Here is a 144,179-nt window from a genome sequence, read left to right on the forward strand (position 1 = left end):
GATAAATTACTTTTCGAGGTAATTTCCAGAATTAAATGTTGTTTTCATTCGTTGATTTTGAGATTCCTTGAAGATTTTCAAAAAAGGGATTTTTGATGGACTATAATTATCTGTCATATATTGGACCTTTGGTTTTGGCATTGGGAATGCCTTAGTAATGATTTCGAATTGGGACATATGATTTTGTTTAATTCCGGCTGTTTGGTTATCGAGTTGAGAATACTTTTGACTTGTGAGACGCGTCGCTGATTTACTTTATTTTCTCTTGAGATTTACCGAGTACGGTTGGGAATCGTACTCGTATTTTCTATTGTGAGATTTTGGAAAGCTTTATGGATTTATTGGTTTTTGAATGATTTTCTTCACCATACTTGGGTTGATATAAGTTGTTCGTTTAGTTCTCTTCCTCACGTGAGTGGTAGTCGAGGCTTCTCCTCACTTACTTTTACTTTGTGGGTCGAAGTCGAGGATAGAGCTGGGGAGGCTCAGACCCGAATCTGGGAGACTCCTTCATTGTATGGTGATTCGGTGCATATACTAGCGCCTCATGCGTAATACAACATGGTCATCAAGTTTAGGGCAAATAAATTAAGCTCTAAGTATCGTACCCAAGGGAATAGGGAACCCCACTTAGTTACCGGCAACTAAGCACAAATACACATTATCCTAGCAACAAGTATCCGAAATTGTGATTTTTGATTGTGAAAACTTAAACTAAATATGAGAACCGAAAATAAAAAATTGCTAAAAATGAAAATGCAATGCTAAAGTAATTTGCAAAAGATTTCAAGACAAGAGAGTGTTGGGTGCTAGGGAAGCTTCTTCACCCAAATTCTATTTGCCGGAAGCTAATCTAATGTGGATGAAAAATTCTTGATTAGGCGGTAATCGTATCCTAGGCGGTTCAAGGCTCAAGGACCATATATTCTCATTTATGGTATTAATGTGCCATTTCAAGGGTCACACAAACTCAATTAGAGAGAGTTAGAGCCGGTTCAAGGGTCTCTATACTCGCTCTAATTGGCATAAAGCTCAAGGATTAGGTCACTAAGCGATTCACCCGCTCAATCACGCGGCGAGTGCAAATCACCATGCTTATAACCCCTACAATACCAAATTGAGGGTTCTAGCTTAGGAATTAGAGGGGGTCAAGCCTCTAACTCCATCCTAGCCATGTTCAAAATACATACCCTAGAGTTTACTAGGCTCCTAGACATGCATTTCAACCCAACAAAAATTGATATAAGCATCCATCAAATTAAATTGCATCATGACATTAAAATAGGCATCCTTTACATAAAATTTGGGCTAGGGTACACAACCCTAGCCCCCAACAAAATTTCTACTCACTACCCATAAATATATACATCATCAATTTCATACAAACAAAAGAGGAAAATGTATAGAAGAGGGAGAACAACCAAGACAAGTTACAAATGCTAAAAAGCAAACATAACAAGCCTTGAAATTATAATTTCTCCTTTTTACTCAAGTGGTAATTAAACCCCTTATGCTTGAAGTTCTTCCCCTTCGAATCTTGTGAAATTGATGAGAAGATGAAATTTTGGTGAGGTGGATTTTGGGTGAGGTGGTGTGGTTCTTGGTGAGGAGAAGAAAAGATGAGAAGATTGAATTTTGGTGAAGTGGATTTTGGTAAGGTGGTGTGGTTCTTAGTGAGGAGAGAAAAAATGGAAGTAATGGGATTTTGGTGAGGTGGGGTGGTTCTTGGAAAGGAGGGGAAAAAAATGAAGAAGGAATTGTGGTGTGGTGGTTCCGTGTTAAGAGGAAGAAGGAAAAATGGGTATTTGAATTATGGGTGGTCTGGTGTTGTGCGGCTATTGAGGTCTATTTGGAATAGGATTGATATCCCTTGCGTGTGGCTGGTTGTGGTAGAAAAGAAGAAGAGAGATAAGGGACATGTCCAAAATTGAGAGGAAGAGAGGCAAAAGAAAAAGAAAAAGAAAATAAAAAGAAAAGAAAGGAAAATAGGAAATGGCTGCACAGGTGAGGAAGAAAGGAAAAGGAAATGGCATGTGCTGACGTCATGATGACGTTAGTATGGTTCAGAATTTTATTTTATTATTTATTATTATTATTATTATTATTATTTTCCATTTCTCTTTTACTTTGTTTTGCTTTCTCTCTTCTTCTTCTTCTTCTTCTTTCTTCTGTCTTCTCAATGCACTTCCACAAATACTACCAAAGATAATTGGATTCCGCTTCCTTGATGGCGTTGACCACGGTTGACCCGTATTGATAATTTCGTCCTTTTATCATAACTCCAATTTGCTCCAATTCACACCATTTTCTCTCATTTCCGCAACTCCGCTTATGTTCTGTTTGGCTCCAATTTCACAGGGCTGGTCAACAGTCTCTTTTCTGTGGAATGGTGACCTGAATGCGCGGGCGTGCCAGCATCATTGGGTGCAATCGTCGGGGATGTCCCTTGACCTAACTTCTTTTCAAGCTCTTGTAGACGAGTAGAGCACCAACCTCATCGCGGGGTTCTTTTCTGCCTCGTGGTCGAGGACTTTTGCTTCGTTTCTTCTTGTCACACAATCGATACTCAACGTTTTGTAGATTGAGCATAGCGAATAACTGGGAAGTAGAGGAGAAGCAGGGGTTTTGCTAAAGCTTGACTTTAGCTTTGCTGGTTTGCGAGGGCGTTACCCTTGCTTCGTTGGTTGAACTAGTGTCAGTGGCAGTGGTACTGGCAGTCGGCTCCTGGGGAGACTAGGACTTGAGTACGGTCACCGGGTTTGGTTCGATGGCACTGACAGTTGGCTCTTAAGGAGACTGGGACTGGAGTGTGGTCACCGGTAAGAGATAGGTTGCTCCGGACAGACTTGGATAATCGTAGAGATTAGTTGATTGATTGGCTGTCCTTTGTTTTTTCTTTCTAGCCTCAAATATAGGCTATTCTGTGAATTCCCAGTCCTCAGAAAAGTGTAGAATATTTTATTCTGGACCATAGGTATATGACCTGTAGAAGCATTACTGTGGGAATCTTGGCAGATATCATAGATAATTGTTAATTGATCCGGATATACTTAAAATAGGAATAAAGCTGATTCCTCATTGGATGCGGGCCATTGGGACATGGTATTTAAACCTATCTCCGCGAGCGCTCCACATTAGTGGCACACTAATATAGTCATGATGCTATAATCCTATTTTTCTACAAAAGTGACCATACCCCACAGCACGCTTAGCACTTTTCTTCCACCGCGAGGGAAAACCCTACTGTATTCTCTGAGCCCCACGTAGGCAGGGAATCTTCATGATTACTCGGAGTGGTACTCTGGGGCATGGGTTTCCAATTAGTGTGACAAAAAAATAAAACATGTATGTGTGATAATCATTTTCAACATAGTAACCATATATGTCTGTCTATATATATACTTGATTAGGTGATAACCAAAAACAGAACAAGCATGTCCTAAATAGATTTAAGGGTCCTTGACCAAAAGCACCAAAATAACAAAAATTATCTCACTTACCCCAGCAATAGTTTTTTCTTCCCACCTACACAATTTAACAACAAATGACTATTTTGCCCTAAACACAATTAATAAATTACAGCTTCGCCACTCAATATCAATCTCTCTGACTCTCTCTCTCCTCTCTCCCCCATCTCTCCCAACTGACCTCCAGCTCTCTCTCCTCTAGCTCCGGCGATCGACCCAGCCCTCTCTCTCTCCTCTGGCTCCGGCCCTCGACACGGCCCTCTCTCTCTCTCCCCTCCAGCTCCAACGTTCGACCCATGCCATCTCCCTCTCTCCTCCAGCTTCGGCGATGACGCAGCAACTCGGAGATCAGAGGAATATACTGGCTTCGTTTCCGGTTTCATGTGGTGTCGTCTTCGTCCTCTCTCTCTCCCGTCCTTGTCAACGCCGGTGTCGATGCCCCAGTAGAGACCGGTCGAGGGCCTTTGAGCTTCAGAATGGAACCCAGTTGTCGACGATGGGGATGTGAACAACGACGCCGTCGGAGAAGCCGTGGCCCTGTTGTTCGATGGCGCAGACAGCAAAGATGGCTGCTGGCCTCACTCGCCGCACTCTCTGGCCGCAATCGGAACTGGAGTTGATTTTTTTTTTTGGCAAACTATGTTTTGAATTTGATTTCTAATGGCTTGCTTCGTTTTTTTTTTTTGTGTCTCCTTTGCTTTTTTTTTCTTTAATTATCTATTGTATGATTGAGCTGCAATCCGGCCTCCTTTTTTTTTTTTTTCTTTTTACTTTTTGGTAAAATAGGGGGGCAGAAGGTGAAGAAGCAAAGAAAAAAAAGTTTCATCGGGGATAATAGACGTCTATTGGGAGGCAATAGACATCTACTGGAGGGCAATAGACGTCTTGAATTGGTGTAATCTTCTCTTTTTTTTCCTTATTCAAAGTTCTATTATGGGGCAATATATGTTGAAATGTCTATTGGGGGAAAATAGACATCTATTGGGGGGCAATATATGTTTTGAATTGTTGTAATCACCTCGTTTTTTTTTTCTTTAATCAAAGTTTATTGTCTAAATTTAGAGAGATTAGTTCCCATTCCGACTATCGAAAATTCTATTGGGGGGCAATAGACGTCTATTGCCTTTTTATTAGGGGGCAATACATGGCTGATAGTAGGGGGTAATACATGGATGATAGTCATCTATTATGGGGCAATACATGGCTGATAGTCGTCTATTGGGGGCAAAAAAACTTTCCGGTGAGATTTTCAGCAAATTCTGGTGGGCGGTACCCGGTGACCGGAATCCAACGAAAGTTGACCGGAATCCGTCGGAAGGTGATCGGACTCCGGCGGCCGGTGACCGGGCTCTGGCGAAGTCTCTTATGGTTTCTCTCTCTTCCATTTTCTCTCTCTCTCTCTGTAAGTAACAAATGGGTGAGGGTAAAATGGTATTAAAAAAATTAAAAAACAAAAAAAAAATCTTAATGGGGTATTAAGGAAGACCTCCTTAGAGTGTTTTAGGTAAGAGGGAATTAAAAAAACTTAATGGGATAAGTGGGAAAAAAATCTCTAAAAATGGTGTAAATGGATAAAAACCGTAGATTTAAAGCCTAGAATTTAATCACAGATAGATCAACTTGACCTAGCATGTCAAATTTACCTTGTTAAGATTTGTCCAACAAATGCTGAAACACACACTATGGATAAATTAACCTACGAATACAAAAGTTGATAGAAATAAATGTTAATTGCTTCATTTACTCAAATTTTCTAGCCATCGCAATCTATCACTTTCATTCCATTTGAACCAGATGTTGTTGTCAATTACACAGTTAGGACCATTTCCTTTTCCCAACTATCTCCTTTCTTTGTTTTGGGTTTGTGATAATGAAATGCTAGCTCATTTCCAATAACTCGAAAAAGGGGTTCGGTTGTCCAAAAGTTTAGTCATTTTACATTACCATCAGAGCAAAAATGAAAACTCAAAACCAGTATTGTTTTTTTTTCTTGTTACTTTTTGCTTATGCTATGTGCGGCGAAAATTAATAATAGTCATCTTTTTTCTTTTGAAAATGGAACAAAGTTTAGATTCCTTTTTTTTTTTTTTTTTTTTTAAAGAAACCACTGAAAGCAGCTACTTTTAATTTGTCTTATGATTGAAGATAACTTTATTGTAATTTATATGTAAATAGAATGTTGTAACTTTGTGGTCAATGTACATAGTAACTTTGATTCAATTACATCTAAATAGTATAGAAAGATGTGGTAATTTTGCTTTGATTCAATTAATAAAATATAATTTTGGTCTAATCAATGTATGTGATGTATGACAAAAATCACAGTAACATAGTCACATCGTCATTAACGCGTAAACATAACTTAAGATGCAATATTAAAAAATCCTGCTGAATTTCTTATGACCCAAGGCATTGGATACTTCGTGTGGGAATGGGGTAGAGGAATATATACATTATACATTATTATATATAACAAATTACATATAAGTTATTGACAAAAGATGACTTGACATATACATCCTTTAAAGATTGAACTAAACATATAAGGACTAAATCTTACAAATACGGACAATTTGCTCTTCACTTGCCACATGTCATGAGTTAATTTACTTTTTTACCTTTAAATACTTCTTTTGACTTCCAATCCCTTTATAAGGACTAAATCTTACAAATAAGGACAATCTGCTCTCCACTTGCCACATGTCATGAGTTAATTTATTTTTTATCATTAACTACTTATTTTGACTTCTTCTTTTTTTCTGAGAATAATCTTTTTACATTACTTTTTTTTTCTTGAGAATAATACCTTTATTTTACTTCTAAAAAAAAAAAATCTCTTCTTTTTACACGTTGCTATGAGAGAAAATCTCAGAGCTCTTTAGCAAATTTCTTTTTCTTCTTTATTGCTAAAAGTGTCCTTGGTTCAGTAGCAGCTTTATTTGCAGTAGCAGGAGTAGTAACAGTAGCAATATAAGGAGCCGTAGTAGTAGTAGGAGCAGGAGCAGTAGCAGTAGCAATAGCAGGGAGCCGTAGTAGTAGCAGTAGCAGGAGCCGTAGTAGTAGCAGTAGCAGTAGCAGGAGCAATTAGATCTGTCAATCCATGAATTTCAGATCAATTCAATTTGAACACTAGCAGATCATATCATTGACAGTAGTCGATCATATCATTGAACCAAATTGCAGATCATATCACTGAACAGTAGCAGAGCATATCATTGACATAAACTATAAACTATATAGTAGCATATCAATTCAATTTAGCAGATCATATCACTGAATAGTAGCACAACAGCAGTAGCATATCATTGAGACATTCACATAAACAATAATTGGCCTTTCAAAAATCCTTCCTAACTGAGGAACCTTTCATAGAGTGGATTTGCTTTTAACAAATCTAAATGCATTTTTCACTTGGGGAATTGTAGACACGATAGTATTAAGCAAACTTCATACTTAAGCTAATCATAATACAATACTGATGCAAACCTAATGATATAAACCTTGTCAAAAGTGGAAGAAACTACATTATGGACAAGATTCGAATGGAATTTGGACATTATAACTATAGTGAAACTCTGAACTATATGTCAACGCACACTTCATATATAGAAAATCTGAATCATTTTGCAACTGCTTCAAGTCCCAGAGTTCAATGAGTACCGTGATGCACTCCAATTCTACTCGACCTACATATCATTCTCAGTTTATATTGGGTCATCAGTCATCATCAACTAAAATTGTCTAGATTTTAGTTTTAGAATGATGAACAAAGAAACGATACAGATTCAAAAGGTTCCAAAATCCCAAAAACCAACAAACTCTTCCTCTACAAATTAGACTTGACTTTTGTCGCGGAGCAAATCAGTAATAGATTAATAGTACTAACATCTCTCTAATGTGCATTCATTACTCCAAAACACCAATCCTAGATCTATCAATGCAAAACTACCAATATTTTCACCGACATGCAATCCCATTTCTTCATCCAAACACACATTTTCACACATCCATCATGATCATCATTGATTCATCATCACCATCTAACATGAAGCTAGCAAATAGAAATTGCACGACGCTGAACACACCGCCACAATCAAAATCAACTCGATCAAAAACCACAAGCATTCAATCTACGCAGCTCACTAAAATCTCAAAAAAGGGCACTCAAATTTGTCAACTTTTACCTTCAATGAGAGTCAAAAACTGATTCAAGAAGGCATTAACCTGATCCTTTTACAAATACCCACCAACAATCCCAACCAAGAACAGCCCCACCAAGAAAATACCTTTAAGCGCCAACCCACTCTCGCCCTCATCATCATCATCACCTCCGCCTCCGATTTTTTCAATCTCGCCGCCGCCGTCACTCTTGGGATTATTGAAGAGCCACTTGAGGCTCTGTGGCAGAGCAGTGGTGGTCTTCTAGAGGTGGCTGGTCTTGTTCTTGGTTTGTTTGAGAGACAAACATGGTGAGAGGAAGTGGAAGCGGTGGTGGTTGGGTTTGAAGAGGAAAGAAGGGTGGGAGGAGGAGAAGGGAAGCGGAGGTGGTTAGATTTGGCGTTGGTTCCTTGGGTTTTCCGTTTCTGGGTATTGGATATGTGAGCCCCCGAAAATTTTGTTTAATTTTTTAAGGTAAATTTTTCGCCAATAAGATTTTTTTTCACAAGGTCACTCAAGTGAAGGAGTTGAATTTGAAGATTTCTTTGGTGACGAGATTCTTAAATTTGGGCCAATGTTCTTTTATTTGGGCCTAAATTGTTACTAGAATTTAGCGAGACAAATTGTCGAAGTAAATTGGAATAGGATACGAATTGGGTTGTAGCGAATTTGAATATTGAGTCTGTTAGAGAAATCGTTGGTGAAAAACGAATCAAAGTTACGAGCCCGAAAACCCGAAAGCGATCAGCAAGGAGTATTACGTAATTTGACGTGAGGGCAAATTCGACATTTCTCACGTGCTAGTATAAATAGGAATAGAAAACCCTAAAATCTCATTCTCGCCCTTTCTCCTCTCCCAGCCGCGTCCTCTTCTCTCTCTCTCTCTCTCTCTCTCTCTCTCTCTCTCTCTCTCTCTCTCTCCGACACTCTCTCTTCTTCTCTTTGCAACCACCGGAGACTCCAGCTCCAGCCACCATCTCACCACGCCGCTACCCCCAATCGATCCAGCATCCAAATCCAACCCAAGCCCAAGCCTCACCATCGACATGCATAGACTCCGGCCTCCACCTGCGATCCTCCGAACCACAACGCCATTGTCGCTACCTCCTTTCGAATCCCGGCTACCACCTCACCACACCGCCATCACCGCTCAACTCAGTGGACTACGGAGATCAAAACCCAAAAGCAACTTCCCTAACCGACGCCGGAAGACCACCGTAAGGGCCATCGTCGAAGACGAGGATCTGCGGTTCTTTGTTCTTCAATTTTCGGTCTAAATCGAGCTATAACACTCACATGGATACAATCCTCGCTTCACGAACTCCCAAGCCCCCAAATTCTGGACCTCCGACTCCGACCAGAGCTACCGCTGGTGCGTGGACCACCGTAGCTCCGTCGCTCACAGTTGCCGGAAACGTTAGGTCTTCTCGATTAGGTAACTTCCTGATTTCTCTTAGCTGGAGCTTCTGGTTTGAGTAGAGTGAGCCCTACTAACTTGTTGTTTAATTTGGAGTATGAGGTTTGTGAAGTTCTGCATTTTTGGAGTTTTGGAGAAGAGGAACTATTGGGTCAGTTCATTGAGAATGGATGGAGGTAAGGACCACGAACTCTGTCTTGCATATGAATTTGGTTAAGGTTGGATTATTAAACCCGTCCTGCTTGCTAGGAATTCGAGTGATTGTTGGTCAAGGAGCAGTCGAGCCAGAGCAGCAAAGATTGGATTCGCCTTTGTTTGAAAAGGGAAGAAATGGTACGGATTAGGCTCAGTTTCTGTTTTGGATACAAAAGTTGGTGTTGGGTTGATTGTTGAGTTTATACTATCTGCTAGGGATTCGAAAGATTGGTGAGGATGGAGCACGACTATGTTGGATCGAGTTACAGTTTGGGAAAGAAGAATGGTAAGGGCCTGATTATTCTGAATTGTGAAATTGATGGTGATGGTGTTCTGTTTCTGATTGTTGTAAATGGGTTTGTTGGAGTTGTTTTAGAAAGTGAAGTTGTTAAAATCAACAGAAAGTAGTTGTTGCCTCATGAATGGAAAAGAGTAAAAATGGTGATATGGTGGTTTAAACGTTTGGTATGGCATCTGTGCTGATGCTTGTGATCTGTTTGTGTTTAATTAAGGAGATGAAATTGTTTTAATTGTGGATTTGTCGTAAATACAAGGTAGACAAAGAATGGTTAAATTGGTGACCTTTATGCGGTTAAGTGAAATTAGGACATTCAATTTCGATAAATGAAGTAAATTACAAGTGAAGTACTTTAAAAGCTACCATATCCCAAAAATCGTAATCCATCGGGAATGGTAGTTGTGTTTTGTTTTCTTAAAGTAGAAATGCTAAACAAATGAAGGTGAATGTGTCAAGTATGGTCACCATATCCCAAATGATTTAAATGCTATATCATTTGGATTATTTGGGAATGGTGGTTGCTATTTAATTGCTTAAGGTTTAAAAGATAAAATAAAATGAGGTCAAACAGGTTGACCGAAACTTTAACATGGAAACAAGTGTGATCACCATATCCCGAATGAGCTTACTACGTTAAGTGAATTGTTTGGGAATGGTTACCATTAAATATCAATTCAGAATAAATTGTTGACTCATAAAGAAATTGAGCAAATGAGTTATGAATTGGTTACTTATTGGTTTAATTTTATTATAAAGGACTCGAGCGTGTGCCCATGAAATTGGAAAAAGTATCGAAAGGCAGAAACGAAGCTAAGTTTGGGTGAGCACTCCAATTCCAGGTAGGGTGAGCTGTCCCTTCCTTGTTAGAGGCTTTTCGATATATGTGGAATGCTATATTAAGATAGTATGTTGCCTGCAAGTGCGCTTTTGGTTGTTCATTAGTCAATGCCTCGTGATATCCGTGTTTCCATAACTGATAAATGTTTATTGTGAAAACCGAGGCCAGACTTGCATGTTGAGATACTGTACCCATCGTATGTTTGTACTTGTGACCTGAAAGTGAATGGGACCTAGACGCGTAGATTCCTAGGGATCCCACGGTGTCGATAACCGTGAACCTCCGGAGGGGGCTGTGCTCCTATGTTTGTCGAGGAAAGGTAAGTACAGACAGTGAACCAGTCATAGGAGACTCAGAGCCAGGAAATTGACACTTTCGCTACTTGTAGTCACACAGACTACAGAGTAGTTGGCCGGTTCTCGAAGGATGACGAACCAGGTCGGTCACCGATTTGTTTGAGTTTAGCCGGCAGGTAAGTATCTCGGAGCTCCAAATTGTGTGAAGCATACTGCATATGCTTTATAAAAGAAATAAATGTTTGTGGTTGCCTATTTTTAAAGTATTTTCGATAAACGTGCACAATATTATGTAGTAAATATTTTCGATCATTATTATCTTTCAAACCTAACATGGTTGGGTTAGCCCCTACTGGGCATGCAAGGACGAAAGCTCACCCCTACAACAGTGTGCAGGTTTCGAGTATGTGATCGGGGAACATACAGAGGAGGCACATGGCTCGGCTTGGCGCAATTCTCGTTGACTTTGTTAAAAGAGGGTTTTGGTCCCTTATCGTATTTTGAAGTAGCTTGTTGATTTACTTTTTATTTATTTCCTATTCGTTTAAAAAATTAAATAAATATTCCGAGAGACCCGTAACCCTGGGGCGCGTCTCCCAAGCTTGTAGTTACTTAGTGATTTGTTTTATTTTCCAAATTGGGCTCCTTTTGCAAGCCCAAAACTTTTAGCCCATTTCAAATTCCGCTTTTGAAAATGTGTTGTTTGGTTGCTAGAACGACTTGTCCAAGAAAGTGTTTTGTAAACCAACAGTTTGTACCCAAAAGACCTTGCGATTTCGAGTTGATAAGTTATCAGGATATTATTTGTGACATGTCGGTTTCTCATTGGCTCGGGGTCGCGGCGCTGTGGGACCCCCCTCGCAGGTCACCACAGGATATTGGGTCAGTGGCATGCCCGTAAATTGTGATGAAACTCGAGCATTTTGGTCATTTTTCATTAAAATTGGGAGTCAGGCATGCATCATTTGGTTTTTGGGCCTGGGCTCATGTCCTTCTTTGTGTAAATCTTTTTAAAAGTGAGTTTTATGTGTTTACATATTTGGTCATGTGCTACTATGTAATTTTCTAATATTATATATGGTGGAGAAGATGAGATCCAATAATTAAGCTTTGAAGGAATATAATCTTTCCATGCGAATACATGAGAACAACAAGAAACAACAAATTTAGCAACATGATGTTTCAATGATACCGTGTTTGTTGAATAATTAAAACAATAATTATGGACTAATCTGAGCGTCTTGTTCTCGACAATCGGCTGCTTTCAATTTTCTAATTTATTATTTCAGTCGGCTGTTGATATATAGGATGTCTGGCTTGTTGCAAACCAAAGTCCACAGGGACAATTCATTTTCACACCAAAGCCAAATGATCGAGACATCGAGATCGATAAACTGCGTTTTAAATTCGATCAAGGAAGGAGCCTGCAGCAAGCAGAAGTACTACGTACATACTCCATCAACATTTCGAGAATATGAAGCACTAGGTCAGAAAGCAGAAGTATTGCATCACAGTAAGTTTCTCCCAGAAATTATACACTAAATGTATTTAGTTACATTGTGAAGCAGTAGGTCAGAACTTAGAGATGCATAATTTCTCCTTTTATTTTGTTAAAATCAATCTCAAGGATCTAGTTTTTGGTCAAATTAGACTCAGATTAGATTTTACTGGGGCTAAACTTCTAGATATATATATATCATTTGAAACAGGGGTTGGAATCCAACCTTTTATATATGGTATATGAGTATCTAATATTTGTTTTTCTTTGCAGTTGATTGTAGCCTAATCCATTTTTCTTCTAAATATAATGAAAGAGGACGACTACCACTGTTTCAAAGCTAGAAAAGAATTAATTGCATTATGACAGAGAGTAATGTGAACGGCGAATGCTTGATCGAAATTAGAGACGAGGAAGAGAATGGGATTGCAACAAATAATGTGAATAGCCAAACTTTTGAGTGAATATATTAGAAATGAAGATCAAGTCATAGCATACTCCATTCTAGGAAAAATTCGTCCGCAAGCTCCATCACCACCTAGTGCTTAGTGCTTGCATATATAGAATCCCCGATCTACAACTACAAAAGAGGCTGCACGAAAAGGATTTTGTTCCGAGTTTAGTTTCAATTGGACCATTTCACCATGGAAAAAAGAACCTGCAAGCAATGGAAAGAATGAAACTATGGTACCTGCACAACCTCCTTATTCGAAAAGCCACTCCCGAGACCAACATGGAACACATTGTTGAAAAAATTAGGAGTATGGAGGAGTATTGTTGTGATTGCTATGACGAAAAAATTGATCTGAGTAGTGCAAAGTTTGTAGAGATGTTGGTAGTTGATGGTTTCTTTATTATTGAACTCTTCCGCAAAATGATAGGAGACATGCCCAGAGGCGTGGATGATCCTCTATTCAATAGGTCAGGGATGTTGTCTATAGTACAAAATGACTTGCTTCTACTAGAAAACCAACTGCCTTGGAGAGTTCTTGACTGCTTATTCCATCAAGTACCTGGTGGAAAATGCAAGTCCCTTTGGGAGCTTACTCAAAGGATCCTTCCGAGTTGGAGAGGTTTAGAGTATTTTGTTTCTCATGTTCCAAATACATTGCAAAGCAGACATTTACTCGACACTCTTAGAATCCTTTCAGTTGAATTTGAATCGGACAAGAACGAGAAGGTTTGTCCATTTCGGGTGCGGATCCCTTCTGCGACAGAGCTTCTTCAAGTCGGAGTCAAATTTAGACGTAAAAGAGGTTTCGACAGCATACTCAACATAACCTTGCTCGATGGAGTGATGGAGATTGCACCAATAACTTTGGACGCCGAAAAATCTGTCTTCAGAAACCTCATAGCCCTTGGAAGAGTATGAACCAAGGCACCATAAGTATCAAATTACCTCTTATGCCAGGGTCATGCATGACCTTATTAAATCTAGCAAAGATGTGGAGTTTCTCATGCAAAAAGGCATTATTAACACCATTAGTCTGCGAAAGGAGGACATAGTCTATTTCTTCAACACCATTCTTGATGATAGTAATACAGTCTCCTCTTGTTCCTCTATCGTGTTACTATCCGCCCGAGTGACCGAGTATTATGATCACCGTTGGCTACGAAGATGGATAGCGTCAATCAAGCGTGATTACTTGTACAATCCATCATCAATATGGTCAATCTCTAATGCAGTTGTGTTTATAACAATTTTGACCATCATACAAACCGTGTATTCAGTTCTCTCTTACTACAAGTCGTAACCTTTCGATAACCACTTCTGCTTTTCTCATCTTCTTCCTTGTAAAGTTCACTAGTCTACTACCAGACAACTACATGCAGTTTTTTCATCTCACTATAATCTCTATTTATATTTTCTTTCAATGTAGTATAAATAGCTTAATATTTTCCCGAGAAAGCTGAAACACTCGGGTAAGATTTACCCTGCCACCCATACAAAATGTGCTAGAGAAAAGATGTTGCTTCAATTATTACTTCAAATTTTCTAGCAATCAATCACTTTCATTCTATTTGAACCAGTTGTGGTTGTCAATTACACAGTTTGGACTACTTTCTTTTCTCAGCTATCGTTTCTCTTTGTTTTGTTTTTGAGATACTGAAATGCTTCATTCCCACTAACTTGAAAAACGGGTCCCTCTTTAGTCACTTTCCCATTACCATCAAAGCAAAATTTAGCACTCAGAAAAAGTGTCGTCCGTTCTCTTCTTGCTTAGGTATTACCTAGTGAAATGATTGCTTATATGATGCGACAAATAATAATTTTCATCTTTAACAACCAATATAAAAGTCGATTTTGAAACCTCTCATTTGTGAAAATGAGACTTGAGTTCGACTCTTGTATTTATTTCTTTTATTCAAAAGATGGAGCAAGACTAAAATGATACTCCATCCTGTTAAAGTAGTAGTCCTCCATCCAAATCAAGCAGAGGTTGATTTAAGAGCTAACTCTCTCCCCCATCCCCTCCCCGAAGACCTATCAAGAGCAGCATAATCCGTGAACATGAATGACTTGAGCTTGGCACCAAATCTTCATTATTATAATTGGTCTTTGGGTCTAGAATCCCAGCATCAACACTAAAAGCGCACTTAATACTGTCCTCATTATTAGCAAGGAAATCCTACTTAATATTGTCCTTGCTATTAAGTAAGGAATGCTAGGAACCACACCATACACTAAAAATTTATAAATAACCAGTCTCAGTCTATACAATCTTCTACTCTGCAACGCAAATTCAAATAAGTATCGTAATGTAGGAGAGGGAAAAAGCATTGCATAAAATGGTAGTCCCATTAGGAGAATCATATGTAATGTGTCAAAATGGACGCTAATACAACAGAGAAGGTCAGGAAGCAATTTGGAAACTAACAACTACTTATATGACAGCACCACGTGAGCATTTTTCTTTATATATGAAGTTCAAAGGAAAGGGTATTACCCATGGAGGCTTCCCAGCAGTTTCAAAAGCAGATTGCTTGTTGATGTTAAGCCTATGGGATTGGGAGTATGTAAGAGGTAGCAACTTCATGGGTGATGGATCATCTCCAAGCAACTGCTGGGATGGGATCAGCTCTACAGGGAATAAAATATGCCCTGCTCCCACAAAGAAACAAATAGTAAGACTTAAAACCAAATTCTAGCTCATCCTCCAGATCATGAAACCCTACATGCCCTCAGGGAATATATAACCTAATACTAATATCTTCAGATTTCAATCACTCAAATTCGGAATGAATATAGGCTTCCACTTACCATCGAAACCCAAATGCTCCATACAACAACTCAACACTGGATACTCACAGAGAGACAAATAGGCAGGACATCTAATTAAACCTTCTGTGTCCACCAGATCATGGCATCATCACCTCCCTCACAAATAAAACCTAATAATAGTATCTGATCTTTCAGACTCCTAAGAAAAGGATTCCACTTCATATGAATACTCAAACCCTCCATACAAGTACACACAATTGCATGCTTAACAGTAGCTGAACCTATAATGAATAACTAAAAAAGACTTCAAGAAAACAGTAACATGCCATATATTATTCCAGAAGCAAAAGGCATAAACCATCTTCCACTTTAGAAGAAATATGTCTCTTTGCCAAAAAGAAAGAAAGAAAGAAAACGAAAAAGAAATATGTCTAGAAATAAATCTAGAGAGAAAGAGGAGTAGTTATTTATTTAATATGCAGACAGTTATAGCCTACAACGGTGGTTTTCAAAGGCACACCAAGAAAATGTAAAACGAATTTTAATTGGCATCACCGATAGCTGCCAACAAGAGACTCTTTCCTGACCTGAACTATAATGCCATTTACCTCAGTTAATTTTTTTATTTTAAGTGAAATGACATATCGCTTTGGTGGGAATTTCCCTACATAGCATAAAACTGATTCGATGAACGATACTATACACCATCTTGTTTTCAATAGTGCTACCTCTATATACATAGTATTTATACTCCACAGACTCAGTTTTATTTTCAATTATGCTCCTTATATTGGCATGCCTTCATACCACACAAAATGTTGAACAAATCTGTCTAGTCTTGGTGATCCCACAAATGGCACACTAAAACATTTTTATTCATATAACTCTACCTAGGAATAAGCACTCTGAATTGTTCTTCCCTCTAAGGAATCAGTTAAAATCAACATTATTGATTCAACAATTTTAAAAACAAGAAGTTTCCTTCCAAAGGTGTTTCAGTCCCTCTCACAGATCTGATGCACACCTCTTCTGTTAAGATTTTTCAAATTACTTTGTAAATACACCTACAGATACCAGCATGAACATATCATCATAGAATCACCAAAATTCAACATAAGTGTTTAGAAGAGCAGAAAGTTCTTTCAATAACAACATGCTGAAAGCTTTATATATACCACTTCAAAACCTTAAAACAAGTATATCCAATCTTTATGCTACAATTAACTGTTAGCTTTCTATTTCATCTTTCCCCAATCAGATAATGTTTATTGTACAATAATGTTCTAATCAGTTCGCGGAAGCTAATAGCTTCATAATTCATGTAATGGCTCACTGAAAACCGCATTACTAACTTCCAAAGAGTAATTATGCTGTGATAATGATGCTACTTGACAGGGAAAGTACACATAAATGAAGAACCCAGAATCTCAAAGAACATTGCTTTTCTTCGGTCAAAAAATATCAAAATTCTACTTGGCTTGGGTAACTTGTCAGTATATTTAATCCCGTAGTGTCGTTACCACCAATTATTCTCAATCACTATTCTAAGATCTATGAATGGCCAAAATAGTGTCAAATTGGATGTATTTCAGTAATGGAAAGCAGATCTAACACCGTAAATGAAAAAGTATAATCTTGATTTCCCATTGTACATATACTATATCACAAAGTAACAAAGCCGATACAATATTACAGATTCAAAATATCAAAATCCCAATCAATCAATCAAGGGGCAAATATAACCACCAGCTAGGCCGCTCAACACCGCAATAATTCTAACATGTACAAACACAGAGAGCAAGAGAGAGAGATGAAAAACCCAAGTGCAAACCTGAATTGAATCAATCAATCAATCAATCCCTAATTCCAAGTTCGACCTCGAGCTCATCGTCGTCTTCAAACAACTTGAGAAGCCTGGCGTGCTGCTCCTCTCTCTTCTTCCTCTGCCATATCCTGAACAGAAACACACCGAACCCAGCCACCGCCGCCACGCCCAGCAACACAATAACTACCTTCAGCGCTACCGAAGAGCCACCGGCTTTGTTGCTTCCGTCGTCGTCCTTTGCCCGAACTGAATCAAACAGCAACGGGATTGTGAGAAGGAGGAGGAGGAGGAGGAATTGCACGCATCGGTTGCCGGTTCCGGATCCATTCATGGTCTTCAGACCTGGCGAAGTTTGAGAAGGAAATGGAGAGTTTTAGGGAAGAGGAAAGTGGGTTTTGTTTTGCTTTTTTCCTTGTGGATTCTCTGCTGTTGTTTAACGACTTAAACTTCAAAGTCTAAACACTCCAGACAGGTTTTTTGCTCTTTTTACCCGTTGAAGATTGGAAAGTCATTATATTTTTGCAGCCCTCGTGTTTCTATCAAATGGTACTTTTGGCACTGTGCTTCAGGAGAGCGACAATTTTAGACATGCAATTTTAATTAATTTTACCCTAAATTTAACGTTAAGAGGAAGAAATTTAGATGGTCCACCGCACCAAAACCTATCCCTTGTCTGATGAGGTAATGAGGATGTTGATATCGGCTTTTTTTTTTTTTTTTTTGCTGAAAATGGTAGATGTATTGAAGTTGTGTTGTGTTGGGGACCTGATATCAGCATTTTATCACTACCATAAGTTACTCTACACAATTGTTTGAATTATATTAGAGGGAAAGATTATCAGAAAATTAGACAAATAAGGCAACTGGTTTAAAAAATAAATTATATTTTTATTCAAAATTCCTTATTTCAAAGCAACTAAAAGAGGAGCCGAACCAGCCCTTTTCAAAAAAAAAAAAAGAGGAGCCGAAAGAGTCCCTCAACTTTACAACTTTAGTAAATAGCTGCTTTGATGGCTGAGGAACGAATTAGAGCCTTAGAGCAAGTTCACCCGTAGTCAATAAATGTCAAGGTCGAAAAGTCAAGAATTCGAGCAGTCAAGGAATTGTTCACTGCCACTGGACATGGGTTTCCACCCTTTTTTTTCTTAACCAGTCAAGACTGTTCATGTATCACTGTTCATCAATTTTTAACTGTTCATTTTCATTGTTTATTGATTGTTTTAACTGTTCATTTTTACTGTTTTTTTTTATATTTTAAAATTAAAAAATATTTGATGTAAATAGATAATAATAATGGATATTTATGGATAATTAATGTCATAATTATGCAATTTACTAAGATGTGTGTGCTTTAATAAGAGGAATTTTCAAATACAACTTTTATTTCATAAAATGTATGCTTAAATAAATGAAAAACTAGGAATAAGTACAATACAATTACACAACATGCATAATCAACTAATTATTCAAATCCTCATCCTCTCTAGGAATCCAATTTGTGTTTGAAGGTTCATCATTAGAGTTAGGGTTGGTGGAATCACCCGTAGAGAAAGGTGAAAATTGTGGTTGTATAGGATATCCCCCGAGGTAAGGTAGTTGCGGATAGTATCCACCGGGGTAAGCGGGTTGTGGGAATCCACCGGTGAAGGCAGGTTGTGGGAATCCATCTGGGCAAGGTGGTTGTGGGTATGCACCGGGGTAAGGTGGTTGTGGGTATGCACCGGGTTAAGGAGGTTGTGGGTATGCACCACCAAAATTGGGTTGCGGATAGTATCCACCCATAGAAGGTGGCGTCTGCTCGCCAAGATCTTCTTTCTCCGCTATCTTCTTTTGCTTTCTTGACCAATAACGTTTTTTATTTGGCATCATTTGACTTGTATCAATCTCCATAATACGCTCTTCCCTCTCTTTAATTTGCTATTCCCTCTCTTGTAATAGGAGTTGCTCTTTTCTCATTTCTATTTGCAAGAGGATACATGCTCGTTGATTTTCCTCTTGGAGACTTCGAGCGAATTTCTCATCGAGTTTTTTCTTGCCTGCGGTTACCTCTATTTGGTTGTTCGCTATACTCTCGAGTGTGCTTGACAAAGGACTTTGATCTTGCGCTGCCTTCTTTCCTTTCCGTATTGCTTCTTTGGCAGCCTTCCTTCCTTGAGGCCTCACATTAGGATTTATGGTTTCACCTGCAATTACCTCATCTACATCCATGTCCAAGTTGATGGGAGAATTTCCCGGAATTGGTTGTGTGCGCGTATGTTGATTTCCTTCATTTGATGTTCCTCCGAATGTATGGCTAGGGATGTCTTTAAATTGTTCAAACCCCTCCACAACAGTGTTACTATCAAAACTCTGAAAATTGTGTTTTTTGGTCTTCCCACTTTTTCTCTTCATCTCAACATGCCACAATTTATGTGCTTCATCTTGCTATGTAATTAAAAAAAATAATAAAAAAATGCAATTAGTACAAATATAAACGCTATTATGAATGGTCATAATTTTAATAAGAAAGTATTTCACCGTGTTACAATAAAAATCAATAAGTACAAATATAAACATCGTTGTAATTACATCATTATTTATCAACTAATTATTTTAATTATAACGAAAAGCAATTACTACAATTAAAACGATATAATAATTACTACATTATTTATCAAGTAATATTTTACTATAATGTATCAACAAATTAAATGATTTATCATAAAAAAAAAAAATAAAGGTCATAATTCTAATAAGAAAGTATCTCACCGTTTTACAATAAAAATCATTAAGTACAAATATAAACATCGTTGTAATTACATAATTATTTATAGTAAAATTATTTTAATTGTAATGAAAATTACTACAATTAAAACGATATTATAATTACTACATTATTTATCATGTAATATTTTACTATAATGTATCAACAAATTAAATGATTTATCAACAAATATAAAGGTCATAATTTTAATAAGAATGTATCTCACCGTTTTACAATAAAAATCAATAAGTATAAATATAAACATCGTTGTAATTACATCATTATTTATCAACTAATTATCTTAATTGTAACGAAAAGCAATTACTACAATTAAAACGATATTATAATTACTACATTATTTATCATGTAATGTTTTACTAGAATGTATTAACAAATTAAATGATTTATCAACAAATACATACCTCATCAACCGCATTCTAACCGCTCTTGTATCAATTTTTCGCTTGCCTTAATGCACAATGCCACTCAAAGAGTTCAATCTTCAAAATTTTCCACCTTCCCTGCAAAGATTGGGTTGATCGGCTCTTGGGCCAATTTGTGTCAAAGTGTTGTGTACATGCATGTACATTTGCAAGCATAATTAGCTATAATGGGCCACGCTCATTGTACCGCCAAAGGTACTAATTCCAACCAAAGGAATGACATGCAGACACACTGCCAGACGGGCTACAGCCTCAACGTCGGACCACCTCTAGATCGCCGCCGACGCGCCGCCACGCGCCGCGCCAAGATGGCATCAGAGGCTTCTGAAAAAGAGAACTGAAGCATATCAGTCCCACATCGAAAACAAAGAGAAGATCAACCTCTTCCTCACCCATAAAAGGTTCTCTCCTCTCTCCTCATTAATTACGCATTCAATACTTAGCTACTGTTACCATGTCAACATAAATACATTGACTAACTTAGGCATCGGAGAGTTGAAGACCGCCCGGCGCGGTCTCCCTCTGACGCCCATTATATTTCATTTGACAGGTAACGGGAGCCTCGAGAACAACACATACCGATCCGCCCACCGGATTAGCGTTAGCCAAAGATCCAGCTACCGCTGGACTTTTAGACATTAACATTGGCGCCGTCTGTGGGAACCCTTGAACAAAAGGCCATCCCACCACACTCACCATGACTAATGGTAGCGGGGGAAACGCTGAAGAGCAGGCAGACCATCCCTCCATCCCCCAACCCTCCGACCCAGCGGTGGGCGTTAACCGCGCACTATTCACAACCCCGGTCAACCCCGGCGGTGAGGTAGATCCAAGCAGCAGTCGCCCGCCGGGCCAAGACCTCGTCACTATGTACGAGCTAGCATTGGCGGATCTTCATAAGGCAAACAGAGAACGTGAGGAGGAGCGCAAGGAAAAGGCCGAAGCCCAAAGACAGGTGGCTACGCTTATGGAACGTTTTGAGGAACTAAAAAAGACGCTGGCGGCCACCGCCCGCCCAGCACAGAGCGAGCAGTCACATAGCACCAGGCATAGTCGACCCAGCACCGGCACATTGGCACCAGGGCCGGCCATACAGATGCAGGTACCGTTGAACCCACCTGGGTTGTTGGGAATGGGACCACCGCCCATACCTCAACTAATGCTGGAGCAAGTGGCGGAATCACCCCCGCACACCAACCGCTCGGGAGCCAGGGCAAGGACTGAAGGCAGTCTGCCTATGCCAAGGCGTAAGCTATCCCAGCAGGACATTCAGGCTGATTCCGCCTGCGATGCAACCGCCCAGATATTGGAAAGGATGCACCAACTGGAGCAGAGGTTGATCCGGGCGGAATCGGGCGTCCCAGCACCAACTCGGAATCCACTCTTCACTTCCAGACCTGGGCCCTTCTCCGCTGCAATTCTGCGGGCTGTCAGACCGGCACATGCAAAAACCCCAAAGATGTCGCATTACGGCGGAATGTCCGATCCCTTCGTCCACATGGACACCTTCAAGAAGGTCACCAACAACAAGGGGTTCGACGACGCCACCTTGTGCCACCTGTTCAGCGAAACGTTGGATGGCAAGGCAATGAACTGGTTCTTTGAGTGTCCGCCAGGGTCTGTCAGCTCATTCCATGCGCTATCACACGCTTTCCTCTCCCGTTTCATCTTATTATCCGCCGGGCATCACAACACGAGTCAATTATTCAGCGTTAAGCAGGGGGAGGACGAATCACTGAAGGCCTTCGTCACAAGGTGGCGGGCGGCAGCGTCTCAGTGCCGCGACCTAGACAAAACTATGGCATCAGCGGCCTTCAGGAAAGGACTTCTCAAGGGACCGTTCCTCTATCACCTCAACTACAGTCATCCCAATGCGACGTATGACCACGTCATGAGTGAGGCGGTCATTCACGCTCAGGCGGAATTCATCACATATGGAGAAACCCCACCACCACCACCAGCAACGCCAACAAAGTCAACACAGCCATCTTCCAGTCACCAGGAAACCGCTAACAAGAACCCCTCAGCTCCGCCAACTGACAAGAAAAGGGAGTGGCAGCAGGGCCACCACCAGAACAAGCGGCAGAAGGACCAGCATTACAACAGGGGAAACCGCCCAACCCATGGGGATAACCGCAACAAGCTGGCGGAGTCCTCGCAGCGGTATGCAGTTTTCACGGTCCTAACGGCCTCGTATGAAGACATCTACAATCAGTGCAAAGATCAGATCCCACCGCCACCCCCTCCAAAGTACCCAAAAACGGGCAAACCCAGGAACACCGGCAGGTGGTGCAAGTATCACGAGGACAGCGGCCACAATACCAACTGCTGCAATGCTCTCAAAACGGCCTTTGAAACCTTATACCGTGACGGCAAGTTGGAACAGTTTAGGGTGCGCCAACCACCACCGGTAATTGCTAACGTCGAGACCTTGGGCCGCATCAACACCATCGATGGCGGTGCTCCAATCACCGGCATGTCTCACAGGGCAAGAAAGCGCTATGCACGCGCTAATCATCCGAAGGAAATCTGCAACATCTGCTACGAAAGGTCCGCCAAACTCCCAAGATCTGGTTGGGAACCTATTACCTTCTCAGAGGAGGAGGAGCGCGGAGTCCATTTAGCCCATGACGACCCATTCTTGATCGATGCCATTCTTGGCAAATTCTCGGTGGGAAGAATCTTGGTGGATAGCGAATCCGCTGTTAACGTCATCTTCAGCGGCTGCTACGACCATCTCAAGCGGAACAAAAAACTACTCCAGGATCACGAGCCACTGCTCAGCTTTTCCGGTGACGTCACACAACTGCTGGGGTCGGATTACATGCGCTTGGTTATTGGCACTAGTCCGTGCATGGCGGAGGTGCATACGGAGTTCATTATTGTCGACTGTCTCAGTTCATACAACGCCATCATTGGTCGACCAGCGCTTAACAAGCTTAAGTGCATCATTGCCGGGTACATGCTTCTCATGAAGTTCCCCACGCCCAACGGCACGGGCTGTGTGAGGGGAAGCCAGCAGCTGGCACGAGAATGTTATTCAACGACTATAGCGCGGTCAACACGCCGCCATGAAATTCTGACGGTGGGTAATGAGGCACCACCACCAAACATCTTTGAGGATCCTAGAGATGAAGAGGAGAAATACGTAAAGAAGGAGCCGGTCAACCCGGACACGTCGTTGAAGGTTGTCTGCATCTCAGACGAGCACCCTGAGCGGACAGTCCGCATGGGCGCCCAACTAGATCCACAGGTGGAGACAGAACTCACTCAATTCCTACGTGATAACGCCACCGTCTTTGCATGGTCCTACGCGGACATGCCAGGTATCTCCCCTGAAGTCATCACTCATAAATTGACCATCAAGCCCTCCTTTTATCCTATCAAGCAGAAGCGAAGGGCCTTTGATGAGGAAAAATACCGGGCAATCGGAGAGGAGGTCGCCAAGCTACGGAACATTGGATTCATCCGCCAAGTCATCTATCCCCAGTGGATCTCAAATTTGGTAATGGTAAAAAAGCCCAGCGGCAAGTGGCGGATGTGCGTTGACTTCAAAAATCTCAACAAGGCATGCCCAAAGGATAGCTTCCCGCTACCTCGTATCGATCAGCTAGTTGATTCAACTGCCGGACACGAGCTCCTCAGCATGATGGACGCTTTCTCCGGATACAATCAGATCAAGATGCACCCCAGCGACCAGGAATGCACTACCTTCACCACCGATAAAGGCCTCTACTGCTACAATGTCATGCCTTTCGGTCTGAAGAACGCCGGCGCAACTTACCAGCGGTTGATGAATGCCATGTTCGCGGAGCACCTGGGAAAAATCATCGAGGTCTACGTGGACGACATGCTAGTTAAAAGCATAAAGGCCAGTGGACATGTGGAAAACCTCAGGATCATAGTAACCATCCTCCTGGCCTATAATATGCGCCTCAACCCAGAAAAATGTTTCTTTGCAGTCACCGCTAGCAAATTTCTCGGTGACATCGTCAGCGAGCGAGGTATCGAGGCTAACCCGGATAAGGTACAGGCCATCCTTGACCTGGCGGACCCCGAGTATAAGGTGGACGTCCAGTGCCTCCAGGGCAAGTTAACCGCCCTTTCTCGATTCATCTCTCGACTCACTGACAAGTGTGCCCCATTCTTCAAACTCCTCAAAACAACTCACAAGAAGGTCATTGATTGGAACCCAGAGTGTCAGGCGGCATTCCAGGGTATAAAGGAATACCTGGCGGCAGTCCCTCTCCTTTCTGTCCCTGTGCAAGGAGAAACACTATTCATATATCTAGCGGTCTCGTCAACGGCGATAAGTTGCGCCATTGTCCGGCGGGAAGGCCAGGATGAGCTCCCAGTATTCTACGCCGGCAGAGGCATGAACGGAGCAGAAACAAGATATTCACCGTTGGAACAACTGGCCCTCGCACTTATCGTTGCCGCCAGACGCCTCCGGCAATACTTCCAGGCTCACACGATCCATGTGTTAACCAATCAGCCGCTGAGGCAAGTGATGCAGAACCCTGAACACTCAGGGCGCCTCAGTAAGTGGGCCATTGAACTCAGCGAATTCGACATAGAGTACAAGCCAAGAACCGCCATGAAAGGCCATGCAGTGGCAGACTTCATCGCTGAACTTACTGAGCGTCAGCCAGAACACGGTACTCAAACAGAGCCCGGAACAGAAATTGTAAACGGTGAAGAGGCAACTCCCCCAGAATCAGATTGGAACCTGCATGTGGACGGCTCCGCCTGGGCCAAGGCCAGCGGTGCCGGAGTCATCTTAACAGGACCCGGGGGACTGAACGCGGAGTACGCGTTGAAGTTCAACTTCAAAGCTTCAAACAATATGGCGGAGTACGAGGCACTTATCGCCGGTCTACTCCTCGCCATTGACTCAGGAGCTGACAGCGTCAACATATTCAGCGACTCGCAACTAGTCGTTAACCAAGTCAACGACAGCTTCCAAGCCAAGGACCAGCAGTTAGCGGCGTATTTGGGGTACGTCAAAACGTTGCTAAAAAGGTTCAAATTTCACACCATCATGCAAATCCCCAGGGAAAAGAACGCTATGGCTGATTCACTGGCAAGACTGGCAACCGCCCAACCACATCAGAGTCCAGCAGACACAAGGGTGGAGTGCCTTGACAGGCCAAGTATCACAAAGACCCTGGCGGAGATTTTCAACATTCAGGTCAATCCCAGCTGGATGGACGAGATCATGGCATATAAGCGCAACGGCACATTGCCAGAAGATAAGGTCCACGCAAGACAGCTCAGGCGCAGAGCAACCCGCTACAACATCCAGGATGGCAAGCTTTACCGCCAGGGATTCACTCATCCCAACCTCCGCTGTTTAACCCCAGAAGAGGGAAAGGTCGTCCTAGCAGAAATCCATGGCGGAGAGTGCGGAAACCACTCGGGCGCCAGATCCTTGGCCAACCGGACAATGCGACAAGGCTACTTCTGGCCCACACTTGGTGATGACGCCCGGCGGATTTCGAGGTCTTGCCACAAATGCCAACAGTTTGCAGATCTCCCACACGCACCGGCGGAACCACTGTCAGTCATCATCGGCCCATGGATCCATTCCACGTGGGGCCTTGATTTGATGGGAAAGTTCCAAACCGCCAAGGGTCAGTTCAAATACATCATTGTGGCCATCGATTACAACAGTAAGTGGATTGAGGCGGAGCCACTGACGGCAATAACTACCGCAAAGGTAATTCGCTTCCTTTGGAAGAATATATACTGCCGCTATGGTGTCCCACATACAATCATTACAGACAACGACACACAGTTCAAAAATAAGGAACTCATCTCCTTTACCGCCAACTTGGGCACTAAGTTGCGTTTTGCATCTGTCGCCCATCCCCAAACCAACGGCCAAGTCGAAGCAGCAAACAAAATAATCAAGAAGCTGCTACAAAAGAAGCTCGACGACGCCAAGGGTTTGTGGGCGGAAAAGCTTCCAGAGGTCCTATGGGCCATCCGGACAACTCCAACTACCGCCACCGGCGAAACTCCTTTTTGTATGATGTTCGGCACAGAGGCTGTCCTTCCTATCGAGGTAACTCAGCCTACCGTTAGGGTCGAAGGCTAAGGCCCAGAGACCAACAGCGACGGCGTCAACTTGGACAGGGACCTCCTAGAAGAAAAAAGATACAAGGCCCATCTGCACAACTTACAAAACAAACAACGGGTATCGCGTTTCTACAACGCCAGAGTCAAGGCCCGGAACCTCCAACTGGGCGACTGGGTAATGAAGGAAGTCATCCCGCCACCAACAAAACTCCGCCCAACTTGGGAGGGCCCATACAAAATTGTGGAAGTCGTTAGCTCAGGCACCTTCTACTTAATGGACAAGGACGGCGTCACGTCGACCCACCCTTGGAATACCGAACACCTTCGGTATTACTACAAATAGTCAGAACGCTACCCAGGAGCATCTTGGCTTAGCTAAATTTTTGTTCAATATTTAGCTAAGGGAAGCTACCCAACGGGTACTACCCCGCTTTTGTACACTGATAAGTCAGCTATCAATGAAACGAGGAATTATTCAAACCATTGTTACCAAGTCTAGCACTGAGGGCAACTGGCAACGCCAGCAATCGTAGCTGGACCTCGTCCGCTACGTGGTGCACTTGGACCAATCTTAATTCCTTTAATGTTTCATTGGTCAACAGAAGCAAAATATAACTCAAAACGCTAGCACTACAAACACATCATGGCAAACCAATTCAGAAATTCATTTCATTTCCCAACATTGTTTACACTGTTATGCCTCAGCGGCTACAAAACAAAAACATAAAAATGGGAAATTCTCTGGCGATCTCAACCGGTTTCAGGAGTTGCCTTCGACATTGTCGGCTTCAGCAGGCGGCGGCACGATCGATCGACTCGCTTGGTCGGACCCTCGCGCTGTCGGACTGGGAGTCGCTATGGTACCATCCGCCAGGGTGTGCGCCTCCAGGAATCCAGCACGTGACACCTCCGACGGGGTGGGGTGGGGAGTCTGCTGGCACCCTTCCGTCGGATGTGCGCCACTTTCTCCGCTGCCCGAGCGGGCACCTCCAGCTAGGACAGGCATGACTTCTGTCTCCGGCGGAATACTCTCAGCAGGCGGCACGTCAGGCTGGGACGCTTTGGCGAAGTCAATGGCGCCCTTCCGTTTCAGCATGTCTATGTTTGCTCGGGCCCCAGCCTTCGCCGACTCGGTCATCACCTTCTTAAACTCCGCCGACTGCTTGAACGCTTCAACAGCGGCGGCGGCAGCGGTGCTCTCGTCAACCCTCAGGCGGTTAACCTCACCTTCCAGCCGCTTCACCTCAGTCATTCTGGAGGCGGACTCCCGCTGCACGATGATGAGCTTTTTGTCCTTGGCGGCTATCCGCTCCTGCAGCAAGGCGATCTCTTGCTCCAACTTGGAGACATGCTCATTCCGCTCCAAGTCCCGCTCAATGGCCACGTTGAGCTTACCGCGGACGTCAGCATAATCACATTCCGCCTTGGCCAGCTCCCGCTCTACCACTGCCATTTTCTCCTTCGCCTCCGCCAACTCCCTCTGGAGACCTTGGATTTCCTCCCTCAGCTCCCCCTCCACCTGGGGCTGCTTCGATGCCGCCACGAACATGTCGTGCAGTCCCGCCGATATTTGACCAAACGCCGAGCTGAAGGGCGATTGGTCAATTGCTGTGGGGCGAGAGATACCCGCTAGGCCGCCGAACCCTAGCCGTTCGCATAGATGGAAGAGGAACTCCCGCTCACCATCTGTCATAAATGCGGCGTACTCGGCAAACGAGTCCAGTTCACTAACAGCGGGCGCCTCTCCCTCCACCGTAACGGTTTTCGAAGAAGCTTGTCGAGCCTTCTTCTGTCGGCGGGCCCCGATCACCTCCACCTCCTCTCCCTCTTCCTCGTCAGGAGAATCAACCTGCTGGCGCTTTCTCTCCAGCGCCCTTTGGTTCCCGCCGGCGGCCCTCGTCACCCTCACTGGCGGCTCCTCCCTTGTCACAACGACACTATCCGCCGGTTGCACCACCTTCCCCTTTGGAGGGCCACGCCTCTGAGTAGGCATCCGCTCCTTTTGTTGCCCAGCTGCAACTCGTCCCCTCTCCCCGCCAGCCGCTTGGGCCCCCGCCTGCACTACCGGCAGCCCATCCTCACCTAGATGGGAGTGGTGCGGCATAGGCAGCACCACCGGAACCTCGGACTGACTCAGCACCAGCGTCTCGGGGTTCACCAGCGTCTGCTGAGCTGACAGCCCCTCGGCGTACATGGCCTCCAGAAAGTTGTCTATCTCCGCGCGGTCCATGGCCTTTTCAAACGCGTCGCGACTCGATTTGTTGCCCGGCGGGGTTTCTAAAAAAAAAAAAAACAAACGAGTCAGTCAGTTAAAAAAAAAAAAACAAAAAAAACAAAAAAATTAGGTCTGGCGGAGATTTTTCACCAATGGAGCGCGTTAGCCGCTGGTCGACCAGCAACTCCCAACCAGTCAGAAGTCGGAAATCCAACAAGTTGCGGTTCCGCCAGCAACCTCTGATCCTCGCTACGCGACACTCTTCTTCGCGCGTTAGCGTATACCGCAGTCCCGCTGCACAAAACCGGTAATCGTTAGTAAGAGTACAAGTTCAAATACGTGAACCCGCCAACTACGTACAACGGAAACCGGATACCAACCTCGAATGGGTTGGAACTCCGACTTAATCCTAAATGTCGGCCCTTCCTCGTTCGACCTGGCGTGGTACTCCCAACCCTCTGTGGCGACGCAGAAGGTCCCCGCCAGTAGGACATTGAGTCCCTTAGATTCTCGATCAGCTTGGGCGCCCCCTGCCGGCGGCTCAAGTTCACTTGCCCTTTGCAACCTCGGCGCTTCACGTACACCAGCTCGTAGAAGTGAAGCACTTCCGCCACAGTAGGCCCCTCGCACCCGGACAACCGCCAAAGTGAGTTCATGGCCAACATCAACCGCCACATGTTGGGGCAAATCTGACCAAAGGCAAGGCCAAATTCGCACACCAGGATTTGGAGATTTGGCACCAGCGGGAGTGTCACTCCTTGGCGGAATATCGCCTCATGAACGGCAGCAAATCCCGCTGGGAGAATCGAGGCCTTCTCATCCGCTGTCGGCGGGCGCAGCTTCACCGAGCCTGGCAACCGAAACGTCTGCTTCATTCGGTTAACAGCGACGGCGTCCATCCGTCCTCCTGCCTCGTCGACGGCGGTGCCATCAGAGAGATACCACGCCGACTCAGCATTCTGCCCCGCTACTTCTTCTTCTCCGGCGGAGCCACTAGCAGCACTGTTGCTCGCCAAACGCTCGTCACGCCTAGCTTTGGCAGCAGCGGCCTCACCCGCCCTAGAACTCTCTGGACGCGAACCACGACCCATAGCTACTTCCCAGGGGATGGTCTGTAGCGGCTCAATGTCTAGCGGTTCTGGCAGTGAGGTTCTTGCATGGGCAGACGGACGCAACGAATCAATAAAAACCCTATCCGCCGCGCTGAACGACACGTCAGACCCGGAATCCTCACTGCTCGAAATCTCTATGACGTTAGCCATCCCAAACCCTAAAACCCACATCAGTTAGCACAAACACAGATCTAGCCTATTCTGACATCAGTTATAGCCAAGGGCATCAAAAAAAACAAAACCCAGAAAACGCCAAACTACGAACAAACGCACTCAACCCAGATTCGGCCATCTAAACCCCCAGCCCTACCGCTTTGCCAACCATAATTCAAACCCCCCCCCAAATAATCTCCTTTCACACCTCAGAACACACCCAACAAAACCAGCAATCATCCCAGAAAGACAAACAACAAAACCCAGAAAATAACAGATCCAATGAAACAGGAAAAAGGAAATCCAGATACCAACCTCGGTGTTAAAGCCTACGATACGATGATGCACAGTAATCCTAGGGGGGCGCTATCGTCGTTTCTCCGGGAACGATATCTCCAACCTCCGGCAACCTCTTTCTTCAGTCTCGGACAAGTAGGGCGAGAAGAACACGACTGTGGGTTTGAAGCTTTTACCAAAGTGTCAAATCTCGCTAGCTTTCCCCCCTTTTATGTCAACATCAGCGCGTTCTCCGCCGTCCGCTACAAAACGACATCACACGACAGCCGTACACGTGTCACAAACCTCCACTTACTACCCGGATTAACCGAGGCGTCGCTTCGATTGCGAAACCCATAATTACTATCATTTATGGTAAGCAGACGGTCAGGCTTAAGGGACAGGCCTCCACACGCTAACCCCCTGCGGGTTGGGCACGTGTCTACTACCACCAGACGAAGCGTCTGGTGGAAGCAACCACTGGGACTTCACCAACCGTCCGTGTCTCCGCTGAGCAAAACCCCGCCAGCGGAACTTCTCCCTTGTCATCTCCCAAGTGATGAAGTCTCCGCTGAGCAAAACCCCGCCAGCGGAACTTCTCCCTTGTCATCTTCCAAGTGATGAAGTCTCCGCTGAGCAAAACCCCGCCAGCGGAACTTCTCCCTTGTCATCTCCCAAGTGATGAAGTCTCCGCTGAGCAAAACCCCGCCAGCGGAACTTCTCCCTTGTCATCTCCCAAGTGATGAAGTCTCCGCTGAGCAAAACCCCGCCAGCGGAACTTCTCCCTTGTCATCTTCCAAGTGATGAAGTCTCGGCTGAGCAAAACCCCGCCAGCGGAACTTCTCCCTTGTCATCTCCCAAGTGATGAAGTCTCCGCTGAGCAAAACCCCGCCAGCGGAACTTCTCCCTTGTCATCTTCCAAGTGATGAAGTCTCCGCTGAGCAAAACCCCGCCAGCGGAACTTCTCCCTTGTCATCTTCCTAGTGATGAAGTCTCCGCTGAGCAAAACCCCGCCAGCGGAACTTCTCCCTTGTCATCTTTCAAGTGATGAAGTCTCCGCTGAGCGAAACCCCGCCAGCGGAACTTCTCCCTTGTCATCTTTCAAGTGATGAAGTCTCCGCTGAGCGAAACCCCGCCAGCGGAACTTCTCCCTTGTCCATCGAATGCCGCCAGCCACGTCTCCCGGACGCTGCGTCCTGCTACATTTAGCGGGGGGATATCCGCTAAACTGCGAATCTCGAGGCCACGCCTCACTGACAACGATCGCCACGCGGCGTTATGGTCAGACCGTCCCTACGGGACACGGGGACTAGTCAACAGTCTATGACGGCCCTGATCAGGCACGTTGACCCCCGTCATTTGGGTGCCACATTGGGCTCGCTACCCAACACCCTCTGCTCCGTGCAGCTCCCCCTCAACAAACAATTTGCCGACCATCCGAAGGTCTATCTTCGCCGGGGAGTGGGGACTCCCTGGGGGCCCAGCAGGGGCCCACCCGAAAGGGTATAAAGCGTTTGCTCAGTAAAACCAACGGTTGACGACGCACTGACGCTAATTATGCTCTTGCAAAGTCTAGCGGAAGAAAACGCTTCAAACCGCCGAACAACTCCCCAACCAAGATTGCCCTCCTTGACTGGGGACTTGGGGGACTTGTACATGCATGTACATTTGCAAGCATAATTAGCTATAATGGGCCACGCTCATTGTACCGCCAAAGGTACTAATTCCAACCAAAGGAATGACATGCAGACACACTGCCAGACGGGCTACAGCCTCAACGTCGGACCACCTCTAGATCGCCGCCGACGCGCCGCCACGCGCCGCGCCAAGATGGCATCAGAGGCTTCTGAAAAAGAGAACTGAAGCATATCAGTCCCACATCGAAAACAAAGAGAAGATCAACCTCTTCCTCACCCATAAAAGGTTCTCTCCTCTCTCCTCATTAATTACGCATTCAATACTTAGCTACTGTTACCATGTCAACATAAATACATTGACTAACTTAGGCATCGGAGAGTTGAAGACCGCCAGGCGCGGTCTCCCTCTAACGCCCATTATATTTCATTTGACAGATAAAGGGAGCCTCGAGAACAACACATACCGATCCGCCCACCGGATTAGCGTTAGCCAAAGATCCAGCTACCGCTGGACTTTTAGACATTAACATGTTGCTTCACGCGCAACCATAAGTTGTTTTTTTTCTGATTTGTGCCCACAGTCGGACATTGGCTTACAACTTTCCAAGACTTGCACAATTGAACATCTTCCTCATCCGTCCATCTCCTTTTCTGTTCGGTATTATCATCTTCACTTTGATCTCCCACGTGTCCGGCCACTGGACGTGTGTTTCCCCTTTGTTTGGCCATATTGGATAATGAAAAATTTGGATGATGACAGCTATATGAAGAGGAGGAAGGTGTAACTATGAAATCTAATTTTTTGGGTGTGAGATGTTAGAAAAAATTATAGGTATTTATAGAGAAATTTTTACAATTTTTTACATTTTTTTTGTTACCGTTTCTAACCGTTAAAACCCAATTCTACTATATTTCAAGGCAACCGTCAGATCCTCAAATAAAATTGAAACCAACGGCCCAGATTAAAGGACCGTTGGATTCAAAAATCTGTTCAGCCAACGGCTCCTGTGCACGTGTCTTAACCGTGGCCCACTATATGTCTGTACGTGACAAAAAACTGGGTACCACGTGTTGCGACGCTTTCTGCTTGGTCCGTCTGTTTCACGCTCTCGTCCATCGCGTGTCTAGTTGGGTGTCAGTGACTGACATCACCCATGTGTGGAGCTCAGGCCGAGCTGGCAGTGAAGATGACTGGGTCAGGAAATTAGTCACGGGCTTGCCCTTTTTTTTTGCCCTTGGTCATGTAAAGCCAAGACTTTCTTGGTCAAGGTTGGGCCGCTGGAAGCAAAAATATCACTTCGCCCGGTCAACACATCAGCAATGCCCGGTCAAACCGAGACTGCTGGACTTGCTCTTAGAGGTAGTGGCAAGCTGCTATTATGAAGGTGTTGTCCCGGTCTGGTCTAGGTGGCTGAGTTTGGTGGGTTGAGTCCCTGGGGTTGGCCCATCTCTCATTCTCACTCTACTTGGGCTTGGGTTGGTTTGGGCCTCTTGGGGAGTGCCATTTTTGATCTTTGCCAAGCTTGTGGTAGCATTCCCATTGCTTCTTAATTATTGGCGTACAACATTATGTTCTTGGGCGACTGCATTTAGTGTATGAGATGAGTATGGTTAAGTTATTTTCATTTTTTTTTTTTTTAGTATTTCGTTTTGGTTAGTTTAACCGTTTTTAAGTGAGCTTACCAATTTGTATTGAGTATCACTAGCTAGAATGGTTTTTGGTATGGCCAGCTTGTGGCTTCGACACAATGATGAGACTATTTTAGTGATATGATTACTGACTTAATACGGTCGTATGATCTTTTGATTTCAGGAATATATCTTCCTCTCCTAAAAAAAAAAAAAAAAAAATTATTCAACAATCTAAAAAGTTGGACAATCAATTTGTTAAATATATTGATTGAATTTGGCCAATAAGAAAAGAAGTTCTCAATAATTAGAAGATCTTAGATTTAGTAAAACATTGGATCCGTCTGACCTATTAATAGAAAAATATCACGTGATTAAGATTAGAGTAGTTTTGATATTCCTGATGTTATGAAAAAGTAGTTAGATTATGTCCCCGTTTAATATAGAATCTATCGATCATCTTTTCTTTAATTGATACTTATAACTGACCTATCCGTCTCTCTGCTAGGGTTTGAGAAACATCTCCTTTACGGCAGCGGTTTCTCCGTTTTCCTCTATTGCTCGCCAATAAAGGCCATGGTCGTTCTCTGGCTGTTCCTCCTCTTCTTCGTTGCTTTGGGTGACAATGTTCCTGTGGTAGTTTCGAGTTTTAGTGGTGATGGTGGTGTCGGACTCGATGTTTTTGCTTGGTGGGTGGACCAACTGCAGATTGGGATGCGATGGAGGTCTATGTGCGTGGTGCCGTATAGATCTGGGCTAAGCGACGGTGGAGAGGATTGGGTTTTTTGACCCGATCGCTTTGAAAGTTCACTGGCGAAGGATGGCCGATGTGTTGCAAATTGCTCGTCTGGGTTTGCGGCTCTTGACGGTGGTGAAACGGCTGGAGTTCCTGGTTGGTTTGGTTGGACCCGGACTCCTATGTTCTACTCCGGATGTAGTCCTTCAATGGCAGGGGTGATGGTGGATGGATCAAGCTCGCCGGAGGAGTCGATCTGCTGGCGCCGGCACGGTGATCGACGATGGGGCTGTTCATGCTGCGGCGGTTGGAAGGAGGAAGATGTTGTGTTCCCATCTATGGGTTGGGCCGAATTTATGGCATTTTGGGTTGGCTCAGGGCCTGCTGGTCCAGGGGGAGTCATCCATGCTCATCCCAAAGAATGGAATGGTTGGGCCTTAAACTCGGTTTGTGACACTTATCGTGTGATTCAAGCTTCGGTGGAGAAGGCATGCAAGAAATCTGAGACATTTATGGAGGAATTGTATGCAAATGTTGGTTCTCTTGGGGATGCAAGTGCTGCATTCTCGGATTGCAATGTTTAATTTCCCTATGGGTCGCAAGGTCTAGTTGCTTGGTTGTCACTTTTTATTTTATTTGCTTCTGAGTCTCTAGGTCTTGTAAGAATAAAGGTGCTTATTGGTCCTTAAAAGGTTGGTGTACCCGGGAGTGTGAGGCTCTGTCTTAGTATAGATTCGTTGTATGTCCTAAGTGACGGTTCTTTCTGTCGGCCCCGGGGTGTGTCGTTTCTGGTACTGTTTGCTGAATTATAAATCTGACTGACCTCCTTTAATTCAAAAAAAAAAATGTCCCTGTTTAATATTACAGTTTTAAGAAACAAATTTTTAAATGAACATGTGTCCTCTTATTATTGGCTATGAGCCTATGATTGGCCAGGTATCATTATGTATTTACATTATGGTTTACATTGCATTATATGGGTCAGGACCCAAAAAAAAAAAAAACTAAATCCGAAAACCTTGACATTAAACAAATTTTTAAATGAACATGTGTCCTCTTATTATTGGCTATGAGCCTATGATTGGCCAGGTATCATTATGTATTTACATTATGGTTTACATTGCATTAAGGGGGTCAAAAAAAAAAAAAAAAAACTAAATCCGAAAACCTTGACATTAATGAAAATTTTCAGTAGCCATTAGCCAAATCTTTCTCTCACTTGTTTATTCAGTTCCCGTCTCTGGTTGTCGCTAAGTTATTCTCAAGTTCTTCTTCCTGCAATTCCTTTCATTGCAATCATCTTCTCCGGCGTTCCCCATCCAATCTTACAGGCTTTGTTTTGTGATTTGCTCCAAAGGGCGAGGTATTTTCTTTCTTTTCTGATCAATTCCCTCTTGATTGGTTTAATGGGTTTGTTGATTATGCATTTTTAGCTTTGGATAGTGGTGATTGAACCCATTATTTTCTCTTTTCATTTGGATAATGTTTAAACCCAATCTAAGATTCCCAGGCACTGGAAATTCTAGTAACTGGGACTCTGGGAGGAAATTTGATCACAACTCGGTGCTGTAGGTCTTCTAAGAAGTGTAATCAACCTTAAGAACCTATATTTTATATATATTTGCTAGTGGGAATCAATCATGAAGCAACCTATCATTAGCTATTAGGTTCAGACAATTTTGAAACAGAGTTTTGTAATTGAATAATTTATCAGATTAAAATTCTTTGCAATAGGAACTGCAAGTTTTCTGTTTCATATTTGATGTTGATGACGAGTTGCACATGGTTGGGCTGTGTGGTACGATGTTGAATATGAAGTAGCTGCATGCAAAGAGTGCAGAGGAGGCGTATATGACGAGTTGCAGTGGTTTGCTAAGCATGTAAAGTAATTATCTCCTTCTCATTCTGTTTCTGATGAGAACAAATATGGATTCTTAAATGGTAGAATAATTCTTGGAACTCTGATCCAATTCGAAGTCTTGATCTATTAAGTATGATATTTGATACTCTGCTATATATTCCAAAACAATGTTCTTATTTCAAGTTGGAGAAAATCATACCATAAGTAACCAGATATGCTGAGGACTGATGGCCAAAATGGTACGTAGTTCCATCATTTAGATTTGATGTTAAGAGCCTCTGTTTCTCTGAATTCTGAGATCTTTTTGTTTTATAGTGGACGGTTTACGTGGACATGAATCTAGAGATTTTAGTGCAATCAGCTTATAGCCTTCTAGTCTGGAGCTTCAATTCATCAGTCTTCAGAACCATGCTATCAAACAAGTGGGGCTTCTATGTTGTGCGGTTATAGTTTCATCCTCCTTGAAAAGTATAATGCTAACTTGGTACCGACTCAAATGAGGCGTTGGAAATTACCAAACACATGGAATTGGAAATCATGATACTAATATGGTATGGAATGTGACATTGTATGCGTGATTTTTTATGTGGGAGATGATTAACGGTTAAGTGAACCTACCGTTGAACAAATAAAACTCGTGTTTGAACAACTGAAAAACTATTACATCTTCTGATATACAAAAATTAGCAATCCTTTCCTGGCATACTCGAGATTTAATTACTTCATTCACTCTTGTTAGCAATATTCTACCTAATGTTAATTTGTCATCGTATGCGACTCTGCGTTTAAATCATGGGTTGGACTATAAGGTCACTATTGAAAATGGAGCAGCTGTAAAGAGTGCTGCCGATAAAGCAATTATGGACCCGTCAGTGCTGCTTATCCAATCCTGTGGTTTTAGCTTCTTCATGTTTGCAATTATTAGAGAGGAATATTCATAATGCTCTGTTGAACCTGTTGAACAAATAATTGAGGCACGCTCATTGGCTCCTGTAGTCCCTAGCTTATCTAATTTCGACACTATATACTTGGTAGAAGAGAGGCCAGAGCGCACACATCCAAAAATTTCATATTCGATCATCTCTTCTTTTTCTCTTACAATTATAATCAAGTTATAACACGAAAAATGGCTGAGGCACTCATCTCTGTGCTTCTAGAGCAATTGGCTTCAGTAGTAGATATACACACAAATGAAGTGGTGAAACTGGTTTTGAAGGCTGACAAAGATGTTAAAAGTTTCAGCAGCAAGCTCAAAGCCATTCAAGCTGTGCTGGAGGATGCAGAGAAGAAACAAGTGACGGAGGCCAGGGTCAGAGACTGGTTGCAGAAGCTCAAAGATGTATCGTACGAGATGGACGACGTCCTAGACGAGTGGAACACTGAAATTTTGAAACAACAAGTGGAGGAAGGCAAGAAGAAGGTATGTTTCCCCACTCCTGCCAATTGCTTTTGTTTTGGCCAAGTCAATAAGGCAATTCATCATCATAGCATTGCTAGAAGGATAAAGTGAATGAGAAACTAACTGTGATTGCTGCTGAAAGAGAAATGTATGGCTTTCATCAATCTACAATAGGTGGCCATGATGATCAACAGCGTATTCATCGACGGAAGACTTCATCTTTGGTCGATATATCTATGATATTTGGCCGAGAAGAAGAAAAAGAGATGTTGTTGAGCAAGTTGTTGAGAGGGAGTAACGAAGATGGGGGGAGGTTCCTTGTCATCCCTATTGTAGGGATGGGAGGCATGGGGAAAACAACTCTTGCCCAATTAGCCTATAACAATGAAAAGGTTGCAGCCCATTTTGATAAGAAAGTATGGGTTTGTGTCTCAGACCCTTTTGATGAGATCAAGATAGCTAAAGCGATCATTGAAAGTCTCTTAGGAACCCCAAGCAGTTCAAATGAGTTGGAAATTTTGTTGCAGTGTATCAAGACTCATATTGAGAATAAAAAGTTACTCCTTGTTCTAGATGATGTGTGGACCGAAGACGAAACAAAGTGGGAAAATTTGAAACTACCAATAATAATGCGAAGTTGTGAAGAAGGAAGTTCAATATTGGTTACCACGCGAAAACAAGGGGTTGCTAAAATGATGAGAGCAACCAACAACATGATCTATTTAGATGAGTTGAATGATGAGGATTGTTTGGCTTTGTTCAATAGCATCGCGTTTTTGGATAGGAAAGAAGATGAGGCTGATGAGTTTGGAGCTATTGGTAAGGAAATTGTGAAACGTTGTAAAGGTTTGCCTCTTGCTGCAAAGACTTTGGGTAGTCAACTGTGGTATAAGAAAACAAGAAAGGAATGGTGGGATGTTTTGAATAGTAAGATATGGGAATTAGAAGAAGTTGAGGAACAAGTTTTCCGACCACTGTTACTTAGTTATTATGATTTGGCCCCTGCAGTCAAAAGATGTCTTCTGTATTGTGCAATATTTCCCAAAGATTATGAGCTCAAAAAAGACAATTTGATTGAACTTTGGATGTCACAAGATTATCTTAATTCAAAGGGAGAAAAAGAAAAGAGAAGAATAGGTCAATGTTATTTTGAAAGTCTATCAATGCGGTCCTTCTTTCAAGATTTTAGAAAAGATGTGATAGGAAATGTTTATGGGTGCAAAATGCATGATATTGTGCATGACTTTATGATGTTTCTTACCAAAAAAGAATGCACTATCATAGATGCAGCCAAGGGGGCTAATAAAAAAATAGAGCCACCGGGTGATAAGGTTCGTCATTTGACCTTAATAAGTGTACATGAAGGTCCACTTCCTACTTCATTTGTCAATTGCAAAAATATGCGAACCCTCACACTCCTTGATTCGCGCATTACAACCATAAGCCCCGGTTCAATTATGCAAATGAAATGCCTCAGGACATTGAATTTGAGTTGTAACAAGCTCAATGAAGTTCCAAAAGAGATTGGTGAATTGATTCATTTGAGATATATGGATTTGTCTGGTAGTTATAATTTGAAAGAATTACCGGATGCTGTGTGTGATTTATACAATCTACAAACTCTGGTCCTTGTTGTGTGTAGTAAACTAGAGAAACTACCCAAGGCAATGGGAAAGTTGATTAACTTGAAGCATCTGTATGTTCGGGGTTGTTGGAGGCTGAGCTACTTACCGAAAGGGATTGGGAGTTTGAAAAGTCTGCAAGTACTGGACTGCTTTTATGTATGTGAGGTTGATGATGATGATGATGAAGCATTGAAATTTGGAGATCTCGGAATCATGGACCAGCTTCAGGGGAGCCTTTCTATAGCATATTTGGGGAAAGATGATGCGAGTGAGATAGAGAAAGCACAGTTGGGGAATAAGGAGCACCTCTCTCATTTGGTAGTAGATTTCCTCGGAGGTCAAGAGCAGAGAAAAGGCGATGAAGAAATAGTGAAAGCATTGCAACCACATCAAAATTTGGAATCTTTATCCATTTTGTGGTGCCATGGCACCACCGAATCTCTCTATTGGATCAAGTCTTTACACAATTTGAGAAAACTTGATCTCAGTTGCTGGAGATTTTGTGAAGTTTTGCCTCCTCTTGGAAAATTGCCATCGCTTGAAATTCTGACAATATCGGAGATGTTGAATGTGAAAAAGGTGGGAGTTGAATTTGTGGGAATAGAAGAAGAAGAAGAAGTCTCAGAAATTCTATTCCCCAAATTGAAACGACTCTCTTTTTCATCAATGGAGAACTGGGAAGAGTGGGCCTTTCTTTCTGAAATCACAATAATGCCACGCCTTTCTGAGTTGCAAATTTCTGGGTCCCCAAAGCTAAAAGCACTGCCAGACTTCCTCTACAAGATAAAAGCACTGCGTACATTGGACATTCGGCGTTGTCCAATTCTGGAAGCAGAATACGAAGAAGGCGTGGGGAAGGAGTGGCACAAAATTTCTCACATCCCAAACCTCACAATCCAATCTGGATGGTTGAACTAAACAGGTATCGATAACCAAATGCAAATTCTGAATGAATCTTTACTCTAATTTTATAATCTAGTTTAAGGAAGCTTTCTTTGCAATCTGTATGTTAACAATAAGCAGCAGGGAGCTCGGTAATTGGTGTTTCTGCAAAAGGAACGTTCAAATGCTGCCATCTCAATCGTTGAAGCCTACTTGAAGGTAAATATATGGTCCAGACATAAAGCCCTCTGTTCTGTTAAGCTACGCCTGAAGCCCTGAACATAGTCTGTCAATCTATAATTTACATATCCACATTTTCCGGCATGTAATTAACATATCAATTGCAAATATTGTATATTAAGATGCAATGCTTTCTGGTGATATAAGTTTGTCAATCAATCATATCCACCTTGTCTAGCTTTTTGACTAATTCAAGACGCTCTTACCTAAGCTATTAGGTAATCTGATATTAACATTGTAACTTGTAAGTAGTCCTATATAATAAATTTATTTATCTTTTTATTTAAACATCTAGTTTCCATTACATGGATTTTCTTGTCATATAGGCTGAAGTCTCTTGTGGAAATGAAACTGATTGGAATTTGACAAGTGAATCGATCAGACTTCCCGTAATCAAAGGTTCGATCTTTCTCAATATGGTCTTCTTTTACAACATTGGTATATCCTTGTCTGCTGCATTCACTTTTATGCACACCAGATGATTGAACACATTCTTGCAGGAGTGCTTTTCAAGCAGTGGTAAACCTTAAAGGAAATTCGTTACCAATTAGACTCAGGTGGCTCTTACCTGAACTGGGTAATATATTATGTATAGAGTTTATAAGCTTGATCACTTTGTGGTTGTCAATGCCTTATATATATAATCTAGTTATGGATTCCATTTAAAAGTTTGGTGTCTGAAGCTAGATAGTAGATACAAAATCAGTTCAAGTTGATGGTGGTTCAGATGCCTGATTCTGTGGGACTGGTGAGCTGTTACTTTCCCCGTTATTGTTGTCTGATGTATCTGATATTATTCTGCTTGTATTTAGTTTCTTTTATTGTGTGCCTATAAAATTTTCCTTCCTTTTACGATATCCCAACCCGAAACAAATTGAAGTACCATTAGTGAAATTACATATTTTCATTTTACAAAGAAGAAAAATAGTTACCATGCTTTTCTGGTGATATTAATCTGTCAATCAATCATATCCACTTTTTTTCTGGTATGTAATATCATTTGCATTATAATATACTGTATCTTATATGATGTGATACCTTTAAAAAAAAAAAAAAAAAAAAAAAAAAAAAAAACAAAGATTTAATAATCCTATTGTGGCCTGAAAATTCTAATCGAATCTTTACTTAGTTTGAAATTGACTTTCCCTTCAATTCAGTCCCCTAATTATGTTTTCTCCTACTGACTCCTACAGAAAATACACCAAGATACACTTATTTATGGAACACACTGATTGAAGCTTCAAGAATGGTATTAGAGGCGTGAAGTTGACAAGCAGTAAATAGTTATGCTAGCTATATACCTCAATATCATCACACTTTAATGTGTTAATTTCTCAACTGTTAGATTCCTCATATATTCATGTCTATTTCCTAGTATTGTTATGTATTTCTACTCAATAAAGGAACATATTTAGATTCAGGTATTCATATTATTAATTGGATTATGAATACTTTGCATTATGTATTCAGAAATCCAACGCTCTCAGAAGTTTAGTCTGGTACTGCAGTCCAACGCTCTCAGAAGTTCGTTGTTAATTTGTTGAACTGCAAAAGAATTGACTCCTTCTAAAGAACTGAATCTTTTTTTTATGAACACATTCTATGCAGGAGGGATTATCAGCTATACACGATAAAGGAATTTGCGATATATTGACTGATTGAAGTGAGGGCTCACCTAAACTAGGTATATGTGATTAGCATCTCAAGTATTCCATTACTTGGTCCTTATTGTAACATCCTCATTAGAGACTCACTTTTCATTTTAATAGTTTTAGGGCTTGAATATATGTACTTTCTATTAATTTTCAAATAATTGAAGTATGAGATAATTCGAGAGAGATTGTAGAGAGAATTGTAATCATATTATTGAGAATAGGAGCCCTATATATAGGGATTACAAAGTACATGTTCTAATGTTACAAGGAATACTAATCCGAGTAGGATTAGGAATTCTAGAACCTTCTCTCCTATTACTACTCCTAGTTTGATTAGGCACACAAGACTTGATTTTCCTTCAACACTCCCCCTTGTGCCGCTCAAACTTGGTGGTGATGCTTCATCCGTTGCCTCGTTAAAAACCTTGCTCGAGTGAAAAACCCTGTGGGACAAAAACACGCTCGAGGAGGAGAAAAAGAGTACAACACGTCCTCTACTCTTCAAGATCGAACATGTAGAAATCATAACTCCCCCTGTTGTCGATATCTCTCCTTGATTGCTACAATCATGGGAGTTCGGATAACTTTCTCAATCCGATGCTCTTCACATGTTTCTTGAAAGTAGATTTAGGTAACAACTTAGTGAATAAGTCAGCTACATTATCCTCTGATCGGATTTGATTCACTTCAATCTTTAGAAGTGATTGTTGTTGTTGATTATAAAAAGAACTTAGGCGATATGTGCTTGGTGTTGTCGCCCTTGATGAAACCTAACTTCATTTGTTCAATACAAGTTGCATTATCCTCATAAATGCATGTAGGTTCATCTGTGGTAAACTTCAAACCACAACTTCTTTGAATATGTCTAATTACAGACCTTAGCCATATGCATTCACGCACAGCTTCATGTAGAGCAATAATCTCTGCATGATTTGAGGAAGTAGCAACAAGGGTCTGTTTTGTCGATCTCCAAGATATCGCAGTGCTTCCCATTGTAAAGACATAACCCGTTTAGGAGCGACCTTTGTGAGGGTCAGAGAGGTACCCTGCATCAGCAAAACCCATCAAAACATGATTGTTCATTTTGATGGAGGGGAATAGGGTGAGGCCGGCCACCATGGGCGGCGGCAACATGGCCAGCGGTCATGTTATGGACGGTGGCAATTTGCCTCTTGGGGTCCGGTCCCAAATTTCCGTCATTCCTTTTCTCTCTATAGGGATAAAATAGGCCCATATCAAGCGTACCTCTTAGGTATCGAAAGATTTTCTTTACACCAATCCAATGGCGGCGTGTTGGCGCAGAGCTATGTCGAGCTAACAAGTTCACTGCAAATGAGATATTCGGTCTTGTGCATTGAGCTAAGTACAATAATGCGCCTATTGCACTTAAATAGGGCACTTCGGCCTCTAATAGTTTTTCGTCCTCATCCTTTAGACGAAACGGATCTTTTCCTGGCTCAAGACTACGACCAATCATGGGAGTACTCACAGGCTTTGCTTTATCTTCATTAAAGCGCCTTAGGATTTTCTGAGTATATGCAGACTGATGGATCAAAATCCCATCACTATGGTGCTCGAGTTCTAAACCGAGACAAAACTGTGTTTTCCCAAGATATTTCATCTCAAATTCGAATTTCAAGTATTTAGCAGTTTCCTTCAACTCATCTAGAGTTCCAATTAGGTTCATGTCATCGATATAAACTGCTATGATTGCAAATCCAGAACTTGTTCTTTTAATGAACATGTATGGGCATATTTCATTATTAATATATCCCTTCCCAATCAAGTAGTCATGTAGACGGTTATACCACATCCGTCAGGATTGTTTTAATCCATATAGTGAGCGTTTTAATCTTATTGAAAACGCGCTCCATGGTTTAGAGCCACTTGATTTGGGTAATTGAAGTTCATCTGGAAGCTTCATATATATCTCTGAATATAGATCCCCATAGAGATATGCTGTAACCACATCCATAAGCTGCATGTCAAGTTTTTCGGAAACTACCAAACTGATAAGGTAGCGGAACGTTATATCGTCCATTACGGGAGAGTATGTCTCCTCGTAGTCGATTCCAGGGCATTGTGAGAAACTTTGCGCCACAAGGCGGGCTTTATATCTAACCATCGTACCTCATTTTTCTCATCACGCTTTCTAACAAAGACCCATTTATGGCCAACAGGTTTTACATCTGGGGGTGTCTGCATTATAAGCCCAAATACCTGTCTCTTTGCTAGTGAATCCAATTCAGCCTGGATCGCATCTTTCCATTAGGCCAATCCGCTCTTCGTTGACATTCTTCGACAGAGCGAGGTTCGATATCATCATATTCTATAATTCCTTTTGCAACATGATATGCAAATGCATCATCAATAGCCATAGAATTTCTATTCATCATCTCATGTACACTAGTGTAATTCATGGAGATCTCTCTATTTTCTGGAATTGGTTTTGACATTGGAGCGTCCCCCAATGATGTCTCTTGGACATAACCATAATCCGGAATATTATCATGAGATGGATTATTTACATCGATGATTATTGGATTATTTTATGCCAAACTCGCTTTCTTTCTTAGGTGAGAATCCATCGAACCTATGGGTCTCCCGCGCTTCCTGGCAGGAGCCGTGGGCCTAGCCACAACGTCACCATCACTATGAGAGGGGACGTTGGCGCCATGCTCAGGTACTGTTGAGGTGGCATCATGTCCTCTAGTTTTAGGGACATCGATCCTTGCATGCACGTTTGCAGCAGGTATGTGTGATTTCGTCACTTTAGCGATATCAAAAAACTCATCAGGCATCGATTCTGCTACATTCTGAAGATAGAGAATTCTCTGCACTTCAATTTCGGACTGTGCGGTTCGGGGATCAAGATGAGACAAAGTGGGGACAGACCACGATAATTCCTGTCGTTCCTGTTGAATATTTATGTTCTGATCTCCCCCTAACGACGGGAAGAATGTCTCATCGAAGTGACAATTCGCAAATCTAGCGGTAAAGAGATTGCCTGTCAAGGGTTCTATGTAGCGGACAATGGTTGGAGAATCATATCCAACGTAAACGCCTAATCGTCGTTGAGGACCCATTTTGGTGTGCTGTGGCGGCGCAATAGGCATATATACTGCACCCCCAAATATGCGTAAGTGTGAGACATTAAACTCATATCCAGTCACTACTTGGGATGCAGAAAAGGGTTGAGTGGCAGTGGGCCTTAAACGAATAAGCACAGCTGCATGCAATATTGCATAGCCCCAAGCAGAAATAGGGAGATTGGTGCGCATTACCAATGCCCTAGCGACCATTTGTAGTCGTTTCATGGCGGCTTCTGCGAGAGCATTTTGGATGTGAACATGAGGAACTGGATGTTCAACATCAATCCCAATGGACATGCAATAATCATCAAAAAATTTTGATGTAAACTCCCCAGCATTGTCTAATCTTATAGACTTAATAGGATGATCAGGGTGGTGAGCCCTTAACTTATTAATCTGGGCTAGGAGTTTAGCAAATTCAACATTTCTAGTGGACAATAGCATGACATGTAACCAGCGTGTCGATGCATCAACCAACACCATAAAATATCTAAATGGTCCTCAAGTTGGTTGGATAGGTCCACAAATATCACCTTAGATTCTTTGCAAGAATGGTATATTTTCTTTAGTGTTCTTTGCATAGGATGGTCTCGATCCTAATTTTGCTAAAGAGCAGGCTTTGCAGAACGAATGATGGGCTTTAGAAACAACCAATGAGGATTCTGGTTGAGCCACGAAGTCACAAAGGACTTGAGAAGTAAAATTTGGAGACGAAAGAGCCTTGGTGGAGTCAATGCCACCCTGAGACCGCAGGGGGACGGCGGCCAAGGATGGCCGATTTTGGGGGTGAACAGCACCGTGAGGCGCAGGGGCTCTTTCGGAGTCCAAAATCCGATTTTTACTTCTTTTCGTTCTGAAAAATGGATGTCCGTGTGAAGTCTTTAATATACGGATCATCATATCACGACCTGGGTGTCCCAAACGGTCATGCCAAAGCCTATATGTGTCGAAATCCCATAAATCATCTCTCATAACATGATTGGATTCAATTATTCGAATAATGGTTGCATACAACCCACTAGATTGACACATAAGTTTCTCTAATACTTGTTTATGTCCGTAGTCATTAGAGGTGATGCAAAGGAACTTTTGTCCATTCTCACAATGTGTTTCCACATGAAAACCATTGGCTCTTATATCTTTGAAGCTCAATAGGGTTCTGCTTGCCCTAGGCCCTAGGAGCATAAAGAGCTTCGGTGACATTCAAAATTGTGCCATTTGGCAACATAAATTGGGCTGGTCCTCTACCATGAATCAATTGAGATGATCTAGCCATCGTAGTCATGAAAGATCGAGATGGTGTCATCCATAGAAATAGTTGCCTATTTCGAAGGATGGTATGTGTAATTGCACTATCCACGAGGCATTCTAGCCCTCCAGGAAACATACTGAAAAAATAATAAAGTTCGAAATTAAAATATGTCCAAGACATTGAATAAAATAAATCGATGCTTTATTAATAATAACCAATGATTAGATCAAAGTTTCGTGACCATAATCTAATCCAAAATAAAAATCAAATCATAGACAAATGGTAGTCACCCTATCCATTTGGTAACTCCAATCAAATATGACCAGGGAAGTAGAGAGATATGTTGGTGGAGCAATGCTCTATTAAGTACCACTAATCTCAATTACTTTCCTAGACATAATATTTAATTAGGTGCGCCACATATGATAGAATTAATACAAAATATCATTTATTGATTAAGGCATATTGCCATTACATAATTCTTGGAAAATAAAATTAAGGTCTACACTAATCAAAATCTGCAGCATCCTTGTGCAGTTGTTTGTCATATTTGAAGTCCGCTATGGTGAGATTGACGTTAGCATCATCACCATCATCTTCTTCTTTGACAAGATAGGCTTCATGCTCTCTAAAGTCTCTACATGCCTTGTAATGCGCAACTAATTGTTTGCTGGCATTGCATTGCTTGAACCAATGCTCACTTGATCCACATCGATGACACATGTCATTGTGATTTCCTCCCCTTAATTGAGGTGCATTATTTGCACTTGGGTGGCGTCCCCTAGAGGAGTTGGTGCCTATCCCACGGCCTTGGGCGGCTCCTCCACCTCCTGGAGCCCCACGGCCTCTTCTCCCACGTTGCCATGTGTTGCCATGTGTTCGTCCTTCATTCTGACTATTACCTTCCTTTGTAGGGCGGTTATATGGACCAAAACGTTAGTTGTGTCCCTTATTTTTAGGGTTCCGCTCCTTGCGCCCTCCTTTGGGTGCAATATTATAATTTGCCTCTTGAATGCTCTTGGTTCCTATAGGCCTTGAATTATAATTCTTCACAAGGATATTATCATGTTTCTCAGCTACAGACATAACATTAATTAGCTGATGAAATCTCGTGATCCGTCCAGTATTGAATTCGATTCGATATTGCTTTGATAGCAAAATAGCTGAGACGGGGAAGGTGGAGAGAGTTTTCTCAATTAGTTCTTGCTCTGTGACAGGCTGTCCACAGAACCCCAACATAGTTTTGAGGCGTAGAATTTTTGAATTATATCCAGCTACAGACTTGAAGTCGACTAATCGTAGATTACTCTATTGAACTTTCAAGTCGGGGAGGAGGGTATCCCTGACATTACCAAATCGCTCTTCCAGGGCAACCCATAATTCTCTAGCATCCTTGATTGCCATGTACTCCAATCGGAGTGATTTATCCATGTGGCGTCTCATCAAGATGAGAGCGGTGACATTATTTGTAGCCGTACGCTCAAATATGAGCTCGGGATTTGGTGCTTGAATTACGGGTAGGATCCCTTTTGAAGTGAGATGGTTCTCAACATCCGTGACCTAACTATGATATTCCGAGCCAGTTGAGTCAAGGATAGGAAAGTCAAGCTTTGACATCCTGAAATAAGAAGAAGAGATATATTAATTTCGGAGCTAAAACTTCCACGACAACTAAATAATAAGATTTCCGAGCCATGCTACCAAGAAATCGATCTCCAAGAATGATTGGATTAGACCGAAATAATGATGTTTATATGGTCATAAATCGATGCTTGCGAACGCTCTTAGTCCGAAGTCTTACGAACGCTCTTAGTTCGTTAATTGCGTGAATCCTCACGATTCCGCTTTTCAAGAATCGAACCCACGTTATAAGAAAGGTGGGATGTAGAAGAAGGGAGGTTGCAAGTCCCGAAGAAAAGAAGGAGGAATTAAATTCGGAAAGCGGGAACTTTAATTATAGATACTTACTTGTTAATTCGAAGCTTGAAACCTTGATTCTTGAACTTGGAGTTGATGTGGTGTTGTTGACCGAAACCGAGAAAAGGGTGGCCCAGTGTGGCAGAAGATTAGGCCGAGATGTGTGGTAGGTGTGACCGGGGTATTGCAGGAAGCTAGGCCAAGATATGGCAGGTTGGTTAGCTACCTTGGCTGGTCAATGTGGTTATAAGGAGCAGCAGATGCTTGCGGCAGAGTTGCAGGGGCAACGCGGAGCGGGCGCGGGGTTGCAGGGCAACGAGCTGGGCGCGGGGGCGCGCTGGCAGGCAGGCACGCGGGCTGGAAAGTATGCTGGCCGAGTGGGCTGCAGGAGCAGGCAGGCTAGCAAGGGGCTAGGTGCAAGGATAGTTAAACCAATCGGTGAAGGAGTTTTTTCTTGTGGCCGGTTAGGGCTCGTGCTGATAACGTGTTTAAGTATGAGATAATTCGAGAGAGATTGTAGAGAGAATTGTAATCATATTATTGAGAATAGGAGCCCTATATATAGGGATTACAAAGTACATGTTCTAATGTTACAAAGAATATTAATCCGAGTAGGATTAGGAATTCTAGAACATTCTCTCCTATTACTACTCCTAGTTTGATTAGGCACACAAGACTTGATTTTCCTTCAACAATAATCTAATTTTCTTGGCATATTTTTTTTTATCATTTTAGGCTAAAACATCTTGTTGGTAAATGGACTCTAAAAACATTTTGTGCTGTCTGTGTCTAAATCATTGACTCTGATAGATTTGTTGGACACTCTCTCAAGCACTGGCAATATCATTGTTATCAAAGGTGGGTGGGTGGGTGTGTACTCAATTATGTTAAGCAACATGCCCATATAGTCTGACCTTGATCTAAATAGCTAAATCAGTGGCCCTAAGATTGCAAACATAGCGTCGCATATATATTTTAGCTACAGATTATGTTTTAAAGTTTAGTTCTGACCGAAGCTTGATAAGTTTAGGCTAAAATATAAAGATAGAAAATCAATTGAAGGTAAAAGGTGGTTCAGTAATTGGAGTTGCAGGGTTATGTAGGCACAAGAAGTTGTTTCGTTCCTTGTTGATGCGGGAAGCGTGAACACGATAGTAAGAGGCTCCGTTAAGCGTCGAAAGCCATATGAGATGAGATAGAATCCACTAGCAATTACGGGCACAGCTGTAAGAAACATAGAGAAAATTCTCTAATATTTGGTTTTTTATTGATAACTTGAATGAAAATTACAATCGAAGAGGTGCCTTATATAGGGCACATAGAATAAACCTAATACAACTAGAAAACAAAAAGAACAATTTATTATAGACTAAAACTAGGAAACCTAATTAAATAAAAATCGGAAATAAAATCCTAGATATTAAAGAATATTACGCAAACATATATTTGGAATCCCAACCAAGATTTCGCTCGAGAACCCGATATATCCAAAAGAGTAATTTATGATTAATTCCATCATTAAGAAGCCTATTTGAATACCAATTTTCAATATTCAAATAATTCTTCTTAATGTGCAGACGCTTCTTTCTTTTCGAGATTCTTTGTTGAAGTTGGCTAAAATCTCGTCCTACATCAGTCTCCTCCACTTGAAAAGAACTCGACCTCGAGTTCCTCTTGTATGTAGCTCGATCGTTAGTAGGAATAAAACATGATAAGCCATCAACTTCAATATTTTTGAAATTAAAAGGTATCACCATGAATCCAATACCGTAGACAAGTTTAGAACAAGCATCTTGAAACTTGAACTCCTCCACTTGAAAAGGAATGGGCATTGACTTCTCCTTGGGTTGATCTTGAACACAATTAGGCATGCATGACATGGATATCGGTGTGATGAATGAATCAGCTTCCGTGTCCTTAATGAGTTTCTCTTTAATCTTCAAAGTGCCTTCTTCATGTTCCTTTTCATACACCTCAGGATGGTCATTCTTAATGTTCATCCTTTCAGGCTTGATTTTAATTTTGTGTGACTCCCACCGAAATAAATATGTGTTGTCTTTGCAATAACCACCTTTGACGCTTTCATGCCATGGTATTCCAAAATGCACATCAGTGTCGTCCATGTCGATCACATGACAAGTAATCTCTTCTTTATAAAATTTTCCCATAGAGACAGGAACTTTACAAACCTCTGTTACTTGTGCATATTCATCCTCTCCAAATGGAATCCAGTATGGATCACTCAGCTTCACTGTCGGTAATTGAAAATAATCCACAACTTTGTTTGCTACAAAGTTCTCTCGTAAACCACTATCAATTATTACAGAGCATACATTGTCTTTGATGACACATGTAGTTCAGAAGTCGTCGTAATCCGGCATTGTGAATATCCAACGTTCCATGTTTTTTTTTTTCTCTCTCTTTTTTTTTTTTTGGATTGATAAGGTTGTCCTAGGGTGAATCTCTTGGCATGTTCCTCTTCAACGAAACTTTCTTTGATAGATACTCTACGACCAGCATCGTTGAGGTTGGTGGTAGTGAACTTCTCCCTTGGATCGTCATCTACTAAGAAGCGGGCGATACCCGCTCTGATACTAAATGATGCGGGAAGCGTGAACACGATAGTAAGAGGCTCCGTCAAGCGTCGAAAGCCATATGAGATGAGCTAGAATCCACTAGCAATTACGGGCACAGCCGTAAGAAACATAGAGAAAATTCTCTAATATTTGGTTTTTTTATTGATAACTTGAATGAAAATTACAATCGAAGAGGTGCCTTATATAGGGCATATAGAATAAACCTAATACAACTATAAAACAAAAAGAACAATTTATTATAGACTAAAACTAGGAAACCTAATTAAATAAAAATCAGAAATAAAATCCTAAATATTAAAGAATATTACGCAAACATATATTTGGAATCTCAACCAAGATTTCGCTTGAGAATCCCGATATATCCAAAAAAGTAATTTATGATTAATTCCATCATTAAGAAGCCTATTTGAATACCAATTTTCAATATTCAAATAATTCTTCTTAATGTGCAGACGCTTCTTTCTTTTCGAGATTCTTTGTTGAAGTTGACTAAAATCTCGTCCTACATCATTTGTACAGTAATTCATGTCTCATGTGTCTCAAATTATTTTAGCAACAACTTTCTTTTTCCATCATTGTGATCCCATAAAAATTTCATTTGTTTCATAGTTCCACCGGATACAAAGTTTCATTAGTAAGTAACATATTATAACTCCTTATGCAAGAAGAAAAAGAAAATTTCGACCATAAACTGTTAAGAGTTAATTGATATGGTAACTGATTGTTGTTCTCAGCAAAGGTCGCTACTGGATTAACTAGTGAAGTAGAGGTTCATCCAATTGGATGTGCTTATGCAGTGTGTCAGGGGTATGAAGCTATGGACTATTTTTCAGTAGCTTAAATGTTTCAAAAGTATATAGCAGTTGCATTATGTTATATATTGTAATGTTTCAAGATAGAACTAAATTGTCACATTAGAGTAGGAAAGGAAAGGAAAAGCTACATGACTTAATTGAAGGGCACTTATTGCGTGAACTGCTTGCTAATTCACAATGTTTATATCTCATGATTTCATTTTATCAGCCTCTTGGGTACAGAAGTTGGTTGTTAATTTGTTGAATACTATCTTATTTGTAAATTTGTCCAGGTGGAGAAATGAATCTGATTTTGATGAACAAATTCTATGCTTGACGGACCATGTATCAAGCGGACTTTCACCATAAAGGAAATTTGGTCTGTATTTGACTGATTGAAGTGGCCCTTAACTGAATATGTTATCAGCATCTTAAGCAATCCAAGGTATTAATGATTAAGAGGCTTGAAATTATGCACTTTCTAGTTGTGAAACTAAATTGCTAGGTTTGATATATAATTTCCATGGCATGGGTTTTTGAGTCTTTGGCGCAAGCTTTTTGTGAAATGGACGTTAGTGCTGATTGGGATTTGATTGTAAATGGGATTTGGAAGATTTTGTATAATCTGCATCCTAACAATAAACATGGAGCCCGATGAGTGCTGTTTATGTGGCTGTACTCAAACTGAAAGATTTATTGGATATCCTCTAGTACCAAACCCTGCCACCTCACCATTGTCGAAGGTAGTGGTCTAGATTCATGTGTTAAGCTACACCAGACTACTAAGAGCTGGTTCATGTTAAAAGGTTTTACTAGGGTAAGGGATTTGAAGATGCAAAATCAGTTGAAGTTAAATGGTGGTTCAATAACTGGAGCTACAGGACTCTGTTGAGTGGTGAGTGGTTTTTGTCTCTTATAATTGTTGCCTGGTCTCTAACTATTAAATTTATTTTGCTTCTTTGTATCTGAAAATACAAGGACAGAATATGATTTTCTGGAAAATGGGGATTGCAGTGCACTGATCAATCCTTATTGGGCAGCAGAAACCAAAATACAAAACTAAACACCAGATTTTGGTTACGCAGTGAAAACCTCAAATATGAGATTAAAAACACTGCGGGGCTGTTACTCTTGAGAACCCAAAATAATGATCATCTTATTCAAAAGGATATGTTCTTGTACAAACTTGAATAGCACTTGCTCGGCTATAAGATTTAGACAAAAACTAACACAAAGTTTGTCTTCCTTCTAGAACTCCTTCACTTGAATGATCGATCATGAAATCTTGCTCTTCTTTCTTCACTGTGTCTCTACTGATCTCAAGAGAGTTTTATGCATATGAGAACACAATCAATGACACTTATACATGGACCAAGTGTTTGACTATTTGTGAAGACTCAATTTCAAACTAACATGCAAGACTCTATCACAATTCTTGCGTCTCTATCTCCACTGCTCTGACCGTGTGTATTACTCAATATATCATGAACTGACGGCAACCAACTCTACCCCTAAAGATTCTACCCTAATTCACCATTAATTAGGAAAGAAACTTCCCTTGTATGAACTCCAACAAATCTTCAAGAAAATCAATCAGGAATAGACACTTCCTAAAAACCCTAGGACATCAACACCACGATTTTTACAATCAAAAGAATCTTTTAAAAAAACGTAAATACATAAAATCCAAACCCTACTTTCCAAAAACAGACTCCACATGAAACTGACTGCAGACTCGGGGATTCCAACACACGTTGCAATCCCATTTATATGCAGATGCATTTACCTGTGATTCTCAGATATCAGTAAAGGGACTTTGTCATAGTTTTGTATGGGAATGCCAATACGACATGTACAAGAATAATACCTACAGTATCAATGTCATAAGCAACTTTAAGTTCTTTTTGGTTGAAACTGGTATTGATTTCTAGAGACCTTCGTGGTTAACTGTTATTGATCGTTAGTGTTCCCTGCCTCTCTCTCTTCATTAGATTAAATATTAAAGCTTTTGTATGTCATACTGAATCACCAATGTCTATCTAACTGATCGAAATTAGTGGCCATAAGATTGTTAATATAGCATTGCATATATTTTTACTTACGGATTCATGTTTAAAGTTTAGTTTGTGAAGCTTGGCAAGTGTATTTATACTAGGGATTCATGCAAAATCAATTGACGGTAAAAGGTGGTTCAGTAATTGGAGTTGCAGGATTATTTTAGTATGGTAAATTGTTTCTTCCTTGTAATTCATGTCTGGTGTGTGTCTCATATTCTTTCATTAACAGCTTTTTTTTTTTCTCATATTTACTTTTTCAATCAAGTTCCGATCAAAAAATTTCTTTGTTTCATATTTTCCACCGGATTCCAAGTTCCATTAGTGACTCCTTATGTAGAGAAAAAGAAACAACAATGTGCTACAGTTACTTGATACAAAAACTGTCTGTTGTTCTCAGCAAATTAAGGTGGCAGTCGAATGAACTCCTGAAGTCTGAGTTCATCCAAGCTGATTTTCTTATGGGCATGTCAAGGGTATGGAGCTATGGACTATTACTTTTCTTTATGTGCTTAATAAATGATTTAAAAGTATACAAGTGCTGCATTGAGTTATGTTTCATGATAGAAGAATTGCATCGATACACTAAAATGTCATATGTTAATATAAAAGGAGAAAGCTCAGTCTTAGTTGAAGGGATTTGATGAACTACTTCATTTCATCAGCCTCTAGAGTCCTATCTAAATAAAGATAAGATTGCATATTCTAGCCTCTAGCATAATGCATTTGATTTTTGTCCATTGATTTTGATGAAGATATTGTATCAGGCTTGCACTACTACAGAAATTGAATCAGACGACGGCTAAAAACTGTCATCTGATATGGAGGGGACTGTGGTCTATCTCAGTGACCTCTGATGAAGGCTGATTTAGGAAACTGTCGTCTGAAGGGATCGGCATATCTGTCGACAGGCTCTCGACAGCATGTCGATAGGCTCTCGACAACATCAACTGTCATATGAACTTTATTAAGACAACAAGCAATTTGAGCGCCTGTTGTATGACTGCGATTAAGAAGTCGTTTTTCTTTATAACCGTTGTGTGACTTTCATTCACACAACTGTTTTTTAAAAGCATCCGTGATCTGTTTTGAATTCAGACGACAGTTTTTATTTTGTGGCCATTGTGAATATTGTATTCATATGACCTAATAGAAATTGAATGGTTAATTTGTATGGTTATTTTGTTTGGTTATTGTTGTCCTAATAGAATGATTTAATCCATTATATGTGCTGGAATTGGAATAAAAAATGACCAAATTAACAGTAACTGATCAATATATAGAAGAAATTGTTATATATAATCTACCTCATGCACCAAAATGGATTGTGCAAAGGTAATCTTTTATCCACAAAAGAAGTACATCTAATAGTACTCTCCTAGAAATATACATCCAGAAATTTACATAAAAGAGTAGGTTTGCAAGCTTTATTGCTCTCATGGCCTCATTGGAGTCTAGCTTTGGAAGCTACCTTGCACTAATTCTATAGGAGCTTTTTGCTCTCTTTCTGTTGGACCTTTTTGCACTTGCTTTCCTTTACTTTACTCTTTGTGCCATGAGAATCTGTAATATCAACACAGAAAAACCAAAGTTAGCTTAATAATCTAATATCCAGTATCCAAGATAGATAAGAAATTGCACATATAGTCAACAGAGCTTGCAAGTAGACTACAATAAGGCATTAAACCTCAACCAATAGTAATAGATAGTCCTCTGTCTAAGGTAATACAAAACTGAAGCTATATAAAACATGAAGCAGTAATAAACCAAATTTCTTCCAAGTATAAAAGAAATTTATACTATTCTGGTCCTAAGCATATATATATGCAAACACAAACACCTATATTATACTACATATATACAAAATACATATATTTGTTACATATATTATTTAGAGAGCAGAAAACCAATGAAGAGTAGTAAACTAGTAAATGTTCAGACTTGCAATGAGCACTCATGTTGAGTCATAGTTATCATATGCTAACCATAGTTTTGAAGCTCTGATTAGTACACATACCCATTTGTTCTGATAAAAATGTTGTCTTTAAACTTTTCCTCATATTTAGCTAATTTTGAATAAGCTGAACAATGAACATATAACTTAGCCAAATAATGGTTTTATACCTTTGTTGTTATAGGCTGCCCCAATAAAAGTGGACGAACAGTGACCATGCCATTTAGTGCCTCCTACAAGATAGTAGCTGACAGTAGTAGTCTTAGTTGGCACCTCGAGTTTACTGATGTGTAAACCATAAGTACGTAAGACCCCATCAGAAATGTTTTCACACTTACAACCGAGACTAAAACTTTGGATATTAAATAAGTAGTAAATAAGCCAACCAAACCTAAAAAGGGCAGCAAACATTGTATTTGTAGCACCCAAACTTGAAAGATCCAGCTCCAATTCTTGGCTTTCTGATTCAATAGCCTGGGTAACAAACAAAGGAATCATGTTCAGCAATAAATACTCTTGCTAAGCCAAGTAAAAAAATGTATCAACGGAATCCATATTAAATGCATGCTAATAAAAGGAACATATGCAATGTCAACAGGCATACAGTGTGGAATCCGATCAAAATATTGGCAATTGAGCCTTCAATAGCCCAACATTTTAATCACCCCAAAAATACCTCACCTCAAAGCCAGATGTGTCATACTACCACCGTTTGTCCGCATTCTTGTCAGGATGGTACCTGCAATGATGTGTCATACTCCATGCTTAGTTTATTAGACACTAGCTTACATACTCATTGCAAACAGGGCATGAAACTGAAAGATATTGAAACCTAAATGATATGTTTCAATTTTCTGTAATTAACAAGATGAGTAGATATTTTGCAACATCACAAGTAAATCTCAGATTATAAGGTGCATATAATGTTTCTGAACAACCATTCCATTTCCTACCAATGAGAAGTAACCATGGAATAATCAATTATAAGAAGGGGAAGGACTGGACAGTTAGATTATACATGTTTAGTTGTCCGTACAAGTATCTGCATAACATACCATGTATATGCAAAATTGCTTGACTCCATCCTTGTCTTTGAATAGGTATAACTGGTGAAAATGGATCATGGTTGAAGTCTAAGGGGGGTGTATTGTATTTGGATTTATGCAGACTTTTTTTAAATTATAGACTTTTGGAAAAGTCCACAGACTCTTTAAAAAGTTGATAGACTGTTATGGATTTCTTAAAACCATTGATTTTAGCAACATACTTTTATTGATTCATTAAAATCTATATACTTTATTATGAATGACTTCTACAGATTTCCTAAGATGTACAAAATATAAAAAAAAAAAAAAAAAAAACAAAAACAAAAAACAAAAATAAAACAAATGCAGCCCAAACACAAAACAAAATAATAACTTGTTGTCTCTTCAATGCCCCAGTATCTTCTAATAGAAATTGACTCAAATAAATGATTGTTAGTCTGTCTAGCGAGTTTGTTCTCATTCCTAATCTCCCAACAACATAAATATACAATATAGATCACTTGAGGTTTATGGTTAATTATTCTCATCAATTTTGTTTTAGCCGATTAACATATATTGTAGCAATATTGGTCAATGTCTTGATCTATAATCAATCAATTGAAATTCAATTGTTCAACCTTTTTTTGAACCATAATATAAATTCAAATTAATGAGAATAATTCATTATTAAAAAAAAAATTTAGTATGGTTCAAGGTCTTAGGGTTAGACCACAATATTTGAGTTTTTTTAGGTTTCATAAATCATTTTTTTTTTTTGAAAAGAAAAAAATTGCTATTAGGGTTCGAAGTATCACAATTGAAAAAAAAAAAAAAATCACATTCAACAACTACAATGAACATGTTGGGTATCAGAAAAGGTTGATATCATAAAAGATTAGAGAAAAGACAAAAAATTAAGAAAGAGAGATGATGAAGGACAAACTTCTCCGTGTGTAGAGAGAAGAACTTTGATAGACCTTTTTTTTTTTTTTTGAAGAGGAAACTTTGATAGACTTTTTGAAATCTTTGGTCTGGAGGCTGGAAAATTATTGGAGTTTGGTATGTATAGTTAACACCACAAAGTCCATGATTATCCATGATTTTCTAATTCCATAAGTATGAATGATATTTTGAATACCTCTGTACTTTTATTCATTTTTAAAAGTCCTAATTGAATATCCCTAGATTTTGGTGGAATTCATGAAGTCTTTAAAAATCCTAATTAAATACCTCAAGATTTTCATAGACTGTTAAAAGTCTATATTAAATACACCCAGACTTTTAAATTCTATATATTTCTTTAAAAGTTCCACTAATTCCATATGCAATACACCCCCCTAAACCTCTCAAATCTAACAAACATAAAATACCAAAATATAATTAGTAGCTAGCTTCCTGATTATATATATGTTCACCTTACCCCAGTTAACATACTTGAGTAATTACTAAGTCATGAATCAACATATATACAACAAATGGACAACCTATTAACGGTTCAAATTCCATGGATCACTTTAGTCGTAGTTAACTTACACAGCACTTGGGAAAAAACTATTAGCAAGAACTAAAAGAAGAATTACCAGACATCAACTCTAGATGACTGTTCTTATTTTGGCTTCTGAATGGGTTTTGCGATGGTAATAAGAATGGATTTCTGTTTCATATTGTAATTGAAATATGATACTTTTAATGAGATTGTAATTTGGTATGAATTCTAATTGGCTGAAGTAAACTCAATTCTTCAAACCATTCTAATACTCTGTTCTATCAACACAAATCAACCTTTCACTCCTTTATTGAATTCAGTATACAATTCGTAAGCAATTGCGAATTGCGGGTTTAGAGAATAATCATTTACACAACCACCCAGACGTTGAACCTGTACAAACTATAAAGCTAATCTTGCATAGCACATGAAATGGTACGAAAAATTTAAATTCTGAAAGCAAAATTAGGCAGATCAAATTCCCAAGATGACCAAATTCCATCAAAATCTTGACAAACAAACAAACTTGGGTATCAATCCATGTAATCAACTGAGAAAAATGAACTATGGATGAAGATTGAACAAAAGAAAAGACTAGAAAGAGTCTTACAAAGTATTGGCAAACTGAATATTAGCTTCAAGCGCCTTCAGCGAATCCTTGAAAGATTTTCGGTCTTTTTTGCTCCTCAATCACTCTTTCACCTAATAATCTCTCCCATCAAAAACCTTAGTCATCAATCTCCAATACCTAAAACCCAGAATTATTCAACCCAACATCCCTAAACACTTTCCTCTGCCTCGAATTAAAAACTAAAAAAATAGAAGAACTTTTGCTTTGTGTCGGGTAATTTCGATCAGAGCGGATCTTGCTTCTAAAACTCAAAACTATGTCTAGATGCCTACAATCAAACCAGTTCCCATAGAGGTAATCTGACTTCAAATATAAACAATTTGTAATAGCCAAATGAATTTTCTACGGTACTACCGTAATCAAACGCCTTATATATTCCAGCTATGTGTCATTCAAGCACCAGAATCCAATTAACAATTTTCAGTAAAAAAAGAAAAAATGAAAATAAAAAAATAATTCAATTATGAAAATACCTCAAGGCCTTTAAGATGAAATCATCACCCAACTTCTTAGTAACTTTGGGTGGAGAAAGCAACCAGTCCTCGTCGTCTTCCTCAATAACTGTAACCTTCACATTGTCATCAACCTTTTCAACCTAATCCCCAATTCATCCATAAAAAAAATATCAACAAATTGGAAACCATATGTAAAACCGGAACATCCGATTGTGGGAGAAAGAGAAACGAAACCCTTAGCTGTAATGAGGAGAGGAAGAAGAAAACGGTGACCATTGTGAAAGTGGGAGAGAGTGCAGTAAACCGCGCTGGAACATGCCTGAGACACACAGATCGGAGCTATAAACGACTAAAATTGAATTACGGAAACTGCAATCGCAAATTGAAAAGGTTACGGTTTGAATTTGGGGGAAAAGAAACAAACCTCTTTGACTTTGTTTAGATGGAGTTGGAGATCAAGTGGAGTTGATCCAGGCCAACATCTCATATCTACCGACGAAGTAAGCCCCGTCCATCATGCCGATATTCGTCGCCATTTTTGGAATTGCTGTGGGAAAGAACCTGAGATTTGAGTGAGTTGTATGAAACGGCTCTGCGGCGTCTTTGGGTTTAGAGAGAGAGAGAGAAGATGAGGTTTTGGTTTTGGGTTTCTGTTTGTGTCGGGACAGAGGCGCTACAGAGAGTGAGGAGTGGGGGTTTGTGTCGAGTTTATCTATTTTGTTATTTTATTAAGTGTTAGGGTTTCAAGTCCATTTGGACATTGCCCTATCAGTTTGGACAAGGACTCACACAACAGAAATTCGTAACAATGTGGTATGAATGCATCAGTTTTAATTTGTGGTTTGTCTCCTATCAGTATGACTTCCCCCTTTAGGGAGTTGGAGAAAAATAGTGGTGGGAAATCTCCCTCCTTTCTAACAAACTTTTGATCAGACCACAGTTATATTATTTCTCATCATATGATCAATACATGTTGGGTAAAATTTGGGGTTTCATATGGGCTTTAGCACCACTAACATGGGGGGAAACTTGGCACTCCATTTTTTTGAGCGTCACACAATAGTTTTTATCTTAAACGTCTTCTGAACTAATTCTTAAGTCCTTATCAAACGACTGCTCTTACAAAAACGACGTCTGAAAAAAAATTCAATCACATAACAGATAATTGCATAGCGTCGTCTGATTCGATTTTTGTAGTAGTGTTGTGACAGTTGAATCAACTAATGGAGTACTAAGAGCTTGTTGCGATTTGCTCGCCGTTGACATCATGGATTCAAGTATGGTGCACTTGGACTAAGAAAAGAGGATGATTTACAGATCGAGGGTTTCGCGATTGGTCACCAGCTAACTGCGTGCCACTTATCTCTGTTTAAGTGTTAATTGTCATTCTTTCCCTTTTTTTTTTTTACTGGTATAGGGTATCTGATTTGGCCCAAACTTGTCACCTACCACCTATAGATGTTGGGACGCCTAGAAAACATGAGTTTTACAATCTAATGGTAGCAGATTTTTTTTTTTTTGGTGTAAGGGCGGTGCGCAACCCTCAAGCCTTGGTGGCTTTAATTAAAGAAACTGTTGAATACAAGGGGGGAACATTTGGCCTAAACTCCTGATTACAATAGGTAACTAGAGAATATCCTGAAATATTATCCAAAGTCACTACTAAGCACATGTACTCAACAAAGCACCCACTAGCAAAGAGCGCACTATTGGTGACTCTATTTGCTTTAATTGCCATAAAGCAGCGGTGACACAACGGAAAGATAACTTGATCTGAGATTTACTCACCTCTAAATCCAGCCGCGTCTTCTTAATTAATAGCTCAAAATCGCAATCACAACCGTCCGTCTAATACAAATCCGTCAATCACCTAATCAAACATAATCGCAACTTAGCAAACGAATCATAAAACACACTTAAAAGATGATCCCATGGTCAAATCCTCATCCGTGACCACACAAGTCATCGGAACAGCTCTACGATCAACATATCACAATTTGAAGTAAATCTGACGGTCGGATCCTCTCTGATAGCAAACCGAAGATAACGCGTAAAACCGTAACTCTAGCATGCATCCACCTTTTCCAATATGACCCTATAATATATCAAAACGATTGTATGGATGCGTAAATGCATAAACTGAATACAGGACCCAAAAATATGGTCTGACCCGCCGCCACTCGCCGTCGGCAGCGAGCGGTCAACAGAGGGTCAACGCCAGCTAACCACCTCCAATGGAAAAGTCACCAACTATAAACATGTTCATTTTGAAGAGATGAGCAACCTTCATACCTGGAGCTAAGCGAGATTTGGTCTAGATCGTCCTAGATCAGGCTTGGAAGTTGGATTAATCTCAGTTGTCTGATCACGTTTCCAGATTCAACCAGAGCCGTCTAAATCTTCAAACCTTGATTTTTCACTCTACACTTTGAATAGTCCTTCAAGGTGGGTATGGGCGTGATCTAGAGGAGAAGACGTTTCTAGAAAGCTGACGATCTGCCCGAGGGGATGCCGGAATCTGGAATTCCAGTCGGATCTCGAAAGCGTAAACTTTGGATGCTCCGATCTGCTACTTCAGGCGAGGCACCGAGCAACCCACCACCACAGGGAAGTCAACGAGGCAAGTCTGAGTCGTCCTTGGCTTGTCCCGTCGCCGGAGGTGGCCGGAGTTGCAAGATTGAATCGGGTCGGATCGCCGGGTATCGTCTCGGGTTGGGTCGCGCAGAGGAGAGAGAACAGAGAGAATTCTGGGGGAGAAAATGGAAAAAGGGAAATTTTGGGGTTTTATGAAAAATCCCGGAATTTTTGCTATTTATAGAAATTTCCCAACTTTTCAATCGATCATAACTTTCTCATACGAACTCCGATTTCCGTGATCTACATATCCACGAACTCGTATCGACGCGCTCTACAACTTTCATGAAGGAAGTTTTTAAATAAACCCAATGTATAAAAAGTCAACATTTGCGCCCCGCCTAAAGTCATACTTTCCGAATAAAAATTCGTCCGAAACACTTCCGCTCCACCCTCGAACCACGAACTCATACAAATGAACACTTTATTAATCCCAAGAAACATTTAGGAATTAATAACAAATTTTCGGGGTCTTACATTCTACCCTCCTTAAAGATATTTCATCCCGAAATTTAAGCGCACTACCCAACAATCAAGTAAGGCTAACTCGTTCCCAAATCCTGTCCACGCCCTCATGTAAGTAATGCTCTCCTCATGAAGCCTCCACAAGATATTGAACAAGTCAATTTCCCTCGACCCAAGTTGTTATATAGTCCCATCTGGAAAACAAGCCAATCATCCACAATGGTCACATCGACACCGTTTTGAATAGTACCATGATCAAACACACTGTATCCATTGTAGTCTTCATCTTTATCATAGTCACATCAATATGTTTCGCACAACCCGAACACTAGGAGGTAAGACGAACCTAGTCGTCGAATCTCCACCTAACATCACCACGCAATAGGTCCGACAGACCACAATCTTAACTTCACGTTTGAAATTAAAAACGCATACCTTCAACATAACTTCATCAATCCGCAGATAGAATGACGCACTCACCCTTTGAGTAACTCCTTGTAGCTTTTAGAACAGTACTAAATCCTCGAAGTAAGATATGTCTAGGTAAACCAACTGATACAGATACAATACCGAGCATCACCACACTACGACACTCTACCACTCCACCTGGTGGTTAATCAATCATTTCTTGAATCAAAACTCTGCAATTGCAGCACATCACACTGATAAAACAACAGTCTAGAATCCTATCCTCATAACAGTATCTGCACCACTTCGCCAATCATACAGCCCCAGCATTACAAGAATTGAAAACAACAACATCATTTCAATCACTCAATCAACACATAAATTTGCCATAGTAAAACCATTCCAAATCACAAGGAATTTGTTTCACCAAATCACTACACCAAGGTCTCCGTCACCATCGATATATGGCATGCACAATCACTGATCAATTCCTACCATCTCATAACCACAATCACAGTAAGGTCTAGCCTCAGCTAACCTATGCATAGGTCATCACAAAGCATTCTACGAACACAATCAAATTGCAGAAAATTTCTACCACAACAAAAATCAGAGAAGCAACACTCCACAATCATTCCCAATACCATACTAAGACCTCAGACCACACCCCAGCATCTAACTAGATATACTGAAGCCACATCCCAAACACCAAACAGATGTGCAGGAATGTATGCTCCACTATATCACAACACTATCACTAAGCAATCAATAACCTCTAAGTACCTTCCAACCCAAAACATCTGCCGATTCAACTTAGGAAGAGCACAACAACTACTGGTCAAATACTCGTACCAACATTAGATACAAGCATTGGTCAAACACCATGACCCCAACAACCAAACGACTACTCCGCACAAAAGGATACGATTTTTCACGAAAACCATCCTTGATCACTCCACCAGAGTTTAATCCAGAGGTTCCCATTCCTCAAAAGACTACAACTCAAAGAAGCTACACCAAGCTCCTACACTTCACTTACAGAGCCGACCTATGCTCTGACGACTTAACGCTCTAGATGACACCTAACACTCCACATACCCAATGACTATGTCAATACTGAAGAGTATATGATGGGGATCCGCTGCAGACGGGCCATCACTCGATAGTACTGACTGTCACCAAATATGTACCTTACGCTCTGATACCAAACTATCACGCCCCGAATTTTGAATAAAAGAATTCAAATCCCAAACGCGATAACTTAACAAGCACAAGAAAAACACATACAAAAAATTTCATTTAAATTAAGCAACTAAACAAATTGAGCTCACAATGTCAATACCAACTCGTTCTTTAGAGTCACATATTACATTATAGATAGTTTACAAATTAAACTGAATGACAATTCAATAAGTAAACACACCCACCACAACTCACTACACAGAGAAGACTTAAAAACTAAGAGTACCCTTCGACATCCACGCTACCGAATGTACACCTTAGCTTCGATGACGATTAATCGATATTCTAACCTGCACAATAACCCCTACACCATGGAATGTGCACTGGGATTGCAAACAACAAACCCGGTAAGCTTTTTAAGCTCGTATGAGTAAACTCAATTAAAATGACTCACATCACTCATGCTTATAATTTCTCAGCTCGTGAAGTAATTAAAGCAACAACATTTAACTCCACAAAACACAACCAAACATCAAGTTCATATCATATCATATCATGCTCGAGTAAGTTAACTCATATCAAAATCAACATGCTCTGACTCTCAACTCATGCATCCAATTTCACAATACTTCAACTAAACAATTAAACTCAATTATGTTTTAAACATTTTAAAACACAGCGAACTACAAAATCAACCTTCATTTATCTCAACAAAAGTAGTTGTCACCTTAGTGACGTTTCAAATCATTTTCCATCTCAACAACAAATCTCAAACCACAACCGCACTTACAATTGAATTAAGTAAAATCAGTAATCCCTGCATAGAAACTTAGTTTAGGAGATCACATTAAAAACAAACAATAGAAATCATATAAATCTCTACATAGAGTTTAGTTCAGGAATTTAAATTAAAACAAATAATTCAAAAAGCGGTAATCCCTGCATATAACTTAGTTCAAGAGATTACATTAAAACAAACAATTCAAAAGACAGTAATCCCTGCATATGACTTAGTTCAGGAGATTACATTTAAAATCAAACAATTAGAATGACACAAAAAATAGATAAAGAAGTCAAACAACTCACACCAGAGTCGATGATCACCCATCAACACCAAAGTCGATGATCACCCATCAACTCCAAATAAATCATCTCACAACATGACTCGTTTTCAAAACTCAACATCCTTACCCCTTAAGGTACATACATCACAAAAGTGATAAAAAATCATATTATCCCAACTCACCCATAATATGAAAATCAAGTCTCTCTTGGACAATAAAAGAAAGAACCCACATGACACTCTCAATTAAAAACATGTATTCAAAGGCTTCATGTAACCCTCGTGTTACTCCCCTAAATATACAATGGCAGACAGACTAGAGCTTTAACTGAATCGTAGCCTGTCACCTCGGCCGAGGTTCAAACCTACGATAATGATTGCCTTTGTCACTACTTGTGACCTGGATCCGTAGACCTGAAAACATTTAAAGTCCCACGTGACTCAAAACTTTACCGAACTCGACTACTCATTCAACATAATAAACAACAGTTCAAAATGATATTCTGAATAAATCACAATTCACTTATATCACAAAATCATCTTTTATTTCCAAAACCATATATTTTCCTCAACATCACATTGCACAACAATAGTAAACTACACACTCAATTCCACCAAGATATATATTTCATGTAAATATATACATATATATATATACACACACGTAGTCATCCACTCAGGGATGCCACTACTACCAACTATAGTTTTATAAATTATACTTCTCGAAAATCATTTTATATCAAAACATTGTTTTAACCTACCCATGAACAGTTGTCGATCAAGTTCATATATTTTAAAACAAATAATTTGTTTCGAAAATGATTTAACAATTAAACAAGTAATTCCGAGTAATACATAAATCCATTCATAAATGAACCACGTGAGATTTACTTACCTCTAAATCCAGCTGCGTCTTCTTAACACCTCAAAATCACAATCACAACCGTCCGTCCAATACAAATCCATCAATCACCTAATCAAATATAATCGCAACTTAGCAAACGAATCATAAAACACACTTAAACGATGATCCCACGGTCGGATCCTCATCCGTGACTACACAAGTCATTGGAACAGCTCTACGATCAACATATCACAATTTGAAGTAAATCTGATGGTCGAATCCTCTTTGATCACAAACCGAAGATAACGCGTAAAACCGTAACTCTAGCATGCATCGACCTTTTCCAATATGACCCTATAATATATCAAAACGATCGTATGGATGCGTAAATGCATAAATTGAATACAGGACTCAAAAATATGGTCTGACGCGCTGCCACGCGCCGTCGGCAGGGAGCGGTCAACGGAGGGTCAACGCCGGCTAACCACCTCCAATGGAAAAGTCACCAACTATAAACATGTTCATTTTGAAGAAATGAGCAACCTTCATACCTGGAGCTCAGCGAGATTCGGTCTAGATCGTCTTAGATCAGGCTTGGAAGTTGGATTAATCTCGGTCGTCTGATCACGTTTCTAGATTCAATCAGAGCCGTCTAAATCTTCAAACCTTGATCTTTCAGTCTACACTTTGAATCGTCCTTCAAGGTGGGTATGGGCGTGATCTAGAGGAGAAGACGTTTCCAGAAAGCTGACGATCTGCCCGAGGGGATGCCGGAATAGGGAATTTCGGTCGGATCCCGAAAGCGTAAACTTTGGGCGCTCCAATCTGCTACTTCCGGCAAGGTACCGAGCAACCCACCACCACAGGGAAGTCAGCGAGGCAAGTCTGAGTCGTCCTTGGTTTGTCCATTCGCCGGAGGTGGCCGGAGTTGCGAGATTGAATCGGGTCGAATCGCCGGGTATCGTCTCTGGTCGGGTCTCGCCGAAGAGAGAGAATAGAGAGAATTCTGGGGGAGAAAATGGAAAAAGGGAAATTTTGGGGTTTTACGAAAAATCCCGGAATTTTTGCTATTTATAGAAAGGGAAAATTTCACAAATAGTACACCAAATAAAGGCCACTAATAATTCTTATACATGAAGTTCTAAATCAAGCATTTCGGTACACGAAATCTGAAACTCGAGTCACTGTCAATACACGTTGTCAATGACGCCGTTAATTTGAGGGGTAATATGGTCTTTTCAATTTTTTACTCTGAGCACCCGACTTTCTTTCTCTGGGCACCCAGGCTCTCTCTCTCTCTCACTCACTATGGGCACCCATCTCTCTTCCTCCCTCCCAATCCCGATCACCTTTGCAATTCCAACCTAATCAATCCACAACTTTTCACCTCTACTGAATCAACAACTACAACAACAGCAACAACAACTCAATTAGGAACAATGCAAATCAATTCTGGGACTCACTTTCCTTCCCGTCCTTCACCTTCAGCCTCCAACATCCTATTATTCACCTCTTCATCCTTTGGAAGCACCTTCTTCTGCGCCTCCTTGCTTCTGGGTTTTCTGTATGAAACTTTGAGTCGTCAAATCTGGAATTCTCGCTCTCTCTCCTCCATCGCACTTCTCTAAACACCATTGCTACTCACCTCCACCACCTTCATGCTTCTAATACAAATCTTTTGCAAAAACCTAAGAGATGATCTTCGTAAATGGAGTCCATCAGTCCATCACCCAAGAGGCCAAGAAGCATTATTGATAAAGGCTTTGTTTAGTTTACCAAAAAGCTAAGAAGGTTGTAGAAGCACAATTAATCTCATCATATCTCCTGACGTCTCTAGCTCTCTTAATTTATCAGGTGTAGAGAATATTTTGATAATGTAATTCTACTTTCGATGATACTCTTCATGTTGTTTTAATATTTTATTAATATTTTATGAGTTTCGTAATATAAATGTAATATAAAATTTAAAAATATTTAAAATTATAAACGGATCGGATTAGCGGATTAGGTATCAGTTAATTCGGCGGATACGGATTTAGATTGAGCTATAAACGATCCGCCGGGTTAACGGAGCGGGTTCGGGTTGAATTTTTTTATTAGAAAACGGATTTGGATTTAGGTCGATCCGTTCTAAATTCAATCCATTTATAGGTCTAGACAAGGCATTTAGAGTGCACACACAAACATTTAGCCCTACAAAATACATGCAAGGACTTATTACATGCCAAATACGTGACATACCAAAACAACTAATTAAAATAAAATGGTTAAACATAAATTAACCAACAAGCCCAAGCTGGGCCCAAGTAGGGAGCCCAAGCCCAAGCCCTAACCTAGGACAGAGGAAGACCACGAGCTGTAATCCAAACTTGGCCCAATCCCATCATAACCACCGTTGCCAGACCACTCCCTGCGCCGCCCCGCTGCACTCGCCGGCTTGCCATGAAACCATCGCCGTCCCCGTCATTCCATGGAGAAGCACCAACCCAACCAACTAAAAACCGCCCCAGATCGGATCCAACAGATCCAATCCAGGGACATCTCGGACTGCCTCACCATGAAGATGAAGGCCAAGGAGATTGAGATCGAAGGTTCTGGGCAGCTACCTCACCTGAAACTTTAAGCCCGATCAAGGTCGACTACAAACTGATTGTCAGCAAGTCCACTAGCAAGAAGAAGCTCATGCATGGTCTCCTTTCGGCAAGAGTCGCACAGCCGTCAGCGCCTGATCGCTGCAAAAGCATCGACGTCCGCACTTTTGCGGCAGTGTGGACATCTGCCTTTGATCATCTCTCTCTAAAATATATATATATATATATATATATATATATTCTTGTTACACGTTCATATGTTAAAAGTTCAGTGTCCGACGCTTGGTAAGTGGTTTACTAGGATAAGGGATTTAAAGATACAAAATCAATTAAAGTTAAATGGTGGTTCAATAACTGGACCTGGACGATTCTATTGAGTGGTGAGTAGTTTTTGTTCTTTGTAATTGTTGCCTGGTGTGTCTGATACTCTAAAATTATGAAGAATGAAATTCACACGACCTAATTTGCAATCCACACTCTGTTCCTTTTTTCGTTTAAATTCTTATAAAAAAAAAATTTAAGTTACTAAAAAATGAAAAATGTGTATAAAAACTCTCTCTCTCTCTCTCTCTCTCTCTCTCTCTCTCTCTCTCTCTCTCTCTCTCCCTCTCTCTCTCTCTCTCTCTCTCTCAAGTTCCATCCCTGTCCGTCGGCGAGCCCTTGCGCAGTCGTCAGAAGGGCTTTAGTTGACTCTGTGTGGGTCGTGGTGGTAGTTGGTGCAATGAGGGAGGGGGAGATTACAGCGGTTATCAAGATTGGTTTCGCTACTCGATGGCTTCAGCTGCGGACTAGTTTGGTGTCGCAGAATCGGAGGGCTGGCCGTGAGATGCTAGTGGTGACGTGTTGTCGTACCGATCAGAGGTTGGCCGGTGGTGGCATGTTCTTGGAGGCACGGTGTTGTGCCAATCGGATGAATCCATTCTGAGTTGGAAGTTATGGATCCGATCTAGGATTAGGTTTGCTTGTTTGGGGCGACGCTTGCTCATGACTCGTCGGGAATGACAGTAGGTACAAGGCGGCGGTCCGGCGAATGCGATGGGGCAGCGTAGAAAGTCTTCTGGTGACAGAGGTTGTGGCGGGGTTGCTCTAGGCTTGGATGGCTTCCCTTGGTTGTCCTCTCTCCTCGGTCAAGGCTCGGGCTTGCTCCCTCTTTTTGGGCCAAGCCTAGGCTTTTTGGTTTTTTTGTTTTTGTTTTCAGAGGGTTTGGTTTTATCTTTTGTTTGCTGTTTCAGTTGTGTTAGGTATTAGCTGTTAGGTCGAGTGCACTACAGGATGTGGCAGAGACAATCTTCGCTTCAGCCTTCCAGTGGGTCGTTCCTATCTGGTTTTGGGTCAACAAAAAAGTCTAGCTATGCCATAGACGAGCATTATTGGCCTTCTAATGGGTCGTTCCTGTCTGGTTTTGGGTCGGAGGCGATGGCGATTTGGAGTAGTTGTGGGTTGACTGTGTTGACAATATAGTGGTGACGGTGTTAGGTTTAATTTAGTCCCAGGTCTGAATATTCGGCAATTAATTTGGTCGGGTTTAGGTCACAATGAGTGTTGGCTTGGTCGATCAAAAGCTGGTCAGGTGGACTTTGGGTGGCGAGTTAGTGTTAACACAAGTGCGTTGTCTAGTTCAGGGTTCTTATTGGCTGGATGAGAGATGAGATGTCAAGGCTTCACTACTCCTGCGCTTGTTGTCTTTGCCATATAGTTGTAGTGCAAGTTTGGAGTCGGGGTTTTTTTTTGGCCCCTTGAGTAAGTCATTTTAGAGTTCCAGTGTGAAGTCTAGTTGCCATTTCTGTGTAAGAGATGTTGCCTAAAACTCGTTGTAAGCAGTTCATTATTAATGAAGTTCTTCTTGATAAAAAAAAAGTTACTAAAAAATGAAACATGAAGTGTAGATTGTAAAATGTATTTTGCTTCTTTGTATCAATATCATAAGGAACTTTAAATTCTTTTGTTTGAACTGATACTGATTTCTGGGGAACTTCGGTGTTAATTGTTATTGATTATTTGATTATTAATGTCCCCTACTTTCTCTCTTCATAAGATTAGATATTGAAGTTTTCTAATGTTATAGTGAATCACTGATGTCTATTTCTTACATACTGATCGAAATCAGTGGCCATAAGATTGCAAATATAGCATTGCATATATTTTTACTTAAAGATTCATGTTTAAAGTTTAGTTTCTAAAGCTTGGTAGGTGTATTCATAGTAGGATAAGGGATTTAAGGATGCAAAATCAATTGAAGGTAAAAGGGGGATCAGTAATTGGAGTTGCAGGATTATGTTAGTATGGTAAATTGTTCTTCATTGTAAATCATGAAACCTAAGCTTTTTTTTCCGACTCCAGTTTCTGTTTTTAACTAAAGTACTTCAAGCTGCAAGTATGCAGCAGTTCTCCAGTTTATGTTTTTAACTAAAGTACTTGAAGGTGCAAATATGCAGCAGTTCGTAGTTTTTTTAACTTTAGGTTGCTGGAAACCTTTGTGATCTATATTTTGGGATAAGTAACTCCTTTATTATCTTCTTATTTTGTAGATCAATCCAGAGTATCGCAAATTTCGTGAAGTGGGAGTTAGTCTTGACATGATGGCTGTCTATGATAACATGTTCAAAGGTAGCACAACCCTAGCTAGGTCACAATGTCATGATTCCCTCAGAAACTATAGATATTGAAGAGGTTGTGGAGGATTCTGAGCATAATATTATTTCTGGAGATGATGAAGAGGATTATGAGCAAGGTAATGAATATAGAGGGAAAAAGAGAACAAGTGTGGAGCGCCAAACAGAGGCTGATAAAGATAGAAAAGGAAAAGGAGTTATGGGAGGGCCAAAGGGGAAGAAAGAAAAGGTGGGAGGTGCGGCCAAATTGTCTACACAAATAGATCGGCTTGTTGATGTAGTCGAGAGTAGGAGTACAGCCACCTCTATTCGTGATAATGGTACCTCACATGGAACTAGTATTCAGGAGGTGATGAAAGTTGTAGCACCATTACTAGGAGCAGAAACTGGTACCAAGTTATGGTGGTTTGCAACGGAGCTGTTCTGCTCTTAAGAGAAGCGAGAGATGTTTTCTATTATGACAGATGTTGATCTCAAGCTCCAGTTTCTGATTCTTAATCAGAAAAAAGCTGAAAATTAAGTAGGCTGATCCTACTTTGTAACAAGATGGGTGTTGCTTGTCGTTTAGACCTAAGCTAAGATGCTTTATGTTTTTGTGATTTTCCACCTTTGAAAGATTGCTTGTTGTTAATTGTTAATGCTACTTTATTTTACTAAACTTAAAGTGATATTGATGCATCTTGGAACTATTATTACTGATGGTTGTTTGGTTATGTGAATTTGTGTTTGCTGTGAATCTGTGTTATGTTTTTATCTTGTTGCTCTAGTACATATATGCTAAACACATACTTGCAAATAGCCATTTTATGTTGTGAAATTTGATGAACAAGTAAATATTGACAGGAGCAGTTGTGTGAAGTATGGATGCTTCTGGAGATGAGGAGGAGATAGATCAAATTATAAGTCTATGTGCTCGTCTTATTCAAGTCTATCTCGAAAAGTACATTCAGAAAACTCCATGTATGACAAGCTCCTAAACAGGTTACATTTGGTTAATGGAAGTGTTAGAAGGCAATGAAAGTGGGTGTTAATTATAATCAATTTAGGATGGATAAGCAAGTCTTCCTCATGCTTGTGAATGATTTGGAAAAGATATTGAAGGGTTCAAGAAACATGAGTATTGTTGAAATATGTTGGCTAGGTTTCTCTATATTTTGGGACAAGGTCAGACAAATAGGAATACACAAGAACGTTTTCAACGTTCTGGTGAGATGGTTGGTAGGTATTTTGATATAATGTTAGAAATTATCTATAATATGGCAAAAGTGCTCATAAAGCCATTGGATCTGGAATTTAGGAGCATCTCACAAGAAATTCTAACTGATTCAAGATACATGCCTCATTTTAAGGTATGTATAATGTACTACTCTTTGAATATGTTATCCTTATATAAATGCTTGCCAATTTGCTATTTTCTAGAAAGCCTTTTTTTTTTTTATTCAAGTCCATTCGGTACTAATTTGTAGGATTGCATTGGCGCTATCGATGGTGTTCATGTCCAAGCTTTGATATCTCCATGTGATCAAGTGCCATACATTGGAAGAAAAGGGATACCCACCCAAAATGTATTGGCTATTTGCAACTTCAACATGCAATTCACATTTGTATGTGCAGGATGGGAAGACACCGCCCATGATAGTAGAGTATTCTTATCAGCTCTACGCAATCCTCGATCGAATTTTTCTAAACCCCCAAATGGTATTTTATTTTTCCGGAATTACACAAATAATAACTTATAATCTTTTATTTTACTAAGATCAATCATTCCTTATAATTTTTAATTTCAGGAAAATACTATGTGGTGGATGCAGGATATCCACAGATGAAGGGTTATTTAGGACCATATAAAGGTGAGTGGTACCACCTTCCACATTTTCGTAGAGGTGATGAACCGACCGGTCATAAAGAAATATTCAATCATGCACATTCTTCACTAAGAGGTGTTATTGAGCGCACTTTTGGGGTATGGAAAAAGAAATGGAGTATTTTACGTGATATGCCACATTTTCCTTATGAAAAACAAGTGAAGATAGTTATTGCTACTATGGCTCTTCATAATTACATAATAAGATATGCTTAACAAGATACTGATTTTGATGAAAGTGGAAATTACTCAAGTGAAGAGACTAGTGCAGAGATGGAGGATAATGAACATGATGGAGATGGTTCAGGAAGACAAGAAATGGAGGTGTTAAGAAATGCAATTGCACAAAGTCTAATGAATGCATCTATTTAGCATTTAGTTGCAATTTTCAAGTGACTTTAATATATTTTGTGTAATGGTTCCCGTTGAACTATGGTCGGAAAATTAATCCAAATATTCTAGATGAGATTTTGTGTAATAGTAAAACATAATATGCATATTGAAGGGTTTAAGTAAATCTTTTATTCGGTCCAACCAAGGGTACAAGAATAATACAAGAGAAATTTTTTTTAATTTGGTATGGTTACATAATCAAAAAACAAAATTAAGTATTTTAGTGGCATATCTTAGCATGTATGACCATTTTGGTAATTATACCCAGCCAAAGCACTTTTGCCGTGCAACTTACCAAACACCTAGAAATTGCTTTTGGACCTCACAACACTTTTAAAAACAGTTTACCAAACACCTCAGCTGCTTCTCCTCACAGCAAGTTCGGAAGTGCTTCCTCTCACAGCAAGTTCGGAAGTGCTTCCCCTCATAGCATAGCAATCCCAAACTAAGCCTTAATCTTCCTATCATCCATCACCTCATCTTCTCCATTATGTTGATGTAAACTTGTTAATTTGGATCTCAGTGGTTAGAGCACCCACTACCTAAGATCGAGGTCATGGGTTCAAGTCACCATGGGGATAAAAGTGAAATCCTTTGATCCTTTTTCAGTCACTTAATAGGAAAAAAAAAAACTGGTTAATTTGTGTCTACTAAGTACTAACCATTTCTTGACCTCTATCCATGCCCATTTACGTCACTGTACAGAGCTATAGCAGTTTCATTCTAAAATTAACCAAACACGCCACAATGATTTTATCGATCAAATTAATTCTAAAGACATAGTTTACCAAACACTTAATTGAGGTTTATGCCTACTGATTATTTAACAGCTAAGTTTTTACACAGCTGCTGCATATTCTCACAAAAATGCCAAACTAAGCCGTAATCTGTTTGATGCACCGTTGGTGAGCCCCATTTCTTCATATGCACTTATTTCAGTTTCAGGTAAATAAACATGGTGTTCAAGGAAATCTCTATTCTGTGTTTGGCCCAAACTCTAGGTTACTTGACCTAGTGGTAATAGGGTTACATTAGAAGAATCTAGATTCCTATTCAATGTATGATTACTTTCCTTGTATGATTTGGATTCTATGCATTGTAATCCTCTATATAAAGAGGCCCCTATTATCAATGAGAATATACAGCAAATTCCTCTCAATTACCGTTTCCCTAAAACACGTTATCAGCACGAACCCTAACCCTAGCTATAAGCTTAAAATCGGATTAGCCTCGCATGTGGTACTACTGCCCCAGCAGTCCCCGCGTCACAACTTAACGCTAACCCTACCAGGTTAGCCTCGCTGCCCCTGCAGCGCCCTGCTTGTCTTCTGCCTTCGAGCGCGTTTGCTTTTCCTGCGAACACTCTCTTCCTCGCATGACCCTGCTACACTCCTGCGAGATATCAGACTAGTACCCTCGCATGTGCTCGCTTCTCCCGCGAACGCTCGCCTGCCCTCGTAACTTCGCTTCTTCGCGGCTCTGCATCCTCGCGGCCCCTCATCCTCGTGGCTCTGCATTCTAGTGACACCGTGACCCTGCGACACAGCAGCACATCCGCAACGCCCGCGACATCCCCGCAGCAGCCCCACAACAATCTTAGCGGCATCCCCGCAGCTGCTCTGCAACAGACCTAGAGGCATCTCCGCAGAATCCTCGCGGCATCCCCGCAGCCGCCTCGCAATAGTCCTCTCGGAATCCCCGCAACGGCCCCGCAATAGTCCTCGCGGCATCTCCGCAGCATCCTCGCAGCGACCCTACAGCATTCCTGCAGAGCCCAGCCAACAACTTTTCCGGTCAAGATTTTCTTCAACTTTCCAAGGTAAACTTTTCTAAAAGTTCCCTTTTTTGAAGTTTTTCAATTTCTTCTTTTTCTCGGAGACTTCCAACATCCCTTCTTCTACCCCCCTTTCTTCTTCATAGAGGAGACCAATAGTCGAACTGTGGGGGTTCGTGCTCACTCCAAGCTTGGAGCTTGTAGAGTCCTCCAAACTTAGAGTTTGTTGAGAAGAAAACAATCGACCACATACATCGTTGATCTAATCCAAAACCCCTCTTGGAATCAGATTTTCTTGGAAGCGACTACGCACAGAAAATCCCTAAATTTCTTGGAAGCAACTACGCTCAGAAATTTAATAGTTTTTCATGGTAGCCTTTTCGCTCCGAAACTAACCCTAATTTCTTGTTCTCTTTTAGGATGAATAACCTGAACAAACTGGACTTCGCTCCATTGGGAACAACTGGCTCTGGATATCACAGGTGGGTTCGTGATGTCCACCAGCATCTCAAGGCTGATGGAATCTTGGATATGATTCTCGAGCCTAGACATGACGTGCTAACTATTGAGCAAGCTCAAGTTTTGGAAGCAAATAGAGCAGCCTTAGAGGCAAATAAGGTGAAAGCCACCATCCTAATGACTCGTCATATGGATGATTCACTCCAGTACGAGTGTATGAATGAAGAAGACCCCAGAAGGTTGTGGGTCTCACTCGAAGAATGATTTGGCAACGTCCGTGACTCCCTGCTTCCTGACCTAGAAGTGAGATGGCATAGCCTCTGCTTCTGTGATTTCAAGTCAGTTCTTGATTACAACTCAGAAGTACTTCGAATTAAATCCTTAATGGAATTCTGTGGTAAAGAGATCACAAATGTGATGTTGATTGAGAAGACTCTCTCTACCTTCCCTATCTCTGCATTGATGGTTACTAAGAACTATCGAATCAATGTTACTGCAGGACAGATCACAAGGTTTCACGAGCTTGTTGGAGCTATGAATGTCACTGAAAAGTATGACAACATCCTTGTGAAGAACTATAATTCGAGATCCGTAGAAACAGTGCTTAATCCAGAATCCAATTATAGTCACGCCTCTAAGAGAGGGCGCCAAGAGCGAAACCCTAATCATAGGAATACTTCTAGACGTTCTGGTCCATATAATCGCTATACTTGGGAAGGTAACCGCCAAAATAGGGGAACACGGAACCGAAGAGGTCAACGTGGAAAGAGAGAGGGGGGCAACGCCTCTGGCCATGTTGGTGGCGCCACCAACACTAAGAGCCATCTAAATGACGCTTTCAAAGCACCTCAATCAATGGAGTTTGAGCAAAGAGATGCATGTTCTCGATGTGGAGTATCCAGTCATTGGGCACACATTTGTAGAGCTCGTGAAGAAATTGTCATCACCTACAAAGCATATTATGAAGTAAAAGAAGCCTACTGTGTGGAACAAGAAGATCAAGGAGCTGATCTAGAATGAAGGGTTGAAGACTACAAATCTGGCTGAGATCAATAGATCGTCAATTCTGTTTAAGTCTTTATTTTTCTAAGAGATGTAATGGGAAATTGCCATTTTACATTAGCTAGCATTTGGATTAGATTCCCCTAATGGTTAAGAGACAATGATGTACTCCGTTGGCTAATGAATACAATTTCGAGTTCCTTTCATTATGACTCCATTTTGATTCTGAGCATAATTCTTTGTGATTACGATGGCTTGGCCATTAGTATTAATTCAAGGACATGGAATAGCCCAAGTTCCCCTTGCCAAATGGCACCTTGATTACTGTCACAGAAACTCTCTACTCTCCTAGGGCAAATCGCACCTATGAATAGCCAATGGATTCCGTGCGAAACCGCATGTAGAGAACTGAAATGAGTTCCTCTGCAATACCTCTAACAATTGCGAACAAGGGCGCATCTTAGAGAAGTTTATGTGTCCCTCTAGTGGACTTTATGTCACTATTCGAGCTATTAAATCCAATGAAGTTATGAGAGAAGATCTCTTGGATTTAGACACATATTGGCTTTGTGACGACAGGATAGATCATCATAGTCATGATATGATGATCCGTCTACTAAAGACTTCACACGGACATCCATTCTTCAGAGTGAGAAGAAGCAAGAATCGAAAATTGATTCTCGGACTTAGCGTGATTGCCGCTACCGTAGCATCTGGCGCTGCCGCTGTCCTTAGCCGCCATAGGGCAGCGAAAGTCCTTTGTGACAACGCCATAAATGGCGCCAACCATGGCCATTCTGCCATGGATGCCATTTTCCATGGTTCCACCGCCATGATGGGTGATGTAGTTAGTAGTCAAATATTTTGCTTCTAATAGCGCTACAAATGGTCATGCCTAACCAAACTCCTCATTGGTTGCTTCTAAGGCACCTCGCTCATTTTGCAAACCCCGTTCCTTAGGGAAATTAGGACTGAGACCGTCCTATGCAAAGGATATAAAAATACTCATTATGTTCTTACATAGAATCTGTGGGAATTATGTGGATTGATTCAACCAACTTACAGACGCTTAAATATTTCATGATGTTGGTTGACACGCAAACACGCTGGTCACATGTTGTGTCATTGTCCACCTATAAATGTTGCTTATGCTACACTCCTAGCACATATCATATGACAACGGGCTCACTCCCTAGATCATCCTATTTAGTCCATTGGATTTGACTATGCTAGAGAGTTTACATCGAAAGACTTTCGATGGATATTGCAATGGGACTGATGTTGGACGTCATATTCCCATGTACACACCCAAATGGTCTTGCGGAAACGACTACGATGATAGTCCGGACATTGATAATGCACACCAATCTCCTTATATCCGCTTGGGGTGATGCAATATCGCATGCAGCTATGCTAATTCGTCTACGACCCACCACCACTCAATGTACCTCTGCATTACAGCTAGTGACTGGGTACAAGTATCGTACTTACGCATATTTGAGTGCACCATTTATGTGCCAATTGCGCCGCCACAACGCTTTATGATGGGTCCTTATAGACGAATGGGCAACTACGTTGGATTTGAGACTCCAACAATCGTTCGCCACTTAATGCCCTTGCAAGTCGATCTCATTACCGCTAGATTTGTGGGTTGTCACTTTAATGAGACAGTCTTCCCGTCGTTAGGGGGAGATAAGAACACGGATGTTCAGCAGGAACGACAGGAATTGTTGTGGTCTGCCCCCACTATGTCTCATCTCGATCCCTGTTAAAGTGACGAGATCACACAAATATGCTGCAAACAAGCCTGCAAGGAAGGACGTCCCTGCGAGAGGGCGTAGCGCCACCCTACACAGAGGTAGGCATGGCGTCAATGCCAAAGAGAGTGGCACTCTGGTGTTACAGGTCATGGCCCCAGCTAGGATGCGTGGGAGGCCTATAGGTTCGAAGGATACTTTGGCACATTCCAATCCTTTGATCATCAAGACTCAAAATCCGTCTCATGAGAATCTTCCAAGTTAGGGTTATCGTTGGGGGACGCCTCAACGTCAGAACCTATTCCCGAGAATATAGAGCTCTATGAAAATTACACTAGTGTACATGAGACGTGGGATAGAAACTCCATCATAATTGATGATGTAGTTGCGCATTTTGTTGCGCATGAGTTTGTTGAGTAAGATGATATTGAACCACGCTCCGTTGATGAATGAATGCCAACGTAGAGAGATTTGGCCAAAATGGAAAGATGCGATCCAGGTTAAGATGGATTCCCTAACGAAGAGGAAGGTTTTCGAGCTAGTGATGCCAACACCTCCTGACATAAAATATGTTGACTAATGGGTCTTCGTTAGAAAGCGTAGTGAGAAAAAGAAATGTAATCTCCCCTTATGGCACAAGGCTTCTCATAAAACGCCCTGAAATCGACTACGATGAGACATATTCTCTCGTAATGGATGTCATTGCACTCCACTACCCTGTCAGTTTGGTAGTTTCCGAATAACTGAACATGCAGCTTACAAATGTGGTCACTACGTATCTCTATAGGGATCTAGATACGGAATATACAAGAAAGTTCATGGTGAACTTCATTTACCCATGTCAAGTGGCTCTAGACCATGGAGCGCGTTTAACAAAGAGATTGAAACGCTCACTAAAGTGACTACTTGATTGGGAAGGGATATGCCCGCGCGTTTCGATAACAAGTTTTAGATTCTATCGCGGTTCATGTTGGACATGATCTTCATTGGAAGCCCTTAAAAAGTTAAGGGAAACTGCTGAACACTTGAAATCCGAGTTTGAAATGAAGGATTTTGGGAGAACACGATTATGTCTCGATTTGGAACTTGAGCATCGTGTCGATAGATGCTTAGGCATTTTGACAAGGTCAAGCCTTCAAGCACCCCCATGATCGTCCGTAGTCTTGATCCTAAAAAGGATCCTCTTCGTCTGAAGGATGATGACGAAGATGTGCTAGAGGCAGAAGTGGCTTACTTAAGTACAATAGGCGCATTATTGTACTTAGCTCAATGCACAAGACTTGACATCTCATTTACCATGAACTTGTTAGCTAGATATATAGCTCTGCACCAACGCGACGCCATTGGATTGGTGTAAATGAGATCTTTCGGTACTTGAGATGTACGATTGATATGGGCTTGTTCTATCCCAACAGAGAGACGATGAATTCAGACCCATCACACACCAGAAACGCCACCAACACTGGCCTGCGTTCTCTATCCCCATCCCAAAACGATATTAGTGTTTTGGAAGGTTTTGTTGATGTTGGGTATCTCTCTGACCCATACAAAAGGTCATTCCCAAACTGGTTAAGTGTTCACCGTGGGAAAAGACCGTGATATCTTGGAGGTCTACGAAACAGACCGTAGTCGCTATATCTTCGAATCATACAGAGATTATTGCTCTTTACGAAGCAGTTCGTGAATGTATATGACTTCGATCCATAATTACGCATGTTCGAACAATTGTGGTTTAAAGTCTACCACAGATGAGCCTACAAGCATTTTGGATAATGCTACTTGTTTTGAACAAATGAAACAGGGCTACATCAAAAGCGACAACACCAAGCATAATCAGCAACAACAGACTCTCCTCAAGATCAAAATGAACTATGTTCGATCTGAGGACAGTGTAGTAGACTTTCTCACTAAGTCATTGCTTAAATTCCACTTTCGAGAAACATGTTGGTAACATCATTTGCGGAAGTTATCCGAACTCCCATGACCGTAGTCATCAGGGGGAGATGCAGACACCAGGGGGAGATGTCTACATGTATGGTCTCGAAATGTGAAGGTGTGTTGTACTCTTTTTCCCCTTCGACCGAGGTTATTTTTATCCCACTGGGTTTTTGTTACTCGGCAAGGTTTTTAACGAGGCAACGAGAGAAGCACCGTGTTTGGGCAACACAAGGGGGAATGTTCAAGGAAATCTCTATTCTGTGTTTGGCCCAAACTCTAGGTTACTTGACCTAATGGTAATAGGGTTACATTAGAAGAATCTAGATTCCTATTCAATGTATGATTACTTTCCTTGTATGATTTGGATTCTATGCATTGTAATCCTCTATATAAAGAAACCTCTATTATCAATGAGAATATACAGCAAATTCCTCTCAATTACCGTTTCCCTAAAACACATGGTTGATTTTCATTTTCTTTTCACCAATAAACGCGTGTCCTCTCTTCGACCTTTGGATTAATGTTGATGCGCTCCGTCTCAGTTGTAATGTCCATGCAATTCTGGAGAATGGGCCTGCTACTATGGACTCTCACTCTTCCAGATCATCACCTCCCTCATTTCAATCCAGGCCCATCTGCATCATCACTGGTGTAAGTAAACCCTACCTTGTTTGTTTTTCTTCAATTTGATTGTTTCGGATATAATATGGAGAAATTTGCAGGCTACTTCTGGATTGGGCGCTGCGGCCGCCCATATTATTTGTTATTGTGGTGAGTAAGAATCTTTCTAATATTTGATATTGTTCTATGAATGTAGGATGCTTTTTGTCATTCCTTCACTGATGTTCTCCCCCCTTCAGTGTCAAATACACAGGTTGACGAGGACACTATCTGGGAAGTTCTTCGGCAGATCAAAACAATACCCATATGAAAATATTCAACCTGCCTTATTTGGCTTTCAAAGTTTTGAGACTTGTGTGCCTCTTGCAGTCACCTGAAGTTGGAGTTAGCTCCATTCTTGATGCAGCACTTGCTTCACCAGTAAGCTTATACTAATCCTACACTTATGCAGCTTGTCTATGTGTTGTGATTTGTGAATGCCAGTGAAGGTTTGTTCTGTCTGTCTCAAACTTAATAAGAAGTTCTATGCCAAAGGATCTCATTAACTATTTCCTTAAAATTTTATACGTTACAGCCAATGTTCTTATCCTGATGCCAATGTGTCTTGTCTTATGCAATGAGTTATAAAAATATATGGAACATTATGTTTAGTAGTTCATCTGGAAAAGGGGCATAAGGTTATCTGATACTGTAAAGACTGATTATTTCTCATACAAGATATCTTGGAGATTGAAAATTCCCTTGTCGAGCATTGCTATTTGTAATGTCTCAGTCTGTTTGTTGGTGGGAATGGGGTTTTAAGTGAGGTCCTGGACAATTGACACATTTATTCATTAAGTTTCCAAATAGTGCATTATGACATAAATCAGCGTCCAAACCATCTTCAATTAATATTTTGCTGTTCCTTACAGAGAAGATTAATAATATTAACTGCAGTGGAGTGCATGGTTAATTTAGTCACTGCATATAACTACAAATCCATTTGGTGTCCTTCAGCATTGTGGTTAACAAATCCATTGGGATTGAAGAAGTATAATCCAATGTGTCTTGAACTAAATGTTATACATATTTCCTTCTTCCCTCACTCTTGAAATGGAGGATTACAGTGAATCTCACAATCATTGAAAGATTCCTCATCTGATCACTGTCTGTTAAATTTAGGAAACACCGGGAGTTTACTTTTTTGGTGGAACGGGCCCTACTGTCAGCTCTTCTATGCTTTCATATGATCCGAAACTTGCGAAGGAACTTTGGAATACATCATCTAATCTATTTCAATTTTCAAGAGTCACAGCTTGCTTTCAAGGAAACCTTCACTTTTGTATCAAATTGTATCAATGGAGGAAACACATCTCGAAAATTAAAAAGAAGTTATATTTGACTGTGGCTCATTAAAGGGGAAGAACCCTATGGCATTTCTAAGTCCTTCAAAAGTCATACTTATTTCTATTATTATAGCTATTTTCTCAAAAATTTCTTCTCTTTCACTCACTTGTTAATATAGCTATTTTCTCTTTTATGTTTCAGTGAAGTATTAGGAAGTAGAATCGTAAGTCCTTGTATTTGTATATTGATGGAAGAAGAGGAGAATAAATATTATATCATGATGAACTTATAATATACCTATTCGACTTGCCCTGCAGGATATGGAGCTCCCAACTTGAGGTATTGAGCTATATCTACATGGAATCTGCTATAACATGAGCTGTACTTCTTGTTTCTGAGAGAACTTGATGTCTCAGTACATTATAACAAGTAAATGGGGCTGTTATAGAATTCCGTTCTGTTGTATGCATGAAATGAATACTCTATGATCGGATCCAAACTTATTAGAGGTTGCAGAAATCAGTATTAATTGCAGTATCTGTAGTTATTTTTGATTTCATTTATTGAAGGCATGATAAAGTGGAAGTGGCATTTACATGCAGCCTGCCCTGGAAATTTATGGTGTTAATTTTTTAACACAATCATATAACTCACATCAAGTTCCTTTCTCTTAGCAAATAACTCATCTTAAAGATATACAAAACCTCCAACCTTCAGTTCTGTCTGTCGGAAAAACTGAATTATGAAAAGGAGATATTAAGTTCAACTGTGCAAGGAAGAAGGCTTATGCCAAACTCATGGATGATGAAACTTATATCAGTAATGGAAATTTCTGATTGTGGTGGACTGCCTTTCTACTGTTTATGATTGAAGCAATAGTTTGTGCTGTTGAAATCTGGTCATCTATGTGTTGAAATTTGTTTACTACCTGAGAACTAATGCATTTCCACTTTAAGGGAACTTGCAGGAAGATTTGCCACTTCTGGATTCTGTGTTGCAGTCCCGGACTTCATCTACGGAGACCCATTTGTGTATGACAATTACAGGCCTCTGGCAGGCTGGTTAAAAGATATGGAATGGTTCGTTCTTGCTCTTTCATGAATTCCTGGATATTTATTTTTTAATTAAATGCTCAGCTGTAATATTGACGTGTGAATCAGATATTTATAATTTTGGGCTGCACCAAAATTTATTTGTATTCTGCTGCCTGGTTTTCTTGTTTTTCCTTCACACCTAGCATATATTCTAGCAAAATGGAAACATTTTTGCCGTTTTAGAAGTTTGTTGCCCCAATATTGCAAACTCATGCATATATTGTTGCATATTTTAGTTATAGATAATGTCAGATTAGTGATTGCTAAGCATTGATCAGGATAAGGGCTTTAAAGATGCAAAATTAGGCTAATTAGCGATTGACGCTCTGACAGGCAAAGGTTTTTCTGCAACTGCTGCTGCAGGCTTCTATTGGGGTGGTGAGTGTAGTTGATATTCTTTTTATACAGATTTTCTTCTCCCCTTTCTCTTGTTTTGTTAACTTCCAGTTTTTTCATCATCATTTCCACTATTTATCCTATTGTCAACCAGATACTTAGTTCCACGTGTAGTTTCCCCTAGTTTAATTCTTCAGCAACGTAAATGAGGACTCTACAAATATAGCAGCTGACTGAACTAGAAACTCTTATGTTTTTCTCAGCCAAGGTCGTCACCAAACTTGCGCAGTCCGAGTCCATCCAAGCTGCTGTGCTGTTACATCCTTCATTTATTACGGTGGATGAGCAATTTTATTCTCTTAAGTTCTTAACTATAGGTTGATAGCTCTGTGAAGATATCTCCAAAAGTTGCACATGGTTGGGCTGTGTGGTACGATGTTGACATGAAGTAGCTGCATGCAAAGAGTGCACAGGAAGCGTATATGACGAGTTTCAGTGCTTTGCTAAGCATGTAAAGTAATTATCTCCTTCTCGATCATTCTGTTTCTGATGAGAACAATATGGATTCTTCAATGGTATAATAGTTCTTGGAACTCTGATCCAATTCAAAGTCTTGATATATTAAGTATGATATTTGATACTCTGCTATATGTTCCAAAATAATGTTCTTAACTTCTTATTTCAAGTTGGAGAAAATCATACCATAAGTAACCAGATGTGTAACCCCTTATGAATGCCTCCTCTCATGATACACTTGGTTATGACTAATATGCTGAAGACTGATGGCCAAATGGTACGTAGTTCCATCCATTTAAATTAGATGTTAAGACCCTCTGTTTGTCTGAGTTCTGAGATCTTTTTGTTTTATAGTGGACGGTTTATGTGGACATGAGTCTAGAGATTTTAGTGCTATCAGCTTATAGCCTTCTAGTCTGGAGCTTTAATTCATCAGTCTTCAGAGCCATGCTATCAGACAAGTGGGGCTTCTATGTTGTGCGGTTATAGTTTCATCCTCCTTGAAAAGTATGATGCTAACTTGGTGCGGACTCAAATGAGGCGTTGGAAATTACCAAACACATGGAATTGGAAATCATAATACTAATATGGTATGGAATGTGACATTGTATGCGTGATTTTTTATGTGGGAGATGATTAGCATTTAAGTGAACCCACCGTTGAATAAATAAAACTCGTGTTTGAACAAATAAAACACTATTACATCTTCTGATATACAAAAATTAGCAATCCTTTCCCGGTATACTCAAGATTTAATTACTTCATTCACTCTTGTTAGCAATATTCTACCAAATGTTGATTTGTCATCGTCTGCGACTCTGCGTGATGTCTAAATCATGGCTTGGACTGTAAGGTCACTAATGATAATGGAGCAGCTGTAAAGAGTGCCGCAAATAAAGCAATTATGGACCCATTTCAAGCTTTCTGTCTTTCGGTAAAGTGCTGCTTTTCAAATCGTGTGGTTTTAGTTTCTTGATGCTTGCAATTATTAGAGAGTAATATTCATAATGCTCTGTTCAACAAATAATTGAGGCACGCTCATTGGCTCCAGTAGTCCCTAGCTTATCTAATTTCGACACCATATACTTGGTAGAAGAGAGGCCAGAGCACACTCATCCAACAATTTCATATTCGATCATCTCTTCTTTTTCTCTTCCAATTATAATCAAGTTATAACACGAAAAATGGCTGAGGCACTCATCTCTGTGCTTCTGGAGCAATTGGCTTCAGTAGTATATCAACACACAAATGAAGTGGTGAAACTGGTTTTGAAGGCTGACAAAGATGTTAAAAGTTTCAGCAGCAAGCTCAAAGCCATTCATGGTGTGCTGGAGGATGCAGAGAAGAAACAAGTGACGGAGGCCAGGGTCAGAGACTGGTTGCAGAAGCTCAAAGATGTATCGTACGAGATGGACGACGTCCTAGACGAGTGGAACACTGAAATTTTGAAACAACAAGTGGAGGAAGGCAAGAAGAAGGTATGTTTCCCCACTCCTGCCAATTGCTGTTGTTTTGGCCAAGTCAATAAGGCAATTCATCATCATAACATTGCTAGAAGGATAAAGAAACTGAACGAGAAACTAACTGTGATTGCTGCTGAAAGAGAAATGTATGGCTTTCATCAATCCACAATAGGTGGCCATGATGATCAACAGCTTATTCATCGACGGAAGACTTCATCTTTGGTCGATATATCTATGATATTTGGCCGAGAAGAAGAAAAAGAGATGTTGTTGAGCAAGTTGTTGAGGGGGAGTAACGAAGATGGGGGGAGGTTCCTTGTCATCCCTATTGTAGGGATGGGAGGGATGGGGAAAACAACTCTTGCCCAATTAGCCTATAACAATGAAAAGGTTACTGCCCATTTTCACAAGAAAGTATGGGTTTGTGTCTCAGACCCTTTTGATGAGATCAAGATTGCTAAAGCGATCACTGAAAGTCTCTTAGGAACCCCAAGCAGTTCAAATGAGTTGGAAATTTTATTGCAGTGTATCAAGACTCATATTGAGAATAAAAAGTTACTCCTTGTTCTAGATGATGTGTGGACCGAAGACGAAACAAAGTGGGAAAATTTGAAACTACCAATAATAATGCGAAGTTGTGAAGAAGGAAGTTCAATATTGGTTACCACGCGAAAACAAGGGGTTGCTAAAATGATGAGAGCAACCAACAACATGATCTATTTAGATGAGTTGAATGATAAGGATTGTTTGGCTTTGTTCAATAGCATCGCGTTTTTGGATAGGGAAGAAGATGAGGCTGATGAGTTTGGAGCTATTGGTAAGGAAATTGTGAAACGGTGTAAAGGTTTGCCTCTTGCTGCAAAGACTTTGGGCAGTCTACTGTGGTATAAGAAAACAAGAAAGGAATGGTGGGATGTTCTGAATAGTAAGATATGGGAATTAGAAGAAGTTGAGGAACAAGTTTTCCGACCACTGTTACTTAGTTATTATGATTTGGCTCCTGCAATCAAAAGATGTCTTCTGTATTGTGCAATATTTCCCAAAGATTATGACCTCAAAAAAGATAATTTAATTGAGCTTTGGATGTCACAAGATTATCTTAATTCAAAGGAAAAAAAAGAAAAGAAAAGAATAGGTCAATATTATTTTGAAAATCTATCAATGCGGTCTTTTTTTCAAGATTTTAGAAAAGATGAGATGGGAAATGTTTATGGGTGCAAAATACATGATATTGTGCATGACTTTGTGATGTTTCTTACCAAAAAAGAATGCACTATTATAGATGCAGATGCAGCTGAGGGAGCTAATAAAAAAATAGAGCCATCAGGTGATAAGGTTCGTCATTTGACCTTAATAAATGTACCCGAAGGTCCACTTTCATTTCCTACTTCATGTTACGGATGCAAAAATATGCGAACTCTCACACTCCTTGATTCAAGCATTACAACCATAAGCTCTGGTTCAATTATGCAAATGAAATGCCTCAGGACATTGAATTTGAGTGGTAACATGCTCGATGAAGTTCCAAAAAAGATTGGTGAATTGATTCATTTGAGATATATGGATTTGTCTCGTAGTCGTAATTTGAAAGAATTATCGGAAGCTGTGTGTGATTTATACAATCTACAAACCCTGGTCCTTGTTCACTGCTATGAACTTGAGAAACTGCCCAAGGCAATGGGAAAGTTGATTAACTTGAAGCATCTATATGTTGATGGTTGTCATATGCTGGAGTACTTACCGAAAGGGATTGGGAGTTTGAAAAGTCTGCAAGTATTGGACTGCTTTCATGTATGTGAGGGTGATGATGAAGCATTGAAATTTGGAGATCTCGGAATCATGGACCAGCTTCAGGGGAGCCTTAAGATAGGATGGTTGGGGAAAGTTGATGCGAGTGAGATTGAGAAAGCACAGTTGGGGAATAAGGAGCACCTCTCTCATTTGAAAGTAGATTTCCTCGGAGGTCGAGAGCAGAGAAAAGGTGATTCAGAAATAGTGAAAGCATTGCAACCACATCAAAATTTGGAATCTTTATCCATTTTGTGGTGCCATGGCACCACCGAGTCTCTCTATTGGATCAAGTCTTTACGCAATTTGAGAAAACTTTATCTCGATGGGTGGAGATTTTGTGAGTTTTTGCCTCCTCTTGGAAAATTGCCGTCGCTTGAAATTCTGACAATAATGGATATGTGGAATGTGAAAAAGGTGGGAGTTGAATTTGTGGGAATAGAAGAAGAACAAGTCCCTGGAACTCTATTTCCCAAATTGAAACGACTTTGTTTCTGGAACATGCCCAACTGGGAAGAGTGGGCCTTTCTTTCTGAAATCACAATAATGCCACGCCTTTCTGAGTTGCGAATTGAGTGGTGCCCAAAGCTAAAAGCACTGCCAAACTTCCTCTACAAGATTAAAGCACTGCGTACTTTGGAGATCGTGGGTTGTTCGATTCTGGAAGGAGAATACGAAAAAGGCGTGGGGAAGGAGTGGCACAACATTTCTCACATCCCAAACGTTACAGTTCGATGACTCGCTGCCCGGGTATCGATCGCGAAATGCAAATTCTGAATGAATCTTTACTTTACTATTAATTATCTGAGCATAATCTAGTTTGTAGATTACTACTCTAATTTTATAATCTAGTTTAAAGGAAGCTTTCTCTGCAATCTGTATGTTAACAATAAGCAGCCAGCAGGGAGCTCGGTAATTGGTGTTTCTGCAAATGGACCGTTCAAATGCTGCTATCTCAATCGTTGAAGCCTACTTGAAGGTAAATATATGGTCCAGACATAAAGCACTATGGCCACGTTTGGTACACATTATAGGATTAGACTAGTTAAACTACGCCTGAACATAGTCTGTCAATCTGTAATTAACATATCCACCTTTTCTGGCATGTAATTAACATATCAATTGCGAATATTGTATATCACAAGATGCAATGCTACCATGCTTTCTAGTTATATAAATCTGTCAATCAATCATATCCACCTTGTCTAGCATTTTGACTTAGTCAAGACGCTCTTACCTAAGCTATTAGGCAACCTGATATAACAGTGTAAGTAGTCCTATATAATATGTTTATTTATCTTTTTATTTAAACAATCCTATATTATCTATTGTACAAGTGCTTGCAATTGCAATCTCCTGTTGTCCAATTCTAAAAATATTACAAGGTTTGACATCTAGTTTCCATTACGTGGATTTTCTTGTCATATAGGCTGAAGTCTCTGGTGGAAATGAAACTGATTGGAATTTGAGATGTGAATTGATCAGATTTCCCTTAATCAAAGGTTCGATCTTTCTCAATATGGTCTTCTTTTACAACATTGGTATATCCTTGTCTGCTGCATGGACTCAATTCCTTTGTATGTTTACAGATAATTGTGTGTTAGTTTACACCAGATGTTCGATATTCTGTGTAGCTGGTTCTGTTATGCAGAAAAATGATGTTCGAAATGATGAGCCCAGCAATGTTTTAGTCTCATAGGTGGTTTTTGTCATTTCTTTTACAACCCAAATAACATGTATACAGGAAATGGGAATTACCTTTCTTCTTTGACGAAAGACTTGTTAGATATTAAGATATGAAATAACAAATGATAGGCGTGTGTGGAAAGGCTGAATACCAAAATGTTCAATAGGGATAAAAGAATTATGGTCTTTGTTCTTGTATGATCAACTTTCCATAACTTCGATACCTAAAAGCTATGCAATCTTATAATAGCTATGAATAGATTTCGAACTGTTGCACGTAAGGAAGTGTTGATGATAAGGTTCAGAGAGGAGGACATATGACATATCATTATGCTCTATCTCAACTTGTTGAATGAGAGCTGGACTTAAATGCAACCTTTTATTTACTTAAACTAATATCTGATATGCATCTATCAAACATTTTGTACATTTATTTTAGTAGGAGTGATTCATGTATTTTGTATGTGAGGCTCATTTCTGCGGTAATTGAGATACTGAAGTTGTAGGTTTTATGCAGAGTAAGAGGAGATTGCTTCTGGCTCACAGTGATATGTTGGAGTGGAGTCACTATCAAGCGTACACCATAAAGGAAATTTAATATATATCCATTTGACTGATTGAAGTGAGGGCTCTCACCTAAACTAGGTAAATGTGTTAAGCAACATGCCCATAAAGGCTGACCTTGATCGAAATCACTAAATCAGTGGCCCTAAGATTGCAAATATGGCGTTGCATATATGTTTTAGTTACAGATTGATGTTTTAAAGTTTAGTACCGTCCAGAGCTTGATAAGTGCATGTATAGTAGGATAGAATTTAAAGATAGAAAATCAATTGAAGGTAAAAGGGGGTTCATTAATTGGGTCTACAGGATTACATAGGCAAAGTGAGTTGTTTCATTCCTTGTACAGTAACTCATGTTTCGTGTGTCTCAAATTTGTTGAGCAACAATATATGCATAATCATTTGAAGTTAAATGGTGGTTCAGTAACTGAAGCTACAGGATTCTGTTGAGTGGTGAGTGGTTTTTGTTCCTTGTAATTGTTGCTTGGTGCATCTGATACTCCTATATAATTTTGCTTCTTTGTATCAATATCATAAGGAACTTTAAGTTCTTTTGTTTGAAACTGGTAGTGATTCCTCGGGACCTTCGGTGTTAACTGTTATTGATCGTTATGGTCCCCTGCTTTCCCTCTTCATAAGATCAAATCTTAAAGCTTTTGTATGTTATACTGAATCACTGATGTTTATTTCTTACTGAAAAATAATTAACTATTTTCTACGTACTCATCGATACAAGTAATATATTCAGGTATCATATTTGGGTTTCACGTACTTTTTGCATCATAAGAGTTTACTCATTAATTTGTTTTACTGAAATCCGCCGCTTGCAGAAGTTGGTTGCTAGCTTATTTGTTGAAGCACCAAATGATCATTAGCTCCCGCTGGAGTAAGGAACGTACACATTGTAGGAAGGATGATTATCAAGCAATGGTGGTACGCACCAAAATGGTGGTATCCATTTGACTCGTTGAGGCGGCTCTTACCTAAACTAGGTAAATGTTATCAACATCTTAAGTAATCCAATATATGGTTTAGGTCTAGAATATAAGTACTTTCTAAATTATCAAATAATCGAATTTTACTGGCTTTGGTATCTTAGGCTGAAGCTTTTTGTTGAATGGATGTTGATTGGTTAATGGGATATATATGGAAGCTATTTGTGCAATCTGTATCAGACTGTAGCCACGGTAAATGTATTCTGAAAGATTCATTGGACATCGTCTCACTCAAATTCATCATCATTATCAAAGATCGATAAATAAATATAGTGTCCAGATCCATAGTACTCCATTATGTTAAGCTACATGCCCATATAGTTAAAATCTGTGGCCATGAGATTGTAAATATATCATTCAACATATATTTACTTACAGGTTCATGTTTAAAGTTTAGTTTCTAAAGCTTTCGATCTGAGTGTATTTATATTAGGATAAGGGATTTGAGGATACAAAAAATTGAAGGTAAGAGATGGTTCAGTAATTGGAGTTGCAGGATTATGTTAGTATGGTGAAACAGATTGTTTCATATTCTTTTGTTTTTTGATGACCGTTTCATAATCTTTTGTTAAAAGCTTTGTTTTTTCATGTTTACTTTTTCAATTGTTGAAGGAAAATCAACTTAGTGTGCCTTATCAAACTAGGAGTAGTAATAGGAGAGAAGGTTCTAGATTTTCTAATCTTAGTCGGATTAGTATTCCTTGTAACATTAGAATATGTACTTTGTAATCCCTATCTATAGGGCTCCTATTCTCAATAATAATACACAATTCTCTCATCAATTCTCTCTCGAATCTATTTTACTTAAACATGTTATCAGCACGAGCCCTAACCTTGAGATCAAAAATCCAAAACCAGAAAATTCTTCAACATCACCTTTTCACTGTTGCACCTAGCCCGTGCTAGACTAGCCGCTGCTGCCCAACTGTGTGCCCCTGAGCTGCACTCTGCCCCTGCAGCCCTTATGCACCCGTGTGCCGCCTACTGCCCCTGCAGCATCCCCGCACGCCTGCTGCCCCTGCAGCACAGCAGGACGCTCGTTCCTGTGCAGATCAGCCTGCTTGGAAGCCCCAAAAAATATTGATTGGGACCTCAGATCAAAATCTTTCCTTCATCAAAATTGTTCATCTCTGTCTCTTCTATCTGACCTCCGAATTTCAACCATATCGGAGTTGTTTTGAGACTTGTACACTAATCAAAGTGAAAGCTGTTCAGAGGCAAATCTGCTCCGATTTTCAACGAAAAAATCATTGAAAACCGTCGCTGCCACCTTCAAGCATCACTGCAAGAAGCTCCTAGCCCACGCTAGCCTCATATGCGTGCCTGCCCCTACAGCGCCTATGTGCCCCTGCGCACGCATCTGTCGGCCAGCTCCTCGGCTTACCTCGGCCAGACCTGTATCGGCCACACAACAGGGATTGAAAGATAGTTTGCAATCCCCGACCCAGGATCGATAGCACATCTGCAATCCTACACGCCTGCATCAACACACGCATGTATTGAGAATTTCAAATTCCGAAATTCATGAGTAAGTTCTCACATGTAAGTTGTACCCGTTTTTGAAATTTAAATTTATTTTTCATCGGGGACTTACAAAATCCCTTCTTCTTCATCACACCTTTCATAGAACGTGGGTTCGATTTGCTAAAAGCGGAATCGTGGGGATTCACGCTACATATGAACTAAGAGCGTTCGTGATCTTCGGACTAAGAGCGTCCGTGAGCATTGATTGTTACGAACTAAGAGCGTTCGTAGGCATAAAAATCTGACCATATAAGAGTCATTGGTTTCAATCCATATCCATAAAATTTGGAAACTATCAGCAAAGACAGTGGTTATAACTCTTTCTCACTAGGCATACTCAAGAGTAATTGTGATGTCAAGGAAATGTTTGAACTGAGAGAACGGTTTTAAAAGTGAGCAACGCTCCACCAAAATCTCGCCTTACCTTACCTGGTCACAACCAAATTGGAATTACCAAACGGATTGAGTAACTACTACTTGTCTAAAGCTTGATTATCCTTTTTGGATTAAATTTAGAAATGTTGGCGTAATCATTGGCTTTCATTGAAATAAAGTGTCGATTTTGATTCGAACTTTATTCATTCAAGTATGTTTCCCGGAGAGCTAGAATGCCTTGTGGATAGTGCCACTACGCACACCATACTTCGAAATAGACAGTTATTTCTTGAGATGACGCCTACTCGATCTTCAGTGACTACGATGACAAGGTCATCTAAATTGATTCATGGTCGAGGACCAGCTCAATTCTTGTTGCCACATGGCACAATCATTAGTGTCACTGAAGCTCTCTACGCTCCTAGGGCTGAAAGAACCCTTTTGAGCTTCAAAGATATAAGAGCCAATGGTTTTCATGTGGAAACACATTGTGAAAATGGACAAGAGTTCCTTTGCATCACCTCTAATGACTACAGACATAAACAAGTATTAGAGAAACTTATGTGTCGATCTAGTGGGTTATATGCAGCCACTATTCGAGTAATTGAATCCAATCATGTTATGAGAGATGATTGATGGGATTCCGACACATATAGGCTTTGGCATGACCGTCTGGGACACCCAGGTCGTGATATGATGATCCTATATTAAAGACTTCACACGGACATCCATTCTTCAGAACGAAGAGAAGTAAAAACCAAAAATTGGTTCGAGGAGATGCACCTGCGCCTCACGGCGCCAAGACTATGCAAGACCGGCCACTTAAGGCCGACACCGTCTACCCCCTACGGCAACAACATGGCATTGACGCCATGGATCATTTTTTGACTCCTCCTTCTACTTCTAAAGTCAATTGTGACTTCGTAGCTAAACCAAAATCTTCATTGGTTGTTTCTAAAGCCCATCATTCATTCTGCAAAGCCTGCTCTTTAGCAAAATTAGGATCGAGACCATCCTATGCAAAGGACACCAAAGAAAATATACCATTCTTGCAAAGAATCTAATGTGATATTTGTGGACCTATTCAACCACCATGCGGACCATTTAGATATTTTATGGTGTTGGTTGATGCATCGACACACTGGTCACATGTCATGCTATTGTCCACAAGGAACGCTGCATTTGCTAAACTCCTAGCACAAATAATTAAGTTAAGGGCTCACCACCCTGATCATCATATTAAGTCTATAAGATTAGACAACGCTGGGGAGTTTACATAAAAAACTTTTGATGATTATTGCATGTCCATTGGGATTGGTGTTGAACATCCAATTCCTCATGTTCACACCCAAAATGGTCTCGCAGAAGCCGCCATTAAACGACTACAAATGGTTGCTCGAGCATTGGTGATGCACACCAATCTCCCTATTTCTGCTTGGGGCTATGCAATATTGCATGCAACTGTGCTTATTCGTCTGAGGCCCACTGCCACTCAACCCTTCTCTGCGTCCCAGATGGTTACTAGGTATGAGCCTGATATCTCACACTTACGCATATTTGGGTGTGCAGTTTATGTGCCTATTGCGCCTCCACAACGCACCAAAATGGGTCCTCAACAACGATTAGGCGTTTATGTTGGATATGATTCTCCAACGATTATCCGCTACATAGAACCCTTGACAGGCGATCTCTTTACCGCTAGATTTGCGGATTGTCACTTTGATGAGACAGTCTTCCCGTCGTTAGAGGGAGATAAGAACATAAATGTTCAACAGGAACGACAGGAATTGTCGTGGTCTGTCCCCACTCTGTCTCATCTTGATCCCTGAACCGCACAGTCCGAAATTGAAGTGCGGAGAATTCTCGATCTTTATAATGTAGCAGAATCGATGCCTGATGCGTTTTCTGATATCGCTAAAGTGACGAGATCACACATACCTGCTGCAAACGTGCCTGCAAGGATTGATGTCCCTAAAATTAGAGGACATGACGCCAACTCAAGAGTACATGAGCATGGCGCCAACGTCCCCTCTCACAGTGATGGTGACGTTTTGGCTAGGCCCATGGCTCCTGCCAAGAAGCGCGGGAGGCCTATAGGTTCTATGGATTCTCGCCCAAGAAAGAAAGCGAGTTTGGCACAAAATAATCCATTAATCATCGATGTAAATAATCCATCTCATGAGAATATTTCCGATTATGGTTATGTCCAAGAGACATCATTGGGGGACGCTCCAATGTCAGAACCAACTCCAGTGAATAGAGAGATCTCCATGAATTACACTAGTGTACATGAGATAGTGGATAGAAATTCTATGGCTATTGATGATGCATTTGCATATCATGTTGCAAAAGGAATTATAGAATATGATGATATCGAACCTCGCTCTATTGAAGAACGTCAACGAAGAACGGATTGCCTAAATGGAAAGATGTGATCCAGGCTGAATTGGATTCACTAGCAAAGAGACAGGTATTTGGGCCTATAACGCATACACCCCCAAATGTAAAACCTGTTGGCCATAAATGGGTCTTTGTTAGAAAGCGTAATGAGAAAAATGAGGTGGTAAGATATAAAGCCCGCCTTGTGGCGCAAGGTTTCTCACAACGCCCTGGAATCGACTACGAGGAGACATATTCTCCCGTAATGGACGTTATAACGTTCCGCTACCTTGTCAGTTTGGTAGTTTCTGAAAAACTTGACATGCAACTTATGGATGTGGTTACAACATATCTCTATGGGGATCTAGACTCATATATATATATATATATATATATATATATATATATATATATATATATATATATATATGAAGGTTCCAGATGGACTTCAATTACCCAAATCAAGTGGCTCTAAACCACGGAGCGCGTTTTCAATAAGATTAAAACGCTCACTATATGGATTAAAACAATCTAGACAGATGTGGTATAACCGTCTAAGTGACTACTTGATTGGGAAGGGATATATTAATAATGAAATATGCCCATGCGTGTTCATTAAAAGAACAAGTTCCGAATTTGCAATCGTAGCAGTTTATGTCGATGACATGAACCTAATTGGAACTCTAGATGAGTTGAAGGAAACTGCTAAATATTTGAAATCCGAATTTGAGATGAAAAATCTTGGGAAAACACGGTTTTGTCTCGGTTTAGAACTCGAGCACCGTAGTGATGAGATTTTGATCTATCAGTCTGCATATACTCAGAAAATTCTAAGGCGCTTTCATGAAGATAAAGCAAAGCCTGTGAGTACTCTCATGATTGGTCGTAGTCTTGAGCCAGGAAAAGATCTGTTTCATCCAAAGGATGAGGATGAAGAATCATTAGAGGCCGAAGTGCCCTATTTAAGTGTAATAGGCACATTATTGTACTTAGCTTAATGCATAAGACCAGACATCTCTTTTGCAGTGAACTTGTTAGCTAGACATAGCTCTGTGCCAACACGCCACCATTGGATTGGTATAAAGACAATCTTTCGATACCTAGGAGGTACGATTGATATGGGCCTATTCTATCCCTACAGAGAGAAAAACGAAAATTTGGGATCAGACCCCAAGAGGCAAAGAGCCACCGTTCAAGAAGTAGCCGCCGGCCATGTTGCCGCCGTCCATGGTGGTCGGCCTCACCCTATTCCACTCCATCAAAACGACAATAATGTTTTAATGGGTTTTGCTGATGCAGGGTACCTCTCTGACCCTCACAAAGGTCGCTCCCAAATGGGTTATGTCTTTACCATGGGAAGCACTGCGATATCTTGGAGGTCTACAAAGCAGACCCTGGTTGCTACTTCCTCAAATCATGCAGAGATTATTGCTCTACATGAAGTCGTGCGTGAATGTATATGGCTAAGGTCTATAATCAGACATATTCAAGGAAGTTGTGGTTTGAAGTCTACCACAGATGAACCTACATGCATTTATGAGGATAATGCAGCTTGTATTGAATAAATGAAGTTAGGTTTCATCAAGGGGGACAACACCAAGCATATATCGCCTAAGTTCTTTTATAATCAGCAATAACAATCACTTCTAAAGATTGAAGTGAATCAAATCCGATCAGAAGATAATGTAGCGGACTTATTTACTAAGTTGTTACCTAAATCCACCTTCGAGAAACATGTGAAGAGCATCGGATTGAGAAAGTTATCCGAACTCCCATGATTGTAGCAATCTAGGGGAGATATCGATGTCAGGGGGAGTTATGATGTCTACATGTTCAATCTCGAAGAGTGAAGGACGTGTTGTGCTCTTTTTGTCCTTCGACCAGGATTATTTTTGTCCCACAGGGTTTTTGTTACCTGACAAGGTTTTTAATGAGATAATGGATGAAGCGTCACCACCAAGTTTGAGCGACACAAGGGGGAGTGTTGAAGGAAAATCAACTTAGTGTGCCTTATCAAACTAGGAGTAGTAATAGGAGAGAAGGTTCTAGATTTCCTAATCCTAGTCGGATTAGTATTCCTTGTAACATTAGAATATGTACTTTGTAATCCCTATATATATAGCTCATATTCTCAATAATAATACACAATTCTCTCATCAATTCTCTCTCGAATCTATTTTACTTAAACAACAATCAAGTTCTCCATAGGGGCATAGGGGATGGAGCTATGGACTATTTCTTTTCTTCATGTGCTTAATAAATTATTCAATAGTTTATAATTGTTGCATTATGTTTCAAGATTGAAGAATTGCATCGATACACTAAAATGTCACATGCTATGTTAAAAGAAGAAAGATACATCTTAGTTGAAGGGATTTGGTGAACTGCTTGCTAATTTACAACGCTTACTGTATCTTATACTTCATTTCATCAGCCTCTAGAGTCCTGTCTAAATAAAGATTGAATATTCTAGCCTCTAGTATAATGCATTCGATTCTCGTCCATTGATTTGATGAAGATACTGTATCAGGCTTGTGACAGTTAAATCTACTAATGCAGTACTAAGAGCTTGTTGTGATTGGCTCGCCGTAGGTGTCATGGATTCAAGTACTGGTGCAATTGGTCTAAGAAAAGAGGATGAATTACTGCACGGGGATTTCGCAACCGGTCACTAGCTGACTGCATGCCAGTTATCTTTGTTGAGTGTTAATCATCATTCCCTCCCATTTTTGACTGATTCAGGAATTTGAAATTCTGAATTGGCCCAAACTTGTAATCAACCACCTATAGGTGTTGGGATGCCTAGAAAGCTTTCCTGTTGAAGTAAATTGGAATGCAGAGAGATTGATGAGAGAATTGTCTGTTATCATTGATAATAGGAGCCCTTTAAATAGGGAATTACATAGTACATAAAAGGTAATAGAATCCGAACATAAGTAGGTAATCTAGAACCTTCTCCTATTACAACTCAATGACTAAACCCTAGTTTGAAGAGGCACACATAATGTCGATATCCTTCAACACTCCCCCTTGTGCCGCTCAAACTTGGTGATGACACTTTGATCGTTGTCTCACTAAAAACCTTGCCAGGTAACAAAAATCCTGTGTGGGACAAAAATAACCCTGGTCGAAAGACAAAAAGAGCACAACACGTCCTTCACTCTTTGAGATAGAACATGTAGACATCATGCCTCCCCCTGATGTCAATATCTCCCCCTGATTGCTACAACCATGGGAGTTCGGATAACTTTCTCAATCCGATGTTCTTCACATGTTTCTCGAAGGTGGATTTAGATAACGAATTAGCAAATAAGTCCGCTACATTATCCTCTGATTGGATTTGATTCACTTCAATCTTTAGAAGTGATTAATGTTGTTGCTGATTGTAAAAGAACTTAGGCTATATATGCTTGGTGTTGTTGCCCTTGATGAAACCTAATTTCATTTGCTCAATTCATAAATGCATGTAGGTTCATATGTGGTACACTTCAAACCACAAGCTCCTCAAATGTGTCTAATTATAGACCTTAGCCATATGCATTCTCACACGGCTTCATGTAGAGCAATAATCTCTGCATGATTTGAGGAAGTAGCAACAAAGGTCTGCTTTGTAGACCTCCAAGATATCGCAGTGCTTCCCTTGGTAAAGACATAACCCGTTTGGGAGCGACCTTTGTGAGGGTCAGAGAGATACCCTGCATCAACAAATCCCATCAAAACATCACCATCGTTTTGATGTAAGGGAGGAGGATGACGCCGGCCACCCTTGGCAGTGGTAGCTTTGCTGGTCATGGCGTCTTGGATGGCGCCTCTTAGGCTAATGAGGTCCATTCTTATTCTTCCGTCATTCTTTTCTCTCTGCAGGGATAGAACAAACCCATATCTATCATACATTTTAAGTAACAAAATATTGTCTTTATATTAGTCCAATGACGTTGCGTTGGCACGGAGCTATATCTACCCAACAAGTTCGTAACAATTGAGGTGTCCGGTCTTATACTGTGATAAGTACAATAATGCACCCATTGTACTTAGGTAAGCACTTTTGCTATTAACACGTTTTCGTCATCATCCCTGGGACGAAACGGATCCCTCTTAGGGCCAAGACTACGAACGACCATGGGAGTGCATATTTGACTTTATCAAAATGCAAAGCATTTATTGACACGGTTACAAGTTCTAAATCTAGATAAAACCGTGTTCTCCCAAGGTCCTTCATCTCAAACTTGGATTTCAGGTGTTCAGTGGTTTTCCTTAACTCTGAAGGGTTCCAATCATGTTTATCAACATAAACCATGAAAATTGCAAATCCAGAACTTGTAATGAAAACGCAGGGGCATAGTTCATCATATCTCTTCCCAATCAAGTAGTCACTTTAGTAGAAGATCATCATCCAAATCCTCTGCTCGAGTTGGTCTGTTTGTCGAGGTCTCTGCTTTATTCCTATAATTCATCATTAATTTCTGCTAACTCTCTATTTGATTTCCCAGGATAAATAAACAACTTGAAGAAAGTTTATTGAACCGGGTAAACATTGATTTCATTTTGAGGTGTTAGATTGATATAAAGTTTAGATTTTTTTTTTTTTTGTTCTGAAGTTGGTTTTGGTTTTTGAGTTGCAGGGAGGAATCCAAGTTCTAATAACAACAAATCTTGGTCGAAATCTACAAGGGATTCTAAAAGTAGGTCTTGAAGAAAATTGAATGTCAATGCTGTAGGATATCGTTACCCTTTTGTTGAATTTCAGGTATGCTTTGTTGGCTCAAGAACTATTCTTTTATTATGAGCTCAAATTGCAGTTTGTTTTCTAATGTATACCTTGCAATGTTTGAGAGCAAAACAACTAAACTTTTTTAGAGGTAGATTAGTATGAGAATGAAACAAGTTTTCCTGTCATAGCCGTTTTTCATGTCTGAGAGAAAAACCCCAAGCTTTTCTTCAGTTCGAGCAAAACCTGGAGCTCTGCTCAAAACACTTAGCCATCACAAATCACTATCTTCTCACCATCTTTCAAGTCTGGATTGGGTTTCTACTCGATTAGGGTTCGATTTGGGGGTTTTTCGTTCTGCTGAAAATGGGGATTTAGGTTCTCTTTCGATTTGGGTTCTACTCGTTTGCAGATTCTGTTTTATTGTCATTTTCCGACTTGGCAATTTCAGCTTTTGCCATGTTTCGCACCCTTGAAGGAGATGTACTTCAAGGTCGATCTTAATCTGGCTGCATTATTTTATTATTTGGCTTGAATGATAAATGCGTTACTTTTTTTTACTTCCTCATTCCTATTTCATTTCTTGCCTTTACAGTTCAAATTTCATATGTCATATGACAACGACAGTTCCAAGACCCAATTCTGTCATATTTACTGTCTTACACAGAACCCAATAAAGAGAGAAGGGCAATGAGAATCCCCACTATGAGTGGAGTGACCAAAGAGAGAGAAAATGGGGTGAAACTGCAGTCTCTCAGTTTGCAGCAGCTGGAGTTTTCCTATCATGGTTGCTGATCACAACTCCATTACCAGTGTTTTCATTCTTTTAGCATCTACTTGATCCACAAAGAGTGGAAGGAATCTCTGTTTTTCAGTTTTCATTGAAACCCAATTGCCTGCTTTGAATGTGAATGGTGTTGTCTCCCCGCCAGTACTGAAAACAGTCATTTAGTGAGTTTTTAATCTTATTGTTCATATCATAAAGGATCGGTTTTTGTAGTTTTTATGAGTTACCCATCTGCTGAAAATTAAAGCATTTTGCTATGGTAGGTTCACTTGCTGATTAGAAGTCCTGCATCTGCTGTCATTCAAATCTTTTGGTAAGTCGTTGATTCTGTTATTGGCAAAGGATTCATCTTTTATTTGATTGTTGTTGGACCATTTTACAAAAAACCCATCATCCGGTTGTTTCATTTGCTTCTGTGAGTGCTCTGTTCAGTTTCTCATGAACTCTATTTCCTGCATTTGATAATTGGGTCAGGTATATGGTGTTGGGAGTAAAACTGTGGCTTCTATTGTTCTATTATTCTATATGGTAGTGTTGTTGATAAGCCGAGTTAAAAAGATGCTTTGAATCAAATTCTAGTGGAGTCAAATTATGAGTGCTTTGTGTTTTGTTATTAACTTGTAGCACTTGTGTGATTTTCTTCTGCTTCTCATGTATCAGCAGAACCTTAGATCACCACATTGTTTGTTTGCTTTAGTATATTCTTGTTTAATGGCTACTTCTTTCCTTGAATCAATTGCATAACTCCTATCTTCCATTATACAGGCTAAAAACCGGGTTTGAACTTACATAATTCTGCAGATTTCTTTTATTTTTACTTACATTTATAAATCCTTTGATGATTTTGGTGTTCAGGTGCAAGGAGCAAAAGACATAACTGCAAAGCCGGATATTTAGCCGTGGAAGCTCGTTGAACTGATACTCTGGCCTGGATCCAATATCTAAGGCTTTGTTACTTGTATAGGGACCCATCATTTGCCAAGTCAAAACCAGTTTTGTTGTTGTGCTGTGCCGGAATCATGGCAACCCTGTTACAGTCTGAGTCCAGACGCTTGTATTCTTGGTGGTGGGACAGTCACATTAGCCCAAAGAACTCAAAATGGCTTCAAGAAAATCTTACAGGTTCGATACTTTCCTCCCAGTTACTTGGTTATCTATATTCCTCATAGAAGCTCCAATTTCTATGCTTCTCTGATCACATAGGTGCTAGAATCTAGGATATTAAGCATATGGAGACAGTGAAGCAGTCTCATTATCTTATACATCCATCTCTTCTCACTAGTTATCAAAATTTTGCATTCAACAGACTAAAAATAATAGCGAGTATTTGATGTAGTCCAAATTTCAATTCTTTGAATCTTCTTCCAACTTAATTCCATCTTGTTTACTAAATATGCATGTTTACTAAATATGAACAACTAGTTTGTTACTATCTCAGTATTATGAACTTATTAGTATGATTTGGCACCCTTAATCTTATTATCCCTGGTTTTCTTCAAGTGTTGGGCTCTGTACCTTCCAATTAAGAAGACTGCCTGATATTGAAGAGCAAACAAAAGATCTAACTAGTAACTTGCCCTCATCCTGTAATTAAGTGAAAAGGTTTCAAAGGTAGCTTAAATACCTTTGTTGGCTTTCCCTATCTCCTCAGCGTGCACATTGCATATGTTTTTGCACATAGATGCCTTCAATCTTTTTGAGGCTGCATTTCTTATTGACCCAACATTTGTTCATACAGATATGGATGCTAAAGTCAAAGCAATGATCACCCTTGTAAAATGGTTATTTTGACTTTCTTTGATTCTCCAAACACTGAAGAATTTTTATGGGTGTTGTGGGAACTATGTGCTCTTGCAAGGTGGAACTGAATGCATTTTGCTGATTGTGAACATATGACGACTCAATGCAATATTAATGGTTTTAATGACTTTTCGTTTGATTTGCAGGTCTGACTGTGGACGCCAGGCACTGTTGGCTTTGGGATATTTTCTAGAGGTACTGATTCGGGTTTAGCGGTGCTGTTGAATATACTTGTGAGATCATATATGATTAATAATGCAGAAACATATAAATATTTCGGTTTCTTACTTGAGATGCATTTGGATTGGAAGACCTCTGATCTGGGTGTGTTGTAAATACTTTGTAAATAAATTGCTCGAATGGAATTTGAAGAAAACATAAAATTTAGTTTATACGTTTTTAGGAGAATAAAGTGAAGAAAGTCTTTTGGAGCCATATGCAACTCAAGTGATTTTTGTGTTTGGTAATAATACTTATATTTAATTTAGCATAGAGTTGAAGTTTTGAATATATGCCTCTGGTACCTTGCTAGGTTTATACCTATGCTAGACTGCAATAGCTTGATGTTATTTTAATTTAGCATAGAGTTGCAAACATAAATGTAGATTTATGTGGTGTCTCTACAATTGACTGATTCTAACAATTTTGTGTGATATGTGAGCTATTCTCTCCAGAACAAAATAAAACTATCAAGTACTCTTGTAATAACAACCCAATTGAGCCATATCAATGGGGCGGCTGACTTGGTTGCCACACCATGAGTACCACATCCTGATTGAATGGAAATATGGAATGAGTCAGACTAGAGTAACGTCTTGTATTCATAATATTAGATTTTTGTGAACATCCATCTAGGCATCTTGCACAAAGTCACCAAGTTTCTTATTATTAGCTGTAGGAAAACAGCCTTTAGCATCTTCATTATTTTGGGGCCTTGACCATGTACCCAATTTTTGGCTAAAAATTGCCCACTTACTCCACCAAGAGTTTTTTAACCCCATTTACCCAATCTAACAGTGTTTGACAGTATTGCCCTCATTTTAATTAACAAATTAAACTCATATCTCTCTCTCCTCCCCCTCATCGATTTCTCTCTCTCTCTTTCTCTAACCTCGTCTCAGGCTTTCTTTCTCTCTCTCTCTCTCTGAGCCACCACGCCCACCACTCCACCGTCGATGTCGACCTCCACCGTCGCCGCTCCGTCCCACCGTCAGACCACCAGAGGATGACGCCATCTAACTCCACGATCCCAACCCCTCTGGGCTTCGCCGGTTTTGTTCGTCAGATGTCCGGGAAGCTCCGAAGCTCCACGCCGGAATCGGGTCTGGGCTTCCCTTGCAGGTCTCGGACGATGTCAAAACTGTGGTCTATTGGAGGGTAATAGACAGATTATTGCCCCCCACTAATTTCTTAACTGTGGTTAATTAATCACTGAAATTAGAGTTTTGATAAGTCTTATGTTGTTTTGAGTTTATTAAAGTACAATAATCTGTCAATGATAGTTAAGTGAAGGGTTCTGACTTAAAATGAAGACATTATTTGCGGGCAGTAATGTGTCTACTGCCCCCCACTAAACCATTAAAACTTGCACCAGTTTCAAGGATTCACAGTGTATTGCACTTTATCACAAACAAATCAACAAGAGATGATTACTGTCACCTAAGAAAGACATTATTGGGTGGCACTAATGTGTCTACTGCCCCCCAATAGACCATCAAACATTACACCGCTTCTTATGTTTCACAGATTATAGAAGTTATTCACACTCAAAACAACAGATAATGTCTAAAAACCCACATTTTGAGGGTCAATATTCTGTCTACTGCCCCCCACTAGACTGACACAAACCACACAATTTTTTTCATTTATCGATTACTGCAATTTAACACTACATTTACTTTGGAATAGCAGTTTTCAGTCCGTCAATAAATAAAGCAGTCATCATTGGCCCCCAATACAAAGTTTACTGGGGGGGCACTAATGTAACAACTTTTATGGTTATGACTGCACAATAGCATATAGCAGTTTTCAGTCCGTCGTCGATTCCTTCAGAAGGTCAACCCCAGCCTCGCCGAGCTTCTAAGCGACGAGGACCGTTGGCTTGGCGTCGAGCCTGGCCGCGGAGAGCACGACGACGAGTTTCGGCGCCGCAATGGCGAGAGCCTGGGCGACCTGATGGAGAGAGAGAGAGAGAGAGAGAGAGAGAGAGAGAGAGAGAGAGAGAGAGAGAGAGAGAGAGAGAGAGAAATCGGTGAGGGGGGAGAGGGCAAAAAAGTCCCAAAAATAAATAAAAAGAAGCAAAAAAAGAATTAATTGGGTAAAGGGGAAATAATCCCTTAGAGTGTTTTGGGTAAACGGGGTTAAAAAACAGTTAGTGGAGCAAGTGGGCAAATTTTAAGCTAAAATTGGGTAAATGAGCATTTTCCCTTTTTATTAATTTTCTCTCTCTCTATCAATTTTTATCAATACCCATTTCACTTTCATGATTGACACTAATGAAGAAGAAACTTAGATTTTCAATGGTTGCAGATTTCAAAGGCCTACTGGAGCCATACCTTCTTAAACGCAAGTATTCCAACTCATATATGTTGGAATTCTCACAATACCCCCCGGTCCACAGGTATATATGTTGGTAATAAGTCTTTGATATCAGTTGCTCTACTGGACTTGAAAGAACATATAATTCATGGAATGGGTTTATGGTGGTAAGGTATGCTATTTTTCCAGCAAATGTAACTTTATTTTTTTGTTTCAATTTTTGTTTTTGCTTTTCTGTTACATTGGAGAGTATAGTGCTTTACAATTTTTATTTTTTCTATCTACATAAATTTTTTGTTCTTTTTTCATATGTGGTGGCAAGGTGTGGAACACTTCCCTAGATGAGCAAAACCGCCTCAAAGCTCAAGTCTTTAACAACTCGAGTCCTCCATTTTCAAAAAGCAAGCTTCTTTATTGCATCATTTGCAGATTGTGAAGAAGAACCATAAAACCCAAAGAGACCCAAGTAGATGGTACATTTTCATGCACCATACATGTGCCATGTTTTGGAATAACATAAATGTGTATCAGCTTTTGATGTCCCAAGTAGATGGGCATGCACTAGAATGCTTTTTTAGTTTAAATGTTGGCTTGGATGATTGGGAAACGCACCCTTTTTGCTTTTGAAGTTTTAAAGTATTGGATAGATTACTCATTTGATGGTTTGCAATGTTTACATTTGATGAACTACTGTTCATTTGGTAAATGGACCAATTTAATTCAGGAATGGATGTTCAAATGATCAGACAAAATAATAGATATAATGACGACTCAACGTTGTCTGAATGGCCAAAAATGGAACAGGCACATTGTAATCATTCATATCACACATCAGTTTATAACAAAGCAGTGTGTTCTAATTTATACTCACATAATAGAAGCAATTGAACTCTGTTGTCCAAAAACTAAATCATACAATAGTTGCAATTGAACTCCGTTGTCCCAAATGTTGATCATACAGCAGATCTAGTCCAAGCACTGAAGTTTGGCGATCAATCAGATAACACAAAAAATAAAAGTATGTTGTCTGATATGCTTAACATACAACAGCTTGAAACCAAACACTGTTGTATGAAGGCAGCGCTTCAACTGCTGCGCAGCTGAGCATGGCATCTGCCGCCATCTGTCGAGCCATCACACAACAGTTATACCACATACTCGTTGCCTATTTGTTTATCAGACAACTGTGTTCCACCGTGTTGTCTGAATTTTCAACAGACAACTACTCGCTCTACAACGGTGGCACTCCAAATCAGACAACAGTTTCGGTCTGTCGTCTAATACATTTTTTGGCATAGTGGATCCTATTATTATCATACATTACAGTGTTAGGAAAAGCGAAAAGATAATGTCTGAAACACAATCAACCAAAATGAAGGACCCTCTAAAGAAACCCCTAAAACGTTATAGCCACCTCTTCGAACACCTTTGTCTCATCACTTGAAGCATTTGGCATCCAACAAAGCCTCCTGATTTAGAGCGAATGGCAATAAGGATTGAAGAACAACTCGATCGTGCCAACGGAGGAAAACCTGGTTTGCTGCGCGCAACTTTGGCATTCGGTGTCCAAATCGCGATTGCTATAGCTTTCTGGAAAGGGAACGGCGCTAGGAACAAAACTCGTCGCTATGCCATGATAAGTTTCGGGCTTTCGGGGTCGTTTAGGGCCTCAAAACTGCAATTTACTATATTTCAGAATTTTTAATTTTCTAGCTTGTTTTGGATTGGTTTTGTTTTTACCCGTGGGCTTTAAGGTTTTATTGTTAGTCGCCCTAGGGTTTCTTTTCTCATATATAAGCAATCTTAAACAGCTGCAGAACTTATCTTTTATCATATTACCAATCAAATTGAGAGTTTTCTCATTTATTTCTTGTGGACTCCAGAATCCTTCTTTTAGGTTTACAAGTAAACCTAGGGTTACTTTTCCGACAGCGTCAGCACTACAAGAAAATGACTCTTTTACAGCGCACATTTTATGGCGTCCATTAATGCGTGCCGTAATAGGCACACATTTACGGCGCATTTTCACACAGGCCGTTAATACCCTTTCTGATATGGTCTTTTACGGCGTGCATCTAATGCGTGCCGTAATAGACACACATTTACGGCACATTTTCACGCAAGCCGTTAATACCCTTTCTGATATGGTCTTTTACGGCGTGCATAGATGCACGCCGTTAATGTCATTTTTTGTTTGGTCTTTTATGGCATGCATAGATACACGCCGTAATAGTATTATCTTTTACAACGTGCAAGAATAGTGCGCTGTTAATGTCTTTTTTAATATGGTCTTTTATGGCATGCATTGATGTGTGCCGTAAAAGTAAAAGGCGCAAAAAGTTTCACCAAAATTTTTATTTCCCTCCATCTTTTCCCTCTACACGTTTCATTTTTATTTTTTTCATTTCATAACACAAAAACTTTTCTCTCTCCCTGACACATACCTCAATTTTCGCCATCTCTTCCTTCCACGTCTCTTCCCACCGCCAAGTCGTCGTTCACTGGATTTGCTCCACCGCCGAGTTGCCGGCCGCGTATCCCTCCCACCACCACCACTTTCTCTACTCCTCTCATCGAGATGTTGTGGATCGATTGAGCTATGAATTAAAGAATATTGAAGTGGTTGCCGCTCTCGGAGATTGGGGCCACCAGTTTCAGGGTCTTGAAGTTTCTGAATTGGAGAAAGTTGAGAACTTTGGCCTTGTCTTGCTCGTTGGTTTTTTTCTCTGGCCAAATCAAGGTACAATTTTTTTTCACTTATTGTTTCAGTTTTCATCTTTTGCTTGATCTATTTAGGGTTTTTCAATTGTGGGAAGGTTTCTTGTCTGCTTGGTTTGCCTAGTTTGTTAGTTTGTTGGTTTGACTGCTTATTTTGATCAATCTTGATTGTTCTTAGGTTTAGTGGGACTTCAGTTGGAGTGTGTTTCGATTTGGGGAATCAAATCCCATTTTGGGTCTCTCTCTCTGTATACTTCTTCTTCTTTGTCTTTTGGGTATAGGCTTGGGCAATCTTGATTGTTCTTAGGTTTAGTGGGACTTCAGTTGGAGTGTGTTTCGATTCGGGGAATCAAATCCCATTTTGGGTCTCTCTCTCTGTATACTTCTTCTTCTTTGTCTTATGGGTATAGGCTTTGGTAAGCCCACCCAAAGTCCCAACTCCCAAACCTCGAGTCCCGACCATGATCGTCTCTCTGTTGCGTTCCTTTAGTTGCTTTGCAGCTTCACTCCTTCAGTCCTTCTCAGTTTCTCACAGTCAGACAGTCTCATCTTCTCTTCTTCTTTCAGAGATCGAAGTCAGTTTCTCTTCTACTCTTCTTCTCTCTTCAATTTGGGCAATCAATCAATTGAATGTAAGTAGGATTCAGTTTTGTTCTATTTATTCAGTTCAATTTGGGGCAAGTTTTAAGGTTAAGAATTGAAGTCAATTTCAATTTCGTGGGTTTTGCTTTAGGCATTTAGCAGTGGATTGAAGATTTTTTTATGTGCTTTGCTGTGAAAGTGTGGAACCCTATAACTTGCTTACGAAAGGAAGAAATTGGTATGGCTTCTTCCTTCCAATTCGATGTGAGGAACAATGGTTTAGAAGAATGCTTATTTCTAATCCTAATAAAGTAAATGAGTGATAGTTGTTATTGTCATGGTGATATCAATGATATGCTGCATCTATTTCGACGTTTCGAGGTTGTTGACTTGTCGTCGAAAGTCTTTAATATTCATGTTAGTTTTGGTTGGAAGGAAAGGATCTTTGCTGTTAATTTTGTAAATAGCTTACACTATGAATCTATGATGATCTCACGGGCGGAGAGCTAATCTAGATTTTACTTCTGTTTTTTTTTTTGTCAGAGATGTAGAGAGCTATAGCTACTGCTTTATTTGGAGAGCATTGTTTAAAGGCTGAAATCAACCTAGTAATTGAGCAAAGCTACTGCTTTCAAGGTATTCTCTTTCTTTTTCTTTCCTCTTACTACAGTGCATGTAATATTGTGGCTTTTATTGTGGTTTTTGAAAGTTAGTTTCTTAATTTATAGGTGTTAAGCCAAAATGTCAAATCATGGGCCAAAATTGAAGCAGTCAAAATACATTACTACATGGTTTCAACCGTCGAGATTCTCTGTAATTTTTTTTTTCTTTCTATTAATAAACCCAAGCCCACCCGAAGTTTCATTCTTGGATCCGCCGCTGGTTGAAATGCAGAAAGGTGCCTTCGTTCTTGCAGCAAAAACGAATGTGCCAGTTGTGCCTGTTGATCTTATAGGAACTGGGAAAATCATACCTGTGGGAAAGGAGGGTATCTTGAACACCGGACCTGTTAAAGTTGTTATGCATAAGCCTATAGAAGGAACTGATATAGACTAAGATTTCTTCTGCCACTTGTCTGTTTGGTTCGTATGGTTTTAGACTCAATCCTTTGCTGTGAATGGAAGTAACATAATCCAAAAGGTATGAATCATTTGTCAAATTGCCTCTTTTCTTACTAATTGTCGCAGTGTGTGCTCATGCTATAGTTACAAGGTTCATTTTGGTTATGACTCCACTTTCATCGTTCATCGGTTTGATTGTTACCTGTTTATACATCTAGACTTGTGACACAGACATGTGGGCTGAAGTACTAAAACATAGATGACGCAAAGTTATTTGGCTGATAAAAGGTCAATAGATATTACAGTTAGAAATGTGACATTTAAAGTGATTCATTTACGGTATTATGTTAAGAAATCTAATAATCTAAAGCACTATTTCTTCTGCTAATTATCTGAAGCTAAAATTTTAACAGAGGATGAATACGTATAAAATTGTTCGCTCAAAAGTTTGATTCTTTTGCTGGATGTTTATTGTTGGCATGGCATGCCTTACCTGAATGTTTCGCGTTTCTTTCTTTCTTTCTATTATTTTATTTTTAACTCTTTCTATGATTCATTTCCAGATTCCACCATCCTCACTCTATTTGGTAAGCATTATTTTTTAAAGTTTTTTCCAGTCAGTCATGGACTCGATTTATGTAGATTTACTAGCTCTTGCCTGAAAGTGATAAGTTTCTGTTTGATCTTTGTATGGATGATCGAAGAGTTCACAGCAAAAATTTACTTTACTAATCATGCCATGTAGTGATGAATCATTGAACACACAACATTTTCCTGGCAGATATCTACATTAATAATAATTGTTATAGATGTCATGATCATTATTTCTTTGGTCTTTTAATTGTCTTAGACATTGATTTTATGTGCCATGATTTGCTTGGCTTTATATAGATTGCTTCCACATCACCATAATAAAAAGAAAAGTAAATTTGACAGATGAAATATCTTTGTAAAAAGAGAATAAGAATTTCTTACAATTGCATGACCTCTTTCAGGATAATTATTGAGATTAGATAATAATAACTATTCTAGACGTGATGATTAGTATCCTTTTGGTCTTCATCTCACATATGGATGCTTTGAAACTTGTAGGCAATGGGATCCATTATTGTCGGACTGTAAGTTCATTTTCTTTCTATATCACCTTTGATCGATCTAACTTACCATTTAATTCACTTTGTTCACAGTAGACTTGAAACAATATTTTGATTATGCAGATAGATTTGCTGTAGACCCCAATGGTGGTATTCCTAATAATCATCAACCGAATGGCCCTTCTGAAGTATCCGAACCAACAGAGAGTCCTCTACGTTATGGAATTTGTGATGATTGTATCAACCACCACCTTTCAAGTGGCCATGCTGGTCATAGTAATGGGGTTTCAGTTCTAGCTGGAAACCTGGGAATTCCTAGCGCTGATGTTAATGCCATTCCCAGTGATATCATAGTAAAGGAGACAGGTTTTGGAGGATGCGTAAGTGCTACATCCATGGAAATACTACCAAGTATCTGCGAGTTCCTGATGGGGTAGTTCCTAGTGTCGTTGCCCTTGTATATCAGGTGATTGAGCTGTAAAGAGACCTAGATGATTTGGTATATATTTTCAGATTATGTGGGTTTAAGTTGTAGAGTTGAAGTTTGATGTAATGTAATCTGCTACTTATACATTTTCAAATATTGTCATGCATTTTGTAAAAGAAACTAATTATAATTTGATTAAATTGTTTCTCATTCATTTAATTTGTCATGGATGCATGAGTGATCAATGGTGATACTAATGTGAAATTGGTACAGCTAAAATTTATTAATTTTTTTGTTTGTTTTTGAAACCTTATTTACGGCATGCAAAGTACGCCTTAAATAGGATCTCAATAGCTCTTTTACGGCACGCATTATACGCCTTAAAAAGAAAGTCTTTTACGGCGTGCAGCATGTGTCGTAAATAACGTGAGTGACATTTGTGATATTACTTTGACGGTGTTCTTGGATGCACTTTAACGGCGCATTTTAGTGTGCCATAAGTGAGGTATGTCTTTTATGGCTCGGGCATTTACAGCCTGCTATTTTACACCGTAAATACCCTTTTACGGCGCACATTGTGGGCTGTAAAAGACCATTTTTGGTGTAGTGCAGGTGGTATCAGAGCAGGTCTTCCCTGTCTCTCCTATTTACCTTAGTAGCAACGGGTGAAGTTACAAAAACAGATCTTGATGCTCTTACAGTAGCGTTTACCGCCTTCTTCAACACCATGAATACTCAGATTGGGGAAATTCGTGGATTGTTGGGAGAGAGGAACAACAACAACAACAATCGAAATAGAGGCGGGGAAGGAGGCCAACAAGTTAGGGCTCCACATGGTGAAGTTGTTGATAATAATTCAGAATCTGATTCTGAAGAAGAAACTATACAACCTAAACAACAAGGGAAAGTTGACCAGGATTACAAAGTCAAGGCTGAAATTCCTTTCTTTTCGGGCAACTTGGGTGTGGAAGATTATCTGGATTGGCAGCTTCAGGTGGATAGATTCTTTGAGATTATGGAGGTGCCTGAACACAATCAGGTTAAGAATGTTGCCTGGCGATTGAAAAGTACTACCGCAGTTTGGTGGGATAAGTTGCAGAATACTCGAAAGAAGCAGAGGAAGAAGGTAATTCAAACATGGCGAAGAATGAAACAACTGATGATGGAGAGGTTCTTCCTAGATGATTATGAGCAGATTCTATATAGGTTGTATATTGATTGTGTCCAAGGCACTAGGACCGTGGTTGAGTACACTGTTGAGTTCTTACGTTGTTAATGCTCAAAGTCCGGCAGTAGCCGATCTCTCGTTTAACGCGGATCCGATGGGCGGATCGCTACTCTAAGGGCTTGATGGCCTTCACAAGCTGTCACACGAGAGACAGGGCGTCAGAGGGAGACCGCGTTGGGCAGTCTTTACTTCTCCGATGCCTAAGTCAGTCAATGCATATAGGCAGCATAACAATAAATGAGTAGTAAATGCGTAATTAATGAGGAGAGAGGAGAGAACCTTTTATAGGTGAGAAGAAGGTTGATCTTCTTCTTGTTTTCGATGTGGGACTGATGTGCTTCAATTCTTAGCGTCTGGAGCTTCTGATGCTGTCTTGGCGCGGCGCGTGGCGGCGCGTCAGCGGTGATCTAGGGGTGATCCGGGGCTTAGGCGGTAGCCCACCTGGCCGTGTTTCTGTAGGTCACTCCATTGGCGCGTGGCTCGTTACAGCTAATTATGCTTGCAAATGCACATGTAGGTACAAGTCCCCCAAGTCCCCAGCCAAGGAGGGCAACCTTGGTTGGGGAGTTGATCGGCGGTGTGAAGCATTACCTCCGCTAGACATGCAAAAGCATAATTAGCGTCAGTGCATCGTCAACCATGGATTTACTGAGTGAAAGCTTTATACCCTTTTGGGTGGGCCCCTGCTAGGCCCGCCAGGGAGTCCCCCACTCCCTAGCCAAGACAGATCTCCGGATGGTCAGTAATTTGTTTGTTGAGGGGGGGCTGCACGGAGCAGAGGGTGTTGGGTAGCGAGCCCAATCTTAGTACCCAAGTGACGGGGGTCAACGTACCTGATCAGGGCCGTCGTAGACTGTTGACAAGTCCCCGTGTCCCGTAGGGACGATCTGACTGTAACGCCGCGTGGCGGTCGTTGTCAGAGTGAGGCGTAGCCTCCCCCTCTAGTTGTAGCAGGAAGCAGCGTCGCGTAGACGTGCCTGGCCGAATTTTATTGAGCGGTGTTGCGCTCAGCAAAGTACTCGGTTTGCAAGATGGAAAGGGAGTTCTGCCAGCGGTGTTGCTCATAGCGGAGGCTGCCTTTCCTGTAAGTTGACTAGTGGAAATTCCGCTAGCAGAGGCCTCATCATTTGGAAGGTGACAAGTGAGAAGTTCCGCTAGCGAAGTTTCGCTCAGCGGAGACCTCGTCACTTGGAAGGTGACAAGTGAGAAGTTCTGCTAACGAAGTTTCGCTCAGTAGAGATCTCGTCACTTGGAAGGTGACAAGTGAGAAGTTCCGCTAGTGAAGTTTCGCTCAGTGGATACTTCGTCACGTGGAAGGTGACAAGTGAGGAGTTCCGCTAGCGGGGTTTCGCTCAGCGGAGACTTCGTCACTTGGAAGGTGACAAGTGAGAAGTTTCGATCAGCGGAGACTTCGTCACTTGGAAGTTGACAAGTGAGGAGTTCCACTAGCGGGGTTTCGCTCAGCGGAGACTTCGTCACTTAGAAGGTGACAAGTGAGAAGTTCCGCTAGCAAAGTGTGGCTTAGCGGAGACTTCGTCACATGGAAGGTGACAAGTGAGGAGTTCCGCTAGCGGGGTTTCGCTCAGCGGAGACTTCGTCACTTGGAAGGTGACAAGTGAGAAGTTCTGCTAGCGAAGTTTCGCTCAACGGAGACTTCGTCACGTCGAAGGTGACAAGTGAAAAGTTCCGCTGTCGAAGTTTCGCTCAGCGGAGACTTTGTCACGTGGAAGGTGACAAGTGAGAAGTTCCGCTAGCAAAGTTTCGCTCAGCAGAGACTTCGTCACTTGGAAGGTGACAAGGGAGAAGTTTCCGCTAGCGAGGTTTCGATGATTGGCGATATCTTCCCAAGTGGTTACCTCCATTAGACGCTTCGTCTGATGGTGGTCGACACGTGGCTAACTTATAGAGGGTTAGCGTATGGAGGTGTATCTCCTCAGCCTAGCCGTCTCCTCGCCATTAATCCGAGTAATTATGGATTTTGTAACCGAGGCGACGCCTCGGTTAACCCGGAGAGTAAGTGGAGTCGTCGACACGTGTACGGCTGGTATGTGATGTCGTTTTTTAGTGGACGGCTTGGAATTGTTTGACGTTGACATAAAAGGGGGGGAACTTAGCGAGATTTGACACTTTGCCAAAACCTCAAACTCTACTCGTCGTCTTCAAGCTCTGTGCGTCTGAGATTGGAGAAGAAGGCTGTGGCGATTTCGTTGAATTATCATACCTGGAAGGACGACGACCTCCTGCCTAGAAGATAAGCGCTCAATATCTCACTAGAGATTCCATCTTTGAGGTTGGTATTCTGAACCTTATCCCTATTTCATTGGATGTTTGCCATGGCCAGTTTCTGGGTTTTGGGTTTCTTTTTTGTGTGATATGCTCTTCCTCGACGTGTTCTGAGGGTGTAAAGTGAGTTTTGGGGATGGGTTATGGTGTTTGACAGAGAGTTAGGGCTTAGGGATTTGCTAGATGGTCGAATCTGGGTTGAGTATGTGAGTGTTCTTGTTTTGGCGTTTTCTGGGTGACTATTCTTAATGTTCTTGGGTATAACTGATATAGGGATAAGTTAGATCTTGTGTGAGCTGACTGATTTGGGTTTTAGGGTTTGGGATGGCCAACGTCATAGAGATTTCAAGCAGTGAGGACTCCGGGTCTGACGTGCCATTCAGCGCAGCGGATAGAATTTTTATTGACTCGTTGCGTCCGTCTGCTTGTGCAGGAACCTCACTGCCAGAACCGCTAGAGGTTGAGCCGCTACAAACCATACCTTGGGAAATAGCTATGGGTCGTGCTTCGCGTCCAGAGAGCTCTAGGGCAGGGGAGGACACAGCTGCCCAAAATATGCGCGATGAACGGTTAGCCAGTAATAGTGCTGCCAGTGGTTCCGCTGACGAGGGAGAGGTGGCGGGAGAGGATGCCGAGTTAGAGTGGGTCCTCCAGGACGGCACCCCTGTTGATGAGGCGGGAGGGCGGATGACTATTGTCGCCGTCAACCGGGTGAAGCGGGTGTTCCGGTTACCAGGCGTGGTGAAGCTGCGTCCGCCAACGGTGGGCAAGAAGGCCTCGATTCTTCCAGCAGGGTTTGCCGCCGTGCACGAGGCGATATTCTGCCAGGGAGTGACGTTCCCGCTGGTGCCAAACCTTCAAATCTTGGTGTGCGAGTTTGGTTTTGCTTTTGGGCAAATCTGCCCTGACATGTGGCGGTTGATGTTGCCGCTGAACTCGCTATGGCGGTTATCCGGTTGCGAGGGACCAACTCTAGCGGAGGTGTTGCACTTCTACGAACTGGTGTATGTGAAGCGCCAAGGTTGCAGAGGGCAGGTGAACTTGAGTCGCCGCCAGGGAGATCCCAAGCTGATCGAGAACCTGAGAGACTCCATGTCTGACTGGCGGGGTACCTTCTGTGTTGCCACGGTGAGGTGGGAATACCAAGCGGGGTCCAACGAGGGGGAGCCGACGTTTAGAATTAAGTCGGAGTTTCAGCTTATCCGAGGTTATCTATCGGTCTTCGCTGAACATAACTGGCGGTTTTCTTTTCTTTTTATACATATAGCCTTGTACTCTGTATTGACAATTACACTTTTTTGTGCAGCGGGGTTGTGCTATAACCTGACTCGCTAAGAAGAGTGTCATGTGGCACGTATCAGAGGTTACTGGCAGAATCGCAATTTGCTGGACTTTTGTCTCCTTACTAGGTGGGAGTTGTTGGTCGATCAACAACTGACTCGTGCCGTTGGTAAGCCACTTTCGCCACACCGTACCCTTGATCAGATTGTCCCAGGTTGACTGGTTTGTTGTATTTTGTAGAAACTCCTCCAGGTAACAAAGCGAGCCGCGACGCTTTTGACAAAGCCATGGACCGTGCCGAGATCGACAATTTTTAGGAGACCATGTACGCTTCCGGGCTGGCGGCTCAGCAGACGGTTGTGAACCCGGAGACGCTGGCGTTGAGCCCATCCGAGGTTCCTGTGGTGCTACCGATGCAGCACCATTCCCACCTTGGTGGTGACGGCCTGCCTGTCGTTCAGGCGAGGGCTGGTGTGGGCAGTGAGTCGGTGGGCTGAAACAAGGGTCCTGCTGCGACCGCGCCACAGAAAGAGAGAATGGCTGCCATTCGGCGTAGGTCACAGAAGGAGAAAGTGGTGCCAGCAAGGTCTGCCACCGTCGCAGGGCTGGAACAGCCGTTGAGGGAGCTAAGGCCTGTTCCTGCTGGGAACACAAGGGTGCTTCAGCGGAAGCGCTGACAAAATGACTCCGCTGATGATGAAGAAGGGGACGATGTGGAGACCATCGGGGCCCATCAGCAGAAGAAAACTCGACAAGCTCCCCCGAAGGCGCCAGTGGCCCCTGAGAGAGAAGTGCCCGCGAGCGACCTGGATTCATTCGCCGCGTACGCAGAGTTTATGACTGACGGTGAGCGGGAATTTCTCTATCATCTCTGCGAGTGGTTCGGGTTTGGCGGCCTAGCGGGGATTTCGCGCCCAACCGCCATTGACCAATCGCCCTTCAGCTCGGCTTTTGGTCATCTGTCGGTTGGACTGCACGAAATGTTCATGGCGGTGTCTAAGCAGCTTCGAGTTGAGCGAGAGCTCAGGGAGGAGGTCGAGGGTCTCCAGAGAGAGTTGGGGGAGGCCAAGGGCAGGCTGGCGGATGCGGGGCGACGCTTGGCCAAGGCGGATTGTGTTGCTGTGGATGCTCGCGGCAAGCTGGCAGTGGCCATCTAGCGGGACATGGAGCGGAATGATCATGTCTCTAAGCTACAGGATCGGGTGGCCGGTAAGAGGAAGAAGGTTGAGGTCTTGCAGCGGGAGTCTGCTGCTAGACTGGCTGAGGTGAGGGAAACCATGCTGGGGCTGCAGCCGTGGAGGCATTCAAGAAGTCGGCGGACTATAAGAAAGCGTTGACAGAGGCCGTGAAGGCCGGTGCAGTCGCTAATGTGGAGATGCTGACACAGAAGGGCGCTATTGATTGGGTGAAGGCGTCCCAGCCCACCGTGCCGGCAGCTAGGAATGCTCCGCTGGCGAAAGGTGCGGTTTCTGCTCACATCGAAGGTGCTCGCTCGGAGAGCAGAGAGAGTGGCGCACGCCAGGCGGATGACCCCCAGCGGACTCCTCCTCCCACCAAATTGGAGGTGTCCCGTGCCGGGTTCGTGGCAGCCCATACTCGGGCGGATGGTATAATAGAGACCCCAAGTCCTACTGCCCGAGGGTCTGACCAAACAAGCCGCCTACATCCACCCCCGCACGCTGAAGGTGGAGATGCTGATGGCAGCCAAGCCAACCCTTGAAAGATGTAGTCTTTCTCTTTGTGTAGGCGTAATTTTTTGATGTAAAGAACTCTTTTGGGTGGGGAGTCCCAGCCCTATATATATGAAATTTCAGAATTTGGTGTTTGTCATGATGTGTGTACCGCTAGAGTTTTGACTAAGAGTTTTGGTCCAAGTGCACAATGTAGTGGACGTGGTCCGCCGACTATCACTGGCGTTGCCAGTTACCCCCAGTGCTAGACTTGGTAACAATGGTTTGAATAATTCCTCGTTTTATTGATAGCTGACAGATCAGCGTTTACAAAAGAGGGGTAGTACCCGTTGGGTAGCTTCCCTTAGCTAAATATTGAACAAAAATTTAGCTAAGTCAAGATGCTCCCGGGTAGCGGCATGACTATTTGTAATAATACTGAAGGTGCTCGGTATTCCAAGGGTGGGTCGTAGTGATGCCATCCTTGTCCATTAGGTAGAAGGTGCCTGGGCTAATGACTTCTACAATTTTGTACGGACCTTCCCAAGTTGGGCGGAGTTTTGTTGGCGGTGGAATGACTTCCTTCATTACCCAGTCCCCCAGTTGGAGGTTACGGGCTTTGACCCTGGCATTGTAGAAACGCGATACCCACTGCTTGTTTTGCAGGTTGTGCAGATGGGCCTTGTGTCGTTTTTCCTCTAGGAGGTCCTTGTCAAGGTTGACGCCGTCGCTGTTGGTCTTTGGGCCGTAGCCTTCGACCCTAGCGGTAGGTTGAGTTACCTCGATAGGCAGGACGGCCTCAGTTCCGAACATCATGCAGAAAGGAGTTTCACCAGTGGCGGAAATTGGGGTCGTTCTGATGGCCCATAGAACTTCCGGGAGCTTCTCCGCCCATAAACCCTTGGCTTTATCGAGTTTCTTTTTTAGCAGCTTCTTGATTATCTTGTTTGCTGCTTCAACCTGGCCGTTGGTTTGGGGGTGAGCGACAGATGCAAAACGCATCTTGGTACCCAGGTTGGCGGTGAAAGAGATGAGTTCCTTGTTATTGAACTGTGTGTCGTTGTCTGTGATGATTGTATGCAGGACACCGTAGCAGCAGTAGATGTTCTTCCAGAGGAAGTGAATTACCTTGGCGGTAGTTATTGCCGTCAGGGGCTCCACCTCTATCCACTTGTTGTTGTAGTCGATAGCAACAATGATGTATTTGAATTGGCCTTTGGCGGTTTGGAATTTTCCCATCAAGTCTAGGCCCCATGTTGAGTGAATCCATGGACTGATGATAACCGACAGTGGTTCTGCCGGTGCATGTGAGAGATCAGCATTTTGTTGGCATTTGTGACAAGATCTCGATACCCGCCAGGCGTCATCACCGAGCGTAGGCCAAAAGTATCCTTGTCGCATTGTGCCATTAGCCAAGGATCTGGCGCCTGAGTGGTTTCCACATTCTCCCCCATGTATCGTTGCTAGCACGACCTTTCCCTCCTCTGGGGTTAGACAGCGGAGGTTGGGGTGAGTGAATACTTGGCGGTAAAGTTTTCCGTTCTGGGTGTTGTAGCGGGTTGCTCTCCGCTTGAGCTGTCGCGCCTTGACCTTGTCCTTTGGCAATGTCTCGTTATGCTTGTATTCAATAATCTCATCCATCCAGCTAGAATTGACCTCAATGTTGAAAATCTCCGCCAGGGTTTTTGTGATACTTGGCCTATCGAGACACTCTACTCTTGTGTCCACTGGACCTTGATGTGGCTGGGCGGTTGCCAGTCTTGCTAGTGAATCAGTCTTGGCGTTCTTTTCCCTGGGGATTTGTGTGATGGCGTGAAATTTGAATTTTTTTAGCAGTGTCTTGAAGTATCCTAAGTATGCCGCTAACGGTTGGTCCTTGGCTTGAAAGCTGTCGTTGACCTGTTTAACGACTAACTGAGAGTCGCTGAAGATGTTGACACTATCAGCCCTGAATCGATGGCGAGGAGTAGGCCGGCAATGAGTGCTTCATACTCCGCCATATTGTTTGAGGCTTTGAAGTTGAATTTCAATGCGTATTCCACGCTCAGCCCCATGGTCCGATTAAGATGACTCCGGTGCCGCTGACCTTGGCGCTAGCGAAGCCGTCCACATGCAGGTTCCAGTCTGACCGCTGGGGAGCTGGCTCTTCAGCGGTCACTATTTCCATTCCAGGCGCTGCATCGATTTTGGATTCGAGCTGACGCTCGGTGAGTTCAGCAATGAAGTCTACCACCGCCTGGCCCTTCTTGGCGGTTCTTGGTTTGTAATCGATGTCAAACTCGCTGAGCTCAATGGCCCACTTGCTGAGGCTCCCAGAATGTTCAGGGTTCTGCATTACTTGTCTCAGCGGTTGATTGGTTAACACATGGATTGTGTGGGCTTGGAAGTACTGGCAGAGGCGTCTGGTGGCAACGATGAGTGCGAGAGCAAGTTACTCCAAGGGAGGATACCTTGTTTCCTCTCCATTCATGCCTCTGCTGGCATAGAACACTGGGAGCTCGTCCTGGTTCTCCGGCCGGATGATGGCGCAGCTCACTGCTGATTGTGATGCCGCTAGGTATATGTATAGTGTTTCGCCTTGCACAGGAATGGAAAGGAGTGGAACTGCCGCTAGGTACTCCTTCAAGCCCTGGAACGCCGCCTGGCACTCTGGGTTCCAGTTGATGACTTTCTTGTAGGTCGTTTTAAGGACTTTGAAAAATAGGGCGCACCTGTCAGTGAGTCCGGAGATGAATCGAGACAGGGCGGTTACCTTGCCCTGGAGGCTTTGGACGTGCACCTTCCACTCTGGGTCCTTCAAGTCGAGGATGGCCTGCACCTTGTCAGGGTTAGCCTCGATGCCTCGTTCACTGACGATATAACCCAGAAATTTGCTGGCGGTGACGCCAAAGAAACATTTTTCTGGGTTGAGGCGCATACCATAGGCTAAGAGGATGGTTACTATGATTCTGAGGTTTGCCACATGTCCGCTGGCCTTTACGCTCTTGACCAACATGTCGTCCACGTAGACCTCGATTATCTTGCCTAGATGTTCCGCGAACATGGCGTTCATCAGTCGCTGATAAGTTGCCCCTGCGTTCTTCAGACCGAAAGGCATAACATTGTAACAATATAGGCCTTTGTCGGTGGTGAAGGTGGTGCATTCCTGGTTGCTGGGATGCATCCTGATCTAATTATAGCCGGAGAAAGCATCCATCATGGTGAGGAGCTCGTGTCCAGCTGTTGCATCAACCAGTTGATCAATGCGGGGTAGTGGGAAACTATCTTTTGGGCATGCCTTGTTAAGATTTTTGAAGTCGACACACATCCGCCACTTGCCGCTAGGCTTTTTGACCATAACTAGGTTAGAAATCCACTGGGGATAGATGACTTGGCGGATGAACCCAATTCCCTGTAGCTTGGCAACTTCTTCTCCTATAGCACGGTATTTCTCTTCGTCGAAGGCTCTGCGCTTCTATTTGATAGGATAGAAGGATCGTTTGATGCTCAACCTGTGCGTGATGATTTCAGGGGAGATACCTGGCATGTCTGCATATGACCAGGAAAAGACCGCAGCGTTGTCACGTAGGAATTGAGTGAGTTCCGCCGCTAGCTCTGGGTCTAATTGAGCGCCTATGCGGACTGTCTGCTCAGGGTGCTCGTCAGAGATGCTGACAACCTTTAATGAGGTTTATGGATTGACTGGCTCTTTCTTTACGTACTTGTTTTCGTCATCCCTGGGATCCTCAAAGATATTTAGTGGAGGTGCCTGACTCCCCACCACTAGGATCTCATGGCAGCGGGTTGATCGTGCTATAGTAGTTGAATAACATTCTCGTGCCAACTGATGACTTCCCCTGACACAGCCTGTGCCGTTGGGTGTGGGGAACTTCATGAGCAGCATGTATCCGGCGATGATGCACTTGAGTTTGTTGAGTGCTGGCCGACCAATGATGGCGTTATATGAGCTGAAACAATCGACAATTATGAACTCTGTATGTATCTCCGCCATACATGGACTAGTACCGATAACTAGCTGCATATAGTCAGAACCCAGCGGTTGCGTGACGTCAACGGAGAAGCTGAGCAGTGGTTCGTGATCTTGGAATAGTTTTTTGTTTCGCTTAAGGTCGTTGTAACAACTACTGAATATGACGTTGACAGCGGATCCGCTATCTACCAGGATTCTTCCCACTGACCATTTGCCGAGAATGGCGTCGATCAAGAATAGGTCGTCATGGGGCAGATGTACTCCGCGTTCCTCCTCCTCTGAGAAGGTAATGGGCTTCCAACCAGACTTTAGGAGTTTGGCGGATCTTTCGTAGCGGATGTTGCAGACTTCCTTTGGGTGATTAGCTCGTGCATAACGCTTTCTTGCCCTGTGAGACATGTTGGTGATTGGAGCACCTCCGTCGATGGTGTTGATGCGGCCCAAGGGCTCAATGTCGGCGATCACAGGTGGCGGTTGCGCACCTTGAATTGCTCCATCTTGCCATCACGGTACAAGGTCTCAATGGCCGTTTTGAGAGCATTGCAGCTGTTGGTATTGTGACCGCTATCCTCGTGGTATTTGCACCACCTGCCAGTGTTTCTTGGTTTGCCCGCTTTTGGGTATCTTCCTGGGGGCGGCGGTGGGATCTGATCCTTGCACTGATTGTATATTTCCTCACACGAGGCTGTGAGGACTGTAAATACTGCATATCGCTGAGAGGACTCCGTTTGTTTGTTGCGGTTGTCCCCATGGGATGGGCGGTTTCCCTTGTAGTATTGGTCCTTCTGCCGCTTGTTCTGGTACTGGCCCTGTTGCCACTCCCTCTTCTTGTTAGTTGGCGGTGTGTTGGGAGTTTTGCTAGCAGTCCCCTGCTGACTGGAGGAGGGTTGTGTTGATTTTGCTAGTGTTGCTGGTGGCGGTGGGGTTTCTCCATATGTGATGAATTCTGCTTGGGCATGAAGGACCGCTTCACTCATGAGGTGGTCGTACACCGCATTTGGATGATTGTAGTTGAGGTAATAGAGGAATGGCCCCTTGAGGAGTCCCTGCTTAAAAGCCGCCGAAGCCATTGTTTTATCAAGATAGCGGCATTGAGATGCTGCCGCCCGCCACCTTGTGAAGAATGCCTTTAGTGTTTCTTCCGTACCTTGCTTGACGTTGAACAGTTGGCTTGTATTATGGTGTCCGGCGGACAGTAGGATGAACCGAGAAAGGAAAGTGTGTGACAATGCCTGGAATGAGTCAATGGATCCCGATGGGCATTCGAAGAACCAATTCATTGCCTCATTGTCCAGCTTTTCGCTGAACAAGTGGCATAGGGTGGCGTAGTCGAACCCCTTGTTGTTGGTGACCTTCTTGAAGCTGTCCATATGGACGAAGGGGTCAGTCTTACCGCTGTAATATGACATTTTTGGAGTCTTTGCGTACGCCGGCCTGACAGCCTGCAGAATTGCAGCAGTGAATGGTCCTGGCCTGGACGCGAAAAGTGGATTTGAAAATTGGTGTCGGGGGGCCTGATTCCGCCCAGATTAACCTTTGTTCCAACTGCTGCATCCTTTCCAGTATTTGAGCGGTTGTATCACCGGTGGGGCCTCGCCGGGCACTCCGCTGGACTGATCCTCGCCTGGGAGCATGTGGGTTTCCCTCGGTTCTTGCCCTAGGCCTCGAGAGGTTGGTGTGCAGCGATGATTCTGCCTCCTATTCCAACATTAGCTGGGGTACGGGGGGCGGCCCCATTCCCGCTAGCTCTGGTGGGTTCAGCTGGACCTGCATATGCATGACTGGTGCTGGTACCAATGCGCCGGTACTAGGCCTGCTGTGCCTGGTGCTCCGTGATTGCTAGCTCTGTGCCGGGGTGGCGGTTGCCTTCAGTGTTCTTTTTAGCTCATCAAAACGTGACATAAGCGTGGCCACCTGCTTTTGGGCCTCGGCCTTTTCTTTGCGTTCTTGTTCACGCTCTCTGTTTGCCTTATGAAGATCCGCCAGTGCCAATTCATATAGAGAGGTGAGGTCTTGGCCTGGTGGGCGGTTGCTACTTGGGTTTGTCTCACCGCCGGGGTTTACCGGGGTGCTGAATAGCGCGCGGTTGATGCTTACCACTGGGTTGGTGGGTTGGGGAATGGCGGATTGGTCTGCCTGCTCATCAGCGTTTCCCCCACTACCATGAGTCATGGTGATTGTGGTGGGATGACCTTTTGTTCAAAATATTCCCACAGACGGCGCCAATGTTAATGCTCAAAGTCCGGAAGTAGCCGATCTCTCGTTTAACGCGGATTCGGTGAGCGGATCGCTACTCTAAGGGCTTGATGGCCTTCGCAAGCTGTCACACGAGAGACAGGGCGTTAGAGGAAGACCGCGTTGGGCGGTTTTCACTTCTCTGATGCCTAAGTCAGTCAATGCATATAGGCAGCATAACAATAAATGAGTAGTAAATGCGTAATTAATGAGGAGAGAGGAGAGAACCTTTTATAGGTGAGGAGAAGGTTGATCTTCTTCTTGTTTTCGATGTGGGACTGATGTGCTTTGATTCTTAGTGTCTGGAGCTTCTGATGCTGTCTTGGCGCGGTGCGTGGCGGCGCGTCAGCGGTGACCTAGGGGTGATCCGGGGCTTAGGTGGTAGCCCACTTGGCTGTTTTTCCGTAGGTCCCTCCATTGGTGGGAGTTGGCACCTCTGGCGGTACAGTGAGTGTGGCTCGTTACAGCTAATTATGCTTGCAAATGCACATGTAGGTACATACATTATTCAGAGAGTAATGAACTAGGAGAAACTAAAAGTTAGAAGGTGGCTTGCTATCTCAGTGGGTTGAAGCCAGCCATTTAGGATAAAATTAGGTTACAAACTGTGTGGACTGTGGCAGAAGCTTCAAGTCTATCATTGAAAGCAGAATTATTAGAGAAGCCTTCACGAGCTTCTTCTTTCCAAAGGTATACCTATCAAAGGAGCACAGAGTTGGTGAAATCCTCAGCTGGCAAGGGTAAGGCCATACAGCAGAATACAGAGAGTGCTCATAGGGTTTCCAATCCTCCTTTTAAAGGGACTAGCGGTTCTAGCAGTTCTAGTGGTGCTCAAAATAGGGTCCCAAATCAAAAGCCTAATAATCCTTATGCGAGGCCTACAACAGAAATCTGCTATAGTTGCAACAAGCCTGGACATAGGTCTAATGTGTGTCCTGAGAGAAGACAAACTGCCCTTATGGATGATTATGATGAAGAAGTTGGAAGAGGTGATGAATATGAAGGGGTTGAGTTTGCGGTGGAGGAGTCTCATGAAAAGGTTAATATTGTGTTGCAGAGGATCTTATTATCTCCAAAAGAAGATGGGCAGCGGCGCAATATTTTCAGGTCACTTTATTCCATTAATAACAAAGTATGCAATCTGATTTTGGATAATGGGAGCTGCAAAAATTTTGTGGCCAGAAAATTGGTGGAGTATTTGTAGTTACCTACACAACCTCATGAGGCACCTTATTCTCTAGGGTGGGTCAAGAAAGGTCCACAAGTTCGAGTTGCTGAGTCCTGCAAAATACCAGTATCCATTTATAAGCATTATAAAGATGAAGTTCTATGTGATATTATTGATATGGATGCTTGTCATATTTTATTTGGGCGACCTTGGCAATATGATGTGGATGTGACTTATAAAGGCAGAGATAATGTGATGATGTTTATGTGGAATGGCAATTTTATGGCTCCTGTTTATCAATTTGAGAGGTCTGGTGTAAAGAAAGGAAAGAGTTTTTTGACCTTATCTAGTAGTGAATTGATGCGGGAAGCATGAACACGATAGTAAGAGGCTCCGTCAAGCGTCGAAAGCCATATGAGATGAGCTAAAATCCACTAGCAATTACGGGCACAGCCGTAAGAAACATAGAGAAACTTCTCTAATATTTGGTTTTTTTATTGATAACTTGAATGAAAATTAAAATCAAAGAGGTGCCTTATATAGGGCACATAGAATAAACCTAATACAACTAGAAAACAAAAAGAACAATTTATTATAGACTAAAACTAGGAAACCTAATTAAATAAAAATCAGAAATAAAATCCTAGATATTAATGAATATTACGCAAACATATATTTGGAATCCCAACCAAGATTTCGCTCGAGAATCCCGATATATCCAAAAGAGTAATTTATGATTAATTCCATCATTAAGAAGCCTATTTGAATACCAATTTTCAATATTCAAATCATTCTTCTTAATGTGCAGACGCTTCTTTCTTTTCGAGATTCTTTGTTGAAGTTGGCTAAAATCTCGGAAGGAGGCCAGCGAGTTAGGGCTCCACATGGTGAAGTTGCCGTTAATACTTCAGAATCTGGTTCTGAAGAAGAAATTGTGCAACTTGAACAACAAGGAGAAGCTGATCAGGATTACAAGGTCAAGGCTGATATTCTTTACTTTTCTGGTCACATGAGCGTGGAGGATTTTCTAGATTGGCAAGTTAAAGTGGATATATTCTTTGAGATCATGGAGGTTCCAGGACACAAGCAAGCTAAGATGGTTTCTTGGAAGCTGAAGAAAGATGCTGCTTATTGGTGGGATCAGTTGCAGAGCTCTCGTCAAAGGCAAGGAAAAGAGCGTGTTCAGACATGGCGCAAGATGAAAGGTGTTCTTAGCGAAAAATTTCTACCTAGAGATTTTTCGATCAAGAATTACCCTCTTAAGATTTTTGAGAAGAAGTTAAATTCCAAAGAGTTTGCTTTGCCCGTTGAGAGTAACAGTTTAACTGAAAAGAAGATAGAAAAATTTTCAACAGAAGAAGCCCCACAAGAAATCATCCATGATGAAGAAGAGATTAAATATGAAATTGCTCGTGTTGACATGGTTATTAATAATGAAGAAGTTTTGGAGCCTACAGTAAATCATTCAAAACCAGATGTCATTCAAGAATGCAACCTTGAGAGCCGAAAAGAATCTACAAAGGTCACCTATGAAAGCCAAAATGCATATGACAGACTCATCTTTGGCGTTGGGTTCATGATTGTGCCATCAAAATTTGCAGAGGATCAAGCCAATAGCTTACAGGTTCAATTGTCTAATTTTTTCTCAGGTCTTTTGTCTCCCTATTCTTGTCCTTTATTCAAGAGGAACTCGAGGGCGAGTTCTTTCATAGTGGAGGAGAATGATGTAGGACAAGAATGGACCCAGTTTAGCCGAAAAACCATAAAAGTAAAGAAGCAGCGTAGAATCAAGAAAAGTGATTGGAAAATAGGTAACTCACGCATAATCAGGTTACTAGCAGCTAGAATATTCAAGAAGATTTGGTTTTGGACTTTTCGGGTTTCTCGTGCGAAAAGTCAGGTTTTGATTTTGAATCAGATTTGATTAACTTTTGGCCAGGATCTTATTATCTCCTAAGGAAGATGGGCAGCGGCGCAATATTTTCAGGTCACTTTATTCCATTAATAACAAAGTGTGCAATCTGATTTTAGATAATGGGAGCTGCGAAAATTTCGTGGCCAGAAAATTGATTTGTAGTTACCTACACAACCTCATGAGGCACCTTATTCTCTAGGGTGGGTCAAGAAAGGTCCACAAGTTCGAGTTGCTGAGTCCTGCAAAATACCAGTATCCATTTATAAGCATTAAAAAGATGAAGTTTTGTGTGATATTATTGATATGGATGCTTGTCATATTTTATTTGGGCGACCTTGGCAATATGATATGGATATGACTTATAAAGGCAGAGATAATGTGATGATGTTTATGTGGAATGGCAATTTTATGGCTCCTGTTTATCAATTTGAGAGGTCTGGTGTAAAGAAAGGAGAGAGTTTTCTGACCTTGTCTAGTAGTGAATTCAAGATGGAGGAAGCCTTTAAGGAATCTGAAGTCATTTGTCCAGTGGTGATTAAAGGATTGTTGGCTGCAGAAAAGGAAGATATGGTGATCCCTAAGGAAGTGCAGAATATGTTGGGAGAGTTTAAGGAGTTGATTTCGGTTGAGCTGCCCAATGAGTTACACCTATAAGGGACATTCAACATCAAATTAATTTGGTTTCTGGAGCTAGTTTGCCAAATTTGCCCCATTACCGCATGAGTCCTAAGGAGAATGAGATTTTGAGGGAGCAGATTGAAGACTTGTTGAAGAAAGGATTCATTCGTGAAAGTATGAGTCCTTGTGCAGTTCTAGTCCTCCTTGTTCCTAAGAAGGGCAATCAATGGCGGATGTGTGTTGATAGCAGGGCCATAAATAAGATAACTGTGAAGTACAGGTTTCCTATTCCTCGTTTGGAGGACATCCTTGATGAGCTGGAGGGTTCCAAGGTGTTTACAAAGATAGATCTTCGAAGTGGTCACCACCATATTTGAATCAAGCTAGGGGATGAGTGGAAGACAACCTTTAAGAGCAAGGATGGGTTATATGAGTGGATGGTGATGCCATTCGGGTTGTCTAATGCACCCAGCATCTTTATGAGGCTTATGAACCAGGTTCTTCATCCTTTTATTGGTTCTTTTGTCGTGGTGTATTTTGATGAAATATTGATATATATTAGGACCAAAGAAGAACATCTGGTACATCTGAGGCAGGTTTTGGGAGCTTTACAGGGAAATAAAATGTACATTAACCTGAAAAAGTACACTTTCTGTACCAGCAAGCTGTTGTTTTTAGGTTTTGTGGTTGGGGAAGAAGGCATTCAGGTTGATGAAGAGAAGGTATGAGCTATAAGAGAATGGCCAGCTCCAAAAACAATTTCTGAGGTGCGGAGTTTCCATGGTTTGGCTACTTTCTACAGGAGATTTGTAAGAAATTTCAGTACCATTACTGCTCCTATTATTGAATGTTTGAAGAAAGGCAAGTTCCAGTGGGGAGAAGAACAAGAAAAGAACTTTGCCTTAATCAAGGAAAAACTTTGTATTGCACCAGTTCTTGCTCTTCCCAATTTTTACAAGGTGTTTGAGGTTGAATGTGATGCTAGTGGCTGGGAGTAGGTGCTGTGTTGTCACAAGAAAAGAGGCCAGTAGCATTCTTTAGTGAAAAGTTGAGTGAAGCTCGCCAAAAGTGGAGTACTTATGATCAAGAATTTTATGTAGTGTTCCGAGCATTGAATCAATGGGAGCACTACCTTATTCAGAAAGAGTTTGTATTGTTCACTGATCATCAGGCCTTGAAGTACCTTAACAGTCAGAAAACTGTAAACAAGATGCATGCAAGGTGGGTGAGTTTTCTGCAGAAATTTCCTTTTATGATTCAGCATAAATCTGGTACTCTTAATAGGGTGCCAGATGCTTTGAGTATGAGGGCTTCCTTGCTGACCACTTTAGCTCAGGAGATTGTGGGTTTTGATCTCTTGAAAGAATTGTATGAGGAAGACGTTGATTTTAAGGAGATTTGGGCCAAGTGAAGTAGCAATCATGCAGTTGCAGATTTCTATGTGAATGATGGTTATTTATTCAAGGGCAATCGGCTATGTATTCCTAGCTCATCATTAAGGGAGAAACTGATTAGAAATTTGCATGGAGGGGGTTTGAGTGGACACTTGGGCCGAGACAAAACTATTGCTAGCCTTGAGGAGAGGTATTTCTGGCCATAGCTGAAGAAGGATGTAGGAGCTATTGCCTGCCAAGTTTCTAAGGGTCAGTCCCAAAATACTGGTCTTTATTTACCTTTATCTTTCCTGAAGATATTTGGCAGGATCTTGCTATGGACTTTGTGTTGGGATTACCCCGTACCCAAAGGGGTGTTGATTATATGTTTGACAGGTTCTCTAAGATGACACACTTTATAGCTTGTAAGAAGACTGCTGATGCTTCCAATATAGCCAAACTATTTTTTAGGGAGGTCGTTCATGTGCATGGAGTGCCCAAGTCCATTACTTCTGATAGAGACACGAAGTTCCTTAGTCACTTCTAGATTATGTTGTGGAGAATGTTTGGCACAGCGTTGAATCGTAGCAGCACAGCTCATCCTCAAACTGATGGGCAAACAAAGGTTACTAACAGAACTTTGGGTAATATGGTCAGGATGTTTGTGGAGATAGGCTCAAACAGTGGGATTATGCCTTAGCACAGGTGGAGTTTGCTTACAACAGTGCTGTGCATAGTGCCACAGGGAAGTCACCATTCTCATTAGTTTATACGGTTGTTCCTTGATATGTGGTTGATTTAGTGAAGCTTCCTAAAGTTTCTGGTGTTAGTGTGCTGCTGAGGGCATGGCTAAGGATGTGCAGTCTATTAGAGAAGAAGTTAAGGCCAAGTTGGAAGAAACTAATGCCAAGTATAAAGCTACAGCTAACAAGCATCGAAGAGTTAAAGTGTTCCAAGAGGGTGATGACGTGATGGTGTTTCTAAGGAAGGAGAGGTTTCCTGTTGGTGCCTATAACAAGCTGAAGCCAAGAAAATATGGACCTTTTAAGGTGCAGAAGAAGATCAACGACAATGCTTATGTTATTGCACTTCTTGATTCCATGGGCATTTCTAACACCTTTAATGTTGCTGATCTGCATGAGTTTCTTGAAGATGTTGTTCTTTACTCTGAAGAGAACTCGGGGTCGAGTTCTTCAGAGGTGGAGGAGACTGATGTAGAGCAAATGGCGATAAGGATTGAAGAACAACTCGATCGTGCAAAAGGAGGAAAACCCGGTTTGCTGCAACTTTGGCATTCGATGTCCGAATCGCGATTGCTATAGCTTTCCGGAAAGGGAACGACTCCAGGAACAAAAATTGTCACTATGCCACGACATGTGGGCGTTTTCGGGCTTTCGAGGTCGTTTAGAGCCTCAAAACTGCAATTTACTATTTTTCAGAATTTTTAGTTTTCTAGCTTGTTTTGGATTGGTTTTGTTTTTACCCGTGGGCTTTAGGGTTTCATTGTTAGTCACCCGAGGGTTTCTTTTATCATATGTAAGCAACCTTAAATGGCTACAGAACTTATCTTTTATCATATTATCAATCAAATTGAGAGTTTTCTCATTTATCTCTAGTGGACTCCAAAACCCTTCTTTTAGGTTTATAGCTTGTAAACCTAGGGTTACTTTTCCGACTGCGTCACCTCCCCATCAAAAGGCTCGTGATCCAAGTTCACACGCTCCTTTGGATCCTCATCAGTTATATCAACCTTACGAGCCAAATCCATCTGCTGCAGAAAACTGCCCACCTTATTTAAAGTCACGAATGAGACTCTATTTTCATCGTTGTATTTGTAATCACATAACCAAAGAGGGTAACCCTCTAGATCATACATGTCTTATAAGCCTGTAAGAAGTAAGATGAAGGGAATGTTAATATCACAAGAGAAATATGAAAATTTTGTTTGAATATTAAAGGCAGTTAGAAACTGCATGTGGGGGTGTAAAATTTTGAAATGGGTTCCTAATCAAGAAATGAGAAATAATGGGTTTGTACTTTGTAATCAAGAGATGGGCTAGAGGGGAAGCACCCGACCTATCCAAGAAATTCCTTCGAGGACGTATCCACTCAGAGTGAATCTAGATAAGGCAGAATCGAGTTCTAGTCAAGACATGGGCCAAGAGAGAGGTAACTCAACCTATTTGAAAAATTCCTCAAGGCGGATCTAGATTTAAGGTGGGATTGAGTTTTAGTAAAGAAATGAACCGAGAGGGAGGCAACCCAACCAATCTGAAAATTTCTCGAGGTAGATATGGATAAAGCGAAACCAGTCAACTCGACTGAATCCATAGCAAGCAGGAAATTCCTCGAGGAGGATCTAAATAAGGTGAAATTGGGTTGTAGTCAAGAAATTGGTCGAGAGGGAGGCAATCCAACTTATTTAAGAATTTCTCAAGGTGAATAAACTTTGGGTGGATCTAGATAAGGCAAAACAGTCAGCTCGACTAAGTCCATAGCAAGCTGGAAATTCCTTGAGGCGGATCTAGATAAGGTGGAATTGGGTTCTAGTCAAAAAATGGATGAAGAGGGAGGTAGCCCAACCTATTTCAGAATTTCTCGAGGTGAATCTTCTTGAAGTGGATTTGGATAAGGTGGAACGGTCTGCTCGACCAAATCCATAGCAAGAGGAAAGTGCTACCTCACTTAATCTTAAAGATAGTGTTATGGACCCATATTTAACGCATGACTTGCAAAAGTTGCTCACCACAACGCGCACTAACCAAGATATCCGCTTAGACTCACCTATAAATACTTAGTAGGCATAATTGTCAAATTGCTACCATAGATTTCACCTTAGTGTCAATATGCTAGGTTCAGCCAATTTGTTGCCATAAGTTTTCAAAATTAGCCAATTTACTACCATAGATTTTATTTTAACCAATTTGCTACCCTTCCATCAAATTTACTACTCTAGTCTTTCAAAATTAATGAATCTACTTCGCTAAATTTTCAAAATTAGCCATTTGTTACCTTATATTTTCAAAATTAATCAACATTGGGACGAAGAAGTAGACAAATTAATATGACGAAAAGGAGGTAGATTGGCCAATTTTGAAAACAAAAGTTAGTAAATTGGCAAAAATAATACTTAGTATAGCAAATTGGCTAATTGTGGAAACCTAAGATAACAAATTGACACCAAGGTGTAACTTAGGATAGCAAATTCGCTATTGCCTACTTAGTAAGGTGAACAATCAAGGAAAACAATCAATCCCTACTCCACTTATTATAGCCTAAACAATTCAGTGATGATTTAGGCATTAAATAATGTTTTGCAGATATCCCTTTCTTTCAATTTGACTTGCCAGCGCGGATTGAAATCTAACGGCATAGGAACAACCTCTTGATCAATTAAGTAGTATTCATTCATTCTTATCAAGTATCTAGATAACTTCTAAGTTGACCAAACATTTAATTGAGGTTTATGACCGTTGATTATTTTAAAAGTATAGTTTTTTCACAACAGCTTTGTATTCTCACAGCAATGCTAAACTAAGCCGTAGTCTATTATTGATGTACCTTGAACGAACCCAATACTTATTTCATTTTCGAAACACAGTTAATTTTTTTTTTTTCACCAATAAACGCGTGTCCTCTATTCAGCCTTCGGATTAACGTTGATGAGGTGGCAGCAGTACGATAACCACTCCGAGTACTGAAACGTATAAATGGCAGGAGCGGAGGGAGCTCTAAACTGAAAGTGAAATCCCCCTTCCTTAGCCCACAAAGCTCTCTGATTCACTGTCCTATCACCACTCGTACACGCTCCGTCTCAGTTTTAATTCAAGAAATTTACATGAGGATGAAGGAGGCATTGCATTTTCTAATGCCCATGCAATTTTACTATGGACTCTCACTCTTCTCATCTCTTACTGGAACCTCCTTTTCACCTCGATTGCTCCTCCTTCCAGATCATCACCTCCCTCATTTCAATCCAGGCCCATTTGCAGGCTACTTCTGGATTGGGCGCTGCGGCAGCCCATGCTCTCTCCGCTCACGCCTTCTTTGTGGTTCTTGGTAATTAATCATAGTTTTAGATTTAATCACTTCTTTCGTAATTTATACAAATCAAGATGCATGAGTATAGCTCATAATCAAATCCTGTATGCAGTTGGACGTTCATCTCACTTGTTAGAAAAGGTACCTAATCTCCTCGGCTTTCAAATTTCCGACTCACAAATGCACTCTTCAATCCAACTCCTAGTTAACAATGCTGGAATATTTGCTACATCGTCTAGATTCACCGCCGAAGGCTATGAACAGTAATGACTTTATTTATCTTTTATCTGTCTTCTGCTTTAAGGAATGTAGCCTTGTTTGATGTCATTATTTTTGAAAATATCCCTTTGCTATTCCATGTTCAACGTGCTCCATTTTTTGACAGTGTTCCTACTGCTCTTCTCCTATGAGCTTCATCACCAACCTGGCTTGATGGACATATCTCGTCATGTCTCCGTAATGTACTAATGTATGTATATACAAGCTTTTTTACCATTTTCCTTTCTGGGAAGAGTTGTGCAGAATTGTTTTCTAGGATCATGCATTAGATGCTATGTACAAAATCTCATGTTAAATACGGTTTTGTTTGGTTTTGAAGTGCTGTGGATCCTGGTGTTGTTGAAACCAACATAATGCGAGAAGTTCCTCCAGTCAAAAAGAACAAGGTTGAGAGAATAAATTTCTGATATATTATCACACCCATTCTATGGTGTATATAAACATATTACAATCGTACTACAACCGTACTACACAACATATACAAGGTAAGTAATTACAACAATATATTCTCTTGTAATCTATTCCTAATAGGGAACGATGACTCACACTAACACTCCCCCTCAAGTTGGCGCATATACATCAACCATGCCCAACTTGCTAAGTGAGTCATAAAACGCCTTCCTGGAAACTCCTTTGGTAAGTACATCTGCAAGTTGCTCTTCAGTTGGAACAAAAGGAAAGCTAATAATTTTGGCATCTAGCTTTTCCTTTATAAAGTGACGATCAACCTCCACATGTTTAGTACGATCATGCTGTACTGGATTCTGTGATATGTCAATAGCTGCCTTGTTATCACAATACAATTGCATGGAATTTTTGAGTTTGAAACCCAGATCACGTAATAGATTTCTCAGCCACAACAATTCACACACTCCGTGAGCCATACCTCTATACTCGGCCTCCGCACTAGAATGTGCCACAACTTTCTGTTTCTTACTCTTCCATGTAACCAGATTACCTCCTACAAAGGTAAAGTAACCTGATGTCGACCTCCTGTCTGTGATATTTCCAGCCCAATCTGCATCTGTGAAGCCACAAACCTCAAGAATGTTGTTATGTTTAGAAAAAAGTACTCCCTTTCCTGGAGCTGACTTCAAGTACTTCAGAATCCGCATAACTGCATCCATGTGACTCTCACTCGGATTATACATGAACTGACTCACCACACTCACTGCATATGCAACATCTGGTCTAGTATGAGCCAAATAAATCAAGCGCCCAACTAACCTCTGATAGCGAGCACAATCAGTAGGTACCTAATCTGGATACTCAGCTAAACAATGGTTCTGCTCAATAGGAGTGTCAATAGGTCTGCAATCCAACAAACCTGTCTCTATCAGCAAATCATGAACATACTTCTTCTGGCACAGATAGATTCCTTCTCTCCCCCTGGCTACCTCAATTCCTAAGAAGTACTTAAGTTCACCCAAGTCCTTCATCTCAAACTCAGAGGCTAGCTATCTCTGCAGTCTATCCATCTCAACAGTATCATTACCAGTGATTACCATATCATCCACATAAATAATTAGAGCTGTTACCTTCCCTTATTGATGCTTGAGAAACAAGGTATGGTCTGAGTTGCTCTGCCTGTAACCAACCTTCCGCATAAACTGTGAAAATCTTCCAAACCAAGCACGTGGTGACTGTTTGAGACCATACAGAGATTTTCTCAATCTACAGACAAAATCACCAGGAGAAGCAACTACATACCCAGGTGGAAGGCTCATGTACACTTCCTCGGCTAACTCTCCATGAAGAAATGCATTCTTGACATCAAACTGTCGGAGTGGCCAGTTTAAACTAGCAGCAAATGAGAGCAGAACCCGAATAGTGTTCATCTTGGCGACAGGGGCAAATGTTTCATCATAGTCTATACCATATGTCTGAGTAAACCCCTTTGCTACAAGGCGTGCTTTGTACCGATTCACTGATCCATCTGCATTATGTTTCACAGTAAACACCCAACGACAACCTACAGCCTTCTTGCCTTGTGGTGGAGGCACAAGTTGCCAAGTATTGTTCTTCTGCAACGCCTCCATCTCTTCCTCCATTGCCTTCCTCCACTTTGGATCCCCCAACGCATCCTGCACTTTGTTAGGTACTGATACAGCAGATATTTGATTCACAAATGATTCATATGACTTAGACAATCTCCTAGTGGACATATAATTAGCTACTGGGTATTTTGATTTGGCAGTAAGAGTAGGTTCATATCTTTTGACTGATTGACCCCGAGTGATCCTATTTGGTAACACATATTGCTCAGCACTAGACTCACTACTACTAGTACTAGTGGGTGGACATACCTCAAATGAGTGATCTTCCGTACCAAGAAGCTGTGGGTCAGGGGTAGAAGCAATGGCAGGAGGGGCAGTCGTGTCTTCAACTTCATTTTCAGCCATAGGAACTGGTGCCTGGATGCTTGGAGCTACTGCTTCAAGAGGTGGCGGGCTGATGGTCTCAACTGGATCCGTCAAAATACCTCCTGTCTGTGTGACTTCTTCCTCTCCCTCTCCTCCTTCTGTTTCCTCCCCCTCTCCATGATACAGCTCTTCAAAATATGAATTCTCCCCCTGAAGAGCTGTATCTAAAGTGGAAAAATAACTCATGTCTTCAAAGAAGGTAACGTCCATAGTGACATAGTACTTCCTAGTAGGTGGATGATAGCACTTGTATCCCTTCTGATTCCCTCCATAACCAACAAAGACACACTTAAGCGCCCGGGCATCCAACTTAGACCTTTGGTTTTTAGGAACATGGACAAAGGCAACACAACCAAAGACACGAGCTGGAAGATTATGAAAGGAAGGTAAGGAGACATGAGATGCAAGAATCTCGAATGGAATTTTTCCCTGAAGGACGCTAGATGGAAGACGATTAATAAGATGGGAGGAAGCCTGTACAGCATCGCCCCAAAGATACTTAGGCATATGAGCACTAAAGAGAATGGCACGAGCCATATCAAGTAAATGACGGTTTTTCCTTTCAGACACTCCATTTTGTTCTGGTGTTTGTGGACATGTAGTTTGGTGAACAATCCCATTGGTTGTAAAAAACTCTTGGAAAACATGATTAACATATTCCTCCCTATTGTCAGAACGAAGGACTTTAATGGTGCTATGGTATTGTGTTTGAACAAGGGTACGAAAAGTTGAAAAGCTGGAAAAACTTCATCTTTTGTTTTTAGCAGAGCAACCCACGACAATCTTGTACAATCATCAATAAACAACACAAAGTATCTCATACCCGACATAGTGGGTTCTCTAGATGGCCCCCAAACATCAGAATGAATCAACTCAAAAGAAGCAACACTTTTATTAGAAATACTAGGAAAATAAGTAGCACGATGACTCTTGGCCAAAACACATGTTTCACAATGTAAACTAGACTCATCCACACCAATAAACAAAGTAGGCATGGTTTTTCTCATAAGACTAAAAGAGGGATGCCCTAAGCGGTGATGCCACAACCAAATTTCACTTAGCTTATCAGAACTCGAAGTCAAAGCGGTGCAGGAATGTGCTCCTGGTTTCTCTCCTGCGTATGTCTGATCCAGATGGAACAACCTGCCCCTCAGATACCCCCGACCAATTATCTCCCTGGTGAGAAGATCCTGAAAAATCACATACATAGGAAAAAAGGTTACGGAGCATTTAGACTCAGTATTCAATTGGGGAACAGATATCAAATGGTGGGACAAGTCAGGCACAAATAACACATTATGAAGTTCTAAGGTAGGAGTAATACGAACTGATCCTGACCCTAACACAGGAAATGCCTCACCATTGGCATTGTTTACATAGGACACTGGTGGGGAAGACAATTCAGTAAAATATGATTTGTCATAAGTCATATGATCGGAGGCACCAGAATCAATAATCCATGTATCAGAACCAACAAAAGTAGAAACCTTTAACGCCATACCAATTTTACCTCGACCAGCTATAGAGGCTGTAGGAGTAACTCCACCTGCTGTATGATGATCTTGGCCAACTACTCCATAGAAATCCGGTTCTTGGACCAATTGAACAGCAGCTGCTTTCGCCTTAGGACGATAACCTTGCTTTTTAGGTTTAAGGTGTGGATTCAACTTCCAACAAGTCTCCCGAACATGCCCAAGGTCATTGCAATAAGAACACTGAGGACGAGGGCGGTTGTTGAAGCCTTGTGGGAAACCTTGCTGATAAAGTGGGGCTGAACTCTGCTGCTGGAGGAAAGGTGCCGGTGACTTGGCCTGAATGGCTAGGCTAGATACTTCAACCTGTGCATGTTTGACACTTTCCTGTTGGGACTCATCCTTGAGGATGTATGTAAAGGCTGTGGTCAAACTAGGAGGGTCTGTCATTCTGAGCAATTCTCCCTTGGCACTGCTATGCTTCTCATCAAGCCCTCTCAGGAATACATGAACCCTTTCTAGCTCCTTCTCCTTCTGGTACCACACCAGATCTTCCTGATTCTTGATCTTGCAAGGACGCTTCTGATCAATTTCAGTCCATACATTCTTCAGCTTGGTGAAATACACAGCTATTGGTTGCCCATTCTGTTGCATACTAGCAGCTTTATACATCAATTCATGAACTTGTATAAAATCAGACTCGTTGGTATACAAATCCCCCAATGTCTTCCATATCGCCTCAGCAGTTTCACATTCCTCCACCATCTGTAGCACATCATCAGTCATGGCTCGAAATAGAATTGACATTACCAGCCCATCATCATCTGCCGATTTAGCATAGGCATCCACATCATCTTCACTGGGAGCCTTGATTGTTCCAGTCACATACCCCATTTTGTGTATTCCACGGAGATAAACTGACATAATCTTCTTCCATGTTCGGAAATTGGTACAAGTGAGTTTGGTACCTCCGAAAGAACCACCTTCTGAGCTCTTGACAGAGACCTCAACCTTCTGTACCTCATTGGCCTTAGAACCCTGACTTTCACTGTCATCACCACCCATTGCAATAATACAATAGAAAATATACGAATCTCAAAGTACGCAGCGAAAATAAACAAATAGTAATAGTTTTTTTTTTTTTTTTTTTTGGAACCTGGTTGACTGTGGACCGAGTTGGGACGAGGGGACTCACTGAGGTAGGCAAGTTGACTCACTGAAGGATGCGGGTTAACTCACTGAAGGAGGCGGGTCGAGATAGATGCGGGAGAGATCGAGAGCGATCGATCTGGAGGTGAGGATCGAGAGCGATCGATCTGGAGGTGAGGATCGATCGTCGGTTTGGGCTGGAGAGCCGAGTCGGTTTGGGCTGGAGGGCCGAACCGGCTGGATGACGCACCGGGGAAGGACGAACCTAGAAGGGGATCGGAGTCGTCTGAATCGAACCGGAACGGAGTTGTCTGGATCTGTAGGAGTGCTGCCGTGAACTGAGCAGCGACTCCGGAACGAAGAACCTGACGTGATGCAGCCGTGAACTGAGCAGCGACGCCGGAATGAAGAACCTGACGTGATGCAGCCGTGAACTGGGCAGCGACGCCGGATCTGGAAAAACAACAGGTCTGGTTCGAAAAACGATCTGGGAACCAGCGGGTCTTTGTCTGGTGCAGACGATCTGGTGTAGACGATGGGGCCGGTCTGGTGCAGACGATGGGGCCCAAACTGGAGGAAAGGGTGTCGCTGAAGTCAAAGAAGAAGACACTGGTCGTTCTTTGACTGGCGCCTAGGGTGCAGACAAACGATGATATAGTACCTCTAAGATATTCACAAGGAGAAGTCAACATGGGAGACGCACAAAATCCTCCTCAAGGCAAGACCATGAGGGAGTACACTAGCCCCACTATTGTTGATCACCCTTCTTGCATTGTACTCCCTCCATGTGAGCATCACTTTGAGATCAAGCCAACTACCTTGAGCATTCTACCCACATTTAATGGCATGGCCTTGGAAAACCCTTATGACCACATTGCGGAGTTTGAGCAAGTGTGTACTACCGTTCAACCTAATGGTCTCACTTCTAATGGTTTGAAGCTTAGATTATTCCCTTTCACACTCAAGAACCATGCAAGAAAGTGGTTGAGCAAGTTGTCTCCTAGATCAATACGTACATGGGTTGAGATGCAAGAAACTTTCTTAGGAAAGTACTATCCTCCTTCAAGAACTTCCAATGTTAGAGATGAACTAATTTCATTTAGACAACACCCTCAAGAAAGTTTTCATGAGTGTTGGGAGCGCTTTAAGGATCTTGAGATGTCATGTCCTCACCATGGGTTAGAGAAGTGGTTTCTTGTGGACAAGTTCTATAGAGGATTGATGGCGGACCAAAGACAAAGAGTTGACACTTTTAGTGGTGGAACTATTGCAAGCAAGCTTCCCGATGCCGCTTGGGACACATATGAAGAGCTTTCACTTAATTCTCTTTATTGGGATGATCATGATGCAAGGAGACAACAAGCACCTAGCAAGGAGAACACATCGAGCCGTGGTGGAATCTATGAGGTTCAAGGAACATCATCCGGGCCTTCTATGCATGAGTTCAAGAGGCTAGAAAGCAAGATTGACCAATTTCTAAACCAAGTGAGCCGGAATCCTCCTCAAGCTCAAGTCAAGATGGCAACTTCTACATCATGTTTGTTTTGTGAGAGTCTAGCACATTCCACTCAAGAGTGTCACTTATCATCCAAGTTTCCGGACTTTATTGAAGAACAAGTGAGCCAAGTGGGTAATTTTGTGCCAAGGAACCAAAGAAATGATCCTTACTATAACACTTATAACCCCGGTTGGAGGAATCATCCCAATTTTTCTTGGAAAGACCAAGGAGGTTCATCTAGTGCGTTTCAAGGTGGAAAGTAAAGCTTTAGAGGTGGCCAAGGTCAAGACTCATCAAATATTGCTAATTATGGCAATGCACACCAAGGAAGCACTCATTTTTCACAATATGGTCAACATGGACGGCAAGCATATGGGTCTAATTCTCAAGGCCAATCTACCTCAAGTCAAGGATTTCATGGTCAAAACACCCCTCCCGGGTTTACACAAGGTGTTGGCTATAGTGGTAGCAAGTTTCAAGGCAATCCTAGCTCATTTCAAGGCCCCCACCAAGGCGAGAACTACAATTCCCCTCCTATTCTTCAAGGCATTCCTATTCAATCTCCAAATGAACTAAAGAAGCCTAATTTTGAAGACTTGATGGGAGAGTTTCTCAAGGTTCAAACTTCTACTAATGCAGAGACCAAGCAAAACATCTCTTCACTAGTTCAAGGGTATCAAACTCTACAACAAGGCATGGCTAGACTAGAGGTACAAGTGGGCCAAATGGCCCCAAATATGAGTGAGAGACCAAAGGGAGCCTTACCTTCACAACCGGAGCCAAACCCAAGAGGAAAACTCCATGAATGCAATGCCATCACCACTCTAATTTCGGGAAAGGTATATGATAATCATGTTTACATGCCTACATCTTCTAGTTTCCATACAAATCCTTTATTTGATAACGATGTTGATTTGCATTCATATGGGGCCAAGAGGGAAGAAAATGTACCTCTTGGCCATGTTGTTGATGATCAATTGCATACACATCATGATTCTTTTTATCATAAGGAGGATGGGACCGGAAGGGAAGAAAATGTACCTTCCGGTAAATATGGAGTGGGTGATGTGAATTTGAATGCCAAAGGAAGAAATAAGGGGGTGGATAAGGTAGCCGGAGGGGAAGAAAATGTACCCTCCGGAGAATCTATTCTTGGTAAAGGTTATGGTTTCTTGTCCTTTGAGAACAATGCAAGCAAATATGGGTTGATTGATAGTGGCAAGGAAAGAGCTTTGTTGAGAAACAAGACTTCTAGGGATGAGGATGTCTCGGACCCTAAATTAGATGGTGAGGCCATGAAGGCTAGGGACCTATCTACGGCCGATAACACCTCTAGGAAGGTTCTTGATGACATTAGACCCACCACTCATGAGTTTGAGCCATCTACTTCTAGAGAAAAAGAGGGGAGGAATAAGGAGGAAGATTTACATATGCATGGTAGCTCTAGGGATAGGAGTTGTCCGTTCTACTCATCACTAGGCGAGGCCTTGAGGACTAAGAACCCTACACTATGCCAAAAAGTGCATCAGACGACAGAACTGTTCTGTCGTCTGAACGAACAAAAATGTGTCGTCTAGTACGGTGTCGTCTCTTGGGGGCATCAGACGACAGAAGTGTTATGTCGTCTGATATTTCAGACGACATAAAAAATAAAAGTCTTGTGTCGTCTGATGAGTTTTGCATTTTGGGAACATTGTGATCTGTTTCTTTAAAAGCGTTCAAACAACAGTTTTGTATTGTCTGATAAACAAAACAACCACAGTATTTTTTAAATACTATTGTGTGAAGCATATTTGCAAGACTTATTTATGTGGTCTGAATGCACTTAAATAAGAAATATGAAGACTCTTATGTAGTGTCTTCTCTCATACAACAGCATTTAAAGGTTGTGCTAATTTACTTTAAACGACAATTATATGTGGTCGTAAAGAGCATCAGAGGACAATTAAGTGTCGTTCTAGGGTACATACATACGACACTTAAGTGTTGTGTGAAACGTCTTTTATGAGGTCTTTTTATATTGTCTGTGATTGATTCCAACCACACTTATTTGTTGTTATTATACGTTTTAGCCAACACTTTCGTCTAACTTATGTTGTTGTTTTGCCCTTTAGACTACAATTTTCTGTCGTCCCAATGCCAAAAAGACAATAGACTTCTATTTGATTTTTGTGTTGTTTTTGTTTAGCTGCAACCACACATTTTGGTGTGCTTTTGTTGTAGCTTGCAATTTTCTATTGTACCAATGCCAAAAGGACAATAGAATTCCAATTGGGTTTTGTGTTGTTTTTGTGCAGCTGCAACCACACATTTTGGTGTGCTTTTGTTGTAGCTTGCAATTTGAGATAACACATATTAGTAGTCCCCTGTTACAATTGGTATGCATGCATTCTGGAAATTAAAATTGCCCATTCATGAAAGTATGAAACCCACATCCAAAATCATTCATTGCAATTTCTATTAATCCACCATTGTCTTATGTACACAACCTAATCATGAGCATCGATCAGTTCAAAATGTCCCATATCTACTAATCTGAATCTACAGACAAGTCCAAATGCTTAATGAATGAAGAATCTACTAGACACAAGTTAATAAAGGAACTACCTAGCTACACTGTTGTACCAGTTTCACAATCTGATCATGAATTGAATCACCCGAATCATAGAAGTGGTCATAGAAAACGGAAGGTATCCCGGGCTGCGTGAGTATGTATGCATAACCCTGCAGATAATATGCACATAGAATGAAGTTATATTTGCTAGTGCTTTTAGTACATTTATGTCTAGATAACTATCACATACTCTGAGCTATTGATGTTATTAAAGAGCTTCTTTACCTCCATCTTCGATAGATTCTAGGGCATCAAACTATGAGTTAGTATAGCCACACTAAATATAATTAGATAAACTTTCACACGTGTAGTTTCAGTAAAAGGAAATAACTGAGGTGATGCTATAGACAAAACACCACCTAAGCAAAACAAAAAAAAACCCAGCAGGTTCTGACAAAAATGACTCTTTAAACTCAAGAGTCAGTACTAACCAAAACCAAAACTAAATAGCAGACTCCAACAAACATAACCAAAACCAAAAATAGTTTCAGCAAACTACACCTAACAACCAAAACAAAGCACAAAAATCTACTAATTGCAGCGAACTTCAACAAACAGAACCAAAACCAAAAACAATTTCAAACAAGTACAGCCAAATGGTACGTAAAAAGAAACTCAGACAAGTTACAGACATATAAAAGGCATAAAGTTAGGGAAGAACCAGTATTTTCAGAAGACATAACCACATCTCAATAAGCTCCACTAACACCTCATAAGACTAAAATCTAAGATACCTGTATTCAAAATCATGTGCCTCTAGGGTAGAACCATATGCATGTAGTGAAAATTAAGGCCAGCATGGTATAACTAAGGTAGAAATGTATAGTTTTACTGATCAGTTAATAAAGTGGGTGGAAAATAAATTACCATTTGAATGGAAAAGAAGTTGGGGATCAGCCTGCTCATTCTAGGATGTTCCACAAATGCCGTTAGTTAACCATGAGATGGCTGAACCCTCACAGTTGCTAGAACTCGGTCCTCATCTGTAAAGAGAACAATACAAGTAAAAGAAAAGCTGAATTACCTAAATTGTCTTCGATTTCTGAAGACAATTCCATTTTCCTTAAAGCCTAAATAAGCTGCAGTTGCTACACAAGTCAAAACTAACATAGCCTAACATGCCTTTTACAATTACAAGTGCTTATCTGAAGGTTTTGAGGTACTGTAGGAATTACTAAGTAAATCTAGGGGAAGATGGATGATAGAAAGACCAAAAAGAATGATGAAAGCTAGCTCATTTCCGAGGTTATCTAAAACCAAAAAGCTAAGCTACCATCACCAATACAGGTTTACTAATTTGCTTCCTGTCACAACCCTTTTCAGTGAAAACTTCATATTGCATAACTAAACCCATAAACATTTGCATTTGTGGAGGTAAAACAGCAATACCCGAATTAGTACTTTAAGGCTCGTAATTGACTTGAAGAATTAGACAAAAATCCCAACTTCTGATCAACTATGTAAATCTAGTTCATCATATAATGACACTATATACCAAATCTTTTTATATTACTTGCAACCGTATCGTTGTTTGTCTTCCTCTTCCAGTGAACTAATCATAAACTCTAATCATAAATTTAGATGCATAGCTTAGTTGGATGATCAATAGCAAACCTGTTGTCCAACAGCATATGTTGGTAGCAGTGAACCTCCCCATGATTCAAAGCGATACACATCTAAGTAATTTTTCTGATACAAAAGCAGTAGCAATGGTTCAGATAAAATTTCAAACACTACAATTATTTGCCAACCACATAAACATTATATGTAGTATGTAGTGTCAGCCCCTCACAGATAGACATATACTGCAGCAGTTGTATTGACACAATGAACGCATATCAAAGACATAACATAACAGATAAGATAGCAAGAAGCAACAGAAAGCAATTGAGTCGTATAAAATCTGAAGCACTCGACTTATTTGTCAAGCAGATCAAGACTATAGATTATGTATTGTCAAACCCACACATAAAGACAGAAGTTAGTATATTGCATGCAGTTGTGCACTTGTATGGACACGGTGGAAGCATATCAAACATACAGCAAGAAAGACAAAAAAGCTAGTCGCAACAATGATGGTACTCAACTTCTCAGTCTAGAGTTGGTACCACTGACACAGATTTACTAGGAAGAAAATAGAAGAGAGAGAACAACAATAAATGAAATAACTTTCATTGGAACTGGACCATTACTTGGGTCCCTGTCTCCAAACTAGTATAAGTTTCAAAGGGGACTAGCATACAATTGAAATTAATTATAGCCTCAAAAAAGGTATTGCCAGCCGAATCACTAGAGAAAAGTTTCCAAAGAATGTAATGGTTACATATTTTCAACATTTGCATCTAATCCATAACACCATTTTGACCACAAATACCATAACACCTAGCCAGCGACCTAAGAAAAATATAAGACTCTTTAGCAATTCAATAAAAATTA

At 41.2% G+C, this 144,179-nt stretch overlaps 4 protein-coding genes, 2 long non-coding RNA genes and 1 other non-coding gene across 18 annotated transcripts; 5 read left to right on the forward strand and 2 right to left on the reverse strand.

Annotated features, from left to right (window-relative positions):
* Positions 1-12,834: 12,834 nt before the first annotated feature.
* On the forward strand, positions 12,835-13,539 carry LOC121050670 (UPF0481 protein At3g47200-like). The gene has a single exon (XM_040511498.1). The coding sequence runs from the start codon at positions 12,835-12,837 to the stop codon at positions 13,537-13,539; it is 705 nt and encodes a 234-aa protein (XP_040367432.1).
* Positions 13,540-14,884: 1,345 nt separating this feature from the next.
* LOC112180878 lies at positions 14,885-17,706 on the reverse strand. Its single transcript, XR_002928542.2, has 2 exons — positions 17,222-17,706; positions 14,885-15,270 (listed from the first exon to the last, which is right to left on the reverse strand). It is a non-coding gene; the product is annotated as an uncharacterized LOC112180878 (long non-coding RNA).
* A 17,755-nt stretch (positions 17,707-35,461) lies between these two features.
* On the forward strand, positions 35,462-36,781 carry LOC112180837. The gene is made up of 3 exons (XR_002928531.2): positions 35,462-35,603; positions 35,975-36,340; positions 36,417-36,781. It is a non-coding gene; the product is annotated as an uncharacterized LOC112180837 (long non-coding RNA).
* A 128-nt stretch (positions 36,782-36,909) lies between these two features.
* On the forward strand, positions 36,910-104,682 carry LOC112180191 (disease resistance protein RGA2-like). 12 transcript variants are annotated; one of them, XM_040511208.1, is made up of 13 exons: positions 36,910-40,047; positions 88,191-88,268; positions 88,719-88,791; positions 89,493-90,530; positions 91,392-92,075; positions 99,302-99,338; positions 99,434-99,558; positions 100,115-100,470; positions 100,570-100,619; positions 101,162-101,428; positions 102,045-102,164; positions 102,253-102,301; positions 104,636-104,682. In XM_040511208.1, the coding sequence occupies exon 1, from the start codon at positions 37,647-37,649 to the stop codon at positions 40,041-40,043; it is 2,397 nt and encodes a 798-aa protein (XP_040367142.1). In that variant the 5' UTR covers positions 36,910-37,646; the 3' UTR covers positions 40,044-40,047; positions 88,191-88,268; positions 88,719-88,791; positions 89,493-90,530; positions 91,392-92,075; positions 99,302-99,338; positions 99,434-99,558; positions 100,115-100,470; positions 100,570-100,619; positions 101,162-101,428; positions 102,045-102,164; positions 102,253-102,301; positions 104,636-104,682. The 12 variants fall into 12 exon arrangements, with proteins under 12 accessions (XP_040367142.1, XP_040367141.1, XP_040367149.1 ...); XM_040511207.1 differs by lacking the exon at positions 104,636-104,682 and having other exon boundaries at positions 91,392-92,061; positions 102,253-102,451; XM_040511215.1 differs by lacking the exons at positions 88,191-88,268; positions 88,719-88,791; positions 89,493-90,530; ... (7 more) ...; positions 102,253-102,301; positions 104,636-104,682 and adding exons at positions 40,152-40,226; positions 40,574-40,646; positions 40,726-40,824; positions 40,939-40,995; positions 41,441-42,091.
* On the forward strand, positions 85,043-88,027 carry LOC112180188 (putative disease resistance protein RGA3). The gene has a single exon (XM_040511499.1). The coding sequence runs from the start codon at positions 85,223-85,225 to the stop codon at positions 88,025-88,027; it is 2,805 nt and encodes a 934-aa protein (XP_040367433.1). The 5' UTR covers positions 85,043-85,222.
* Positions 104,683-138,321: 33,639 nt separating the features above from the next.
* LOC112178149 lies at positions 138,322-139,392 on the forward strand. The gene has a single exon (XM_024316342.1). It carries the CDS (start codon positions 138,322-138,324, stop codon positions 139,390-139,392), a length of 1,071 nt encoding a protein of 356 aa, XP_024172110.1.
* Positions 138,706-138,812, reverse strand: LOC112181101. The gene has a single exon (XR_002928706.1). It is a non-coding gene; the product is annotated as a small nucleolar RNA R71 (small nucleolar RNA).
* Positions 139,393-144,179: the final 4,787 nt, after the last annotated feature.

Source organism: Rosa chinensis, chromosome 7, assembly GCF_002994745.2.
Source record: "Rosa chinensis cultivar Old Blush chromosome 7, RchiOBHm-V2, whole genome shotgun sequence".
NCBI lineage: Eukaryota > Viridiplantae > Streptophyta > Magnoliopsida > Rosales > Rosaceae > Rosa > Rosa chinensis.

What these genes read in the sequence shown, in the direction of transcription:
- LOC112178149 (XM_024316342.1), top strand. Translation starts at nt 138,322, where the DNA reads ATGGGAGACGCACAAAATCCTCCTCAAGGCAAGACCATGAGGGAGTAC.
- LOC112180191 (XM_040511208.1), top strand. Translation starts at nt 37,647, where the DNA reads ATGTATGGCTTTCATCAATCTACAATAGGTGGCCATGATGATCAACAG.
- LOC112180188 (XM_040511499.1), top strand. Translation starts at nt 85,223, where the DNA reads ATGGCTGAGGCACTCATCTCTGTGCTTCTGGAGCAATTGGCTTCAGTA.
- LOC121050670 (XM_040511498.1), top strand. Translation starts at nt 12,835, where the DNA reads ATGGAAAGAATGAAACTATGGTACCTGCACAACCTCCTTATTCGAAAA.